At 33.6% G+C, this 144,179-nt stretch overlaps 3 protein-coding genes across 12 annotated transcripts in view; all 3 read left to right on the top strand.

The window, feature by feature from the left end:
- The first annotated feature begins 9,728 nt into the window (after positions 1–9,728).
- Positions 9,729–27,267, top strand: LOC118201855 (uncharacterized). Of its 6 annotated transcripts, XR_015040578.1 has the most exons (5): positions 13,026–13,062; positions 15,616–15,743; positions 20,181–20,378; positions 21,106–21,281; positions 26,833–26,967. XR_015040578.1 is itself a non-coding variant. In XM_085814550.1 (4 exons), the coding sequence occupies exons 2-4, from the start codon at positions 15,621–15,623 to the stop codon at positions 27,085–27,087; spliced, it is 576 nt and encodes a 191-aa protein (XP_085670676.1). In that variant the 5' UTR covers positions 9,729–10,520; positions 15,616–15,620; the 3' UTR covers positions 27,088–27,267. The 6 variants fall into 6 exon arrangements, 5 of the variants coding, with proteins under 5 accessions (XP_085670676.1, XP_085670680.1, XP_085670675.1 ...); XM_085814550.1 differs by lacking the exons at positions 13,026–13,062; positions 21,106–21,281 and adding an exon at positions 9,729–10,520 and having other exon boundaries at positions 26,833–27,267; XM_085814549.1 differs by lacking the exon at positions 21,106–21,281 and having other exon boundaries at positions 26,833–27,267.
- A 10,776-nt stretch (positions 27,268–38,043) lies between these two features.
- Positions 38,044–127,976, top strand: LOC118201852 (SEC14-like protein 2). Of its 5 annotated transcripts, XM_035374014.2 has the most exons (14): positions 38,044–38,308; positions 42,153–42,258; positions 83,270–83,374; positions 89,485–89,554; positions 90,505–90,548; positions 99,924–99,986; positions 102,398–102,491; positions 106,707–106,801; positions 110,370–110,448; positions 118,262–118,342; positions 119,023–119,109; positions 121,996–122,102; positions 122,857–123,157; positions 126,179–127,976. In XM_035374014.2, the coding sequence occupies exons 3-14, from the start codon at positions 83,321–83,323 to the stop codon at positions 126,298–126,300; spliced, it is 1,197 nt and encodes a 398-aa protein (XP_035229905.1). In that variant the 5' UTR covers positions 38,044–38,308; positions 42,153–42,258; positions 83,270–83,320; the 3' UTR covers positions 126,301–127,976. The 5 variants fall into 5 exon arrangements, with proteins under 5 accessions (XP_035229905.1, XP_085670674.1, XP_035229903.1 ...); XM_035374012.2 differs by lacking the exons at positions 38,044–38,308; positions 42,153–42,258 and adding an exon at positions 45,238–45,458; XM_085814547.1 differs by lacking the exons at positions 38,044–38,308; positions 42,153–42,258 and adding an exon at positions 65,020–65,038.
- A 4,261-nt stretch (positions 127,977–132,237) lies between these two features.
- Positions 132,238–144,179, top strand: part of LOC118201853 (methanethiol oxidase) — a 43,202-nt gene continuing 31,260 nt past the window's right edge. The window contains exons 1-4 of the mRNA XM_035374017.2: positions 132,238–132,389; positions 134,645–134,823; positions 141,770–141,952; positions 144,030–144,150. Coding sequence (XP_035229908.1) covers positions 132,386–132,389; positions 134,645–134,823; positions 141,770–141,952; positions 144,030–144,150 — 487 coding nt within the window. The 5' untranslated portion in view covers positions 132,238–132,385. The remainder of the gene's footprint in view (positions 132,390–134,644; positions 134,824–141,769; positions 141,953–144,029; positions 144,151–144,179) is intronic.

The following is a 144,179-nucleotide window of genomic DNA, read 5'->3' as shown; positions in this document are numbered from 1 at the left end:
TGTGCTGATCTTCGTCGGATAAAGTGAGACTGACAACAACAGCAATATGAAATGTAATTTGTTGCGAAAGTTATGCATTCTATTCATATTTCAGAACATAGTTTCTGTACTAAATAAACGCTTTTAATTCATTTAATACGTAAATAAGGCACAAAAAATTAGGCAGAATTTAACCTTTTAGTTAAAATATATTTTACGTATATGAAGCTGGTGAAGTTACATTAAAGAATTTAGAAAATTTAGCATCCAGACGTTTTAACAGGCATAAAATTTCTTGTCATACTCTGAGGACGTTAGCCAATGTAATTTTATCATACACAATGACGAAGAAAGCTAATTAATGTTCATACACTTGATAAAACAAAACAAAAATAATAAAAAATTAAAAAATTAAAAAAAAAAAAAATCTGAAATGTTTCAGATTTTAAATTACGTCCAAAGGGGTTTTTTTTTTAACATTTTGTGTGTTACCTTTCTTTATTAAATATCATGTTCCTCGCACTTAAACCATAAGATCCAGTGCAACAGCAATATCGCGAAATAGTTTTAAAACGAGCATATCTTTAGAATTTCCGATACAGAGACTCACGCGCTGGAGATAAAAATGTTTTTTCTGCACAACGTTGCCATTGCTCGCTTTGAAATCCTTGAGTTTGTTAGTCAAAAATTCGTCAAAGTTTTAAAAAATAGGAAATCGATCATAAAACAAATTTCAAATTTCAAATTTGGTCTTCCACATGCTCATATTCGTTGGAGAATTACGTTATTCAAAATTCGATGACTCTATGTACCGTTGTTTTATCAGAATACGAGAAATATACATACATTTATGCAGATTTTTCTTTATTTAATTTCTTCAAATATAATGCAGGACTCTAACATTTTGTGGCAACAGTTTGAAAAGTGAACCGACATTTATGAGTCCGACGCAAAATGCCAAAACGAAACTAATAGTCCTTTGGGATTCAAATCCCTTTGGACTAAAAATCTGAACAATTTCAGATTTTAAATTACGTCCAAAGGGGCGTTTTTTTTTAACATTTTGTGTGTTACATTTATTTATTAAATATCATGTTCTTTGGACTTAAACCATAAAATTCAGTTCAACAGCAATATCGGAAAATAATTTTAAAATGAGCATATCTTCAGAATTTCCGATACAGAATTTGGCGCGCTGGAGATTAAAATAATTTTTTTTTTCGTACGGTGTTGCCATTGCTGGCTTTAAAATCGTTGAGTTTGTTAATCAAAAATTCGTTGAAGTGTTACAAAATAGGATATCCATAATATAACGAATTTCAAATTCAAATTAAGGCTTCCACATGTTCATATTCTATGGCAGATTACGTTATTCAAAATTGGATGGCTCTAGGTACCGTTGTTTTATCACAGTGCTAGAACATACATACATTTATGCAGATTCTTCATTATTTAATTTCTTCAAATATAATACAGGGCGATCATGTTGGGTGGCAACAATCTGGAAAGTGAAACAACGCTCATCGTGAATCGACGCAAAATGCCAAAACGAAATTAATAGTCCTTCTGAGCAAATTTCCCCTTTGGACTAACACTTTGATTTATTATTTAGCTTCCAAAGTTGGCAACAAATAATAGATAACGATCGAAATTCAGTTGTTAACAATCAAGTAAACCGCTTACGAGGATTTAACAATTCGTGAGAGATAAGTAAGTACGTCTAATAGTCATCAGAGACGGGTAAAGATGTTACGCAAGGCTAAAACACGACACTGACCTTCCTCATTCGACCGTCGGTCACGCCAAAAAAAAGAGGAAATTGTTAAAAAAAACTAAAATTTCTCTCTATTTTGGGCATTGAAAGTGATTTGGAGGCGTTTTCTTGCTCATGCTGCCCGCACTAATGGTTCATTAAGAAAAGGTTTACAGCACAGCGCTCGGTATCATTGTAAAATAACGAAAAAGCTTTCCATTCTCCTAGACCACACCGTGAACACATTACGCATTTCTTCGCAGTATTAAGTATGCCTCCAATAGTTAATCTATTGCTGCAGAGGTGTAAAGGGAAAACATATCATTTATCCAAGAATATGGATGCCATAAATAGTAACATTTTAACTGCTTCCTAAAATCTTTTTCTTTAGGGCGTTGGTTTCGTTTATGTGATTACGGCAAAGCCTCGAGGGCTATCTGCCTAATAGAAGGATGCCTTCGTGGAGGACTTTCTATAGGAAACTGGCTTGTACACACTTTACATGTGGGAAACCACAAAAACCCCTATACAGCCAACCCAGTGTTCAGCGACTTCATCGCTTGGCTCCTGGCGGGCCTGTTTAAGTATTCTTCTTCTCTTACTTCCTATGAAACATGTCTACATTTCTTAACGTTGCTGATGCATCGATGATCATTAGCCAGAACATTTAAGATTAGCGAGAACATTTAGGAAATTCATTTTAAAGAGCGACTGGGGTTTAAGGAACCCAATCGTCAAATTGAGGTGGTGGAGAATCATCCGACATTCACCATCCTTTTGAGTTGGGGCGCCACTGTAGAGTCCAGCCGGTGCAACTGATGAAGCCAGAATTTAAGCAGAATTTAGAGGCGGCAAAACTTTTATAATTTAGGGTAGCTCTGGGAAGCAAAATTAAGGAGCTATAAAAAGATTTCGCCAGACGATAAAAATGCCAGCACCGGTCCAGTACCGGAAGAATCTTGAAATTTTTTTGTTGTCAGATATTTAACGAATAGATTGTCCTGCTGAATCAATTTGTATCTATTCATCCCTTAGTCCATGACACTGGTGGTGAAACCTTAGAAGCAAAATTTTGTAATTTAGCCCTACTGTCACAAAAATTGACATGCCCAGAGAAAACATAAGTTGGAAAGTTTAACACAGCCTCAACAAGTTACCAAGAAATCATAATTTGCAGAAATAAATGATTAAAACAAAAGGATATAAAATCGGATTTTTAGTACAAAAGGGGTATTTACAGGTCTTTCAATTTGATGAAAAGCGCATCCACCTTGCAGGAAAACTCGCAAGGCATAAATACCATCAAACTTTCCTAGCACACATATACGCTTATACACTACGGAAGAGAAAAAAAAGGGGGGCAGTTTTCTATATCTCCTGTTCTACTGGGTCGATTGACGAAATTCAACTTTCATGTCTCGAAAGCGTGACTTAGGATATGTCTTAGATTTATATATAGCATCGCTCTAATATAGGTATTTTGACACAAAATCGGACTTTTTCTCAAATAACATACCAATTGTTTTCCATATTTCGATTCTACGACTCCAATTACGCCAAACTACCAAGTTTTGTAAAAATCGCACGAGTCGTTTTTAAAAAATGATCTCTCATAATGTTAGCTCCTCAATGCTAATTAAATCTGATATATATTTATTAATATCTCTTGTTTATTAAACGTACTAAATTTTTCTTTTCATATTTCGAAATTTAGGTTCATTCCAAATATTTTTGCCTATTTTTATCACTTATTTTAAAAATTTGTATTTTTAAATAGTTTTTATAATTTTTTCGAAAAAACGTTTGAATTCTAACTTCTAAAATCTTTACTATCATCTTAAAGTAGATGTATTTCTAAACCTACCTGCAAAAATTGACACTTTTTACTTCCTTGTACGAAGTAAAAAGGAAGTATTGTAATCGCGAAAAGTTTCAGGCAGCATATTTCAACGAAAATATCCATTTTGACCGCTATCGAATGCAATTTAACGATGTTTTTGCGTAACATCAGTACGTAAGGACAGAATAAAAGACTCTTTTACTCCAATAAAAATTATAAAACTGCTTTAAAATGAATTCTGAAGAGAATTTTTCGTGGCGTCTGTACGAACGTATGTACGTACGTACCTACGTATATCGCGTAACTCAAAAACGAGTAGCCTCAGAACGTTGAAATTTTATATATAGGTGTTTCAGCCACCAGAGCTCTCTGCCTGTCTGTTAGATATTATTTCGCAATGCGCAGATTGTATGCGTAGTTCGCATTTTGTTCTTGCATTCTTAAAAACCGCTAATTGTAACTCTATCGTTTTACTTTGTGCTGTGTTGTGTTCGAAAGTTCAAACCGCCGAATAAAGGTTAAATTTTACAGTCCACTCGCAGTGATGTATTCTTAGGTTTATTAATTTAAAGTTAAGACACCGCTTCGCTACAAGGACTGATATAACATTTGGATGTGTACCTCGTATTTTGGTTGCAATCGGGCGCACCAAACGTATATAAATATATTTATATGTATATCCACTCTGTTATCCGGCTCAGTGGTCTCAGTTTCTTTACTCTTATATGTTTGTAAATTGTACATTTTTTGCTTTAAAAATGATTGAATTATGTTGTTCTTATCTTCCGGTTAAGGTTTTTATGCCTTTAGTAAATCTGTATGCAATATGTTTAGAATTATCAACAATTTTAAAGTTGTTTAACTGTCGCTATTTTTTTATGGCGGTCATTGCTTGTTTACATTTGAAACAGCAGAATAGTGGATTTGTTGCCAATCTACAGAAACAGCTTCGCAACAACAAAGATAACGCCTTCATTTATTATTGTCAATTAAATCATGCTTAATCCTTTCTGGAATTTTTTTGGTGAAATAAGTGTTTAAGATTTACCTCGTAATTTTTAATACAGATATTTTGAGTTTTTATGTATTTTTGCCTTGTCGCGAAGTGAGAACTGAATTAATTGAATGAGAAATATTGAATCGTCTGTGAAAAACTGTTTCTTTTTTGTTTTGTTTTCTTAATTTCTTTTATACATAGTTCTAGCTTTATTATAGTATTTGAATAGAACATATGGCAACGATTCGATAATTGTTTAAATGATATAAATTTTGTGCATTCTGATTTATAATATGAACGAAATATAATACTGTTAAGTGAACCTAGCGACAGAGTTTCGCTATGGTAAACAAATAGAGTGAATTTAAAGAATGCATTTATTCTATTGTGGTTTATGCGCTGACGGCGAAGTAGATTTAATTCAATCCAATAAGTTTAAATGAAATGCAAGAAAAAATGCGTATATTTCAATATTCCGTACAAGGAAGTCACGGGGTGTACACATCAGATTTTTTTTTCAAAATTCCCTAAGATATACGTGAATTTACATAATGGCGCGTTTTGAAATTAGGCATATTTATTAAAAGCGATAATTACGCCAAATGTGGTTTACTCTGTTAAAATTATTTGAAACAATGAACGATGACTTTTTTTCCGCTCGTTTGCACTGAAAAAAAGAAAAGGAAAATAGTTTGCTACAAATTAAGAAGTTCGTCAAGTGAATTATACTTTCCAAACAGAAAAAAAAATTCGCCAAGATAATTTTTTTAATTTCTCTGTAAATTTTTCACCAAATTTTAAAAATTTAATATTTAAGCATAATTGCAGTCGTAGATTCGAAATAATATGGAAAAAAAACTGGCATGTCATTTCAGAAAAAGGTCGATTTTTGTATCAAAATACCGGTATTACAACAATACTATATATAAATCTAGTATATATCGTAAGTCACGCTTTCGAATTATTAAAAACGCTATTTGAATTTCATCAATCTACCCAGTAGAATGAAAGATATAGAACTTTCCTCCTTTTTTTTGCGCAGTGTGCATATTAAAACCATGGTATTTTTCATAACTCCTATCATATAACTAATAATTTTTATTGTAAAACAATTCGTTTACCAATTCCTATGAAAATTTATTGTAAAGAGGTATTCTTCAACATTCTTTTGAATATGTTGCTATTATATTTTCACGATAACTGATCATAGGAATATATAACTGTCTACAATCGTTTGAGCAATATTTTGGATACTATAAAAGCACTGTCATATTAAAAAGTCCATATTTTTCGTACGCGGATGATATAAATAGGATTTCGAAAATTTACTATTCACAGCTCTCTATTTGTAATATCTGTTTCTACATATTTGGTTTTCTAATGATTTGTTAATGATCTAGCAATTTTTTATTTTCGTACTTTCCGTATTTTTCCATTTCTAAGATAGTAATACTAACTTTTAAATTTTATCGCTAAAAATGATAAAAATTTATGGGAGATTGAGTTTTATCCAAGAAGGATCATCCTATGGAAGGAAAAATTTGAATATATATACATATTTCTGTTTACTTAGCAAACCTGTATTAATATGAAGTTTAGATTTAAAGTTGTTAATCGGTAGGTTAAAGTATTTTTGCTTTTTTGTTAATTTAACTTTTGTAGCATTAAGGGCATTTCAAAAACGGTTACTTTATTGTGCTTCTGCTATATTTTTTTACGATGAATTTTAAATTTGAAGGAAATATGCTTTAGCAATACATTTTCTACATACCATTGACGATTATATGTAGTGTTTATTAAACTTTCTATTCCAAATTTTTTAAATATATGACAAAAAAAATGCCTGAAATAAAAATGTTTCATACAAAAATACGTAATTTGGTATATATACTAATATAAAATTGGAATGCTTAATTTAGTACGTACTAAAGTGAAAAAATACATCCGCTCAGAAGGAAAAGAAACTTGATTTCCTTACTTAAACTTACAAAACGTATAAAATATTCCAATTATGATTTTTTACTCGAGTTAATAGTTTTGTTGGTGGCGCCATCTATAAACAACTGATGCAACAAAATAGGATGCTTGTCAGAATATTGCAAACCTTTTGAGATAAAAGCAAACTGAAGGAATGTAGCGCAGTGAAGAGTATTTGCTCCAAAGATACTTGACTAATAAAATAATCAGATTAAAAATAAAATTCAGTTTTCAATTTTAGTTTTTGTTCTTTTTAGTTGGTGCGACGATTCAGAAGTATGCCATATCTGAAGTAAATTACCTTCACAGGTGTTAACTATATGAGATTTTAAACAAGTTCTGAAAATCTCAGAAATTTCATTAGAAAAAAAGTCCTAAATTTTAAGCAAAATTCCTATAATTTCCCTAAATGTTTTCTCTACCAAAAAAAATCTAATAATTTTCCAAATTTTATGTATGTTCCAAAGCATTTTAAAGCTCGCATAAATTTCTTTGGATTGACAACAAAGGCATCAAAAGATTCCTTCGTAGTTACGTTCATATATTTTATGAATACATTGGAAATATATTAATTTATTTTCTTTAAAGCCGCCATATTTTTTGTCTATCTGTATCTACAAATACACTTCCGTTATGCGTCTTATTTGTTTGTTAAAAAAAGAAAAAGAAAAATTTGCCATCTTCTACATATTTTTCCTTACTCAAGTACTGTTACTTATAAATATTTAATAAATCTAGTAAATAAAATGTTTATTACTATATTTTTCCAGTAAGTATGATTCCTATCAAATATTTTCTATATTTTTTAGAACCGTAGAGTTTAAATAAATGCAGATATTGATGGATGTATACCATTTTGGCTGTACTATAGAAGACAGTTTCTCACACAAGTTGATATTACATTTATGAAAGTACTTTACAAAATAAGAAACAGGAGTTATATTTAAGCATACTATGTGAGCTTAATATAAGCATTGTGACAACAGAGGCAAACTAATTTATTTTAGGCAAAACTATGCAAGATAATTTTAAAGTAAAATTTTAAAAAAATTAATTTAAACTGTGCAAACATTTTTTAAATCTTATCCTCAAAACCAGCTCTAGCATTTTCGGCGCCCTAGGCTTTTTCAATAACATAAATGTATTAATAATTCAGAGTAAAATACGTTTTTTTATTTAACTAATACTTGGTAACGTTGCTGAAGCCCTAGGTGGCTGCCTATAATCAATCACTTGTGCCTGGAGCTGTCCCGGCTTACTCTGAGCATAAGATTTTATTTTTTAGGTGAGCATTTTAAAATTAAAAAAACATCGTCTTATGGCATCCTAGCATTAAAGATTTAAATCCAATGTATTTTTCAATTTTACATTATGAAATTTTATTTAAATTTTGTATAGAATGTGTTTACTTATGTTTTTTTCGTATGTGATTAATTTACGGAATTTTACTTTTCTAAAATCATTAATTTAGTTTCAATGATTATTCTCATGAATGGCCTGAAGATGGCGCCACTTGTCTTAGAATTCTTTATGTTAATTATATGTAGTACTTTCGTTTATTTGACAATTTACATCCGTAATTCACCTAACAACTTAATTGTAATACGTGCTTAAAAGTGAAAAATATGTAGATTTACAAACATCATAGAGGTTTAATTTTTGTTTTTTAAATACACTTATCCTACGTCATGTAATGCAGGATTGTGGGTATTAATTATCTGTAAACCTAAAAGAGATTTTTAATGAGTTCTCATCTCTTTATCACTCTATTTTCTTTTCTTTGTTTTTTAATTTTTTCTTTTCTTTCTTTCTTTCTTTATTTTTTGTTTTCCCTCTTTACAGTGTTATTGTACATTTGTTCATTTATTTTGTTTCGTACGCACGGCTCCGTAATGGATTGAATGCACACAGCACCAATGAGAACTTCACGAAATTTATTTTTCCAGAGATAATTTATAGTCTTGGAACTCTTCAACAAAAGTACTTATACAACTCTTCTCAGTAGAACAAACCACAATCAGAAATTACCACTTCAAGCTGCTAAGAATGATAAATACAAGGCAATACAAAAGGCCTCAGATGTGTAAAGCTCGCACAGTTACTCTCAACGCGCTGAGCTAAACTCTGAAATTAAACTGAAAAGTAACGTACTCTTCCGTCTTATATAATTTTCCCCCCTCCACAAAGAAATATCCAGTAGCTTTAATTTCTCGACTTTGCTGAAAGGCTTACACAGTTACAGATACACACAGGACCAGGTAATGTGGATTTACAGTTCTTCTCAGATTCTTCAGTACTACCTGAAGTTTATGGAAGTCTGATTTTGAGGCTGCAGATGTATAGCCTTGTAATACCGTGGCCTTGAAATTCCTAATAATTAGTCATTTATTTTTCAAAAATACAGTGGAACTTCGAGATACAAGTTTAATTCATTCCAGCATCGAGCTCGTATAACAAATTTCTCGCAGCTAGAAACAAACTTCCCCATTGAAAATAATGGAAAAATCCAGTTAATCCGTTCCCCACCCCCAAAATACCAACATGAAAATACTTTTTTTCTAATAAACAACGCCGGTAAATAATATAACCGCAGTTTACCTTTATGATAGCTTCCGACACAGACATTTTAACTGCTTCTCGTTAATCCACACCAACAATAGCTTCTCAACATCTTCTAGGAGTAGGGCGCTGCTTGGAAGTAACGGTAACTCCTTTGGCCTCATCAAGTTTCTTAAGTTCTTCCTGCTTCTTCAGAATAGTGCAAATCGTCGATGTCGTAAGTCTTCGCCAATTCCGTCCCTCTTACACTAAGCTTGTTTACCTATGATTTCTTTCGTAATTTCAACGGCCATGGCTTCCTTATTTTTCTTTGCAGCACCATCTGAGGCAACAGTCTCAGAGACATCGTGAGTCTCGGGAGACATCGTGAAATAATTATTTTCACGTTAAATGTAATAAACAATTGACTCACAAGCGCACAATCACGTAGATCAAAGGACACCGAGTGATCTGCGAGGGTATTTCCCGAGCACAGACGGATCAAGAAATGGCGCCACGCATATCAACAGCCTGGCTTATTGCTCGTTACTCGAGTCAATGCTCGTATTTAGAGACAAAGTTTTCGCTCATACTTTCCTTGTCTCTTGAATTTCTCGTATATAGAGGTGCTCGGATTTAGAGACAAAGTTTTCGCTCATACTTTCCTCGTCTCTTGAATTTCTCGTATATAGAAGTGCTCGTATTTCAAGGTTCCACTGCATGTAGTTATATCCTTCTGCATTTTATTCGTTGCCAGTATTTAACCGTTTTATACTGTCAGCCAGTGGCGGACATGTGAGTATGGAAAACAAATGGATACAGCAGCGAATGTAACATTAGCAACAAAAATATTTAGCAATATATACAATTTCATGTATAGTTTTAAAATCCATCTGTTTTCATATCTTAACAAATAATTTTTGGTCGTGACAATGCTTTATTCTAATGATTTGACCTTAACAAAGCTACCTAATTATCTTTGATTTACAAAAGCAATATTTTAATTTCATAAATTTCGTTGCCAACTTATGAGCTATATTAGGAATTGTAAAAAACAAGAATGTTAAATTTTGGATAAACGTCCTACATTAAAATCAATGCTCAAACCAGAATGCAGAAAGTCGCGTTTTACATGCAAACGATCATTTTTCTCGATTTAACATTTAGATTTTTTAAATGATAATTTTTCTTGCGAAAGAAGGATTTTGAAATGTTGAATTAGTCTGAAACAAAAAAAAAAAAAAAAAAAAAAAAAAAAAAAAAAATCGTAAATGCGTGTTCTAAAAGCTATTTTTCATACTTAGTCTAAACGAAAATTATTCCTCAGCATGAAGTGAAAGTTATCTGAATCATTTATATAAGATCCAGCTACAGTGCTTAAGGCAGTACTTGAAGAAATTCAAATCGAGTTTGCTTAAGAAGCGTCCAGTGCATTGGTAAGTATTTTTAAGTATTTTTTTACATTTCTGTTTCTTCCAGTGTTTATTGGTGTTTTCAAAAATTATCATGAACATGTTTTTTTAAGAAATGAATTATCTGGTTAGCTTTAAAATTTTATATTTTTAAATTGAGGTTGTTTTAGTAAAAATTCTCATCTAATCTTAGACTGTATTTTACTTAATTTTATATTAAATAGTACCTGCAATGTTTAGCTTGTATTAAACAACAAACTTTCATTAAAGACTTACCGATGCAAGAGTGAAAGGGGGGGGGAAGTATTCATGCTTAAAATTGTAGAAATGTGCAGGTACAGCTCATTTATTGTATTAAAGATCTGTCTTTTATGTTCTTGATGCAGTTATTGTTGAATGCACTTGCGTTCTTTCGAAATAAATGTTTTCTTTTAATATCAACAAAGTTGTAAGATTCGCGTGAAGTGATTAAAACAAATGCTGAAAATCGGATTTGTGAAATCCTAACTTTGGAGGAATTCTGACATGTTTTCAAATAAAAGTAAGATTCCTTCATTATTGACACAACTCCTTTAGTGAAGTTTTGCGATTTGGCGTAGGAGAAAAACAATGACTTACAACTGCAAAACATAATCCATAGGATTAATACTAGTTCACGTTTTAATTAATATTTACCCGGAAAGTCATCTCTAAATCTACTTGCAGGAGTCTTTCTTCTGTACGTGTTTCGTGATATATTTCAGAAAACTAAAACCAACTGTTTATATAGTTATTTAAAGTAAAATAGTACATTCTTACCATTTGTTCTATTTCGAGCAAAAGCCCCCAAGCTTATATTTTAAAAATGAGCTTGGGGCTAAAAAATATTGCTATTTGTCTTGAAACTTTGAATGTAACCTAAAATTAACAAATAGCACTGCCATTTCTTTAATTATTAGAATTTTATCCGCATTTTAATTTTTTTTTCAGTTTCTGATGCGGTTGCTCTAATATTTAAGTTCCAAAAACACTAATTGCTTTAACGCTGGCTAAATTGCTTAATTATTAAAAGAATAAAGTTGATAAGTTATTCAGAATATCGAACTCTTGGATATAAAACCAATCGGTACCAATATTTCTAATTCTTTAAAATATTTCCTCGTGACAAGGAAGTGAAGATGTGAGACTAATTCTAATGGTAAGGATTAGAATACAAAATTAATAACTAGATTAGAAATTGCCGAAGGTTTCCATGATTCAGTAAATTTACTTCATTATTTCTGTAATATAAATTTTATAATTTCGTAGATTTTCTGCTGTATTCTTAAGTTTTAAATTCTCTTCAATTTTCGCCAATATTAAGTTATCTTGACTTTAAATATCACGTTGAATAACAAACAAAAACAAATCCCAATTTAATTATTTAAAAATAAATTTAAATTTAATTATTTAAAAATAAATTTAAATTTAATTATTTAAAAAAAAATTTAAATTTAATTATTTAAAAAAAATTTAAATTTAATTATTTAAAAAAAATTTAAATTTAATTATTTAAAAAAAAATTAAATTTAATTATTTAAAAAAAAATTTGCAGTACTAGTTACGATAGTTTTTGGAACTACCTTTTTTAGCAGCTGAAGATTGTTAATTCAGAAGTCAAAACAAAAAAAATCAGCGTTATATTTACAAAATATAACGCTGATTTTTGTTTGACTTCTGAATTAGTATTTATTCGGTGTGTTTTTGTGTCTTAATTAGCTGAAGATTGTTCAAAAACTATCGAAACTGGTACTACAAAAACGTTTTTAATAATAAAACTCCTGGAAGACTTAGGATAGGAGCACTCCCTGTTGAATATCATATTTGAATCGTATGAATACCTTAGATTGAAGAGCAGTACTTTGAACTTTACACTATTATCTGATGCTCATTATACAAAGTGCTCTCCATGCTGCTGCGCACAATTCTGTGCACATCGAACTTTATGCACAATGAACTCTGTGCAAAATCTGTGCACGATTATCATAATGATACCACCAATAAAAAATAACATAGCATTATAACTCGCATCACATCCATCTTCCCAAATGCTAAGACATTCCTCCAAGCACACCAACAAATGTCAAACTGCAACACCTAATTAATTGTAACAATCTCCATATTGATTCCTGTATACCAATATATCTGTACCTCGATTACCTGTACCCCAGTTTATCTGTATAATTGTTCTTCCTATGTAAATAATTTGTTACTTTAATGTAATTTATTATGTCAACTGCGTAATGTAATGACTTGAAATGTAATATTTTGTCTTAATAAATGCCAGAAAAGGTTGGTGCAGTGGGGCAATACCATTTTTTTGTCTATGACGATGTCGTGGTGCCCCTTGCACTTCTTCCTGTCCTGGAAGGACTAGATTAACAATGTAGAACAGTTTTAAATCTTTCAAATTCTCTTATGACTGGTTATCTCATTTCATGTCTTTTCTCATTTAGGTCATATCAAGCAAGCTTAATTTGCAATCAAGTGCATTTCTGTACAGAAGGCAAACTGCCATCTTAGGCTATGAAGGAAATAGTTCAGCAACGTATATAAATACTTTTGATCTTTATTTTTGAACAAGTAATATCCTTTAAGTTTTAAATCTACATTTAGCTTAAAGATTTGAGCTTAAAGAAACTACAGTACATTCAGTATCGTTAAGTTTGTTTCGAGAGAATTACTTCGAACTGCTATCTTGGTCTACCTTTATTATACTGTTCTGCTAAATATTTAAAGTTTTCTTTAGTCGAGAAAAGCCGTAACTGACCCATAAGAACTTTCAGAGGGAATTTTTCTTTTTTGTCCCGAATTAACTAGCTTAACTTCTTTTACGAAATTAGAAACAAACTTTATTGGTCTTTTCTGCCGTGTTAAAATAGGTTGTAAGGTTAATCAGTGTCTAAGACAGGCTAGCATATTAATCTAATTTTTCTGACATGTATTTTACTTTGTCCATATGACATTATCGCTATAATTCTGCTCCACATCTGCCATAATAGTTGCATTTGAATTCGATACCTTCTGAAATCCTCGAATATCCCCTTAATTATCATTATCATAACCAGGGAAAAGTGTGTTCTTCCAGTCTTGGATTACTACCCTTATTTTCAAAACTTTGTTTTTGTTACTTTAATTCAAAACTTTGTTATTACGAGAAGTTGTCTTATCTTCTCTACATTATTCAGGAACAAGTTTCTGTTGGCGTTTAAATGCGTTTCGTAAAACTTGGAATTTGTTACTTGGATTGAAATATTCTTCCTGTAAAGGATTTCGCTCGTATTCTTGAAAATTTTTGGAGCATTTAAGGATTTTAATGATCAAGCCACTATTCAATTTTTAGTTATCCGTTTTCATTTGACATCTTGTCTCTTCCTTCAAATTTTTAATATTAATCTGCTAATTAACAATTTTATTTCCTCGTTACTAGAAATGTTAATTTTCATTTTTGTACCATAACTTGCTCTATACTGAACTAACAATCGACAGTATTTCGCTTATTGGCACAAGCGGTATTTTTCACTCTCTGTATTTCCTGAATTTTAACCTTGCGCTCTACTTTTCTCGTAAAGCGATGATAATTTCTCCCAATTGAAAGTGAAATTATTTGTCTGCAGACTCCTCAGATACACACAACCATGCCAACCAAGTAAAATTTCTCTGTATTTAAAGTGGAAACAGAATTACTGCAAATCTTCAGTGGATGCCTTATGTCTCGCATCACCCACAGTTGGGCACAAGCACAACGGAGAACTACCTGGTGTATTCTACGCAAGTTGTTTGTATCGCTGCCTTTGCTGAATACTGAAAACCGCGGCTTAAATGTTCATTTAAGTTTTATTGAGTTTCAAGTTAAAAATTAAAGGTATAGTAGTTGAGTACCTTAACATTCTTTCACGAAAGATTGTAGAAAAATTCATAGCCTTTCCTCAGGAAATTAAGGGACACTATTGGCCAAGCTGTGAAGTCTCTGATGTTCTGTCCAAGGTTCGAATCCCGTGGACGGGCTGGTTGCATGGACGTGTTCGTGGTTTTACCTATGTGTAACGTGTATACGACTCGGTTTCTCTTGAAATTTCCTCTACGAAGGCATCCTTCTCCTTAGGCAGATACCCGTCGAGAACTTTGCCATCAAGTAAGCGAAATCCTTATCAAACAGCCGATAAAATTTCAAAATACTGCTAGTTTCTCGGTAGCCTAACGTATTTCGTACGAGAATTACTGGATCTCTTAACGTGTGGCAAAAGTACCCCTAGGCATAGTTTCCCTCAAAGCCAGTATCAACCTAGCTAGCTCTCTCGCCGCTAAATTTCTTGAAAACTAAGTATTGATAATCAAAACTACAGTTACGACACGACTCTTAAGATGAATGCTAGTTCAACTTCGAGTTCTACAAAACTCAAATTTCGGACCGTTTCATGTGTAAGTATTAACTACTTGAACGCATGTTCTAAGCATTTTGAAGTTTCATTTTAGTTTTCATATCATTCTAAACCGAGATCGTCCAGTTAACCGAACGAAGCCTTGAGAGATGCATGAGATCTTGTTGCCAGCAGCTGAATGGAAGGCCAGTTTTTGAAGTTTGAGGTTTTTTCATGTAATGTAAATGCGTGTCTCTTTCAAAATCTTGCTATGTGTACTAACGTTTCCCAGTAATAAACCAAACGCTATTCTAAAATGATGGCAACTGACCTTTTGAAGTAAGTTTTTAAGTTCATCACTGCTTTTATGGCAGGTTGGCTAAAATATTATTACAAGCCTACGAAGGTTGGTCTGAACAATAGTTCTGGGTTCAGATACAGGCGCACGGGTTGGCTGCATGGAAATTTATTTGGGTTTTATCATGTGTAGCAAGCGTGAGACTCTGCTTTTGTCCTCCAGGAAGGCATTTCTCTTGGGTAGATAGCTCTCGTGCGCTTTGCGTCATTCGAAATCTTTACCTAGACGGCAATATATTAACTAATTCAACGGAATGTGGTATTTAGCTTTTAAAATCTTTATTCCTGACTGCTTGCCTGACTTTATCCTGAATCCAAGAAAGATTTCTTAATTTCCCTTTAGACATTTCGAGATTCTTATTCAGTCTTATTTTTTCTTTCAGAAAACATGAACACTTTCATTTTTATCCTGAGCGCCATGTGCTTTGCAGTTGCTGCTACTACCGCCACATTTTCCGATTTCGACAAGAGCTTCGATCGAAACTCCACGGTAGATGCGCAGAATTCAACAGTAAGTCACTTTTAAGTCATCGATTAAAACTAATAAGATTTTGTAACCTTTTTTCAATGATAGTTTCTTGAAACTTTTCTTTTCTTGAAAAAACTGCCCACCAGCGGCCGAGCAGTAAAGTCGCTGAACACTGGTAGTTCGGTCCGAGGTTAGAATCCCGCGAACGGGCTGGCTGCATGGGCGTTTTCGTGGTTTTTCCCCATGTGTAACGTGTATACGAGCCAGTTTCCCTTAGAAAGTCCTCCACGAAGGCGTCCCTCCCCTTAGGCAGATAGCCCTCGAGGCTTTGCCATAATCACACACACACACACACTTGAAAAAAAACTTCTTGAAACTATCTGCACTTTAAATTTTTGTTGAGATTTTCTGGTGCTTCTAACCAGCACCCTCAAATTTTAAAATTGTAGGACTAGAACTAAATTTTTAACGAAATTGTTTGAATTTTAAAGCGATTCCTTGTACTGCCAGGACTAAAATAACTTCACTTCTGGTAAATGCCAAAACGTGTATTTGAATGTTGTAGTATTACCGTTCATTTTCCCATTCCTTACTAATATTGTCGTATTAATGTTTAAAGAATACTTGTTTAATTATTTAGGCAAAAGACAAATTCATAATGTACAAAAACGATATGTAAGCTATAGACAAAACTAGAACGATAAAATTATTTTGTTAAATATCTGCTTTAAAATCGTCGCTTGCATTTAAGTGGAATGTGAAAGGAAAAACAATTTTATTCTTGATGCCAGTTTCTAATCAATGTTGCTCAATTAGAAATCCAAAGGTTAAGACTCCTGAATACTGGTAGTTTGAACCCAGATCACTGGAGTAAATTAGTGATTGTTTTTCATGAGTTCGTCACATCTAATTTCGAAAGTATGAGGCGATTTTTTCCTTTTCCTCCTCAAAACCATTCTACCCTTAAGTAGATTACCCTCGTGTGCTAAACCATATTTAAACAGACTAACCGAAATTTTAATTTTAGAAAAATGTCTAGCATTATCGCGATACTTACAACTTTGAATTTAGATTAACCAACAGAACTGGCCCTTTGCTTCAGTTTTACTCTATTCACATTTTAAAATGGTTATTAAGCTTGCGTTGCCATCTTGTGCGATGTTTGAAAAATAATTTATCTGATTATGAGTCACTAAGCTTGTATCAACAGGTGCTTATTTTCAAAGGTCAAGCTGTTAACTTTACTTTGAATTAATGAGGGAAATCTCAACTGTAAACTCGATGGGCTGCATACTTTGAAGTTAACGGTTTTACAGAGGCTGTTCATACATTTTTTAGACAATGTATATTGTATTCAGAAAACTAAATTACATAAAATTCTTGGCCCACCAGCGGCCGAGCGGTAAAGACGCTGAACACTGGTAGTTCGGTCCGAGGTTCGAATCCCGCGAACGGGCTGGCTGCATGGGCGTTTTCGTGGTTTTTCCCCATGTGTAACGTGTATACGAGCCAGTTTCCCTTAGAAAGTCCTCCACGAAAGGCATTCCTTCCTTTAGGCAGATAGCCCTCGTGTGCTTTGCCATAATTAAATACACCAACACCATAAAATTCTTGTGTTTTAAATGTTCTATTTGACATCCCTTATTCCGAACTATCTTTCGACACCGCAATTTCCAGGATAATGCCTTTTAAAGTGGCAGAAGAGGTATTCTATTCCATTCCACCAGAACAGCTTTCCAGAGTCCTGTTAGGATTTTTGACAACGTTTGGATAATGCAGTTTTTAAAAGTCCGAAAGCACAAATTGATACCAGTTTTTGTTCCATTTCTCTTAGTAAATTTACAGTGGGTTTTGATGTGACTGCTAGCTTTGTCATGATCGAGTATCACAGATGGATGGCACTGTGGGTAAAGCGATGGTATTTCATTCATAAAAATTGTCGATAAAATATGTTCCTGATAGTATTTGGATTTAATCTTGACGTTTTTTGCACTCTTTATTTTTAACTTGCCATTCTAAGAAACCAGCAACAATCGTAAATCCCTTAAAAACTTTCTTTCGATTCTTTGAACCATGTACTTAAATTGTTTTCTCCCCTTTCATGATAATAAATGGCTCTTTGTTACAATCATTTAAATACAACGATGCTTCATCTATTGTGACAATTGTTTTCCATTTTTCTTTGGATAAGTGTTTCTCCTATAGAATTCTGCAGCGTGTCCTGCGTTGAGCGATGTGCTTTGGAAGACGATGCACATTGCGTTTTTTTTTTTTTTTTTCTTAAGATTTAAATCGACGTTTATCATTTTGTTTACAGTGGACACCATATTTCTCTTCAAAAAGAGCGTAAATGTAGCCTTCGAACAACTGCTTTGTTAAATTCGCCATTTTGAATAAAAACAACTTTCAAGCCACAGACGATAATTTTGACTTTTAAAAACATAGTACAATTGCAATTACTTTTTACAGCAAACGATATTTTATTACCACTTACCAAAATTGTCTAAAAAATGTGCGAACAGCCTCTGTAGTACTGCTAAACGCATGATGTACAAAATTTTTCCAGAACTTGCAAACAAAAATGTAAGAATCATTTGATTTGTTAACAAACCGAAAGCACAATGAGCCGAAATTGGCAATCTTCCTAGTGGCTTTTTCTTTTAAGGTCTTGGTCAACAAAATTTTAGAGGTGAACGAGGAATAAGATTTTGGGGCATATTTGCACTAGGAAACTAAATCGTCCACAATTTCATAAAAGTGGAATATTTCAGCCTACCGGTCTTTTAAAGTAAGAAAGCTATGTGGAGTGTTTTGAGAAACTAAGAGTTAAATTTTTATACTAACATATCACACATTTAGTTTGCTTGTTACTTCACGTGCATTTAACAATTTTACTTCTTGTAGCTAATCTAATTTTCCTTCAGCCAGTAAAGGACGTCTAGATTTACTAATTCACTTTCCAGCGCTGAAAACCCTTTGAGTACATAAAAGCCGGTATGAATTTGAAAGTTTAAAGTAAAATTTTTAAATTTCTGTCTAATTCTATGGCAACTGATGTAGGGTTTTGCAATAAAATCGCCTTTCAAATTAGTTTCATATACTACTAGCCCCGCCAATAACAGAGCCGTTAACTTTTGGATACTGGTATTTCGACCTGGTTTCAGATTCTAGCGAACGGGCTGAGGTGCATGTTTTCTCAGTGTGTAACATGGAAAATAATCGGTTTCTCTCGAAGCAGCTTCACGAAGGAATCTCTCTCATCGGGCAAATATCCCTCGTATGCTTTGCCGTATTCAAATAACGAAATCGCATAATACTATGGTAGTTCTTGCTTGTGTTCTGTCTTAGTAAGAATTTCTGCAATTCTGAGTTTCATAAACATGTTCAATTAAGACTGTTGCGATGAAACACTCTACAGTTCTTTCACTCTACATAGTTTACAAAGTATTGGTAGTTTCAGTATTGGAGCTGGTGTACTTTTGAATTGCTAAAAGATGTTCAGTTTTCTAAATTGCTGACGGCACTTTTAAAATATACCTTTTAATTTTAAGCAGATCTCGAGACCATTAAAAGATCGCATTCTGGATTTTAAATGGCCCTTTCGTTTAAATTTCATAAGATCGTCTGTGCACCAAACTTTGCGAAGATAAACTGTCCCATGGAATACGTAATAAAGCGATTTTTCGATAAAACTGGCCACCTTAAATAAAAGCATTTTCAAGTGAACAATTTAGTTTTGTTAAAGGAAACTTTAAGCCTCGCATTAATATATTAGTCTTGCACTTTTCATTATACAAATGGATCTTCAGTCGCGCAATAGTCTTACTTTTTGCCAATTTTTCATTGTGAAAGTCTTGGTGCAACTATTAGGCGAGCAAATCTAAGAGTTTTCCGCTTCAAAACGGGGTTGCGACTATCACGTGAGTAAACATGGTATACATCTCTTGGACAGTAATAGGTGCGAGCAGAAAGGGTGTACAATAGGTTTAACGCAACTGAATTCACCAGTCTCTCGGATATTTTTAAAATGCCTTGAATAAATCTCGAACGAATCTTTTACAATATTTCAACCTATTACATTGTATATTTTTGCCGTGAAAATTTTAAATTTTTATTTAGGGGAACAATAAAGTTAGAAATTGATAATTTATTGGTTGTATTCATTTCACCTTTTTGTTCGTATTGGGTCCTGTATCTGACCTTCAAATAGGTTTGCTTAAGACGTTTTGCACCAGTTCTCTGAATTCAATTCAGATCAGCCCCTTTATCCTTTTGTGGTACAATAACCACAGGGAATTTACGATTCAGAAATGCATTTAGATATCACTAGCTTCTTCATTACTTCCCTGTGCTGCACGTTAACGATTTTTCTTCAAACGCTGCAATTCGAAATCGGTAAAGTTGTGAAATGCTGGTTGGAAGATTAGTACGTGATTTATCTAGATTCGATATATTTATTTTTGTCACTTGTCTCGGTAGGAATTCCAATCTTATCCTGAAGTCGTACGTCCTAACTCAACAGTTCGTTCCTCGAAGATGTTACCTTCAGTTCAAAGAAATGCGAGTGAAATCGAGGCTGTAAGGGCAGCTGCTAAAAAGGATTTTGAAACTGGACAGGATGCCAAATACATTCCTCCACCAATTACTGAAGTGGAATGCCATGTTGAGTACCAAATAGTAAGTAAACTTTAAACGATTCTTATGTGTAAGAAGTGAAGGTGAGAGCTTGATGTTTGGATAGTTTCAAATTTTCTTGTATAACTTGCTCGAAAAAATTTCTTTTCTTTGAACTTTAACCCTTTCTATCACGCTACCTTTTAAAGTCTGAGTTTTTATTTAGAAAAAAGGGTAGGCACTCTAATTAGGCCTGGAGGAGTACACAAGTAAAATTTTGTGAAGATGGCACTTATCGCTTTAATTCTGTGGGTGTTCCCAAAGTGGCACGCTGATTGAATAGAGCTTCGAAAAGAGTGCTGAAACGAGCATTGTTGTCCATGAACTGACCGATGAGATGCGGAGGAACAAAGAATACTCTCAGTTGTCCTAGATTATGTAAAAATATTTTTGTTACTTTTGTTTTGTCACGACACGAAATAGCTTATAAATAAACGCTTGTAAAATTTGATTTTCATTTTGCATTATATCATCTGTCCCTCTACGTTTGCGAATTTAAGGACTAAATAGATTTGAAATGGAAATGATAATTTTGAATGTTATTCTTCAATAAAAATTTTCTTTGAAATATCTTTCCCACATTTAGATTCAGTTAAAGCACAACTTGACAAAATTATTGGGAAATGTCTGGATTTTACACGAGTTTGCTTATTACTTTTAATGCAGTTCTATAAATTGAATTGCAGATGTTTTGAATACCTTCCCTGTTTATATTTCTTTTTGTTTTCAGACCCAGCGAGCTCCGGGACGTTGTATTAATTTGTTGGGTATGGGTACTGTCCGTGCATGCCAAGCTGGTGTATACCTTGCGTTTCAAAGCAGCGAGTGCAACTGAATGCTGCACTGCGGACTACAAACTTGACGGCCACGTGCGTTTAAAACCGCACCGATTTAAGATTTTTAAAGGTGTGATTTTAATATTTGAATGTTTACATAATGTACTTTACTCTTGATTCGTATTTTTTGTAAGGTACCTCGTATAAGTTTAATAAACATTTTACTGGAATGGTTTCTTTTGTGAACGTCAATTAAATACTGCATTTAGCTAAACTGATTAAGATTAAATTTCACGATTTTGTTACGTTTAGTACTCGGAAAACTCAACTGATGCATTATTCAATTTCATCCTAGTTTGCAGTTTAAGATAACATTTCGCTTTTAATCGAAGAGTGTGTACACTGATGTGCAAAAAATAACACATACCAGACCCCCAATATGTAAGCAAAACTTCCAAAAAATCGAAGATGAAAATAAACTGCGTTGAAAAAGGAACACATGCAACAGTAGGCCGAAACATCCATGTGACAGGTGTCCAGTAAGAAACATCGAGCCTTTCGTAGGGGATATTTCTCCTGACTGCACTGCAAGTCCTCCATTTGTCCATACTGAATGAGGTTGTTAATGAAATGTTGAGGTATTGCTGCCCGTTCCTCTTGTAGTACCAATCGTAGCTCCAGAATCGTTACTGGCGATAAAATTACTCGTGTTTCTCCAGATTCCTCATTAATTGCATTTTCCCTTTTTTCAGTTTTGGCTCCTTTTCCTTTCCGTGACATTTTAAAATTTCGTGTTTAAATCTGCAAAAATGAGATTCAAGTATAAAAGTTTAAAATAACTTTAAACAAATAATCTTGTAACATGTAAGGATGTTTATGTGTTAAACTTTGTAACCCTTCAAGCGATGTACGAATGGTTATGAAAACAGGTTGTTTACACAGGGAAATGGCATTTATCTCAAATTTTTTCCAAATATGGAAACGATTATTCATTTTACTTTTTTATTCTAATGTAATATAAATCCTAGTTTAGCAATAACTTGACGAGTTGTATTGATTAGTGGTCATTATTCATGTCTTCAGATGCTTATTCATTTTACAGCTATAAACCTAATGCACATCGTAAGTTGCTTTTTCGACTCATGAAAAACTCAAGTTAAATTTCGTCAATCGGCCCAGGAGAATGGGAGAAAGAATATTCTCTCCACTTTATTTGTGCACAGTGTATACTATAGAATAAACGAAATATCGGATCAGGCTCGCCCAATACAATTTCCCTTATTTCTACAAATGGAATGCTTGCCATTTAGATCGAGCTTTCTCAAATTTACAGAAGGGCATAAAATTCTAATAAGAGAAGCCAACTTGTAAAAAAGGTCAATCTTATAAATTTTAGTCCGATAGTATGCAGAAAATATCAATTTGTTTCTTTGCTTAGATGAAATCATTCGTCAATCTTATAAATTTTAGTCCGATAGTATGCAGAAAATATCAATTTGTTTCTTTGCTTAGATGAAATCATTCGTCAATCTTATAAATTTTAGTCCGATAGTATGCAGAAAATATCAATTTGTTTCTTTGCTTAGATGAAATCATTCGTTTTTTAGTTAATTTTCAAAGGTAACTCGGGGATAACTATTTCGTGAATTATTCAACAGATGTTATCTCACAAATTTCGTGATGTCTACCAAGAAAATATGTTATCTCGCACAGATTTCATGATGTCTACAAAAGAACTGTTAGCCTTTTTATTCAATGGGTCACTTAACTTTTAGATAAATGCAATTAAGTATTAACCTTCAAAAATTCACTTTGCCCTTGAAATTTTGCAATTGCGTAGTGTGAAGAATATTAACAATATCGAGTTTTCCCGCATTGACATTCTAGTTTTTCCTTTAAACGCAAATTGAGCTTAATTTATATTTGTCGGTTTTCTTCCGTTTGGAAAAGATTGGTATAATTTGATATAATTAGCTTCTGCAACAGGAATTGCTCTCCAGGAAACAAAGAGATCGCTTTAAAAAATATTCAGAACGTACTTCGACTATTTAAAGTTCGATTTAGCTACGTTCGACACTAAAATTTTGGAAAAGCGTATGAATAAATCTAGTAATGGTGTTATTTAGCATAAAACTACTGAAAATGATGGAAACAAGCGATAAATATATTGTCAAATTATAATTTTACGTTGTTCCTTACATTTTCAGTTAAAAAAAGTGTTAAATTTCAGGATTACTAGATATGTTCCATCAAGAATATTTTACTTTGTCCCTTATATTTGCTAAGTAAAATGTCTATGAAACGTACACTGCGCCCGCCCCAAAAAAAGCAGTTCTCTAGCTCCCCTTCTACTGGACCAATTTTAATTAATTACTCTACTCTATCTGTCAGTTAAACTAAACTAGCTAGTACTAATTTCTTTACTTGGCGATTTAAAAGATGTTATGGAGACTTGTAATGATATAAGCCTGAGGGATAAAGTCTACTATTTATTAGACCATATGACCAACTCCCAAATATGATTCAAAGAAATGTTGCTATCAGATTCAAACCTCCTCAGTATTTCTTAAGATTTTAAAGAATCGTGAAGGTACTATTTATAAAGTTAACCGAAATGCAAATATGAAACGGATGCATAGTTGGAGGGATCACAGTATTGAGAAAACATTGAAAGTTTGGTTTGCAGATCTTCATGGAAAAGACGTGGAAGTCGGTCATATATGGTGTAGAAAGCTGAAGAATTAGTCTTAAAAATGTGGTAAATTATTTTTGGAAATAGTTGGCTAGGAAGTTAAAAAGATTGTAAAGTATTCAAAGTTCGCGTAGTAGTTGGCTAGGAAGTTAAAAATATTGTAAAGTATTCAAAGTTCGCGTAGTAGTTGGCTAGGAAGTTAAAAATATTGTAAAGTATTCAAAGTTCGCCTAGTAGTTCTATCCAGCGTCACTATGTGTGGTTAAAAAAGAAAGCTTTTAGTCGTGAAAAAAAACCCTGAAGCTTAAACGTTCAAATAGTTTAGTAGTGGACTATATGTTTAACTCAAGGCATAGATAATATCGGCAATTTTCAGTGCGTAGTTTTCGAAATGGGATAACGAACTGAAGAATGATAACTTCTTGTTGACAAGATACAGTGGATGGACAAAAATATGGAAACACCTTGTGAAATGCATGTTTGAAAAGAGAGTGATTTTAATGAAATATGTAGGTGGCGCTGGCGTTTTTGACTACTGACGCCACCTATACAACTTCGTAAATGGGCTAAACAGTTCAGTTGTTGTCGGAGTACTGTTATGTGAGGTTGTCATTGCATTATGTCAGAGTTAAGACTTCGAACGTGGGCAAATTGTTGGAGCACGTATGGTAGGTGCTTCCGTAAACAAGGTAGCCGAGGTGTTTAGTGTTTCAAGAGGAACTGTATCGAAGATTTATTCCGCATATTTGAAAAGCGGAAAAACATCTGCTAAATCACAGCGCGGCCGAAAGTGTGTCCTGAGTGATCGTGACAGACGATCATTAAGGGCAATTGTGACGAAAAATAAGACCACAGCTGCAAAAGTTACTGCTGAAATGAATGTTGTGTTACCGAACCCTGTGAGTACCAAAACAATTAGAAGGGAGCTTCATAAACAGGGAATTGCTGGCCGTGCTGCAATTGAGAAGCCACTCATCAGTGATGCTAATGTCCGTAACAGGAAAAGGTGGTGTTTAAGTCATAAAGCCTGGACTATAGAGCAGTGGAAGCGAGTAATATGGTCTGACGAGTCTTCTTTCACATGGTTTCCCACTTCTGGCCGAGTTTACGTCTGAAGAACGCCATCTCAAGCCTATAATACAGACTGCTTGTTGCCAAGAGTGAAACATGGCGGGTGTTCTGTTATGGTTTGGGCAGCCATATCGTGGTTCTCTGCTAGCCCCATGATAACTGTGTCAGGGCACATGACTGCCAAGACTTATGTGAACATTTTGGCCGATCAAGTTCATCCCATGGTACAAATGTTGTTCCCCGATGGTGATGGTGTCTTCCAAGACGACAAAGCCCCTGTTCACACAGCTCGCATTGTCCAGGACTGGTTTTCTGAGCACGAGGATGAGTTGTCCCATCTTCCCTGGCCACCAGTCACCAGACCTGAATATTATCGAACCTTTGTGGTCTACATTGGAACGGAAAGTGCGTTCTCGTTATCCACCGCCAACATCGTTATCTGAACTTGCCACCGTTTTGCAGGAAGAATGGTATAATATTCCCTTGGCAAACATACAGGAACTGTATTTATCCATTCCGAGAAGACTGCAAGCTGTTTTGGATGCCAACGGATTTCCTACACCATATTAAGTAAAGAAACATGTTTTTTTTAAAGGTGTTTCCATATTTTTGTCCAACCCCCTGTATATCTCGTAACGTTCGGCATACTGTAGTTATCTTGAGATCGAAGGATTATTAGGGCATTGAAAGAATATTATCGCTGTTTGAGGAATAAAGCATTCAAATTGCATTTTCCATGTTAAAAGACTTTTTTAACAGAGAAATGCTGAGAATTAACAAGAAAAACTAGCATAGTTTAATGGACATCTTAGAACCTCGTCTCGGAAAAAAAAAAAAAAAAATATCTGAAAATTTTCAGATTTTAAATTACGTCCAAAGGAGCGTTTTTTTTTTTTTTTTTTTTTCAACAGTTCTTGTGTTTTATTTATTAAATATCATGTTCTTCGCAATTAAATTCGCAACATAAAATTCATTTTAAGAGCAATATCGCAAAATAATTTTAAAATGAGCATATCTTTAGAATTCCCGATGCACAATCTCGCGCGCTGGAGCTAAAAATTATTTTTCTGTACAATTTTGTCATTGCTCGCTTTGAAATCCTTAAGTTAATCAAAAATTTGTTAAGTTTTACAAAATACGAAATAGATAATAAAAACAAATTAAAAATTTTAACTTCCAGATGCCCATATCCGCAGCAGGATTAAGTTTTCCAAAATTTGAGGGCTGTAGGTACCGTTGTTTTATCATAATGCGAAAAACGTACATTTATGAAGATTCTTTATTATTTAATTTCTGTAAATATAATACAGGGCGATAATATTGGGTGGCAACAATTTGAAAAATGAATAAACGCAAAATGCCAAAACGAAATTAATAGTAATTTTGGGCAAATTGCCCCTTTGGACTAAAGATTTTTAAGCATGGCCACGTTTTTAATAAACGATGAAACTGAAGAAGTTGAAAGAGGAAAAACTTCTCTAACGTGATCTGCGACAATGATGAAAAGATTCAAATAGGCCAGCATGTCTGTAGCACCGTATGTGAATGAGGCTATTTCTGTCCTAGGTAACTGTTGTCTTTCCGCCTCAATTTTCAATTCCGGCAGAGAGCACCACATGGGCGAGGAGCATTCCGAGGGTCTCCCAATCATCTTCTCTTACGATAGCGTCAAGGGAAGATCTCAGCTTGCCGTGCATTTTGAATGCCCCCCTCCTTTTTGCATATACCCTATACGCTTACACGCATCCACGTCTTCTCCGAGACTCGAACCTGGATAATTCAGTACAGTAGTCGCCTATTAGCTGTCATGATTTAATGTAGTTATCATATATAACTTGTACAAGACAATGTTTGTAATCAACATATCTATGCTTATACAGAGGCCTTGTATGCCCATGTAATAATTATATTTTTACAGGTGACGGAGAACGAGGACGCCTGGTGTTTGACAGGGGTAAGCAGGCATATGTCCCGCGCCTTCCACTATCCAGATGCAACAACTCCCTGGAGCCGCACAAGGCCGCACCTGGAGCTTATTGATATTCCATTCACATTAAACATGGCCATACAAGGGCGACATTGGGCTACATTGAAATTTGATGTACATTTGTGGGTGGGGCAGTCTTCTTTGTACATTAAACAGAGCATAAACACACATGAAATGTGCACATAAATAAATAAATAAATAAATAAAAAGAATACATGAATACTAAAAACACCTATAACATTCAAACACCTAAGACGCTTCAGACACGTAGACACCTAAACACTTAAAGAGACACTTGAAGGTACACAAAAACACTTAAACACTTAATACAATACACAATACAATATGCAATTGAGGTAATACAATGTACAGTGACACAATATGCAATAATAAACGCATATAATGCAATACTCACATGCTCAGAAGATACGTAACGCAGTGCACATGTACACAGTACGCATTACGCAGGACACATGAGTGATAATCTGAGATATTAGCATGTTAACGCGCGCAGTGCAGTAGCGATAGTGGTGTACAATCAATGTGGCTGTAGAGGTAATACAATATACAATAATAAAGTGCAATAATAAACACATGTTATGCTGTACTCATATGCACAATTGATACCAGACGCAGTACACAGATACATGGGATGCAGTACGTAGGACACAGCATGCAATGCAATATGCAGCGGAGGTAATATAATATACAGTAATAATCACATATAGTGCAGAATTCATATGCATATAATTTACATAACGCAATACACAAATACACAACACTTTACGCAGGACACATATGTAATAATCGGAGATATTAGCATATTACGCGCACAGTGCAGTAGCAATAATAGTGTACAATCAGTGCAGCCATAGAGGTAATACTATGTGCAATAGAAGTAACGCAATATAAAATGATATAAAGTGCAATAATAAGCAAATGTAATGCAATACTCATAAGCACAAAAGATACAAAAGGTGCAAAATGTAGGAAATGATATGCATGACGCATAAGTAATAAATTAATGCATTAGCATTTACGCGCGCAGTACAGCAGCAATAGTAGTGTACGAGCAATGCCGCCATAGAGGCAAGTACTTGTACAGGGTATACATATGATGCGATACGCATTAGACATACATAAAATACCATATGCTGTGATAAGCATATGTAAAGCAAGACTCGTGCACAATTGATATAAATCGCAATACACAGATGCGCAAAACGCGTGTGCTTAATATACAAAACACTATACACAGACCATAAAATACTATACCCATTGCACATAAGTAACAGAGATATAAACATGTTACATACATTGCGCATTAAAACACATTGCGCAAATTTCATTATACTCATAATTAAACATTACATCAACGTAATTAAAACACCCAAGTAAACATAATTACACATAATTAAACATTACAATGTACACATTACGTATTAAAATTAAATATAAGCATTTTCCGCGCACAGTGTTGTTGCAATAGCATAATTACAAATCAAATGGCAATTTCCAAAGTTTGGTTATTTCGTACACAGGCGCACATTTCAATCTGGCGATAAATTGCAGTCTGGCAATTATTGCAATCTTGCAATTTACAATAATAATTACATATACACATATACTGTAGTGCAGTACTCATATGCGCAAAATATACAAAAGGTACAAGAAGCAAAATGTAGATATGCAGGAGACGATATACGTGACACATAAGTTATAATTCGGAGACATGAGTATATTACGAGCGCAGTACAGAAGCAATAGTAATGTACATTCAGTGCTGCCATTGAGGCAAATACTTATTCAGTGACAGATGCATATAGTGCGATACACATTGAGCATACACATAAAATAAATATGCTGTGATAAACACATATAACGCAATGCTGAGAACAAAATACACAGATGAACAAAACCCATGCGCTTAAGATACAAAACACTATACCCCAACACTAAATTACTATACATAGTGCACATATGAAATAAACAGGGATATAAACATGCATGACATATATCATGCTTAAGAAATTTTAACATATGATGCGCTAGGTCCGTTATGCACGTTTGTTGCACAGATTATAGCACAATTAGCGTAGCACAGTTAGCGTAGCTCAGTTAGCACAGGCACTCAGTATACTGCGGTTGAGGACTTCCGTGAAGAACGGCGATGGACGTTTTAAGTCGGGTGACATACGTCTTGACCCTGTGTGGCTAGGTAGTTAACCATTTGGCAAATTTTATTCACCACTGCACGGTTTTTAACCGTGAAACGGAGAAAGGCATCGAGATCGGTGGTAGGCTCTGGAAGGTGCATGGCCGAGGTAAGAGGGCATGCGAACAGGTAGTGGTTAGGGTTGCCTTCTTGTCCGCATATGCAGATGTCTGTGGTGGACATGCCATGTCTGTGGTAGTACGTGGGAAGGTATGGAGCAGAGTCGGCTAGTTGAGACTTTTGGTAGAAAAATGTGAGTGCGACGCCCCGTGTCGCAGCTGTCCCAGTCGCGTTGCCAGGCTGTAATGGTTGCTCGTGTGAGCTGTGACTTGAGATAGGAGGATGGAGCTGGTAGGTTCACTTCTATGGCCTCATGGTTGGTGGCTGCCTCGTTGGCTAGGGCATCTGCACCTTCATTGCCAGCAAGGCCCACATGGGCCTTCACCCATATGAGTCTTGCTGGGTTGGAACGATGCTGCTGGACTTTGAATGTCTTTGATGATTGGTGATGTATGTCTGTGATTTTTTATGGCATGTAGTGTTGACTGGCTGTCAGTGCAGATTATGGGTGAGCGGTAGTTGAAGCGTGCAGCGTGTGCTATGGCCTTCAGGATGGCGAGTGCCTCAGCTTGGAAGATGCTATTATGTGGTTGGAGATGGCCCTTCCAGCTTATGATGTCTTCATTATGGTGGGTAAGAAGGAAGGCGCTGCCGACTCCTGCGTCACAGGATGAGCGCTTGTGATATTTGAAGAAGGAGCTTTTGGGATGCTGATGATGACTCCTTTTCCTTTGTCACCTGGATGTTGTCTGCTGTGATGCCTTAGGTGTTCGTAGGAGGTGGGGCTGAAGGTGTGTCCATTAAAGGTGGCATCTTGTCTGAGTTGTAGTATCCTGGTGGTCGCTGCTTCCTGCGTGGCTCTGTGATAAAGGGGAGGGATGCCGGCTAGTGTTAGTGCTGCGGATGTCGCAGTGGTTTGAAAACCTTTGCATATCATAAGCGCGAAAGGACGCTGGATAGTGAGTAGCTGTTTTTGCTTTCTGCCCTGCATTGGATTTGCCCAGATTGTTGCGGCATACAAGCAGATGCGTTCTATGACGGTTGTGTACAGGATTTTGTTGCTATGAGGATTCTGACCCCGGTTGATTCCTTGGAAAAGTTTGGCTTTTCTGGCTATTGCGTTTGTTTTGCTGCGTATGTAGTGAAGATGGGGGATCCACGTCAGGCCTAGATCCCAGATAATCCCGAGGTATTTGAGCTCAGAAACGATCTTGATATTGGTTTACTGTAGCTTGATACAGGGTTTCCGTGTTGGGTTGGTGCCTGGCTTTGGAATAATTAGTGCTGCGGATTTATCGATGGAGAGTGTGAGTTTGAGTTTGGTACATAAGGTGTTGAAAATTTCACATGCGGCTTTACCTCTTTCTTCTAACTCATTTCGCGTACGTCCTTGGATGATGATAGCCGCGTCATCCGCGTAGGCAATGATCTTTGCATAGGGCGGACATGCATAGGTGAGGACTGTGTTGAACGTAAGGTTCCAGAGGAGAGGGCCGGCACATGAACACGGAGAAAATATTCCCTTCTGCCAGGATGGCTATTAACACTGTAAGACTTTTACAACAAAGTCAGGTCAGTGGTTATCTCAGGCGGCCCTCAGTAGTCGCCTATCAGCGGATGGCGAATAGGCTGGTTACATAGGTTTTCTCGTGGTTTTTCCATGTGTAACGTGTATACGAACCAGTTTTCCTTAGAAAGTCCTCCACGAAGGTACCCATCTCCTTAGGTAGCCCTCGAATGCTTTCCCAGAACTAAATAAATAGTACGGCAGACAGCGTCGGTAATCATTATCTCATCTATGCGGGTGTTGGTAGTGACCGAAACGCCGTCGCATGGACCTCCGACCTAAGGTTCTACACCAATCAGAGTTATGTCCATGCGACGGAAAAGAATACCATCCACCACCGGCGGCATTCACTGAATACTAATATTACGATGCTAACTTGACAATGTCATCTGTACAATAATTGTTAAATAATAATCCGTATGAAAAATAAATATACAATCAACTAATTATTGCATTGTCATGGATAGGATCTATAGTGTGGAGAGTGGAACTTGTATATTAAAAAGTTTTTAAACCTATGTCTTCTTCAATCCGTCATAACTTCATATTCTTATCAGTTACACACCTAATGATGTGTGTCCGTATTATTGTTGCAGTTATCCACAGAGTAGGTCAGTCACATCAGTTCAGGCAGTTGATAGTTCCATAGTCCAAAATATATGATGTTGTGTAGACGATTCTTTGTTCATATAAACTGGATTCTAAGTTAACGTTTGATAAATTCGAAGTACCCTTTTGTTAAGTTCATTGTTCACGTAAATACTACTACTTGTCCACTTCGATGCATCGTAACTTCGTGTCTTAACAGTTTGCACACCTCATATGTGTCCATAGCACATGTGTCGCTAGCACATGTGTCCATAGCACATGTGTAGCATATGTGTCGCAGTTATCCCCAAAGCAATCGCGAAATTGCAGTTGGGAAGTTCATTGTAATATGTATACTATTTGACTATTATCCGCAGAAGCAAATGTTTTGTAAATAATAACGTGGCTCCCAGATGATAAAAACCCACCAGCGGCCGAGCGGTAAAGTCGCTGAACACTGGTAGTTCGGTCCGAGGTTCGAATCCCGTGAACGGGCTGGCTGCATGGGTGTTTTCGTGGTTTTCCCCATGTGTAACGTGTATACGAGCCAGTTTAAGCCCTTAGAAAGTCCTCCACGAAAGGCATCCCTCCTCTTAGAATTAAATACATCACACCCAGATGATAAAAAATAAAGGAAAGAAAACTAATTCTTAAATTTCTAAATTGTGCAAAACTACAGATTTGTTATACAATTCCAGTCTATACAAATTGACTGGTATTCCAACAATATAAAGCACATATTCTAAAAAATGCTTTTATTTATTCCATTATATGTATCTAATCGTTTATAAAAAGGTTACAATAATACACGATTTCTTCAAAGATGTTAAAACGTCTAATGGAAAACAGGAACTAATTCCCAATTAAAATAGACATAAAATACATAATTATTCAGTACATATTATTTACCAATAATCAAACCATAAAAATACACATGTTTCAAATGCTGCGACTAATTTAAACTATACTATGAAACTATACTATGGTGTTGGTAGTGACCGTAGAAAATGTAATGTAATGTAATATGCGAGTGTGGTGCAACCCTCCAGGCCGATAATAATGGTTAACGCCGCACGCATCAACACAGACAAACCAAAATTTGGTTAAAAGATTAAAAAGCAGAATAAAAGAGAAATACAGTCCAAAAACATCAAACCAAAATGTCCAGTATTGTTTTATTGTCATTTATAAAGCTCATCAAATCCTTCGCAAATCTAAACCCTTTATTGCGGCTGTAGAATTCCTTTATGCTACCATGTTGTTCCGTAACATGTCGCAATAATACGCAGTCTTCGACGAAATGGGGTGCATTGCCTTCAGCACAACAAATATCTACATAGACTTATTATTTTGTAAGTTATAAGAAAAAATATTTATTAACAATAGACAGAAAATACAAAAGGGAAAGAGGCATACATATCTATCATATTTCCGATATCTTCCAGTCGTTTACTGTATTGAATTAAGATACATCATGTGATAAACTTTCTGGAGAAGACGATGACGAAATCTCTACATTTTCCATGAATGCCGAAATTCGGAATGTTCTCCGAGTGTTAGTGTTAGGCATACAGCATGGTCAAATAGTTTATAAAGACTACACACAATGCACTATTAATAACTTTTCTGTTAATTAAAACGCCATGAAAGTGTTTATATGTTTCTAGTTATATTTTAAGGGGTGTTGGAACCCCAGAATCTTCAAAAAATGGTGATTTCGGATTTTTGCATTTTAAAATTCTCTACACTTTTATCTTCCTAAAAATACCATTCTTTAATCTCTATGAAACTTAGAACTGTAAAAAATATAGTTTTAATTTGTCATCGACTGCTTTGATCAATGAGGATTTTTACATTAAAACGCGTTTTTCTCCAAACGTGATTTTTTTATATTCGATGCACCTTTTCTCAGGAACTACTGCTCACAGGTATCTAAAATTTTTATGTCTTATTTATTTGGTTTTCTAATATTTATTGAAATGAGCTTTTGTGATAAACTTAGAAAAAAAAAATTTGTTTTTATTTTTAGAGTGAGAAAAAGTGCTAAATTTTACTAAGCCTAACAAAATATTCTGTAAATTACTGTAAAATTCAAAATGTTTTAAAAGTTCATTTCAGTATAATCAGATAGGTATACTTTAATTACACAAAAAATTTCAAGCGTGTATGTAAAGCAGATTTTGAGAAAAGATACATCGAAAATGGGCAATTTAACATTGTCGTATAGGGGTTTCTGTAACCACTTAAATCAAATGATTAAATCCATTGTTATTTTGAAGGGCATTACTTCCTTGTCGATTAGTGTAATGTTTCGGTTAATGTTATCAAATTAGTCGTGTATAATCGTGATCAAATTAAACGGCGTAAACTGTACACTGCGGGGGGGGGGAATGGTGCAGTTCTATATCTCCCGTTCTACTGGGCCAATTAACGAAATTCAAATTGCATTTTCCATGTCCCGAAAGCGCAACTTGGGATATATACATTATATATATATAGCTTTTGTTCTAACATAGGCATTTTGACACAAAATCGAACTTTTTCTGAAATAATATGCCGCTTTTTTTGCCATAGTTCGATTCTACGACTCAAGTTATGCGTAGCTATTGAATTTTGTCATTTTTGGTGAGACATTTATGGATAAATTTTAAAATTTATCTTGGCGAATTCTTTTCAGTTTGCGCCAAGAATAACTCACTTGGCGAACTTCTGAATTTATAGTAACCTATTTTCCTTTCCTTTTTCTTCATTGTCCACGAGCGGGAAAAAAGACATCGTTCATACTTTACAATTATATTAACTTTCAAATAGTTTTAACAAAGTGCATAAACCGCAGTTTCGTTATCATCGCTTATAATAAATACGCCAAATTTCAAAATCCGCCAAAATGTAAATTGACGTACAGGGGTTGGACAAAAATATGGAAACACCTTTAGAAAAACATGTTTCCTTGCTTAATATGGTGTAGGAAACCCGTTGGCATCCAAAACAGCTTGCAGTCTTCTCGGAATGGATAAATACAGTTCCTGTATGTTTGCCAAGGGAATATTATACCATTCTTCCTGCAAAACGGTGGCAAGTTCAGATAACGATATTGGCGGTGGATAACGAGAACGCACTTTCCGTTCCAATGTAGACCACAAAGGTTCGATAATATTCAGGTCTGGTGACTGTGGTGGCCAGGGAAGATGGAACAACTCATCCTCGTGCTCAGAAAACCAGTCCTGGACAATGCGAGCTGTGTGAACAGGGGCTTTGTCGTCTTGGAAGACACCATCACCATCGGGGAACAACATTTGTACCATGGGATGAACTTGATCGGCCAAAATGTTCACATAAGTCTTGGCAGTCATGTGCCCTGACACAGTTATCATGGGGCTAGCAGAGAACCACGATATGGCTGCCCAAACCATAACGGAACCCCCGCCATGTTTCACTCTTGGCAACAAGCAGTCTGTATTATAGGCTTGAGATGGCGTTCTCCAGACGTAAACTCGGCCAGAAGTGGGAAACAATGTGAAAGAAGACTCGTCAGACCATATTACTCGCTTCCACTGCTCTATAGTCCAGGCTTTATGACTTAAACACCACCTTTTCCTGTTACGGACATTAGCATCACTGATGAGTGGCTTCTCAATTGCAGCACGGCCAGCAATTCCCTGTTTATGAAGCTCCCTTCTAATTGTTTTGGTACTCACAGGGTTCGGTAACACAACATTCATTTCAGCAGTAACTTTTGCAGCTGTGGTCTTATTTTTCGTCACAATTGCCCTTAATGATCGTCTGTCACGATCACTCAGGACACACTTTCGTCCGCGCTGTGATTTAGCAGACGATGTTTTTCCGCTTTTCAAATATGCGGAATAAACCTTCGATACAGTACCTCTTGAAACACTAAACACCTCGGCTACCTTGCTTACGGAAGCACCTACCATACGTGCTCCAACAATTTGCCCACGTTCGAAGTCTGTTAACTCTGACATAATGCAATGACAACCTCACATAACAGTACTCCGACAACAACTGAAGTGTTTAGCACATTTACGAAGTTGTATAGGTGGCGTCAGTAGTCAAAAACGCCAGCGCCACCTACATATTTCATTAAAATCAATCTTTCTTTTCAAACATGCATTTCACAAGGTGTTTCCATATTTTTGTCCATCCAGTGTATATCTTAGGAAATTTTGAATAAAACTAATTTTTTGCAGCTGTGCTTAGAAATACATCCACTTTAAGATGATGGCAAAACTTTTATAGGTTATAATTCAAAATTTTTTTTGAAAAATTTATAAAAATTATTTAAAAATGCAAATTTTAAAATTAAATCATAAAAAATAGACTAATTTTATTTGAAATGAAACTAAATTTCGAAATATGAAAGGAAGAATCAAATAAGTTTAGTAAAAAAGAGGTATTAGAGAGATAATAATAAAAAGAGATGTTAATAAATATATACCAAATTCAATTAACATTGAGAAGCTAATATTTTAGAGCTAATTTTTTAAAAAGTAATCGTGCGAGTTTTACAAAACTTGGCAGTTTGGCATAATTTGAATCGTAGAATCGAAAGAAATTGCCATGTCATTTCAGAAAAAGTCCGATTTTTGCGTCAGAATACCTATATTAGAACAATGCTATGTATAAATCTAATACATATTCTAAGTCGCGCTTTTGAGACATGAAAAACTCAAGTTGGATTTCGTTAGTCGGCCCTTTAGAATGGAAGCTATAGAATTGTCCTACTTTTGTTTCTGCGCAGTGTACGTTCTCTTTAAAATACCTTACAATCGCGGTATGCATGGGAAGCCAGAATTCTAAAGTAAAGAAACACATATTTTATGAATATATCTCCAATTATGTGAAAAATGAAACGAAATTTAAGTACTTTAATTAGATACTATTTATTTAGAACCTTTGCATAAGCAATTTTATTTCAGTATTAAATATTGTTGAACTCTTGCTTTCTTATTTTTCCCTTCCACCCGTCTACAAGATTTAGTCTCCAAGCTAAGCTGCAAAATGATATAGGGAAGGGAAATGAAATTTGCTTACAGTATTTATGTCCGAGCTTTCTTATAATGAGGTAGTTTCTTTCGAATATCTTGCATCAAACTAGCTTTTAGCGTGCCTTTAAAAACTTTCATTCCATTAATTTGGTTTTAGTCACTTGCTTTAACCCTTTGTAGCACAGTGTGTTCGGTCTAGACACACCTAAAAATTTCCATCTGTACGCACAGAAAAATTGAATGAAAAAGGATTTATAGGTTAATATAGGTTACTCTGAACCTTCTTTATTTATAGTAGATGGCAGCTTAACACAAACCAGTCCATATATTTTAGCCATGTTTAGTTTTTTAAGACCCTCATTTTTCAAAGAAATCTTCTAGATTTTTTAGGGTAAAAAACGAATTGTTTGAAAAGAAATTTCTACGTTATTTTTTTGGCTGTATGCTAATCTCCTTATTCTATATTAGTTTTAAATTTTTGCCTTGAAATCTTGCCTAAAATCAAACGGCAAACCCTAGGTGTGCCCAGAATGGGCTCACCGATCATCTAGGACAACTCAGACTCTGTATTCTTTATTTCTCCGCATCTCATCGGTCAGTTCATTGACAACAATGCTCGGTTCAGCACTCTTTTCGAAGCTCTATTCAATCAGTCTGCCCGCTTTAGACACATCCACAGAATTAAAACGATAAGTGCTATCTTCACAAAATTTTGCTTGTTTACTGCTCTAGGCCTAATTAGACTGCCTCCCTTTTTTATTATTTTTTAAATTTTTTTATCAAAACTCCGACTTTAAATGGTAGCGTGCCGAAAAGGGTTAACGTAAGAGTTGTTCGTCTTTCAGATGTATTTCTTCACCCTGCTTATTGCTTTTGTCTTGCTGGTTTTATCCGGTAACTAACACTTAATTCTCCAGTGGCATTTTCTTTATTCAACTCTTACAGAGAACTGTAGAATATCTTATTTATCTGCTACCGTTGTTAAACTTCCAGGCGATACCTTTGAATTTATCTTCAGTAGCAATCTAGATAAGGTGCTTTCAAAATATTTGTGGACGACGCTGATAGCATTTATTTATTTATTTACTTTCGTAAAATGGAAGACGATCGCGGGAACTACGGAAACATTAACAGAAACGTTTCATAAGGAAATTAAGATGTGTACGCTGATTTAAAGGGTCCACCAGCAGCCGAGCAGTAAGTCGCTGAGCATTGGTAGTTCGGTCCGAGATTCGAATCCCGCGAACGGGCTGGCTGCATGAGGGTTTATGTGGTTTTCCCATGTGTAACGTGTTAATAGGAGCCAGTTTTCCTTGGAAAGTCCTCCCCGAAGGTATCCCTTCGCTCTGCATTTTCAGAGAAATGCACTTCTCTTTCATTTCCCTTATTTTTATGCAAGGAACCCAAATAAATAAAATATACCTAAGCAGTCAAAGATGAGAAAGCAGTGTGGTTTGTAGCAGGATCGAAGGAGAGGGAAGTCCCTTAGGATTATCAACAATAATAACGTTGCAATATATCTTTGCCGCCACGCAGCAAATTTCTTAATTTTCGGACACGAATCGGTTAAAAGCTAGTTCTAATCTTACTTGGCTATCTGCCAAAGATTACATAATAACGCAAAATTCACTCGCAGTCAGACATCAGGTTTCGAAATAACGTATTTTATTTTTTTAGCTTTCTCTGGAGGAAACGAATCCATATGCTTTTCTGTGCCGGCCATCAACACCGGCAGATACGTAGGGAAAATGATTTTCAGATCACATCCTTAAGTAGTTTAGATCTTAGATGTGTTGTTTCTGATACTTCATATCGCAGTGAAGCTTCTTTAAGAGTTGCAAAATGCATATAAAGAAACTTACAGCAGAAACGTTTTGTGCTTCTCCAGAGCAACGAAATTCTACAAGAAACACAGTTTGGTCAACTGAAGAATTAAGTAAATTTTCGTTTGAAGCTCGTCATATGACTTCAGTAAGTTAGCGTTTTTCAAATTTTGTTTCGAATTTGTTTTCGAATAGGTTTCCGAATTAGGCTCAGATTTGATTTTATTATTTAATGTAATCTCTAAAACGTTTTTCGTTTGCTTGGAATTAAAAGTTTTAGTTAAGCATAATCGGGGACCGCCCATTTTTAGAGTATTATTTAAATGTCTATTTGGTTTAAAGTATATTTGTATTGCGCTCAATATTTATATTTGGTATTGCATTTCGTATGTGCATATAATATTTTGACCGATTGTTTTTCGAATGGTCATTTTACATAATATAAAGTTTTATTTTTTATTAGTCCAAAGAGGCGTTGTCCCTGAAGGACTATTATTTTCGTTTTGCGATTTTGAGTTGAATCACTATAAATGTCCGTTTCACTTTTCAAACTGTTGCCAAACAATGTTAGAGTCCTGCACTATATTTGAAGAAATTAAATCATGAAAAATCTGCATCAACGTATGTATATTTCTCGCATTGTGATAAAACAACGGTACTTAGAGCCATCGAATTTTGAACAACGTCATCCTCCTACGAATATGGTTATGTGGAAGACCAAATTTGAAATTTTGAATTTGTTTAAGATCGATTTCATATTTTGTAAAATTTTAACGAATTTTTGATTAACAAACTTAAGGATTTCAAAGCGAGTAATGGCAAAACTCTACGGGAAAAAAAAAAAAAAATCTGAAATGTTTCAGATTTTAAATTACGTCCAAAGGGGCGTTTTTTAACATTTTGTGTGTTACCTTTCTTTATTAAATATCATGTTCCTCGCACTTAAACCATAAGATCCAGTGCAACAGCAATATCGCAAAATAGTTTTAAAACGAGCATATCTTTAGAATTTCCGATACAGAGACTCACGCGCTGGAGATAAAAATGTTTTTTCTGCACAACGTTGCCATTGCTCGCTTTGAAATCCTTGAGTTTGTTTTTCAAAAATTCGTCAAAAGTTTTAAAAAATAGGAAATCGATCATAAAACAAATTTCAAATTTGGTCTTCCACATGCTCATATTCGTTGGAGGACGTTATTCAAAATTCGATGACTCTATGTACCGTTGTTTTATCACAATACGAGAAATATACATACATTTATGCAGATTTTTCATTATTTAATTTCTTCAAATATAATGCAGGACTCTAACATTTTGTGGCAACAGTTTGAAAAGTGAACCGACATTTATGAGTCCGACGCAAAATGCCAAAACGAAACTAATAGTCCTTCGGGATTCAAATCCCTTTGGACTAAAAAAAAAAAAAAAAAAAAAAAAAAAAAAAAAAATACTATAAATAACCGATTGTGTGTAAGGGAGGATGGATGATAAATTTAAATGTCTTAATGCTTCCGCAGTAGCGACTTTTGCCAAGTGGCTGCTGCTAAAATCTTTCCCTTCTTTTTGTCTATCATTTTGACTCATGATCATATTTTTAAGGTATGGTTTAAGTAGAAAGAACATGATATTTAATAAATAAAGGTAACCCACAAAACATTAAAAAACGCCGCTTTGGACGTAATTTAAAATCTGAACCCTTTCAGATTTTATTTTTATTTATTTATTTATTTATTTATTTTTGCGTAGTCAATTTGAAACAATGTTTTATTCTTTTTTCCAAGTCTTTCGAAGGCGTGTAGGGAAAATCCTGGTACATTTGAGATTCACTTTTTTTCGCTTTTATATGAACTTTCAGTGTAATGAAAATTTGTTTCTTTTTTCTGTTTTTGATCTTAAATGAATCAGGAGAACGAAACACGTTTTGAAGCTTTAATTCATTTTCCCCTGATGAGTTCTGGAGTTTCCGTAAAAGGAGATAATTATTTACATTCTTATTTCTTCTATATATTTTCCCTTTTGCATTTTTAGTTTTCGAGTTTGTACTACTATTATCGTTTTTTAAATTTTGAATTGTTTAGGTATTGTGCTTAACCTCTTATACAAGGATGCAATTATTAATATGGTTGAGGAATTGCCTTGCTTTGACTCCAATTTACGTTTAACTTGCTGTAAGTTTATTTTACTCCAATTCTGCAGCTATAGCGTAGAACGGGTATAAAAATTTGTTTTAATAAAATTTTGCCTCTTATTAAGTTTCTTTATATATATATGTAATGATATTTTTTAAATCAATTGATTAAATTAAATTCTAATAATATTGCTTAATAATGTGGTGGCGATTCTCTACCTAAATTGCATCCCTGTTCCTAAATTTTGGCGAAATCCTTTCTTTAGTATAAAATATATTAACCTGTTGGCGCCCGTCAAATCGCCAAACTCATAAATCTGTCATATTACATAAAGTCCTTAAGAACACTCCTGATGAGAAGATAGCGTCACCTCGTGATTTCAATTAATATCGCTGATTGGATGAGCCTCGTGATGCACACATATGTATAAATAGGGCTTCTGCTCAAGGTACGAAAAGAATCTGCCTAAGAATATTTTCATCGCGTTCCCATTTATTATTTGCACTTTCCTACACAAGCCACATGCCAATGAGCCTATTAATCGTAAACTCTTTCCTATCCCCTTTTTGCTTTCGTGTTTGTATTGTGTATTAAAAAATTATAAAAACCAAAAAAGTATAAAATATAAAATACAAAAAAATTATAAAAACCTAAAAACTTATAAAAAAATTATACTTAAGTTTTTATTTTCTTATCCCTATCCCTAAACTTTCTTGAGCATGTGGCTCCCTCTATTGAGCATGAAGTAAATCACTTATGCCAAATTTTTCCTATTTCTGCTCACTTTTAGTAATTCTGATGTGGAGGTACATGGTTTTGAACCATAGGCACTCCGAAAATTGCAAATCATTGGCATTGTACGAAAAGAACGCTTGTGAGATGGATGCTAAAAAAATACCCGCTCCGATTTCCCGGTTGGGAACTAGCTGATAGTTGACATTCTGATTGTCCTTAGGGGATTAGATCAATATAGCTTATTAAAGCCCAACTGGGCTAATATAAGCATAAGCAATTAGCCTTTAAGCATTTAAGGATGCTAAAATAAACCTACCACTTTATATTCCAAAATTTGTCTCATTCCTGTTGCCCCGGCTGCACAAAAATAATGTATGAGAAACTACATTTCATATATATATATATATATATAATTAAAATGCTAGGTAGTAATTACTATATAAAAAAGACCTTTTTTTTTTTTTTTTTTTTGTGTGTGTGTGTGTGTGTGTGTGTGTGTGTGAGTGTTACTGGCAATGTATGGAACGCCGGCATTGAATATCTAGGCACTTTATACAATGCCTGGCGTTTTTAAGCAAAGCATGAAATATGAGAATTATTTTATACTTATATGAGAAATGTTTAGACAAAGAATGAAGTAAAGGGCATGATAAGGTTCTTATTTAAAAATGTTCATTCCTCAAAATTGAAAATGCTATTTTGAAAAAATAATGAAAGACTGCCATTAAAAAAAAGTTAGATAATCTTGGTACGCCATAATAAATTTGCATTCTGTATCTGGCTGAGATTGGAAATCAGTAAGATCTATCTGACAATGGGCAATAAATTAAAAAAAAAAAAAAAAACATAGGTCTTGCCCTTATAGTACTTTTTTTTATTTTTTCTTGCAAAGCTCACCAAGACAGATGTACACTGTGGGAAAAAAAAAAAAAAAAAAAAGGGAAGAGCAGTTCTATAATCTCCCGTTCTACTGGACTGATTGACGAAATTCAAATTTAGTTTTCCACGTCTCGACAGCGCGACTTAGGATATGTATTAGATTTACACATAACGTTGTTCTAATATATGTATTTTGACACAAAATCAAACTTTTTCTGAAATGACATGCCTTTTTTTTTCCATATTTAGATTCAAGGACTCAAATTATGCCAATCTGCCAAGTTTTGTAAACATCGAGCGAGTAGTTTCTGAAAGTAGCTTCAAAATTTTAGCTCCTCAGTGTTAATTCCATTCGGTATGTATTTATTAATATCTCTTTTTTTCTGAAACGTATTTGATGTATTCCTACACAGTTCGAATTTTAGATTCATTTTATATAAAACTAGGTGTACCCGCCCGGCGTTGCCCGTGCATTTAGAAAATGCAGATAAGTGAATAGCGCAGGAATAGTAGTGTAGGACATGTAGACTGTCTCTCTCTCTTCCCCCCCCCACAAGCTACAAAAAAGAAATGAATTGTAATTAATCGATTTAATGTATCGTCAAAACAGCAAACTAACGCTAGAATAAAGAAATCAATTGTTACAATCGAACGTTATTTGAAAACAAACAATAATATCAGTGAGTCAAAAAAACCGTGATTAATTAATTATAAATAATTTTTTTTTAATTTTTCTAATTCAAAAATCGAAAATCGGGCTTCGAGGTCTGGTGGCCAGCCCCTTTGTGCTTCCGTATAAAAAATTCCAGGTCCCTGCGTGCGATAGATTTGGCTGGAGAGCTCGGTCAGACAGACAGACAGACACATTACACTTGCTTTTATTATTATAGATTATAGATTCGCCTATTTTTTATGATTTATTTAAAAATAATTTTTATTAATTTTTCGAAAAAAATTTTGATGTGTAATCTATAAAATTTTTACCATCATCTTAAAGTGGATGTATTTCTAAGCATACCTGCAAAAAATTAGTTTTTTATTCAAAATTTCCGAAGATATGCCAATATAATTAATATACTGGCACGTTTCGAAATTTAGCATATTTGTTGAAAGCGATAATAACATCAAATGTGGTTTAAGCTCTTTATTAAAATTATTTGAAAACAGAAACGATGTGACTTTTTTCCGCTCATGCACAGTGTTAAAAGCTAGGAACGCTGTAACTTTTTTTTCAGCTCCTGCACAAGGAAAATAGGTTGCTATAATATTAAAAAGTTCGTCAACTGAATTATTCTTGGCGCAAGCTGAAAAAAATGCGACAAGTAAATTTTTAAATTTCTCCGTAAATTCCGCGCCCACCAGCGGCCGAGCGGTAATGTCGCTAAACACTGGTAGTTCGGTCCGAGGTTCGAGCCCGCGAACGGGCTTGACTGCATGGGTGTTTTCGTGGTTTTCCCATGTGTAACATGTATACGAGCCAGTTTCCCTTAGAAAGTCCTCCACGAAGGCATCCCTCCCCTTGGGCAGATAGCCCTAGTGTGCTTTGTCATAATTAAGTACACTACACTACCGTAAATTTCGCACCATATTTTACAAAATTTAATATTTTGTAAAATATGGTGCGTCGAGTGATTTGAGTCGTAGAATCGAAATTGAGTCGTAGAATCGAAATATGGGAAAAAATTGTATGTTATTTCAGAAAAAGTCCGATTTTTTGTCAAAATACCTATGTTAGAGCAATGCTGTATATAAATCTAATACATATCCTAAGTCGCGCTTTCGAGACATGGAAAACGCTATTTGAATTTCGTCCCAATCGGCGCAGTAGAACGGGAGATATAGAACTGCCCCGCCTTTTTTTTTTTTTTTAAACACGTAACGTTTTTGTATTTGGTTGAAAATTCTCTCGATATTCTGTTACGTCTTCCGTGTTGAAGAATTTCATGAATTACATGAAATAACTCATTATACAGTGACGTAATACTGTAAAGTGACGTAATAATGTAAAGTACTAACACCTTCAGAAGTCAAACAACAAAAATCTGCGTTGTATTTTCAAAATTTTTCACAGGATAGGATGAACAAGATAGGAAAAAAAAAATCCCTATTTTTTCCTATCTTGTTCATTTGCGGTTTTGCAGCTGAGGATGGTGGTTCGGTAAAACCATCGAAACTAGTCCTGTGAAAAATTTTGAAAATATAACACTGATTTTTGCTGTTTGACTATTGAATTTGTATTTATTCGACGTGTTATTGTGTTTTAATTACTAACACCTTCTTTAACAGCATAAAATGTGTTTCATTTTGTTTTCCACAAACATCACATCATAGCGATTCAGCATCCAATTATCCCGTTGTTCCTTTTCAGTAGTTTTTTTTTCGGGGGGGGAGGCATTATTTATTATCCTCTGGTAAGTAGTTTCGGTTACTCGGTATGTATTTCATATTTTGCCGGTTTGTCATTTGGCACTCTACAGAATGCCTAGGCGATGTGTGTAATGTTTAATCTTTTATGCATTGTCGCACAGTTTTTCGCCATTCTATAGAACGCCGGATTTCATTCTTTGCTGGTGACATACATGTGGTAAAATTGGGTATTACGGGCTAGTTTGGCGCGTTTTCGAAAAATCGCCAATTCGCTTATACATACATATCAGTTTCCAAATGAATTCAAAGTTCTAAAAGTGGGATTAACTTAATATCTACTTGGTATGATTCAAGAGGGCTAGAAAGTAAATTATACGTAAATGAATAATTTTTATATTTTTAAACTACATTATTTAAACTATATTTATATTTTTAATAATTTATTTCACGTTATTTTAATGCATATATATATAGCGTCAAAATATAAAATGTTTGTTATTAAATACTAAAATAATATTATATAATTAATATAATATTCATATTTAACCGTTAAAATTAATTAGAGATTATTCAGCATGAATTTTGAAACTTATTAAAAATAGTAAAAGATAATTATAAAATGTTCTGGCATTTATATCTCTTCCAAAATACATGAAAGAACTAAGATTTTAGTTAAGCTGTCTCTAAATATTTACTTTCTGCAGGATTTTTACTTCGTTGATTCATTAAAACAACTTAATGAAATGGTGCCCCTTAAATAAAGTCTCCGTATAGACCTTTCATAATTTTATTAAAACTGTTATCTAACCTTTAGTTTATTCGGGATGGCAATTTCCCTTTTCTAAATTACGGGTTAACTTTGCTTGGATTCCTTGACCCTATCACCGCCGTTGTATTTTGAGCTCGATAGATGGCGCTTTTAACTGCCGCTGCAGTAGGATTTTGTTTTCATTTCTTTCTGGCATTTCTAAGGTGATTCTCGGGTGTGAAATCAAGGTTCTTCACGCTAGCATACACACCTGACCTCGTGGTAGAAGTGATTGCTACTACTGTTGTTTCACAGCTATTTCGAAGGCTGACAGTGTCGTATTGAAAGTTTGCTAGCTAATTTTTATTGATTATGCAATATTTAAAAATGATGATATGAACTGATATTTTCGACACAGTGTTCAGCTGGAAATCTTTACGGTAAGTACCCCGTCCATTTTTTAATGTCAAGTGCTTCTTTGTCAGAAAATCTTGCGCTGATAAATTGGTTTACTTCCAAAACACTTTTAAAGTGTAGATCGTTTGCTTTTGCATTTGTAATGCATCTCTCTCTCTCTTTGCACTTAATTTACATATGCTCTCTCTGAATTTAAATGATATTGCAAATTAGTGCGCGTAAGACCTTTACGGCTGCGCATATGCGTGTGCTCAAGCGCATAATACGTTTACGCATGCGCGTTTAATGTATAACGGACGGTATAAGCTAAAATTATCTAATTATCTATTTCAGTTAATGTTGCAGATTGCGTTGTTCCTTAATCTTCGAATTGGATCCGGCTTATTATTTTTTGCAGACTGTTAGAGCAATTTTATAAAAGTAAGCTTGAACTTTCGATTATGTCAAATAGAATTTCCGATGCTGGAGCTCCCAAAAGATCTACAAAGCGAAAGTATGTTTCGGTGTCCATCAAACAAAAAGTGGAATTGCTGCAAAAAATGGATAAAGGCATGAAGAAAGTGACAGAGAGGTTAGTGAAAACGAAAAAATTTCGATTGACAAGTTAGTCGGTATTCTCGGCACAGCAATTACGGGACTTGAACAGCGGAACTTTGTAACTGAACAAGACATTATGTCTGTTTATATATAATTAAAGAGAAAGTATTAGCACATAAAACAAAGCAACTTACATTGAAAAAAATGTTGAATAAAACAAATAAATATTAAGCTTTTTTTGTTGTAAATTTTGATACCCTTTAGATCATAATTATTCTTTATTTCATAAATTACGGTTTCATATTTTTAATTGTATAATTTCTGCATGCCATCTCACCAGATTTAAACTCATGATCTATAATCCGGAAAAATCGATAATCCGGAATCGCCGAAGTCCCGACGAGTTCAGATTAACGACTTTTGACTGTATATGTTTACTTATTAAAAAAAAATCTTATGTATCGTATGCAGTTTTTGTAAAAAAATAAATCATATAAAATCTTCCAGAAATATGTGTAAGGTATGACCGTATTTAAGAAAATAACTGGTAGTTAACTGTTAGATATTTTTAAAAAAAAGATCAGGTAAACAAGTAATATACTACACTAGTTAGCTCTAATGGTTTTTCTAGTTCGTAACTTGCATTTCAAGACCTGGAAGCACGGCTATTCTGTCACGATTTTCAGATTGCATCAGTGGCGAACAGTGCAGATGTATTTAATTGATTTGTTGAGATGCAGTTAAATGGTTTTTCGTTTTGTTCGCGTCATTGTTTAAAAGTTCCACCATTGGCCGAATTTCTTAATCTACAAGTATAAAGATATTTGCGTGCTAAACTACGTTAATGGCTGTAGAAGAGAATGCACGTAGACGAGTTTGTGTTTTTCCCTGATGTACGTGAATATGAGCTTAATTTTCATAGTTTTAGAGATTTGCCTTCCACCACACTTTAAATCATGTCATCCGACTAAACAAAAGTTAGCTTCATTTTATTCCTATGTTTTCAGTGCTCTTCAAGTTTGCTCCTCCAAACTATCCCTTGATGAACTAAATTATTTAAAAGCTATAGTTGTTGACAGGGTCTTTCCACCCAATATTATTAATCAAGCAGTTAAAAAATTCTCATCTCAACATACTAAAAGGCACACTCTTGTTTTAGGAGATTATCAAAATTCTGTTGTCATTCCCTTCTCTCCATCAATTAGCTATAAAGTTGCACGTATTTTGCAGAAATTTAACTTTCGGGTCGTTTATTCTCCCATCAATAAAATTCCGAGTTCCATACTCAAGGACCCCATTCCGGATATGAATTCCTGGGGTATTTTATAGGATTCCTTGCCAGTGTGGTTTAATTTACATTGGCCAAACTAAAAGAGCCTTAAAATTTCGCGTCAAGGAATATGAGGCATATGTTGGGAAAAAGGAAACACAGAAGTCTTCTGTTTCCGAACATTGTAGGTCCGAAAATCACACTTTCAATTTTTCTGCAGCCAAAATTATTCAAAAATCATCTTCCATTGGAGCACTGGATTTTTCTAGAGGCATTTCACATTCAAAAAAATTGTTTGGTTCTAGTTAACGATCCTAATTCCGATCCATCTTTGCCTTCGGCCTTTAAAGAAATTATGTTTTTGTTCTGGTTTCATCAACAGATAGCGCCACTAGCTTATTTTCTGGCCAGGCTTTCTTATCTTATCTGATCGAAAGTAGATAATTAAATCTTTAACAATTTGGTAACCTTGAAATTGTTCTTTAATCTGACAAAGAAGATTATATAGTGTGACATTTTTAAAAACATGTAGCAAGTTATATATATAGGAGTCTAAGTTTTTCCCATACTTAACCAATTCATCGTGCGGAAGATTGCTGGAAAGGAAGTAAGTGTAGATTGAACATTTCCGAAACAACAGATGGCAATTGGCTGAAACCGTCGAAGCTCTTCAGAAACTTCGAATATAATTTTCTGCAAGCCAGCAGTAAATCGGGCACTAAACCAGGCACCATTTATTACAGTAAACCGGGAATACTTCTGTGAAGAAAATATTATTTGAATAATGAACTGCATAGATAACAGTGGAGGACTTTGTAATAAAAAAATGGCGTTGCACATGGACAAAATAACGTAAACGAGCTCTTTTCGCCTGGGATCCTGAGGCGAACTGGCAGTATTCTGCTGTCTTTAACCACTCGGCTCCTAGCAGGGAGTGAGAATGAGCAATATCGAAATATTATATGTATCCAGATACCAAAGACGATATGCGTTTTAATAAAAATCTAGAAGTATGTAAAAAAAAAAAAAAAAAAAAAAATCTGATGTGTACACCACATGACTTCCTTGTAAAGAATATTAAATTATACGCATTTGTTTTTGCATTTCATTTAAACTTATTGGATTGAATTAAATCTACTTCGCCGACAGCGCATAAACCACAATAGAATAAATGCATTCTTTAAAATTCACTCTAGTATTCGTTTACCAAAGCGACACTCTGGCGCTAGATTCACTTAACAGTATTAAATTTCGTTCATATTATAACCCATAATGCACAAAATTTATTTAATTTAAAGAATAGAATTATCTAATCGTTGCCACATGTTTTATTCAAATACTATAATAAAGCTAAAATGATGTATAAAAGAAATTAAGCAAACAAAACAAAAATGAAACTGTTTTTCACAGACGATTGAGTATTTCTCATTCAATTAATTCAGTTCTCACTTCGCGAGAAGGCAAAAATACATAAAAACTCAAAATATCTATATTAAAAATTACGAAGTAAATCCTAAACACTTATTTCCTGGAAAAAATTCCAGAAAGAGTTAAGCATGGTTTAATTGGCAATAATAAATGAAGGCGTTACCTTTGTTGTTGCGAAGCTAAGTTTCTCTAGATTGGCAACAAATTCACTAGTCTGCTGTTTCAAATGTAAACAATCAATGGCCGCCATAAAAAAAAGGCTTAGCGGCACTTAAACAACTTTAAAACTGTTCATAATTCTAAAAATATTGCATACAGATTTACTAAAGGCATAAAAACCTTAACCGGAAGACAAAAACAACATGATTCAATCAATTTTAAAGCAAAAAATGTACAATTTACAAACATATAAGAGTAAAAAAAACTGAGATCGCTGAGCCGGGTAACAGAGTGGATATATATATACAAATGTATTTATAAACGTTTGGTGCGGCCGATTGCAACCGAAATACGAGGTGCACATCTACATGTTATAGCAGTCTTATATACAAAATTTCAACGTTCTGAGGGTACTCGTTTTTGAGTTATGCGAGATACGTACGTACATACGTTCGTACAGACGCCACGAAAAAGTCTCTTCAGAATTCATTTTAAAGCAGTTTTATAATTTTTTGAAAGAAACGAGTCTTTTATTCTGTCCTTACGTACAGATATCACGCAAAAACATCGTTAAATTGCATTCGATAGCGGTCAAATTGGATATTTTCGTTGAAATGTGCTGCCTGAAACTTTTCGCGATTACAATACTTCCTTTTACTTCGTACAAGGAAGTAAAAAAGAAAGTAAAAATGGTGGAAATAAGACATTGTTTACGTTTCAGCTGAGATGATCGTATTCATAATTATCGAGACTGTAAAGGAATTCGTAAAATCAAATAGTTTTTCATAGAAATAATAGGTTGTGATTTCTCACATTTTGTTCCAGAGTTACACCGGGGGCTATTTTATTATCTATTTCGGCATGTAAATTCTATTATCATTTGAATTTTTATGTCATTCCAACAGAATCATAAAACAAGAAAACATGCATTTTTCAACAGGTTGTGCTGGCTAGGTATATCATGTGTCTTCTCTGAAAAACTTCTTCTGAGATGCAACATAGAGTGGTTAGCAGGACTTAACGATGTCTGTTCACATAAAATAACCCAGTGCAAACACGTTAAATATCTCCGGTTTTTTAAGCCACCTAATATGGTTTTCCCGTTAACAAAAATGAAATAAGAACTGATCTTTGAAATGTTTCCTAGCGTCTTCAGTTAATTTATTTAAGTACCACGATGGCAACAGCGTTGCCAGTTCTCTGAAAAATTACCGGAATCATTTTCCTCTTTGGATTGGCTAAAACGAGTTTCATAAAATATTTCTGCTATCTAATCTTATAACATTATGACAAATATTCGTTTATATACTTTGCAGAAAAAGCAATATAGCTGAAAAGCCACATTATTTTAGCTGACATTTATTTCCCTGTATAAAAAATCAATTATCGTGTTGTAATGTTTCTTTGACTTATACAAACCTGCTAGGCCAGTTTTAAAAAAGATTGTGGTCGTTAAAAAATCTCTAGTATACTTAAAGAAAGAATGTCAGTAATAACAGTCGATTTTCCTTGAAGAAATGCCAGTAAAAGAATTGTTCTGTTGAAAAAACAAACATGCTATCATCAGGTAGAGGGAAAAATGTTCAGAAAATGAAACGATTGAACTATATATTTACTCGTTTTACTTTTTATTGATTTCCTCTTATTTCCTTCTGCAAAGTATTTATTTCTTTGGTATTAAAAATTCGAACTTCCTTATCAAAGCGGAATTGAAAGAAATTATTAGTCTCCTAACGGCATTTTGCGTCGAATCACTTCAAATGTATGAATCACTTTTCAAATTGGTGCCACCAAATATTATCGCACTGTATTATATTAAAATAAACTAAATAATGAAGAATCTACATGAATGTATACATGTTTCTCTCACTGCGAAAAAAGAACGGTATCTAAAGTCATTAAATTTTGAATAACGTAATCCTCCACGTAACATGGTCACCTGCAAGCCCGAATATGCGGAATTTGTTTTATTGTATATTTCATTTTTTGTAAAACTTTAACGAATTTTTGATTAAAAAACTCAATAATTTCGAAGCTAGCAGTGGCAACACTGTAAGGATTGGAACACTTTTTATCTTCAGCACTCTAGACTGTCTATCAGGAATTCCAAAGATATGTTGTTTTTAATATTTTTAGGCCAATGTGGCGTTAATCTAAATGCTCTAGAAACGTATATTTGTCTGTAAATAATAAAAGCGTCCGTTTGAGCGTAATATCAAGTCTGGAAGCTTTCAAAATTTTTGTTTTTTTAATAGGATTGTGCTGTTTATAAAGCAGATTCTGTTCCCTCCCAAGCTTTGTGATCAAGTTTTAATTTATGGTTTAAATGTTACATTTATTTGTAACACTAATCCACGTTGTAATGAAAGTGAAGATTTCCATAATGAATATAAAGTAATCTACAACAAAGTAGGAAAATTTAAAATGCAGTAGTCAGTACAAAAAGCAGAATTTAAGAAACCGCTGTATATCAGGCCAGGTTATTAGTCCAAAGGGGCAATTTGCCCTGAAGAACTATTAATTTCATTTTGGCATTTTGCGTAAAAACCACTTTTCAAATCGTTGCCACCATATATTATCACCCTGTCTTATATTTAAAGAAATTCAATAATGAAGAATCTGTATAAATGCATGTATGTTTCTCATATTGCGATAAAACAACGGCCATCGAAATTTAAATAACATAATCTTCCATAGAATATGGGCATGGGGAAGCCCTAATGTGAACTTGAAATTTGTTTTATTATCGATTTCAGATTTTGTAGCACTTCAACAAAATTTTGATTAAAAAACTAAGCGATTTCAAACAGAGCAATGGCAGCAGTGTACAGAAGGGGAAAAAAAAAAATAATAATAAAAATTCTTCAGGGCGCGAGACTGCGTATCCAAAATCTAAAGATCACTGTACGGGGTAGGGAAAACCATTTTATCTCCATCGCGCGGAATTGTGAATCGGAAAATCTAAAGATATGCTCATTTTAAAATTAATTTGCGATATTGCCGTTGAGCTGAATGTTATAGTTTGAGTACGTAGAACATGATATTTAATACATAAAGGTAACACACAAAACGTTAAAAAAACTCCCCTTTGTACGTAATTTAAAATCTGAAACCTTTCAGATTTTTTTTTTTTTTTTTTTTTTTTTTTCCTGTAAGCTGTTTTCTTCATTTTTCCAGCATGCCTACGTGGTGTGAGAATGGCATACACACCTCGCCCCCGAAAATAGGGGCAACATAAAAAGAAAAAAAAATTAGTGACATATATCTGGTGTGGTTACGAGATTTGGAGAGCATCCTTCGCTTTAAGCAGATAGCCCTTTGTGTAACTGTATAAACAGTAACCAGTCTTCTAAGATCTCATGTCAAATACATTTTTTAAAAATGTTATTTCATGTAAACAAACGCAGGCTGAACATCAGTTTGAACCTGTATCCTTGCAGTATACAAGTATCACAAAATGCTCTGAAAAGTTCTTTGTTGTCACGTGTCTGCCAGTTGTAGGTCAGACGTGACCAGAAAGCAGATAGGTACATTCACCGGGTCAAGAGAAACCTGTTTCCTTGTTCCGCCAACATCTTTTATGTTTCCTTGGTGTAACCGAGAAGAACGTTTAACTCAGATGCAGACTTCACCTCGGTGATCGCTTAATAGAATTTGACTTTTATTGATAACATAAACTAGCTTCAAACTCCTAACACACTTGGAGCGAATTATGGCTTGGTCTGAAGAAACAAGAGTCTAGAAGGGGTTTAAAACAACCTTTTTATTAAACCAAAATTTGAACATAAACGCGCGTCTGGTGCTTAACTAAGCAACAACCACTTGTGACAATGAAGCTTTAAAGCAGGGTTTTCTTAAACTTTATTCAGTCGCGACCCCTTTTTATCACTGTGATTTTTTTCGCGGCCCCCAGGACCCCATAATATTTACAAAAATTTTGTGGTAGCCCATAAGTATTCCGCAAATCCGACACACGCGTGAGTGAAACTGTCAATTTTTTCCACTTGTACTGTAATGTACTATTGCAGCTTTAGGTCATTAACTTTAATTTCTAATATTAAGACATTGAACAATGGGAAAATTTTAAATAAGTAGCACACAAAATGACAGCGTCACGTGCAAAGCAAGGAAAATGAACGTTTACATTATAAGGTATTTCTCCCGCTTTCCTGGCGTGCTTTCGTGGTGTAGTGGTTCTGCATGCTGGGCCGGTATTCCAGAGGTCCGTGGTTCGATTCCCGGCGAAGGCGATTGCTAATTTTTCAACTCGTCTGCCTCCAAATAATCCTACTGCCTCTATAGTGGAACCCGAAGTAAAAGGGTGTTGGATGAGGATCCTCCACACTCAGGATTTGGCAATTGAGTCCCCCTAAAAACCCCAGTCGCTTTTTAAAAGGGGGAGTATATAAGGTATTTATCCCGCCTTCCTAGCGTGGCTTCGTGGTGTAGTGGTCAGCACACTGAGTCGGTATTTCAGAGGTCCGTGGTTCGATTCCCGGCGAAGGCAGTTGCTAATTTTTCATATCTTTTACTTCCAAAAAAAAATCTTAATGTTTCTTCAGTTGCGCCCGAACTAAAAGGGTTGTGGATGATGATTCTCCGCACCCAGGATGTGGCAGTTGGGTCACCTAAAAACCCCATTCGCCCTTTAAAAAGGTGAGTATATAAGGTATTTCTCCAGCTTTCCTGGCGTGCCTTCATGGTGAAGTGGTTCTGCACGCTGGGCCGGTATTCCAGAGGTCCGTGGTTCGATTCCCGACGAAGGCGATTGCTAATTTTTCATCTCGTCTTCCTCCAAATAGTCCAAATGACTCTACAATATTATAAAAAGAATGCGTCGAAACTTTTTCGTTTTTTTTTTCTTTGTCTATATTGTCTTATTCATTTTCAGACACATTGTGTAAAAGTATTTGGTAATTGTAAAATTATTTTTAAAAAAATCTGAACGTTTTCAGATTTTAATTACGCCCAAAGGGACTTTATTTAATGTTTTGTGTGTTACATTTATTTATTAAATATCACGTTCTTTGCTCTTAAACCATAAAATTCAGTTCAATAGCAATGTCGCAAAATAATTTTAAAATGAGCACATCTCTAGGATTTCTGATACACAGTTCCGCGCGCCGGAGATAAAAAGGCTTCCCCCTCCCCGTAGAGTGTTGCTATTGTTCGCTTTTAAATCGTTGAGTTTGTTACTCAAAAATTCGTTAATGTTTTACAAAATATGAAATCGATCATAAAAGAAATTTCAAATTTGATCTTCCATATGCCCATATTCGTAGGAGGAATACTTCATTCAAAATTCGATGGCTCTATGTGCCGCTGTTTTATCACAATGCGAGAAATAGACATACATTTATGCAGATTTTTCATTATTTAATTTCTTCAAATATAATGCAGGACTCTAACATTCGGTGGCAACAGTTTGAAAAGTGAAACGGACATTTATAGTGATTCAACGTAGAATCGCAAAACGAAAACAATAGTAATTCAAGGACAAAGCCCCTTTGGACTAATAAACCATGCAAAAGCCAAACAAAAAGATGACTATCCGCTGTGTATCTTTTGTGTCTTTTTATCGGGGTATTCTTGCATCTTGACGAACAGTTACTAGTTTGAAAAAAAACCAAGAAAAAAAAAAAAAAAAAAAACAAAGTTCCAGCACCCCTTTTGTAATTTGACGGCTGTTAGACCATCCGTCCGCTCTTGTTTACAATTAATTTCTTGCAAAGAGTTTCGGTAAGATAAAATTTAAGTTTCTTCTTGTCACAAATTTACTACAGACACAAACATCCGCTATTTTCTTTCTTCTTCTTTTCTTTCCCTGTGTTTAACCGCGATTCGAAACCGTTCTGAAGTAACACCAGGCGTGGACCCAAGGCGGTAGCTTGGAATTGTTAACCTTTATACCGTCTGGGGTGTGTATCCGCTGGCGTGTCATAATAAAGCATACATCATAGTAAGGAGGCAAGTATGGATCTGTACTAGTGAGAGCTAATGGTTGAAAGCTTTGGTAGACGTAATAAATAGGAAAATAAAATGGCGTAGCATTAAAGCTACACTCCGCTACACTACAGTAAAGCTACCGCTACACGAATGCAGAAAAATGTGCTCATTTCACGGAAGAATGAGTTTGCATCGTTAAAGCTAAATTTCCAAGAAATGTTTTTAAATATTTCGACACTGTTAAATATCTGCTTGTTTGTTCTTATCTTGGAAATGTAAACCTTACGAAAGTTGCATTAAGGCTGAATAAGCGAAGTGATTATTTAATGCCAAGATAGATGGAAGGTAAGAAAGAATTTTTAAGAATATATATTTATGTGATATTTTAAGGCGTAGGTGAAGGCATGAAGAAGACGTTAACAAAACTGACATGAAGAATTACCATCTTTAGTTTTACACATGTCAAATCATCTCTTTGGCAGACAAATTATTTTTCAATCGTCGTTGAATATAATAAGTTTTTATGTAGACTGAATTTAAAAGTACGGTGTAAGCAGGAAAGCATAAGCAGCGTCGAGATGTTTGCACGGCAGAAGTCAAGAAAAAGGGAAGATGTAATTGCTCGCGATTCAGCAATGTATTTATACTGCGTAATATTTGTACTGCAGTATTTATACTGTGGTATAAATTACTGCGGTATATACTTGCAGTTTATACTGTCATTACTGCCGTTTATACTGCGGTATATACTTGCAGTATTTATACTGCGTAGGTGCATATGTGAAGCTAAGCCATAATTGGTTAATTTTACTTTTACATTTATCAAGCAGTGTTATGTAGTTTGGAATGATCTCGAGTTTGGGAAAAGAGATGAATTTAGGGAGGGAGAACACCAAATCTAGAATAGTTAATTTTGAGGTCGCCAATTATTTCTTAAGGGGGCTCATACACCTTAAACCCCTTATGATCTTCGAATATGTGACTGTTGCAAGAATTGCGGTATTTTATTTATTTTAAAAGCAATTACTTCGAACGTTTTACAGCTGACTACATAATATAGCTGCTTTGGAAACTAGTAACCAGAATATTTGTGTTGCCACAAATATTTTTGTAATTTAATTTGTTTTGTGACAGAATTTTTTGTCATGTTTCCACCTTGCGCGCAGGATATTTTAAAAATGGTTAATGGTATATACCTGAAATTGGATGGAATTCTTTATATGGGCACTATTTTCTAACTGAATCAAAAACCTGATGAATATTTTAATATTAAAAAATTTTATGCACGAAAACATTGCCGACTTTTTAATAAAATGCATTCTATAAACTAAACTCCAAATAAAATAAAAATTTGACATGAAATTCTTAGAATTTTTCATTTACAATAGTTTCCAAATGTTATAAAATCTATATATTAAATATGGAATTAAATTATGCAACAGAATGTTTTAAACTCTGCCCGCAAGGTGGAAACATGACGAAACATTTTGTCACAAAGCGGATTAAATTATAAAAATAGTGGCAACACAAACGTTCTGATTACTATTTCAGAGAGCAGTTATATTATGTAGTCAGCTGTGAAAAGTTGGAAGTAATTGCTTTTAAAATAAATCGGTTATCCCAATTCTTGCAACAGTCACATATTTGAAGATGTTATGGGTTTTAAGGTGTATGAGTCCCCTTAACATAGCCATAGTAGTTTACTATATGTTACATATATATTTAAAACAGAAGAATCTATTGATTAAAAGGGTAGGTCATATATATAGAAAATTAAAAAATACAGAAAATCTTATGCGAAAATGTTTTATGCAGTTTCGTAGAAATTTTTCCTTAAGGCTTTCATTATTTATTCAGCATCATTTGTTGCAGGCCTACCAGTAGCTAAATGGTTTTTGGTAAGTTAACTTTTTCATTACATTTGGAGATTAAAGAAAATGATACAAGCAACTGATTTCACAAATCACATATATTTCGAATGTAAAAAGTTCCATTTTTGAATAGTCGTGTTTCATCTCCTTTGGTCTTCGAATGTTACAAAGGAACACCAAATACTTTTTACTGAAAATGTATCCTACCACTTTCCTTCCTGTAACATATTTGATAACTGTGCCAGCGAACAGGCGAGAAGAAGGAAGTTGTTTCACCCTCTTTGTAATTCATTATAGCCCTTATCTAACAGGATAGTTGTTTAAATTGTTCTGTGCCTATTCTTATACTTAGTCAATCTTGATCTACTCAGAAACTGATCATTGAAAGAAAGGAAATGTATAATCCTAATTTTCATTTAATTTCTAAATGAACAACAGATTTTTAAGAAAAAAGGTTGTAATTCATTATAGCCCTTATCTAACTGGATAGTTGTTTTATTGTTCTGTGCCTATTCTTATACAGTCAATCTTGATGTACTCAGAAACTTATTGAAAGAAAGGAAATGTATAATCGTAATTTTCATTTAATTTCTAAATGAACAACAAATTCTTAAGAAAAAAGGTCGTCAATCTAATAAGCAATTTATTTGTTGTAGAAATTACATTAAAAGCAGTCAGTGCAAAATAATTAATTAATAGTCTAATTTTAATAACGAATGTGATATAAATAATTTAATTTTAACGTAGGTAATCTTCATAGTAATTTTATTTGAATGTTTTTTAAGTTTTATTAAGTAACAGTTTGTTAAATGAACCATGAAAGAATATTAATTTAGAAGTCAAACAACAAAAATCAGCATTATATTTTCAAATATTTCACAGGACTAATTTGGATGGTTTTACCAAACCATCATCCGCAGCTGCAAAAGCGCAAGTGAACCAGATAAAATATAGCGAGTAGATAAGATAAGAAAGACTGAAAGGAGTCAAGCTACTAGTGCAATCTGTTGATGAATCCAGAACTAAAACATAATTAGGGTCGTTAACTAGAACAGAAAGCTTTTTTTGAATGTGAAATGCCTCTAGCAAATCCAGTTCACCAATGGAAGCTGTTTTTTGAATAAATTTCGTTCTAGAAAAATTGAAAGTGTGATTTTCGGACCAACAATGCTAGGCAACAGAAGACTTCTGTGTTTCCTTATTTCTAACATATGCCTCATGTTCCTTAACACGAAATTTTAAAGCTCTCTTAATTTGACCAATGTAAATTAAACCACACTGGCAAGGAATGATGTAAATACGCCAGGAATTCATATCCGAAATGGGGTCCTTGAGTATGTAATTCGGAATTTTATTGATGGGAGAATTTTCTTGAGGTATTTCACATTAAAAAAAATCTGTCTCTTCTAGTTAACTGCCCTAATTCCAATTCATCTTTACTTTCAGCTTTAAGGAAATTATGTTTTAGTTCTCGTTTCATCAACAAATGGCGGCAGCAGCTTAACTCCTGTCCAGTCATTTTTATCTTATCTAATCACTATATCTTATCTCGTTTATTTGCGCTCTGGCAGCTGAGAATGACGGTTCGGTAAAAACATCGAAACTACTCCTGTTAAAACTTGAAAATATAACGCTGATTTTTGTTGACTTCTAAATTAATACTTGTTCTGCGTGTTATTGTATCTTGATCACTGTAAATGTTGTGAAGTTACATTTACAATGACCCTTTGTAGTGCTAAGACAGTTATCCAGAATTACAGATGATTTGGGTGTCTTGTGGAGGTGATCGTCTAAAACAGAGATAGTCAACCTGGTCCCAGTGGGCGATTTAAGCTTTAATGATGGGCGTTGGTCCATCCAATGATGAAAATCCGTTCTTCCACGCTCAGCTGTCTCCTGTTTCCATATTTTTTTAAGGCTGTGCCACTTCTCTTAAGTGCGATTTTGTGACCATAAACAGTTCCGAGCGCATAAGCAGATTATCACATCTTAACAAAGCGTGAAGCTAGGAGAAAGTTTTCCAAGATACCAACTTTATCTTTTCGTATCATTGAAGCTTTCCTAGCCGAAACAGTTTCACTGGAACTGATGTACAGCTAGCTACGCGGGGCATAAATTTTCTGTCTCTTACAAATATAAGCGAAGGATAAATTTAACTATATATATATATATATATATATATATAATTTATTTACTAAAATATTGATTAATTGATTATATTATATCCTAAGTTTAATTATAGTAGGATAATCTTAAAAGAGTGAATCCATACTAGTAAGTTATATTTTGAAAGATGTTTTGAAGTAACTTGAAAGTAAAATGTTAAAAATTGTTAAATTGCTTAAGTTCACGCCGGGAAATAATGTTATGAATCTTACTTCACGGCACCAATGATATATAGAGAAGTTTCGCCACCAAGGTTAAATAGCTTTACTTCAAGGTACCATGTTATATCTGAAACTCCTATATGTTAAATGTTAAATATGAAACTACTTGCCGTGAAAAGGTTTCTACTTCCTCTTAGGGAGGAAAACTAAACTCTTAAGAATTTGCCAACTAACAAAATTTTAGTGATCGTATAGTGAAACGTGTACAGCATTTTTGCGTTGTGAAAAAAATGCATCCCGGGACCGCGCCGTGAGAGGATCGAAAACATAAGAAAAACATATACAAGAAATATAGGAAAAACATATTAAATATATAAAGAAAACATACTGTAAGAGGTTCCAGATTAAATATCAGTTTATTCAATTACATCACAATAAGAAAAATCTTAACCTCATCTGAGAGTCTTTTCATTTAAATTCATAAAAAAACTTAAGGTTGGTCTGGTAATTTAAAAGAAGGGAAAGGGAAACAATTTAAGGCATGAGAGTTAAATTTTAGATTCGACGTTGTTTTTACTGCTAAGGACGGTTTTGAACAGCTTGCCTAAAGTTCAAACACACCAAAAAAATAAAACTTATCTTGAGGGGACATCTTGAAGGGGAGGACTCGTATCTTATCAAGCGTTGATGTCGGCCGGGCTCATCTTTACACTGGTATGTTATTTTTCCACTGTAGAACAGGAACAGGAGCACTGCTGCCCAGGACGGCTATCCGCTTGGTCCTGAAAGTCCTATGTCAACACGCAGGTAACTCGTTCAAATTTCGCCTCTTTACCAGCACGCCGTAAGGAAGAGGGTTTTCAGCTTCAGGTCAGAAACGTTTTTTCTAGGCAATTACGGCTCGCCTGTTCTTACTTATCCCAAGAGCAAGCTTCACGAGTAACGTCCCAAGTAAGTTCCACCCGCCAGTCAGCAAGAGAGAGTCGCCTCTTAACCCCAAAACGCGGCCGGGGAGCATATTTGCCGCTCCCCGCCGGGAAAACATTTTTCTTCGTAATTACATCTTCTCTCTCGCTTTTTTAACCTGTTTTCAAGAGTAACTTCCACAAGTCCAGCCAACCAGTAAGTGTGCGAGTCCAAAAGTGAGTGCGTCAAAAAGTGAATCCAACTCGAATTTCCTTCGTCTCCTTCACAAACGCGGGCTCCCACTATGGCTTCACTTATCGCCCCCTTAATTATCGCAAAATCTTCGTTTTCAACTCCTGAATGCGGAAATAAGGGTGATCGCGCATGCGCGCCCTTCTTCACTTAGCCAACAACCGGACCCTCAATCGCCAAAAACCTGAATGACTTACATTGAAAGACAAGTAGCAACCTTTTGACCTTTCTGTCACGTACTTTCCTCTCTTAAGGTCAACTAACAATGAAAATTCTTTCTCGAACATTCTAAAGCACAAAGCGCGCGAAATCATGACTTGGCAAAAAAAAATGCTTCCCTTTCCCTGCTTCTTTCACAATGAATAAAAGTTTGTACAAGATTTGCAAATAAAAGAAAATAAATAATATTCATTTAAACTAAATAATATTTCCAGAAGCATCTGTTTTTCCCCAAAATTAAAGCCTTAAAATAAATAATTCATAATCAAATAAAAATTAAGATTTCCATAAATCATAAAATCATTCACGTAATTTTCATAACGCTATCAGATAATTTCTCTACATAACAAAATGTTTTAAGGCGGACTGGAATTAAATCATGAATAACAAAATTTCAATTGTAAAAAGGAATAAATTAAAGGCAAGAATTAAAGTAAATGCATGTAATCATTGTCATCGATCGGAGATTAGTTGACTTTTCAAGGGGAACAAACCAACTCCCGTTCAATGAACAATAATTAATAAATAAATATGAAGGTGTTTCGTCTTTACTCGAGCAATAAGATTAAGCCAAACCGGCAATTCAAGTCAGGTCAAATATTTCCGTGAATAGAAGGGATTAGGAGCTAATGCTTATATTCGAAGAACTTATTCCTATTAAGCATTTTAGTGCTTAATAGGAATTCATTCATTCATAATAGCATTCCAAATTCAATTTTGAGTGAAAAGCAATTTCTGCAGCAAATTTCTATAAAGCTCGAGTAACCGTCCCCCGACACCCTCGTGTTTATGCATTTGAGATCAATATTATTTGTAAAAATTAAACATTGTTTTGTTGATTATTGTAACTTAATAATAAATAAACAGTGTAACTTGATAACATTGTAATTAAATATAACTAAACATTGTAACTTGTTTTCGCACTAAATGAATTTAAGATCATATATATATATTTAAATGCTAAACTAAATTACTGCAAAATCGGTGGGAGGTAAGGAAATTTTACTGTCTACGAAGTGGGCGGTAAGTATAAAACGGTTGACTGCCTTTGGTCTAAAGAAAGATGGTATTCAGAAATTTTAGTTACTTTCATACGTCGTCATCTGTGAGAACAGTTCTTGAAGTTTCATATTCTTAATTCTTCTTATTATTATTATAAGGGCACAGCCCCGATCCTCCTAGCCGGCCGTATGATCAAAAAATGTGACTGGCCAGAAGGAAATATATATATATATATATATAAGGGGGAAAAAAGCATAGAAAGTCCCAAATCTGAGTCTCAGTGCCGAATTCCAACTCTATCTTTGTTCGTATTTATAATCTTCATTATTGTCTTGCTAATGTGTTTTTAATTTTTGCCTCTTATTAAGTTTCTTTATGTATTGACTTGTATATATTGATTGCACAATTTTGATGCTTCTAAAGTACTACTGATATTGCACAATTTTATTAGCCTACTTTCAGTTTGTTTAAAATATTGACATGTTCAAACAAATGTTAACTTTTATCTTTTCATGTGAGCGCCTTTTACTTTCGTGACATTTTGTATCAGTTAATTCTGCTTCCAGTTTACCTAATGCAGCTTCCTGTTTAGAAGAACAAATGGTGTCTTTTTTTTTTTTTTTTTTTTTTCCTTTCAATTCATGAACTGGTTTTTCAACTCCTGTGCCAGACTGTGAAATCTCAAGCCTTTGTTTCTTTTTACTATCACCATTTCTGAGAAAAATACTTGAAAGGTGAGACTGAAAAATGCGAAACCAATGCAGTAAATCGAATAAAAACTACGCATAACTGAAGTTATGCCATGTGTAAAAGAAACGTTTACTATTAAACTAAATAGGACTGAATCGGAACCACGATGAAACAACGTATAAATGTGAAATACGTATAAATGGTGTTGCACTGTAATTACTGTACTTATTTATTTTCGATATGTATTCTAACTAAAAAAAAAGTTTCTTCAAAATTGATCTTTTTTTTTTCATAGCTGCTGAAAAATTCCCTGTACTTACGTTTTATCGCAACAACCTTAGTAGAAACAGCCAAAGCTTCACAATACACCAAAGTCTGGTAACCCTGCGCATAACAGTTATTCAGGCAACCATGTACGTGACGAATATTCAATTTTCAACACCGCTATTTTCGCATGTGTTCTGTTTGTTGTATTCCAAGTTCGAACAGCTTTTATAGAAAAATTATGATTTTTTCCCTTAAAGTCTACTTTAAAATTTGTACTTTTAGGATTTTCCAGTAATGAAAGAGAGGTGAAAATTCTGGGAGAATACACATTTTTATCGCAAATTCGTTGAAGGAACAATGCTTCGAATTGTTTTTCAAGGCGATCGGTAAAATGTTTGCATCGTAACAAAAACAAAAGCCCGTTTGTAACTAGATTTACTGATTGTCTCTTGGAATTAATGTATAATTGAAACGTAGAATATGTATGTATGTGTGTAATGTATATAATTATATAAGGCAGAATAGGCATGTAATATTACGTATAAATGTATGTAATATATAATTTTTTACAATAAAAGTAATTGCTCTTTTTCTTCCGTGAAATTCGCCAAACTGCGCCAAGCTGGTTGAGATAGTATGTAAGTACCAGATTACCATGTGCTGTTAAATATGAAGGTGTACCATTTTATAATATTACATCGGGCTGCGGTGGTAATCTTTGAACGCTAATAGTTTGATCCGAGTTTAACGACATTCCTTTGGTCATCCCGGTAAGTTGGATGAGTTAACGGAATTCTTAGGTTTTCTCCAGGCGTAGTTTAAAAGGAATCAATTTCGCATAGAAAATCTTTTCTGTAGGTAACCTTTCCTTAAACAGATAGTTCTCGTGATCTTTGCTTTAATTAACCAATGGTATTACGTTCGACTCTGTAAAAATCGAGGCGTAAATGTAGTGATGCAATATATTGTAGAGAAGAGTATTTAAATTATTCAAACGTCTTTCTTTCAGTAGCGGGGGAAAACAAAACCTGTAGTAATTATTTCTGAAAATAGCCTTTTTTATATGCATAGCTGGTTCGAAAGCTTTATGACTATCTCGAGAGAATGCGATACTTGTTGTACTAATAAATAATGCAATAAATACACCTTGAAGCAGATCATTATTTTTACGGGGTAAAAAAATACGCCATCGCAGTTTATAGAATGTTAAAAGTCATTTTCACGCTGTTGAAGGAAGTATCTTTCAAATAAATTTTAACTCATAGCGCTCTTAAGAACGTGCTACAGATTCCAAGGACAAGCCTTCGTCGTGTATAGATTTCTTGATGTATATAACTGGAACCGTTCCGCTATTCTTTCTTGCTTGAATGATAAATTGATATTCTCAAGGCCAAGAAACTGAGAAAAAATGTTTCCCTTTTCTTTCTTCAACTAACCCTTTGCTTTAGAATTAGGTAGAACTCTATACTCTCATTTATAAATCGGAACAACACTTTGATATGTGAAAGTTTTGGTTTTTCCATTTAGAATTCTGCTTTATAAACTTAAATAATATACTAAACTAATAGAGTTTTTATTAGCTGTTAATAGGCGCATTAGCAGCCGGGGAGTTAAAATCCCTTAACACTGACAGTTCGATTCCAGGCGAACAGGCTGGCTACGTGGGCGTTTTGGCAGTTTTCCCCACGTGTAACGTGGATACGAGCCAGTTTTCCTTAGAAAGCACTTCACGAAGGCATCCTTTCCTTAGCCAGCCCTCGAGTGCTTTGCCATATCAAATGAAACAAACCTTTAGCTGTTAATCTCAATAATATTTTCCATTAAATGAATGTTTCATTTGTTTAAGATAAAAGGCAAAACAGTGTTACTCAATTAATTTGGACAAAACGATAAGCACAAGTAGATATCAATAACAGTGATTTTTAGTACGACTTTTTATTTGTGAGCTGAAAGGTATAATTTGAAGGAAATCGGCACAATATTTTAGTAAATTCCCATCCAAGAGATCTATACATCTAATAACATCTTCATCTGTTTTCTAATGAATTTATTTGTACTGCACATTTATAAATGTAATCTCTAGAATATCGTTGAATTCATTGATTATTTTTCTTCAATTTATGAGTTTTTTTATACACAGAAGTAAATTTCATGTCAAATTTTTGGATCATACTATTTGTTGCATTTCATTTAGCATCTACCTTTTTTTCTTACGCATTTCGAAAGCAATTTTTCATTCTCTTTGAAAGAAAAGATATGTTAGACTCATTCCACTTATGTATATATTCATGAAATGTACATATTAAGGTACAAAATCACTATTAAGCCTTTATACTTCTAAATCCGCTACTTTAAGATGTACAGTTATGAACATTAAATTCATGTAAATATCAAAAATTAAATTCTGCTTGCGCTTAAAACGGAGCAGTTTACATCTAAAATATTTACAATTACGTAATCCAGCAATACTGGGCATATTAACGAGCTGTATTTGCATAAAGGGGTTAATAACCTATAAAACGTGTTTTCAACTGAATCACATTTCAGACGATTAGAGCAAAGATAATTTTCTTCCACTTTTAAAACAGGTTTGCTCCATTTTGGGACAGAGGTACTTAACAGTTTCGAATACTATTTTGAAGTTTGTGCGGAACATTTAAATTAGTATAATAGGATTGTAATTAATTTAGCTGCCACTTTAAGCTGAAGCTTAAGTGGTAAACAAGTGGGTAAGTAAAAAGCTTAAAGTGGGTTTGTTTACATTACTTTCATATACGTGGAAATTACACAGATATAATCTGTAATAATATGTTATTTAGTTTAATATTTCTGTAAAAATAAATGCGTTTTATTATAGAAGATTTCGATATTTTTTCTCAACTGAATCCATTTTCGAATTATTACTAAAATTGATTTAAAAATATAATTTGCTACCCTTTAATAAGATTCTAAGCTTTACTTAAAATGTATGCTATTATGTAACTAGAAAATAATTTCAGTAGGGTAAATATGGCAAGTTATTCAAAGAGAAAAATGATGTCGCTAAAAGCACAACATATTAAGAACAAGGAACACAAATACAAGATTATAAGAATGTAAATGGGTGTTTTTAATTCCTCGTACGAAGTAAGGAAGTATTGAAATCGCGAAAAATTCCGAGTATCATATTTCAACGAAAATATCCAATTTTGACTGCTCTTGAATACAGTTGAACAATATTTTTGCGTAATAATATCTGTACTTACGGACAGCAAAAAGGACTCTTTTTCCCAAAACGGATTGTAAAATGGATTCAGAAGATATTTTTAAAGAATTCGGAAGATCTTAACCGCAGAGCGTTGAAATTTTGTATATGGGACTGCTATAACATGTAATTATCTTCCTTTTTTATTGCAATCTGCAGCACCAAACGTATATATGTATATACACTTATATATATATATTAAAAATAAAAGTAATTAAAAGTAAATTAAATTATATATATATATATATACCCGGCTCGTTGATTTGTTTTTTATTCTTATATGTTGCACTGTGCTTTTTTTTTTTTTTTTTTTTTTTTTTTTTTTTTTTTGTTTTGCTTTAAAAGTGATTGAATGATGCTGTTCTTATGTTCCGGATAAGGTTTTTATTCTTTTAATTAATCTGCATGCAATAGTTGTTCAATTGTCAATAATTTAAAAGTTTAACTGGCGATACGCCTAACGAGGCCGCCATTAGTTTACATTTGAAATTCTTAGTGGTATAGTGAATCAAGTCAATCGGTGCACCAACCTCAGTGTCTTTTTGCCAATTTGCCCAATGTGACATAATGTTAACTATCAATACTGTGCACCGAAAACTTTGTCTTCGCGAGTTGCTTGTTTTTGCGTCGAAACTATATATATATATATAATCTGTATTTGGTTATTTAGGTTTTTCTGTATTTTACAGTTTTAATGAAGACTGAGATTTTAAGTATTTTTGCCTTGCAGCGAAGTAAGAACTGAATTAATTGGATTAGAAATATATCTCTAATGAAATTCGAGCAAATAAATATAAATGTAGTGCCGTAAAAATAAGTGTGTAATTTAATAGGCCGTGCAAGGGAGTCGTGTTGCCCACATCAAAAGGGAGTGCTCCTATCAGCATAGAAATGTACCGCATATATGCAACTAGGATTAAGCAGCATCATGTTTCGTTTCTAAGCCGCAGTAGAAGCCACTGCTGTCCAGAAATGCTGAAAATGTAACAAACATTTCAAATAAATCACTGCATGTCGGCTTGTGTGATATCTTATCTAGAATAAATAATACGCATCTTATTAATAAAAGATTGAGCAGGTAATCCATAAACTGACTTTCACTATCTGAAATGGGTCATTAATCTATCAGTTCGTCCTCTAGAAAAAAAGCATACAAATGTTTGAAGAGTGGTTGTACTTAGAGTGGCAGCTAACTTGTTTGCGTCGCAATACACGATTTGTTCCACTCGATACTGACAACTCAATAGCAGAACTCTGCAGTAGATCAGCGGCGTAACTTACGATTATAAATGGTTTCGTACTTTGGAGTAATCTAAGACTACCTCATAATAATAACCAGCATTCTTTTAAGAAGTCGGACAAAATGTCGTTTGCCAATCGTAACATCTATATATGTAAAGGAGAAATTCTTTTTTTTCTAATAACTCAGTCATTACTATAGCTATCGTGACCAAACTTTCTTTTCTAGGTCCTGGAAAAGGTCAACGTCCACTTTTTTCAAAAAAAAAAAAAAAAAAACCAGAGATATTAATAAAAACGATAATTTTTGCCCTCATTTTTCCTAATGGCAACAGTTTCGTAAGCTGGAGATGAAAATCTGTTTTATTTCGATAGTTGTTGCCACTGATCGCTTTCAAATCCTAGGGTTTGTTAATAAAAAATTTCGTAGTTTTGCGATGAAATAAAAATAGCATCGCCAAAGATTAAATACATTATTCCCGATTCCAAGAATTCATGGGAAGCCATTTCGGCTATTCCCATCTTCGTACGACTTTAATCAGCCGAGATATTAATTGAAAACTCCGAAAACATAAATTTTCGCAATTTATTTTTTCGAGTGGCAACAGTCTCACGCGTTGGAGATAAAAACGCTTTATTTCGAAAAGTGTTGCTACTGCTCGCATTCAAATTGTAGAGTTTGTGAATCAAAAATTGGTAAGTTTTACAAGATCTATATATGTAAGGAAGATTGTTTATGTGTTTGTTTGTTCACGTTATTGATTTCTGATTAACTATGATTAATATTTTGCCACATTTAATCGACTAAAATTATATATAGGTGAAATATTGAATGGAACTTTAGTTTTTACGACCATTTGATTAGAAAGACGCAAATCATTAAAAACTGCGAGCCATTGTTGCTGATATCGTAAGAGAAAATAAGCTTATTTTTCTATCGAAATTTTTATGTGGGTTCCATATTGCATCAGACTGAAAAATGTATGACTGTGAATCTTAATTTTTTGCATAGTTATTAGAGAAGGATTATAGAGGTATCGTTCGCTCTGATTTTAAATAAATACATTACTCTCGATCTAACTTAACTGCGATCGGGTACTTCTGCTAGTTTCTTATATTTATAAAAAAATTTCGTATAGACGCAGAAAATAGCAACGAAGCAGAGATCCAATCAGCCAAATTTTGTAAAAAATATATACATTGCATACAGCATGACGAACTACACAGTGTAAATGAAAAGAAAATACCTAATGTGGACAGCACGTGACTTCCTTGTACGGCCTATTAAATTATATACATTTTTTGCTGCACTTCATTTAAATTTATTTCATCGAATTTCATTAGAGGTATATTTCTCATTCAGTGAACTAAGTTCTCACTTCGTAGTAAGGCAAAAATATATAAAAACTCAAAACTTCTTCATTAAATGCAGAAAAGCATAAAACACGAAATACAGTTAAAACAGTTTTATAAAAATGTACAATTACAATTAAAGTTTCTGGGCAAAAACAAGCAATAGGGACATCGGGCAGTAAAACAGATTTTTCGGGGCACCAAATTCAAAGATTATTTTTAGTGCCCTCGGCAGAAAGACACTGAAGATAGTGCATAAACTAACTTCTCTGTTCTACTAAGAGTTTAAAATGTAAACAAACGGCGACTTCGTTAGGCCTAGTGCCACTTAAACTATTCAGAATTCTGCAGTTGTTGCATGTAGATTAACTAAACGCATAAAAACCTTAACCGAAACATAAGAACAACATGATTCATCTACTTTTAAAGTAAAAGATGCACAGTTTGCCAACATATAAGAATAAAAAAACTGAGCTCACCGAGCCGGGTAACAGAGTGGGTATACGTATTATAAACGTTTGGTTCGGCCCAATGCAACCAAAAAGGGAGGTGCACAACTACATATTAGAGCAGTCCTATATAAGAAATTTGTTTGTGAAGAGTTTTTCCAAGTTTTACAATATATGAAATATATAATAAAAGAAATTCAAAATGCTGCCTTTCATGCGCCCATGTTCGGGTGGAGGAATACGTTATTCAATATTTGATGGCTCTAGGTACCGTTGTTTTTCCGCAATGCGAGAAACATATATATATTTATGCAGATTCTTCATTATTTAATTTCTTTAAATGTAGTAATGGGCAATAATATTTGGTAGCAACAATCTGAAAAGTGATAGAACGCATTTAAGTGTTTCTACTCAAAATGTCATTTTTAGACTAATATTAAATTCGGAATAACGTCGCTTTTGGACTAAAAAGTATATATAATCAACAGCACAATTATAAGAATTTTAAAAGCAGCATAGCAACATAAGTTTAGAATTCCCAGTGAAATGTTAACTGTCGGCGTACATTTTTCTATTTTTTTTCAGTCTGTTCCCAGTTTATAATATTATATCGATCATTTATATCTATCATAAGTAATTTTACTATGACTTGCAAAACTTTTTTTTTTGGGGGGGGGCTCTTTTTATTATTAACGTTTCGTGTGTTGACTTTAATCATTAAATATCACGTTTTTGGCATTTAAGCCACATAAAACTCCATTCAGCGAAAAACTCACGAAATATTTAAAAACAGCATATCTTTAGAATTTCCGATAGAGTCTCGCGCGCTGGAGATAAAAAATGCTTTATTCCGTACACTGTTGCCACTGCTCCCTTTCAAATCGTTGAGTCTGTTAATCAAAAACTCATTAAAGTTTTTTAATACAGAAATAGATATGAAATGATTTCAATATAGAAATATATTTTCAATATAGAAATATAATATATCAATATATGAAATAGATTATTAAATAACTACGAAATTCAAAATTTGGTCTTGCACGTGCCCATATTCGGGTGGAGGACAACGTTATTCAAAATGTGATGGCTGTAGATACCGTTGTTTTTTCCCTGTGCGACAAACATGCAGATATTCATTCAGATTCTTAATCATTTTGTAAGGTATATTTTAATTTTATTACAGTTATTTTAAATTAATTGTGCTTTCCCATCGTTCCTCATTTCAACTTATAACTCCCTACCAGAATGACTTTTTAGAATCGCATTGAATGCAAATGAGTAAGAAGTAGTATTTAAGGGAGCTTCAACTTACTTCGTGAGAGGGAGCTAGTAATCCTGAGTCGTGCGTGTTTGCCTTCGGTCTAAGTCTCTAGAAGGTGTTACGTTCGGCCGTAAATTACGTGACTTTTAATATTCGTCGGATAGCTTAGATTAAGGACCAACTACGTTAGATTTGTGTTAATTTCGACTAAATCTCTTAGTTAGATATACTTATTTCTTATTTCTTATTTTTAAGCCCGAAGGAAGGGGCCGACTGTTGGTTTTATTTTGAGTGAAATAAAGGGTAGTTAACCTGTAGAGACATTAAGATGTTTGTAAGTAAGAGAGATGAAAAATGAGCAACGTCTTCGCCGGGAATCGAACCACAGACCTCTGAAATCCGCGCCCAGCGTACAGACCACCACACCACGAAGGCATGCTAAGAAGGCGGGAGAAATACCTTATATACTCTCCTTTTAAAGGGCGACTGGGGTTTTAGGGAACCCAATTGCCAAATCCTGGTTGCGGAGAATCATCATCCATCACCCTTTTAGTTCGGGCACCACTGTAGAGATATTAGGTATTTTTGTAAGCCAGAGAGACGAAAAATGAGCAACGCCTTTGCCGGGAATCGAACCACGGACATCTGGAATACGTGCCCAACGTGCGGACCACCACACTACGAAGGCACGCTAATAAGACGAGAGAAATATCTTATAAACTCTTCTTGAGTTTGCGATTCCTGTTATTTGAGCTAAGCGATAAATCGCTTAACATTTCAAACGGTTCCTCGACATTTACTTTAGTAGAATAAGAGTGAGGAACTCTACAATTTATTTCTTTAAAAATAGTACAGGTTGATAATATTTGGTGGCAACAATTTGAAAAGTGGTACGCTGTTTATAGTGATTCGATGCAAAATCTAATAGCCTATTTGGACCTTATTTAGTTGCTTAATAAACAACAAATCTTGCTATTTTCCCATTTCTGGGCAAGTTTTGTCAGAACATATGTGTTCTGTATGTAATTAAGTCGGTAAATGGGCGAAGAACGGATATTAAGGATTCGTATTTTATAATCTCCGTCACCAAATAATCTCTGAGGAAAAGAGAATGATGAAATAAAAATAATAATGTTTCCTACAGTCTAAAATTAGTAATTCCATACGAAGTTTCTAAAATAAAAGCTTTTTTTAGCTTTTAACATTATATGACAAGGAAGCAAAAAAAGCAAAAACTTTCGAGGCAAGAACAAAACCCTAAAGCTTAAAGAGATTAACTGGGGAAAATATCTTTCAACCCGTTTAATAATACATCAAAGGACGATAATAGATTTTCCTTGTAATAAAAACTGTCGCTAGAAAAGCATGACTGTACTACTAATCGTTCTGTTTCTTTGCTGCTAAATTATCAAAGGTTATAAATCTGTTCATTGAATTTACGAGTGACAGGACATTGCTAAAGTGAAGAAAGAACCCGTGCGTCACGGGAAGAAAACTGCTATTGCCCAGAATGGCTTGCGACATATACTTGAAATACTGCCGTAGGGACTTTTGTACTCATCTCAGTAAACGAAAACGGGTTTTCCTTATCCTTCACCTTACCTGATAGCAAACAATTAAAACTTTACCAGTGTCCTCGTCACCTTAATGTATTGCAGGCAAGGTCAACAGGAATTTTTCTCGCTTGCCCAAATGTTCGGGATTTTGAGAAGATACTCCAGGCTCAAAGTATTTCAGAGTTTAAAAAGTTGTTTCCATTGTTCGAATCAGTCGCAGAGTATGGAATGAGTATCGCAATTTGAAGGAATACAAATTTCATAACTAGTCAATTTCAAGCATTTACAGGTATAGTAAAAAATTGCTACTATTTAATTAATTTTGAACTACATCTGCGGCTTTGTTATTAATTAAAATATAAATAATTATTTAATTTTATTGAAGCATTGTATGGAGATGGGCAGAAGCAGAGTAAAAAGTAAACTTCATTACACTAAAAAGATCTTTTATTTATAGTCCAAAGAGGCTTTGTCCCTGAAAGACTATTGTTTTCGTTTTGCGATTTTACGTTGGTTCACTATAAATGTCGGTTTCACTTTTTAAACTGTTGCCACCAAATGTTAGAGTCCTGCATTATATTTGAAGAAATTAAATCATGAAAAATCTGCATAAATGTATGTCTATTTCTCGCATTGTGATAAAAATACTGTACCTAGAGCCATTAAATAGCGAATGTAATCTTCCACCGAATATGGGCATGTGGAAGCCGAAATTTCGAATTTGTTTCATTATCGATTTTATAGTTTGGAAAACTTTAACGAACAAACTCAACGATACAATGGCAACACTCTACGGGGAAAAAAAAATATTTTTATCACCAGCGCGCGGAACTGTGTATCTGAAATTTTAAAGCTATGCCCATTTTAAAATTATTTTGCGACATTGCTGTTGCTACTGAATTTTATGGTTTAAGTGCAAAGAACGTGATATTTAATAAATAAAGGTAACACACAAAACGTTAAAAAAAACGGCCCTTTGGACGTAATTTAAAATCTGAAACCTTTCAGATTTTTATTTAATTTTTTTAAATCTTAATTTTGATGTTGGTATTTATTACTAGGCATGCAAGTATAAGCTCTTACTATTAACATATTCTGCTAAAGACATGTTGATTATGTTCAGACTGGTAAAGTTCATTTGAATAAGGGCATTAAATAGGGACTGTTTTGGATGAAATGCAGCTTTTCGGAGACATTTTCAAACAATTCCCCAAACATAAAGCTATAGTAAACATCAAGAGAAACACATCAAAGTAAATCATAAAATTAAGTAAAGCAATAAACTTGTGTTTCGTACAGATATAGGTATGTTTGCCATAATTTTGCAGAATTTCTTTGTTCCTAATGAAAAGGGATCTGTAACTGTTTGCCCTTGAAATGTATAGTGTCTTAGTTAAAAATCTATGCCAAACACAAGGTTGTTGTCAACAGGTTGTTGCCAAACAAAACACAACAGGTTGTAGTCAGACACAATGTTGTAGTCAACAGGTTTTATAGCATATTACTTTTGTTCAAATTAATTGTTTTAGGTATTTAAAATTTTTGAACTACTGTTAGGTCATCAATAATCATTTTTACTATGAATAAGTAATATTTTCATCATCTACAATCTATCAAAAATAAAGTTAATCTTTACTTTCTTGTATTGTAGGGACATTAGGTATTTTGAAGCAAGAGAGATGAAAAATGAGCAAAGCCTTCGCCGGGACTCGAACCACTGGCCTCTCAATTACGCTCCGAACGTGCTGACTACTACATTACGAAGACATGAAAAGAAGGCGGGAGAAATAATTTATATACTTCCCCTTTTAAAGGGCGACTGGGAATTAGGGAACCCATTCGCCAAATCCCGGGGGTGGAGAATCCTCATCCAGCTCCCTTTTAGTTCGGGCGTCAGTGTAGAGACAATAGGTATTTTGAAGGAAGAGAGAAGAAAAATGAGCAACGCCTTCGTCGGAACTCGAACCACGGGCCTCACGAATACGCGCCAAGTGTGCTGACCACTACACTGCGAAAGCATGCTAAGAAGGCGGGAGAAATACTTTATAGTATGAAATAAAGGAAGTATTGTAATCACAAAAAATTTCCGGTATCATGTTTCAATAAAAATATCCATTTTGACCGCTCTCGAATCCATTTGAACGATGTCTTTGGAGGACGTCTGTACATACGGATAGAATAACGGAATCTTTTTTCCAAAACGGATTGTAAAATGGGTTCATAATGGATTGAGAAGAGATTTTTTTCGTGACGTCTGTACGTACGTACGTATGTATCTCGCATAACTAAAAAATGAGCAGTCGTAGTTTGTACATCGGACTGGTTATAGCATATAGTTGTCTACTTGCTCTTTTCTCTGCAATCGGTCGCACCAAACGCATATAAATAATTGCTTTAAAAATGATTGAATTACGTTGTTCTTATGTTCTGATTAAGGTTTTTATGACTTTATTTAATCTGCATGGAATAGTTGTAGAATTATGAACAATTTAAAAATTTAAGTGCCGCTAAGCCATCAAGCCGGCCATTTGTTTACATTTGAATCTCCTAGTTATGAATTACGTCAGTTAGTGCATCAACTTCAGTGTCTTTTTGCACAGTGTGTTGCACAACTTTCAGATTTGTGCTTCGGAATTTTGTCTTTCTGTCCGCTGGCCCAGTTGCTTGCTGTTACGTAGAAACTCTAATTTTAACTGCAAAAATTGTTTTTTTTTTTAACTGTTTTTAACTATATTTGGTGTTTTAGGGTTTCCTGTATTTCACAGTTTTCAATGAAGTTTGAGTTTTTATGTACTTTTGCTTTGCCCGTGAAGTGAGTACTGAATCTATTGAACTATATTGAACAGAATTATATCTCTAATGAAATTACTGGGAAATGAGTTTAAATGAAATACAGCAAAATGTGTGTATAATTTAACAGGCCGTGCGAGGACGTCACGTGGTGTTCACATCAGATATTTTATATTGTGATATTAAGCGTAAATGAAGAGCTGATAAAGTAATTGAGCAATGTATCTGAATTCAGGTCGAAAATAAAATAAAATCGAGATTATTTTCTAAATTAAATCAAAATTGGTAATGTGAAACTCGAAACGAAATGACAAAAATAAAAAGCTTCAATCACAATTCCACATGAAAAATATTATTTCAAACGATTTCAGATTTAAAAAAAAGCCCTTTTTGAATCAATGAAGGAAAAAAATATGAAGAATTAGGTTAAAAATCAAATTCTACAATGATATGGCAGTTGTTTACCAACATTAACCCATCTCTTTCAGGAAATGTTTACTTCTAATGCAGAATTCAGCTTTCCTTTGTATGCCTCGTGCCTTCCGGCACTAATGTTTTTGACACATTTCCTAAGGGAACGGGAAGAAAAAAAGTGTTTTTTGCGAAGCTCCAGCAACAAATCAATTTACATCAAATATCGTTAAAGAAACTGTCCGAACTCCCATCTGATCAGCAAGATTTCCGCGGAATTCGTGACAAAATGAGACCACTTCCATTCTGTAATCCTTTGTTCAGTGTTTTATTCTGAGAATGCACGCGTTTTATAGAAAATATCCTAAAAAGGTGGCTAGAGGGTTAATAACCTTAAATACTGGTCGCAGTTGCGAACTTCAAAATGCAAAATTTCTTAATTTGGGAAATTAATTTATAAAGGATACATTGCAACAGTAGGAGTGAGAATTAAGTTCTTTAAATATAAATTCTACCGCTTTATAAGATTCTGAGGAAGTACAGTCAATAATATATTCATTATACTAATCATAAAGTTAAATAAAATTTTCCATATATTTACTTAAAAAACTGTCGGAGATATTGAAGAAATAACGAACATACATAACTCCCGAAAGCAAAACGCTGATATAAATTCTATATTAATTTACATAAGGACCAATAACAAAACGGACTATATAAAATTATTGAATCTTCCCAATCTTATGATAGTATAGTCTTCATAAAATTCTATACACTATTTTGAGGAATTATATGGAAGATAAACCACACATAACACGATTAACAAAACCTAAGTGGAATAACGTTAAAAACGCTGTGGTTTTTTTTAAGCGTAATTTTGAACATATATAAGGTATTTTTCCCGCCTTCTTAGCATGCCTTCGTGGTGTGGTGGTCTGCACGTTGGGCGCGTATTTCAGAGATCCGTGGTTCGATTCCCGTTGCTCATTTTTCGTCTTGCCTGCTTTAAAAAGATACCTAATGTCTCCACAGATAATAGGTAGGGTGTGATTCTAAATTGTTTTTACAAATTAAGAGGGGTGATAGTACTCATCCAGATGAGCAATAATTACCATAGAACATAGGGTCGCATTCCACTGTGAGAGGCAGAAAAGAGGAATATTAGAATCCCAACCTGAATGTACAACAGTGTTGGGAGAGCGAATGAACGAGACCAAAATCAGCAATCAGTTTAGTGAAAAACTCACAGAACGGGTAAAACCGAAAACTTGGCTTTCGAGTGTTAATTCGAGATCACACTTTGATGGCAAACACTCAAATGCACATCTTCGGTTGGCAAGGTCTCAACCTCGCAAACGATTGCAACAATTATCTAATCAAGGGCTGAAAATGATCAACTAATTCCAACTCAGGGTACGTTTGATACTGTCAAGGTAGCAGTTTCTTTCCCATTTGCCATCGCCATCTTCTATCCTGTGCTCCTGAACTTATTGTGCTGAGCTCATTCTACTTTAAGCGCCCTTCTATGGGACACGAAGTTCTGACAGCCAGAACACAGCATGAACTTTTCATTCTAATCTCGGCATGCAGCGGAAGTTGGAGTTAGTTGATAATATGCAGCCCTTTATTAGATAATTAACTTGTCGCAATCGTTTGCGAAGTTGAGATCTTGCGAACCGAAGATGTGCGTTTGAATTTTTGCCATGAATGTCTGAGCTCGAATTAACACTGGAACGCCAAGTTTTCGGTTTTATCCGTTTTGTGCACTTCCTGTGAGTTCTTCTCTAAACAGATTGCGCAACTTTTGGTGTCGTTCATTCGCTGTCTTTAAAACTGTTGTACGTTCAGGTTGGAATTCTAATATTCCTCTTTTCTGCCTCTCAGAGTGGAATGCTACTCTATGTTCTATGGTAATTATTTTCATCTGGATGAGTACTATCACCCCCTCTTAATTTGTAAAAGCAATTTAGAATCACTCTGTATTATACGAGTATATATATAGTTGCCATAAAACTTTTTTTATTTTAAATTTTTTTCTACTTTTGTATATTACTTTTCTAGCCCTGGGGTCGCGAATACATGTAGGGAAAAGGTCTAAACATTTAAGAGCCACTTAAATATTGTTTAAAACTGAAGATTTGATTTTAATATAGCGGTTTTATGTCTCAAATGATTTAGAGGAGCGAAACAAATATTTGGATTTCATTAATCAGCTTGGTTTAGGGCTTCAAAACGCTTTTTCCTTGACAAGTTCTATTTGAAACGTTAGAAGAGGAGATTAATACATATTTTTTGTTTATGGTTCTATTTTATATTAATTTCAGTTTAGTATACGTATTTGAAGTTTCTTTTAATTTTACATGTAGTCTTTTTGTGTTACGTCGTTCATGAAGAAAGAATTGGTTAGGGTCTTCATAAATAAGAATTATAATTTATCATTTTATAAGGTATTTCTCCCGCCTTCTCGGCATGCCTTCCTGGTGTGGCGGTCTGCACGCCGGGTGCGTATTCAAATGGTCCGTCGTTCGTTTCCCGGCGAAGCCGTTGCATATTTTTCATCTTGCCTGCTTCCAAAAAATACCTAATGTCTCTACAGTGGCGCCCGAACTTAAATGGTGTTGGATGGTGATTCTCCACACCCAGGATTTGGCTTTAAAAGGGAAAGTATATAAAGTATTTCTCCCGCCTTCTTGGCATGCCTTCGTGGTGTGGTGGTCTGCGCGCTCGGCGCGTATTCAAGACCTCCGCCGTTCGATTCCCGGTGAAGGCGTTGCATATTTTTCATCTTGCCTGCTTCCAGAAAATACCTAATGTCTCTACAATTTTAGTTCCGACTTTTCCTTTTAATTTTATTAATTACATATATATAAGGTGTAACCAAGTTGATGATCATAACTTTAACGAGTGATAGGACACAGCAGAAGTAACAGTTTTCATAGCAAAGTGTTTGGTGAAATATAAACGCGGACATACAATAAATACGAAGAACGCGGAGAATGAAAAGTCGTTTTAATCACGGATATTTTCAAGAACTGTCTGAATAAATGACTATCAACCATAATACATGCATCTGAACGACAACAGATACCTAGCATGTGACGTACAGCTGGAGAAAAGATGCTAATTCTGTAGAAAGGTCTTCAGAAGAGTGAATCTGCATCTCGTAAACGAGATCCATCATTGCTGTAATGCACGTATTACAGTTGCTGGTCATTAATTTGAGCATTTTTTGTAAGTATTATATTTTGTCTGTGATTAAGAATGACATTTCGTTCTTCACATTCTTTGTATTTACTGTGCTTCTGTTTTTCATATTTTCAAATTCCACCAGATACAATATTTGACATGTTCTATCACCTTTTAAAATTGTGAATATCAATTCTGTTTTACCTTAGCTATAACAGATGGTCAAATCATCAAACTTCATGCAAATGTATTGCTTAAAATTTTTGCTAACTTTTAATTAAGCTCCATTTTTATAAACAAATAAATAGCTAGCTAAAAATATTTGAACAGCTCTCCATTTTTTATCTTGTCATGAAATGTGCGATAAGTGGCGGTCGCTTTATCAAAGCACCAATGCAGCGTAAAAACAGACTTTCTTAAGGCAAGCTTTACTTATATACTACTTTTCTTATCATTCGCAATGTGTTGACTGAGAATATTTTTCAGAGCACCGAAAAAAATCTGTGTGAGATTTCTCATGTGTATTGCCTAACATCAAAACAGCGCCTTTTTTTTTTTTTTTTTTTTTTTTTTAAATTGAACTGTGACGATATTCTTTTGAGCATTTTGGACATCATTTTTATTTTCCTTGATTGGTGATATGTGCTAATCATTCATTATTGCGTGAAACATTTTAAAATGTCTGAAAAAAATACACTATGGAACCGATACCACCTTTTGTTGTACACTAAAAAACTCACTCAGCTTTCCTTACACCACGTAAGGAAATATTGCAATCGTGAAAAATTTCGGGTATCATATTTCGATGCAAATACGCATTTCGGCCGCTCTCGAATCTGTTTGAACGATGTTTTTGCTTGACATCTATACGTACGGACAGAACATAGGACAGTTTTTTCCAAAATGGATTTAAAACGGATTCGGAAGCCATTTTTTCGTAATGTCTGTACTACGTATATATCTCGCATAACTCAAAAATGAGTAGCCGTCGAACATTGAAATTTAGTATATGGGACTGCTATAGCATATTGTTACGCACCTCCCATTTTCATTGCAATCGGCCGCGCCAAATATATATATATATATATATCGATTGTGTTACTCGACAGGGTCAGCTCAGTTTTTTTATTCTTGTATGTTGATAAATTGTATATAATTTGCTTTATAAGTGATTGAATTATGTTTTTCTTCTGTTTCGGTTAAGGTTTTTATGCCTGTAGTTAATCTGCATGCAAGCATGATCAACAGTTTGAAAATTTAAGGGCGCTAAGCCTAACTAGGCTGCTTTTTGTTTACATTTGAAACTTTTACTAGAATAGTGAATTAAGTCAGCTGCTGGAATAACTTCAATGCTTTTTACCCAGTGGGGCCAAAAGCTAATTTTAAATTTTGTGCACCAACATATTTATCTTCCTGTCCGTTGTCCGAACTGCTTGGTTTTGCGTAGAAACGTTTTTAATTGTAAAAATTGTTTCTTTTTACAATTTTTAATTGTGTTTGGTGTTTTATAGTTTTCTGTATTTTACAATTTTTAATAAAGATATTTTGAGTTTCTTTTTTATGTTGTTGCCTAGCCGCGAAGTGAGAACTGAATTAATTGAATGAGAAATATATTTATAATGAAATGCTAGGAAATAAAGTTTAAACGAAATGCAACAAAAACTGTGTATACAGCATATTTTAAGAATGCTTAATGGGCGCGGTTTAGCTGACATACTGGACATACGCTTTAAGCGATTTCATCCCGCAGCATTACAAATAAATGACGTGCACCAAAGCCCAGCATCGGTCATACAGTTGGCGAAGTTTCTATAGATGAATTGCAAGCGGGAGAAAAAAGACTGTATTCTTGGCCAAAAATTCGGGAGAAAAATTCACGTGAGATTTAAATCTGAAGATTTTGATTGTCATCGTATTAACATCTCATTTTGTTGGTCTTTTTCACATTAGTATCAAATTTTTAGTGAAACTCGCGGGCAAGCATTTTATAAAGTAAAGCAAAATTTTTAAATTCTATGTAGACCTAAAAAGAAAATTTATTAAAGCATTTCAGTATGAATGAAATTAGGTTTACATATTTTAATAATAATAAACGGGCTGCTAGATTCCGTAAAAAAAATTAGTCGACCTGCTTTTAGAAAAGCCGGATGGCAATTTTAAAATTTCACCGTGCTTCGTTGAACAGCAACGAAGTTCAGAAAAAAAAAAAAAAAAAAAAAAACTTGCAAGGTGCGAAAATTAACGTTCTCAGAGCTTTTAATTATCTCGTACATAGAAAGAGGAGAGCTCTCACAAGCACCCTAGCGGTAATGTCCCTGAACTCTGGTAGTTCGGTACGAGGTTCAAATCCCGCGAACGGGCTGGCTGCATGCGCATTTTCGTGGTTTTCCCCATGAGTAACGTCTATACGAGCCAATTTTTCTCAGGAGGGCCTCCACCAAGGCATCCCTCTCTTTAGGCAGTTAGCCCTCGAGGCTTTGCCGTAATCACATAAACCAAACGAACGAAGGTGAGAATTGTATAAATAGCTTTTCACGAATTTTTGGAATCCGCGGGCACCTCTTTAGAAATTCCACTCTCCGCCGTTCCGGAGGAGATGATGTTAAAAACAGACAAACAAATAGACAGCCACGCAAAGACTTTAATAGCACAGGGAAGCTACAATTATCCGAATCAATTGGGACCGGACCCCATTCGGATAATCAAAAATTCGAATAACTAGATTTTTTTCCCGAAGAAAATGTCTACGTACACTTTAATTAACTACTCTATGTACAGTATGTTGCAAATAGAAGAAAAAAATATTTTTAAAGAAAATTGGCTTTATTTAATTAAAATAAAAAGGCAACACTTTTACGTACATGTTATATAGCGTACTGCACAGTACTTACAAGTGTTGAAAGTCATTGCTTGCTGAACATCTCGGTCAAAGTAAACTGTTTGAAGGACGCAGTGCCTGCACTTAAAATTTCTTAGACAGCCGTTACTTGCTTTAAATGATGAACAACCGATCTTCTAAGCTAAGATCTTAGCTTTTTCATAAAGAATCGAACCCAAAATTGATTTTCTTGTAGAACTTTGCTGCAAAAACTACATGAAAACGACATCTTCTATTTTTTTGTTTGTTGCCACCTTCTTTGATTTTCTTGAATTAATTACTCTCTTTTTAATTACATCCTTCCTACTTCCTAACAAAGAAGTTTCCATTACCCTTTTAAGACAAGCTATTTGTAATAAACTGTTACAGTGCATTTGGGGAAATTGCTACTGCATACCTTAGCGGCAAGGAAAAAAAGAAGAAGAAAAGAAAGAAAAATGAGAAAAGAACATCGCAATCTCGGTCATTTCGGCCGGTTCTGGTTGTTTGAATGAAAGGATGTCTCGGGCGTTTTAGTCTTCAAAGAGTTAAAGTATCTTTAGACCATTTACTCAAAATGCGACATCGCGAGGGCACTTGAGCAAAGAAAGCTGAGCTTCTGTGATCAGGAACAGATCATGCTATAACCACATTATTTTCCAAATTTCTCATCTTGTACTTTATTGTTCTCTCTTGTCAACAATTCTACCGTCTCAACTTTTTCAGACTCTTCAGGCTATCGAAAACGTTGAGACGGTTATTATGCCAAAGAGATATAGGTAACAAAAAGAGAGATTTTTCCGCTGCTTCCGGAAATGATAAAAGAGCTGGATATATATAAGAAAAATAAAGAATATATATAAGTATATATATTCTTTCGAATGTTATTTCCTACGTGATTGCATAATAATTTCAAACAAAATTGCCCCTGCGAGTATTTTCCGCAAACATTTTTAGCAACGGACTACAATAGAACACACAAAAAAATATTTCCTTTAAATTCGTAAATTAAAATTTTTCGTGACTAGTAATAGGTTTTTCTCTGTTAGAAATGAAAGGAAGTTTTGACTGTGATTATCAGGAAAAGTCACCTGTTTGATTTTATAATTTTGGTTTGGCTACTTGATTGTTCCGTCTTTCAAATGCTATGTTATTGCGATAAGGAAGATAGATTAATTTTGCTCTGTTATTTACATAAATGATTGCTTTGATTTCATTATTCTTAATTTACCATTGGCAAAAGTACAGTATCCGAGTTAATTTGTTAATGTATTTTTTGACAATGATTCGCATAATTGTCTTGAAAACAGATAAATCTTTGAAATAAGCGAAATAGCTCAAAAAGATCATCATATCATTAATTTTTACATATGAAGGAAGTATAAAAGTTTAGATAGCCTTAAGTACTCTAAATGTCTTCCTTTTACTTTGATTAAATCTTGGGGATGAATGTGTAATCAACTTGAAAAGAATGGATAATAATCTAATGTGCATTACTCTCATCATAAATATGATGTCTTATCGTGATTACTTTCTGATCATAAAAGCTATTGATCAGAAAGTAATGTTCGATTACGTTATTCTGCATTTAAAAGCTCTCTCCCTTTTAATATAAACGTTTTGAGTTTACTTTTGGTCCAACTCGGCAAAAAGACACTGAAGTTGGTGCACAAATTGACTTGATTTAGGGCATGGATGCCAGAGTTTCGCACATTATGAAAATTTGACAACTTCTACTGAGGTTGTTGCGATAATAAGTAAGTACTCTTTCATATAGGAATTCCTCTGTACTCAGCCTCCATGTACGCTCTCCTGCGAATTCATAATGCCCATCAAGATCACCTTTTTTATTTTAATTTCCTATTAATGACAGAAGACAATTTAGAAGAAGAACTAAAACAAAACCATATTTTGAGCAATTAAAGATACTTACATATTAACGCAACCACCTTCGTACAATAAGGCGGTCAACAGAGGAAAGCGTAAAAATTATTTATCGGATGCAAATCAGCGATTTTCGCTACTTCTTTTTAATTCCCAAACTATCGATATTTATCTTACACGTAGAAAAACATTATCAATATATCAAATGAAAAGCCATTTTGAAATGCAAATTTTAATTATTAAATATGGATTATGTGACACTTATTTCTTGAAGTTATATCGATATGTAAGCGTATTTTATTGCATAATATACATAACTACTTGTATATTTAAGTTGTTAAAATAGTTCACATTTGCCCACTCCGAGAGAAAGAAGAAAGTTATTGGAAATGCTCTCTTTCCATTTGATTCGCAGAAATGGGGTTTTAGTGTAGTAAATCATCGGGGCTTTCTCGTCAGAAATTCTATTAAAACACATTTTGAAATGAATACCATACGAAAAGAAATTAATACTTTGCTGGTGAACTAAAATACTGTAAAAAGCAGGGTTGAGTTTAAAATTTACAGTTTCAAATTTATTACATTTTATTACTTTTACCGCGACATTATTGCACTGCTATCTCGATTTGTTATATTTTATTCAATTGTACTTGTTAATAACTTTAAATGATTAATTGCTTAATGTGTACCTTGTAGTTTTGATATATGCATTACCTTTTTCTTTTTTCAGGTATTTTAAAATCGCATGGACAAGGACAGATAGCAGGAATTTAACGGAAAGATGAGTGGACACATGGAGGATCTGAGTCCAAACCAAAAACAAGCCCTAGCAGAGGTAATAATTGAATGCAATATTAAATATATGTATATTATTCTCCTAGTTTTATTGTCATTGAGACGCAATTTATTTTTTAAAACTATTAGGAATTATAGCATTTCCTCCTGCGTCCTTTCTCGGTGTAAGTGCTAGCACGTTAAACTAGCATTTTAATAACAGTGATTTTTGTCTCCGAGTGCATATGTGATTTTATTTTTTCCTATTTCGCGCTGAGAGAAAAACCTTATATCAGTGCAAAATATTAACGTATGGGCAAAAGAAACCTGAATTTTCTGTAACTTTGAATTTTTTTGGGTCTATATTTGAGGTAACAGACCTTAAAAATCTTATTGCTCTTGCAGTTGCGATTCTTAGAACCACCTACATATATATACAGCGTGTACCGTAAATATTGCGAAAAACTTCCCGGGGAGGTAGGGCACATCAAAAGGATTAAGAATTGCATAGGAACCTATAACCGGAAATTTTCAGCGGTAAGTGGTAGCAGAGGTAGAAGATGGGAAAAGAAGCAAGAGTGAGGACCATTTGAATGCTACGAATTATTTGATCTTTCTGGAGCAGTTTTTTCCCGAATTTCTTGACGATTATTTAATTTCTTTAAATATAATACAGGGCGATAGTATTTGGTGGCAACAATCTGAAAAGTGAAACAACGCTTGTAGTGAATCGACGCAAAATGCCAAAACGAAATTAATAGTCCTTCTGGGCAAATTGCCCCTTTGGACCGAAAAAAAAAAAAAAAATCATTTATTTTGTTGATATACTTTTTGATTCAAATACTCAACTTTAATCGTTTTTATGTTTCTAACAGTCGCACATTTTAATAACTACAGACGAAATTGTGCAGATATTTTTAACGTGATTAAGCTTTTAAAAAACATGGCGGTAATTTTTCTTTTTTAATTCTTTACTGCTGTTTTAAATGAGTACGATTTGGTTAACAAGTACAAGTAAAGCATTCAGTCGAGCAAAATATTATAAGAAACAACATTAATATTATGGCTGGGTTAAGACAGCTTGTAGTCTTAAACGCAGCATTCTTCGGAACCCTCCCACACACATACCTTAAAATTCTTTCTCGAAGGTATCCCTTCCATTAAGGGCATATTGCTCTTGCGTGCTTTGCCGTAATCCTAATAACCAAGTCCCATTTTCCCTCATTCTTATGACGAAACAACTAACGCTAACAGCTAGCAAATTTAGAGTCATTTAAAATTAGTTTTGGGCCCTAACATTTTGGATTTAGGCAGTCGAGTTCACCAGGAGGATATGGCACCTAAACCCGGCTAGTTCGAGGTCACATGTTACGCTTAGAAAGTTGGCAATTTCAAAATGAGAGGGTTTGAATTTATATAGTTGCACAAGGAAGCACAGCGCCATCTATTAGACAATAGAGGAACAAATCTAAGAAGAAACTAAGTACGGATTGATAACGAGAACTGAATTCTGTATTAAAAATGGTTTTCAAAGTCATAAAAATGTTGATATATCTTGAAAATTTCGAGGAATTTAACTCTTCAAATGAAGAATATATATAATTTTCTCTAGAGGATAAAATTTAAAATCATTTTGGTCAAAAAACAATTAGAGGCTTCAACCTTTTTTTAGCCCAAAGGAACGTTAGCTCAGAAGGTCTATTAATTTCGTTTTTGGTATTTTGCGTCCATTCACTTTTCAAACTGTTGCCATCAAATATTATCAGCCTGTGTTATATTTAAAGAAATTAAATAATGAATAATCTGCATAAATGTATGTATGTTTCTCGCATTGTGATGAGACAATGGTACGTAGAGCCATCCAGTTTTGAATAACGTAATCATCCTACGAATATGGGCATCTGGAAGCCCAAATTTGTAATTTGTTTTATTACTTATTTCAGATTTGTTTTATTACTTATTTCAGATTTTGTAAAGCATTTATGAGTTTTTGATTAGGAAACTAAACGGTTTCAAAGCGAGAAACAGCAACACAGTACGGCGGAGGTGGGGGGAAAAAAAATTAGCTCCAGCGCACGAGACTGTATCGGAAATTCTAAAGATATGCTCATTTTAAAATTACTTTGCGATATTAATGTTGAATTGAATTTTATGGTTTAAGTTCGAAGTACATGATTTTTAATAAATAAACGTAACACAGAAAACGTTAAAAAAGGCAAGCCCCTTTGGGCGTAATATAAAATCTGAAAGCTTTCAGAATTTATTTAATTAATTTTTTTTAGAGGAAGGGAATAGTTTAAGATCGTTAAGAATAAGACTTCGGGGACTTAAATCGCAAAATTAAATAATCTTTATTTTTTCTGACCAGTTTTGTAACACTTAAATAATTTGCTTATAGTGCTACCTGGCAAAAATCTCTCCATAAACTTTTTATGACTTCATACTGTTACTAAATGTTTTTGCCTTCCAAACAGTTTTTCAGTTACATTATTAATTCTAAAACCCCAATTCATCACTGTAACCGTAGAAGACTGTGGAAAGACATATCATTCCGTGCGGTATTTTAGCTAGAGCTAACACAACCAGAGTTAAAATTTTTTTTAGCTCGACCTGATGACTATACGAACTGCAGATTAAAAGAAACAGAACACCTTTAGCTTGCGAGTTGGTAGAAATAACAGCTTTGGACACAAGATCAAGTTACATCATATGTAGAACGCACTATTAAAACCTAATCTAAATCTTAGCTAAACGTTTATGAAGAAACGGCAGCAAAGAAAATTTTGCTGGCAGGTTAAATACAATAGCAAAAATCTAGAGTAAAGGCTAGACTCAGTTACCAAAAGCTGTCTGATACACTGAAATCATATTTATAATTTTAACCTAATTTACATTCTGATGAAAGTTGACAAAATTAGCAGTGATGATATATAGTATAGAAAGCCCAAAATAACACAATAACTGGTTAATTAAAATGAAACCTTACGCGGTGATTAAGTAATTGAAATATCTCTATACAATGTACAGTAGAACTCTATTTATCCGAATCAACTGAGACCGGACCCCATTCGGATAATCAAAAAATCGGTTAATTTGATTTTTTCCGAAGAAAGGGTCTACATGCACTTAAATTAATTCCTGTATACAATAAAAATGTTGAAAATGGAAGGAAAAAACTATTTTTTTAAAAAACAGGTTTTAATTAATTAAATTAAAAAGGCCAGCACTTTTATGTACGTATCATACAGTGCTGAAAGTGCTGAAAGTCATTGCTTGCTGAGTATCTCTTTTTGGGCTTTTGAGCTTAGCTTAGATTTTTCACAAAGAATCGGACACGAAATTGAGTTACCCATAAAACGTTGCTGCAAAAACCATTTGAAAACGACATCTTCTAAATTTTTGTTTGTTGCTGCCTTTATTGATTTTCTTAAAGAGCATTCCATCTTCGTTTTCAAGCAGTGACAAGAAGTTCAAAATTGTAGCTTAACTCCTTTTAATGTCTGAAATCGTTGACTGTCCAATACTACGTTTCCATCTTAATTTTTTTTTCTTAAATCCTGAAAGCTATTCGGATAACCAGCGATTCGGATAGACGAAGTTCGGATAACTTTAGTTTTACTGTAATCAACAACCTTCTTCTAATAAAAGCAATTATAACAAATTGCTTATTCCCTTCCATTTATTAAAAAAGAAAACAAAATCTAAACAAAAACTGAAGGGATTGTCAATGATGAGATTAGAAACATATTTTTCTTCCATGGAATCCATTATGATTTGAATACTGGAGTGCTTATAATGCATTTCCAGATTTAAGTTCTTTGAAATTTAAAGCATTTTTTGACAGTGCGCTCTACGCATTGGCTAGAACATGTTGTCATTACAAATTAGCAGGATCTTAAAATATTAAACATAATTTACTATCGAATTGTACTTGCTTAATCCTTGTTTCGAAGGAATAGTGTCTTCATAATTAAAGAGAAATCTAGCTAAACTGCTATAAGAACAAACGACTTCATCAATGTTTGAATGAATGACTGCTACTGAGATACTATTTCTATTTTCACCTGTTTATCTCGTCTTGAGACAGAAGTTAATAACGATAGCTGCAACATTCAGAATTTATTATGATGTATTTTGTTTTTTCATGGATGACGGGCAGTCGTGAGAACTTAAACACATTAAATAAAACGTGCATTACAAATCTCCTTTAAAAAACCGCACTTCTGTGCACTTATTTACTAATAATCTCACTGTACGTTAAAAGCACACTTTTCACTTCCTTGTACAAAGTAAAAAGGAAGTATTGTAATCGCGAAAAATTTCGGATAGCATATTTCAAGGAAAATATCCATTTTGACCACTATCGAATGCAATTTAACGATGTTTTTGCTTGACATCTGTGCGTAAGGCAAAGGACGCTTCCCCCCAAAAGGAAATTATAAAACTGATTTAAAATGAATTCTAAAGAGATTTTTTCGTGGCGTTTGTACGTACTAATGTATGTATTTATCTCGCATAACTCAAAAACGAGTAGCCGGATGCAATAATTGTGGAATTACGAACAATTTAAAATCTTTTTAAGTGCAGCTAAGCCTAATTTTTGTTTAGCATGGCAGCCATATTTGTTTACATTTGAAACTCAGCAGAATAGTGGATTCGTTGCCAATCTAGAGAAACAAGCTTTGCAACAACCAAGTAACGTCTTCGTTTATTATTGCGAATTAAATTATGTTTAATTCATCCTGGAATTATCATTCAAGTTATTAGCTTGTTTTTGCGTAGAAATTGTAATTTTAACTGTAAAAATTGTTTTTTAATTGTTTTAACTGTACTTGGTGTTTAATATTTTCCTATATCATTCCATTTTTAATGAAAATATTTTGAGTTTTTACGTATTTTTGCCTTGCCGCGAAGTGAGAACTGAATTTATTAGTAGCGCATGCGCATTAGGCAAGAGGCGCTAAATAGTGTGCTAAAAACTGTTTCTTTTTTATTTGTTTAATTTCTTTTATACATCGTTTTAGATTTATTATAGTATTTGAATAGAACATGTGGTAATTCTTCAGATGATATAATTTTTGTGCTAACGGAGTTATAAAATGAATGGGATGTAACACTGTTAAGTGAACCTAGCGCCGAATTGTCGATATGGTAAATAAATATAGTGAACTTTAAAGAGAGCATTTATTCTAATGTGGTTTATGCGTTGTCGACTAAGTAGATTTAATTCAAAATTCGTTTAACTGTTAATTTAATATGTTTAAATGAAATGCAGGAAAAATTGCGTTTAATTTAATATTCCGTACAAGGAAGTCATGTGGTGTACACATCAGATTTTTTTACTTATATTATCTAAACTAACTATTTGAAGTTTACTTTATTTCCCGTAATCTGTTGGATTAGAACTAAAAATGTTACAGTAAACAATTCAATTCCTTTTTAACTGCTATTGTCAGTCTGTTGGCTGGTTTAAAATCCCAGCCATTCTACGCGAAGCTACAATACTGTGTGGGTCAGACGAACTGCCAAACTAACTTTCAAAACTTTGGCCCAGCAGCGGCCGTACGATAAAGTAGCTGAACGCTGGTAGTTCGGTCCGGGGCTCGAATCCCGCCGAACTGGTAGGCTGCATGGGCTTTTTCATAGTTTTCCCCATGCGTAACGTGTATATGAGCTATTTTCCGTTAGAAAGTCCTCCACGAAAGCATCCCTTCTCTTAGACAGATAGAACAGCTGAACGGCTGTTTTGGCAAGCAGCAAGACCAGTGGCTACAGAAATCTATTCAGAAGTACAGATTTCCTCCTTCTGTACTTTAAACTACGCTGTTTGCCTTAAAATTTGCTTAAGCCTGTGGACTGAGCGAATACGTGACGAAACAGGGCATAGAGGAAGGAAATCAACTTACAGCTAGTAAACTTAGATCAAACGTCACATGTAGACCTTTTGGATGACACTCTTATACAGCCTCTTACATTTTTAGATTATATGTGCGCCTAAAGTATGAAAGTCTCTTAAATACATTGGTAGTAAAATGACTACAGGCATAGGAAACGATAATTTTTATTGGTAATTTGATTTTTGTTTCGTAAGATCTATAAAGTAATATCTGTTAACTTTTAAAAAATATTTTGTCAATTCATTGCATTTAAAGAGTTGATATTTTTATATAGTTTCGCCAAAATTTATCAGATGTCTTACTGCCAAAGCATGATGACAGACTTCTGCTGCAGTTCCTTCGGGGTGAGTAGAAAGTGCATAAATTTTGCTCTTTTCGAATTTTTTATAATTTTTAATTATGTGCTATTATTGCTAGAAGTAATGCAAAGAGATGTGATATAAAAGCGCAACGTTTAAAATTATACCCATAACTTTTGCAACTCTTCGAAGTATCGAAGGTCATACAGTTATCATTAGTATAATTTTGTCTTATCAGTTGTTAAATTAATAAGCCTTCTGAATTTGGCAAATAACCGTTACCTACTTAGGTAATACAGTAGAACACCAATTATCTGAATCAGTTGGGACCGGACCCCATTCGGATAATTTAATTTTTTCCGAAGAAAAGGTCTATGTACACTTTAATTACTTTACGTCAAAAATGAGAGGAAAAAAAACTATTTTTAAAGGAAAAGAGGTTTTAATTAATTAAAATGAAAAGTCATCACTTTTACGTACATGTTATATAGCGCACTGTACAGTACTTAAGGTAGGACCGAGTTGCCTTTTTTTTAATTATATTTATTTTAATGACTTGAAGACATATTCCAAAATTATATCCAACGAATTTCATCAAGCATTTAAGTTTTATGTTTAAAGCAATTTCAAAATTTGGCTTTCACAAGTATGATCCACATTACATGAGCACTAATTATTAGTTACGCATGGTGATTAACTATGAATATAAACTTTTATTAAATCGTAGATAAGTGGATTGTGGGAGGATAATTAAAGCAAAACAATTTTGAACATCATAAAAACTGAAATTTCTACTTATTTTAATTTTTAGGAACACATAATCAGTAAAAACTGAAAAAAGTTTTTATCTTTCGTTCAAAAAGAGAAGAAAGAAAACGATAGATAGTAGCGTTCAGTAAAAAAAGCATTTAGAGGAAGGGTGGCTAATAAATTTTAGTTTACATCTATTATATATACTATGCTTATAAATTAAGAAAATCTGCTTTTTTTTTCAGCGAGGAGGTTTGACCTGAAGAAATCAGAAGATATGTTTAGGAAGGTAAGATAATCTATTCGTATAATAACCATCCGACCTTCTGGTGTAATAAAAATTAAAAAATTTTTGTTTGGCGTTCATTGCGTGTTGCAAACAAACAGCGATTTTTTAATCTCATATAAAAAAAGTTGGCATGTTTGATACAAATTTACAGTTTAATTCCGATCTTTATCATACTTGCTACACTTGACCTTTAAAACAAGAGGAAAGTCATTGAAAAGATTTCTGAAAAACCCGCTCATAAGGTCTTCACTCTTAATATATTTTAGGCTAATTTAACAATCTTTTGTTTAAAAACTTAGCGATTTAAAAGCTTTGCGTTATCTCTCTGCAAAGCGTGAGATATATACGTTTCAAATTTAATCAGAAAATTCCACGATATTAAAAAAAGTGTTGCCATTTGGGAAAACGCAATTATATTAATTTGTTTCGAATTTAGTGAACAAACGCGGCTATTTAAGAGAAATGGGTTGCCACAGCCCAAATTAAAATATTTTAAAGTGTATTATCGTTCAGCAAAGCGTAAAATATTTAATTTTCCACGCATTAACGTGCGTGTTATTGCATCACTCGCATTTTACTTTGCTTTTTGAAACTAAATTTGTAATAGTCTTCACAAAGCATTACTTTCGCTGTGAAATCAATTATGCCACCAAAACGAAAATCGACCACTCGGTCTACACCTCAAGCACGAAAGAAAAAGGCATCGCGAGCTTCAGAAACAAACGAGGCTAAAATTCCATAAGCAGGGTAAGTTAGCGCCAAACTATTTTGACCTTCAAAATTTGGCGAATTTTTTAGGCGACAATGAAAGCACTAAAATGTGATTTTTAAACTTAAACAGAATAGTAACTTTTAAGTTTTGCAGTAGTGAAACGACTTTATTTTACGTAAACAGAATAGTAAAATGAGATGATAAAATACTAGATGAGTAAAACAAAGTCCAACAGCTTTGCAAGTAAAAGCATACTCCTATATATATGTAATTCATCATGAAATAGTAGAATGAACAATTCTTGTAAATAATTATTGAATAAATGTATACACTTATCAGATCAGAGCACTGAGAAGTCAGTTTTAAACGTAAACAGAATATCAAATTACGCGTATTCAGCATCATAAAGTAACTAAAACATTCAAGTTACTATCGACGTGAAATTCAACACACTAAACAACTTTCGTTCAAAGCTTTAAATATTCTACATCTTTCGATTGCCACATGCAAGAAACCAAACTAAAAAAAAAGGTGCTACTTTGGTAGACGGTTGCACGGATTTTGGCGAGTTTTTGGCAATTTTTCTTTTGGCGAGTAATACGACTTATGGTAAACCCATTGCTGGATAAGTTATTTATGGTAACCGATACTTTCTTGACATTTTATTTAAAAAATAATGCGTGTTATTATGCATAAATTCCGTGTTTTAAATATTATTTATGGCTTCTAAATATTAAAAATCAATTTAATTTTGCATTTTTATTTGAAATAAAAATTTTATTCTTTATCATATTTTATGAAATTTTATGCTGTGGATGATGTAATCAGTGACGTCATCTTACTTTAAAGGTAATTGGTTTTAATATCTATAAATTTAATATAATGTTTTAAACATTTATGGCTGTTAAATATTAAAATACAATTTAATTTTGCATTTCTTTTTTTAAATGATTTTATTATGTATGATTATTTAAATAATTTTAATTCTAGGCGTGATGTAATCAGCTCTCTGATTGGTTATAGAATATTTGTGCATTAATGAGCTGTAATCAGCTCCCTGATAGGTTGCTGAAAATTTGTGCATTACCGCGCCATTTTAAAATTTAATTCGTATCTTCGAATTCCTTCAAAAATGTCTCCTTCAAAGATGAATGTTGTTTTTGATAAGTACCAAGAATTTTTGGTTTCGGAATCAAAAAATTGTCCTTTGAGACCTTATTTTCGCCAGCCTGGCTTTCCTAATCAAAGATTTATTTATAAATTGTTACAAGGGTCAGAGGAAATTTATTTTAAATTTTTGGAGGAAACGTCGCTAATTGTTTCTTCAATGAAGTGCGAAAATGTAGATCACAGATGAAGACCGTTAGAAGAGCCGATTCTGAGACGGCCGTATATGATATTGTGGTCATGTTGGAAGAAATAACCGCTGTAACAGTAAGAAAATTATTAGACATTCCTCCTTTTTTACCGACAATAAACTAATTGCTGTCATTTTAGCTCTCATTTTAGCTCTTTAGTGTACGAAGCGTTCTTATTTACTTATTTTAAAGTATTTAATTTAAGTAATATTTTAATTCTTTTAAACGTTGGTATGATGGTTTTTAATTCTATATTCAATTTACGTAATATTTTAATCCAATTAAACGTTGGCGCAATGTTTTTATAGTGGTATTTTTATTCTATTTCTATGCTATATGAAAGTAAGAATTTAACCTTTCTTTAGTATTTTATACTCATAGTAAATGTATTTATTCTATATTATATATATATATATATTATATTCTATATAACGTATTTTAAAGTATTTAAATTTAATAATATTCTAATTGTTTTAAATGTTGGATGATGTTTTTTATTTCGATATTCAATTTCAGTAATATTTTAATCTAATTAAACGTTGGCACAATGTTTTTATAGCGGTGTTTTTATTCTCTTCTTTGCTATATGAAAGTAATAATAACCTTACTTGAGTACTCATAGTAAATGTATTTATTTACACTTGCCTGCCATCTTAAAAAACGACATTTTCAACAAATAAATTAATCCATTATTTCTAACGATATTTATTTTTTTTTTTTTTTTTTAAGTTTCGAATACTTTACTATGCGTAAAAACAGCGTTTTTCAAGATGGCTGACGTTTGCAGAAATCGCGCCAACAATTGCGCCAACGTAAATTGCCAAAAATCCGTGCAACCGTCTACCAAAGTAGCACAAAAAAAAAAAAAAAAAAAAAAAAAAACTAAATAAAATTAAATGAAAACATTCATAAATTATAAACTTCATGTCATATGAAATCCAACATTCTCCCACCAACAACAGCTTAACCTTCTGCAAATATTTATATAAATATAATATTAAACATATATATAACAATAATATTAAACAGTAAAACTTTTAAAAACAAACACAGTATTTCAAAATTAAATTAAAAAAAAAAAATCTGGCTACACTAAATTCGCGCTCTTTACGGTTACCGAAATAAAGCTCTAGGTTTGCCACAATAAAACAGACAGCAGGAAACCACAACCAAATTAAAATCGCGCCAAATAAAAAACTTTCGCCAAGCTTGGCGCTCACCCCGATTATGGAATTTTAACCACAAACGAGCACGGGTAGGCAAGATTAGAAAAAATTCGTACTGCTCAAGTCCGTACGTCTGAAACAGACGAGCAACGGGAAGCAAGACTGGAAAACATTCGAATACGCACTGCTCGAGACAATGCTGCACGTTTATTTAAATCTTGGTGCATTTCATTGCCATACTAATTATGATTACAGTCTTCATGCGAGTGTGGTCGTGGGAAATATGGAGAAATTATGCGTGTATTTGCAGAGCCATCAAATTTAAGAAAAAAGCACGAGGAATGTGTCGTGCGGGTACTGACAAAATTCAGTCCACTGAACTACTATTATCACCTGTGGAATCAGGTAGCACAAGCCAATCGAAACATGCAGATTAAGCATAAAGAAAAATTTAACAGAATTAAAACCCCAAACACGTTCTTTTCTTTAAGTGGATATAAATGTAAGTTAATGAAAGTATGCTTTTTTTCTCCATTGAAAAGCTGCAAAAGTTTTTTTTTTTTTTTTTTTTTTTCATTCAGAGGTATTTAGATCTTCTTTTATTATGTTCTTGATTAATATTATTATGAGCTATTTCTTCCATGAGTTTCTTTAAAATGTCATTACTATTCTCACTTCTTATTTTTAAGCATTTTATATCGAGCATATTTCAATTAATATGCATAATTATGTTGCATTTTTACGCGTATTTCCCCTCCGCCTTTCCCACTAACCACTCGATTGCCGTGAGGAGAAATACGCGGTGTATACTATTTCTGAAGCGGCGGCTTAAGCGACACATAGCACAATAGAAAGCACACAAAAAGGTACACTAATAGGAGTTAATTATTAGCGGTTTGAAGTCAAAGCAAAATTTATAAGTTCTATGTACATATATATGAATAGAAAATATATAAAAACATTTCAATGTGAATGTAACCTGTTTAGTACATGATTAATAATAGTAAACGGGTCACGTGATTCTATAAAAATGTTACACTACCTCTGTTAGAAAAGACGATGGCAATTTCTACGCGCATCGACGTAGCACGGCGAACAGCAATGAAGTCGGCGAAAAAAGCAATTTGCCGGGTGCGAAAATGAGCGTTTTCAGAGTTTTGCATTAATATCTCGGCTGATAAAAGTCATAGGAAGATGAGAATGGTCGAAATAGCTTCCCACAAATTTTTTGGAACCCGGAGGTACACTGCGCAAAAAAAAAGGGGTGCTTGAGACAGTTTTTATATCTCCCGTTCTACTGGGCCGATTGACGAAATTCAACTTGCGTTTTTCATGTCTCGAAAGCGCGACTTAGGATATGTATTAGACTTATATATAGCACTATTCTAATACCGGAATTTTGACATAAAATCAGAATTTTTCTGAAATGACATGCCAATTTTGTTCCATATTTTGATTCTACGACTCAAATGATGCCAAACTGCCGAGTTTCGTAAAAATTTCACGAGTAGGTTTTAAAAAATTAGCTCTCAAAATTTTAGCTCCTCCATGTTAATTGAATTTGATATATATTTATTAATATCTTTTTTTACTTGATTTTTTCCTTTCACATTTCGAAATTTAGGCATAATCCAAATATAATTAGCACATCTTTTATAGTTTATTTTTAAAATTTCTATTTTAAAATATTTTTATAAATTTTTCTAAAAAAATTGTATTATACCTTAAAATATTTTTTACATCCTGTTAAAGTAGATGTATTTCTAAGTATACCTGCAAAAAATTAGTTTTTTATTTAAAATTTTCTAAGATATACGTGAATTTATATATTGGCGCATTTTAAAATTTGGCATATTTTATATATATGCGACTTAAGTGTATCTTATATATATGCGGCTTAAGTTGTCGCCGATAGTTTATTGGTTGCTTGTGTAACTGCACTAGCCAATGGGGTGAAGTTGCCACGGCATTCAAATAGTCCATGTACACTGATACTATACATGCAGTTATCATTGTTTTCATTAAATTATCATGGTATTTAAGAACATTTAAATATTTTTAATTCATACAATTGTCGCTTATTATGCATTTAACTATATGGAACTACTCTTATATGCGCTCACAGGTCGCCAAATTTCTCGCCAAAACCCCACGGTGCCATATTACTATCTAAATTTTTTTGTCTACATTTCGAACTTTAAGCCTAAAATGTCTCCAAAAACCACGTTTAGATCACATAATTTAAGCTAAAAATCCGAAACAAAAACAAAAAATTTAGATAGCAAAAACGTAAAGTTTCTAACCAAAAATATTTTACAAGAATCCATATACACAGCGATATGTTCTAACTTAAAAAAAAAATCTACCAATTGCACAATCTAGGCAGCGAAAGAATATACGAACTACGCACACCTCGCTTTAATAAATTAACATAACAATAAATTTCAAAGAATACCATGTACACAGCATTCTGCTTAAACTTAAAAAAACATCTACGAATTGCACAATCTAGGCATTGCGCACAAATCAACAAAATAAACTAAAATAAATTACAAAAAATTCAAATAACAACAGAAATTCATAGTAAAAAAACATTGAACATAACCTTCTACAAAATAAAAGCAATAAAATAAAATTCACTTACCATAATACATACGTGAATAAAATTTCGCCAGTCACACAACGTCTGTCAACAAAAGTGCCACGAGTTTGCTATATCACATGTCTTTCTGTGATTCAAAATTTCGAAAGTAACGATAAAAATTTCTTCCAAAGTTAACTTACTACACGAAAACCACAATCCAAATCTTAAACTCCGCTGATAGCCACATACTTTAGCAGCAACCATTTGACTGCAAACCCACATAAGTCTATCAGAAACACCATTCTTCGTTCGACTTCTCATATCAGCTCCGCATTTCGTACACGCCAAACTCCGTTTTAAAAGACCTGACTCCCACAGAATATCCAAAAATGCACTTCTATCCGCACTTCTATCCGATACACAAAGTTTTCCGATTCGTGCATATATTTTTCAATGTTATCATAAATTAAAAGTTTCCAAATTACATGCTGAAAATTTTGTTGGGTAAGTATGCAAGTACATACTTCATATGTTCGCCTTTATGTTCAACTATATACTACTATATATAAATTTACCTTTAAAAAAATAATTCGTCGAAGTAGAAGGATGAGGTATTTTTATTTTTATATTTTATGCAGGCCTTTTATGGTTGATTATTGACTGGAAAGTCGTTGTATGTTTGTAGCTGGAAAGTCATTATTGCATGTCATGACAGGTTTTTCGTGATATGTTGCATATCAATGCAAGGAAATCGTTATTGAAAACAAAAACCATAATGTAAGAACAGGGAACCATATAAATTAAATACCATTAGTAAAACAAAGGATTGTAAAAAGGAGATTTTTAGGACAGCATATAAAACTGAAAATAATAATATATTAATGCAATTCGTGACTGCCTCTGCAATTGGAAATAATTATATTATTAAACTACACTTTGTCTTAAACACTTACAATAAATAAAATATTACTGAAAAATATCTGAGTATACTTCTTAATTTACCTAGGTATATAATAGCTCAAGAAAAAGCAACTTACTCTCTCCTATTAATCCTTTTCGGCACGCTACCTTTTAAAGTCGGAGTTTTAGTAAAAAAAAAAAAAAAAAAAAAAAGGTAGGCAGTCTAATTAGGCCTAGAGGAGTACACAAGTAAAATTTTGTGAAGATAGCACTTATCGTTTTAATTCTGTGGGTGTGCCTAAAGTGGGCAGACTGATTGAATAGAGCTTCGAAAAGAGAGCTGAAACGAGCATTGTTGTCAATGAACTGACCGACGAGCTGCGGAGAAACAAAGAATGCAGACTCTTAGTTGTCCTAGATGATCGGTGAGCCCGGTCTGGGCACACCTAGGGTTCGCCGTTTGATTTTAGGCAAGATTTCAAGGTAAAAATTTAAAACTAATATAGAATAAGGAGATTAGCGTATAGCCAAAAAAATAACATAGAAATTTCTTTTCAAAACAATTCCTTTTATACCCTAAAAAAAAAAATCTGGAAAATGATTGTCTTAATAACTAAACATGACTGGTTTGTGTTGAGCTGCCGTCTACTATAAATAAAGAAGGTTCACAGCAACCTATAGTTACGTATAAGTCCTCTTCGTTCAATTTTTCTGTGCGTACAGAAGGAAATTTTTAGGTGTGTTTAGACCGGACAGTCTGTGCCGCAAAGGGTTAAATCTCAGCTTTTACATTTCAACGCTCAGGCCCACCAGCGGCTGAGCGGTAATGTCGCTGAACACTGGTAGTTCGGTCCGAGGTTCGAATCCCGCGAACGGGCTGGCTGCATGGGTGTTTTCGTGGTTTTCCCCATGTGTAGCGTGTATACGAGCCAGTTTCCCTTAGAAAGTCCTCCACGAAGGCATCCCTCCCCTTCGGCAGATAGCCCTAGTGTACTTTGCCGTAATTAAATACACCACCACCATTTCAACGCCCAGTCCATGCTAGCCACCCAGTCGGTATAGTGGTCAGGGAAGCTGACTGCGATGCCGAAGGGCCTGAGTTCGAATCCCGGAGAAGGCATGGTTGTAACTGTCCGTCCCTGCATAGGAAAGACGATGGTGGCCCACCTATTAGGTGCCTCTAATAAAGAGACCACCACATCCGGCCTTTTATACATTAATGGACTGGGTTACATCTGTAATTGTTCACAATTTGGTATTGAAAAAAAAAAAAAAAAAAATTCAACGCAGTTACCGGTGTGTAGTTACTTCCTTGTACGAAGTAAAGGGAGTATTGTAATTGCGAAAAATTTCTTGTATCATATTTCAACGAAAATATCTATTTTGACCGCTCTCGGTTCCATTTGAACGAAATTTGTTTTTGCGTGACATCTGTACGTCAGGACAAAATAAAGTACTCTTCACTCTTCCAGAATGGATTGTAAAAGAGGTTTAAAATGGATTCAGAAGAGATTGTTTTTTTTTTTTTTTTTTTTTTTTTGTGACGCCTGTACCTACATACATATGTATCTCATATGACTCGAAAACGAGTAGCCTCAGAGCATTGAAATTTTGTATATGGGACTGCTATAACATGTAGTTGTACATCTCCCTTTTTCATCGCAATCGTATATGTAAATACTCATTCTGTTACCCGGCTCAGTAAACTCAGATTTTTATATGTTGGTTAATTGTGCAATTTTTGCTTTAAAGGTTATTGAATTATGTTGTTCTTACGTTCTCATTAAGGTTTTTATTCCTTTAGTTAATCTGCATTCAATAGTTGTAGAATTATCAACAATTTGAAAATTGTTTAAGAGGTACTAAGCCTACGGTTTGAAACTCTTAGTAGAATAATGAAATAAGTCAATTGGTGCATCAACTTCAGTTTTTTTTTTTTTTTTTTTTTTTCTCTCTCTCTCTCCCAAGTGGAACCAAAAATTAAATTAAAATTTTGTGTACCGAAAATTTTGTTTTCCTGCCCATTGAATGACTTGTTTATTTTGGCGTAGAAACTCTAGTGTTAACTGTTTTTAGCTGTATTTGGTGTTTTATGTTTTTCTGCATTTTACAATTTTTAATGAAGATGTTTCGAATTTTTATGTATTTTTGCCTTTCTGCGAAATAAGAGTTGAATTAATTTAATGAAATATATATCTATAATGAAATTCGAGGAAATAAGTGTAAATGAATTGCAGCAAAATTGTGTATAATTTAATAGGCTGTACAAGGAAGTGATGTAGTGTCCATTTCAGATTTTTGTTTTACATTAATATTACAGAATATACATTCTCGTTTAAATTTAACATTAAGGGAAAATGTTGGTGAAGTATTCTTCATATGCCTACTCCAAGTTTCCAATATTTAACGTCACATAAAAATGTTAAATCACAAAATTTGTGCTCCTGATATATTTTAAGCATCATATAGAAGCAAACTAAAATGTGAATCTGACAAAAGTGATGGGCGTTTCATTTTCATTAAATATTTCAATTTTAACACTGTAAGACGACATTACAGGATTTATCTATATTACATTTTATTTAATAAATATTCGTATTTGAGGTTAAAAGTTTATATGCATTAAGACTGAATTAATTTCATGTTTTATTTCAGCATCTAGAATTTCGAAAAGAATTCGACGAAGATTATCTGCTGAATGAATATAAGCCATCAGAGGTAATATTTTAAGTTTCAAAAATCGTAATTTAGAGTAGCAAACCTGTAATTCAAACACAGAACTGAAGAATTGAGATTTATATTGATAGTGTATTATAGTGTTATAGTTATGTCCTATGTAAGTATATGCGTAAAGTCTTTAACGACGTACGTTAAGACAATGTCCATCAAACTTTCTTGAGACTTTAAGGAGGCTCATACTTTTTAAATTCCTTATGATCTTCGAATATGTGACTGTTGCGAGAATTGGGATATTTTTATTTATTTTAAAAGCAATTACTTCCAACTTTTTACAGCTGAGTACATAATATAGCTGCTTTGGGAACTAGTAACCAGAAAGTTTGTGTTACCACAAATATTTTTGTAATTTTATCCACTTTTAAACAAACTTTTTCGTCATGTTTCACCTTGCGCGCATGATATTTTAAAAATGGCTAATGGTACATACTTGAAATTGGATGGAATTCTTTATACGGATACTATTTTCTAACTGAACCAAAAATCTGATGAATAGTTTAATATTAAAAAATTTATGCACGAAAAAATTGCAGATTTTTTAATAAAATGCATTTTATAAACTCAACTCCAAATAAAATAAAAATTTAACATGAAATTCATTTTTGGTTCACAGTAGTTTCCAAATGTTATAAAAGCTATGTATTACATATAGAATTAAATTATGCAACAGAATGTTTTAAACTGTGCGCGGAAGGTGGAAACATGACGAAACATTTTGTCACAAAGCGGATTAAATTATAAAAATATTTGTGGCAACACAAACTTTCTGACTATTATTTCAGAAAGCAGCTATATTATGTAGTCAGCTGTAGTAAAAAGTTGGAAGTAATTGCTTTTAAAATGAATAAGTTATCCCAATTCTTGCAACAGTCACATATTCGAAGATCTTATAAGTGTTTTAAGATGTATGAGTCCCCTTAACAGCACATAAACAGGTCATTGTTTACTCTTATGCAATCTTATGCAACTGATTTTTGTAATTTACTTTGATAAGTTACTTTCTCTCCTTTTTTCGCATGACTTTGTGGTGTAAGAGGCAAACTCGTCGCCTATTCCAGAGGTTCAGGGTTCGAGTCCTGTCCAGGGCGCGTTTGTCACGTCTTCTGCTTAAAAAAAAAAAAAAAAAAAAAAAAAAAAAAAAAGACTTTAGTAACTTTAAAGTAGCACCCGAACTGTAAAGTGGTGGGCGATATTTTGTCACCACCAGAATTTGGCGATTGGGAATCTAATCCCCAGTCGCCCTTCAAAAGGGGGAGTATATAAAGTAGTTTTTTCCTCCTTCCAAGCATGCCTTCGTAGTGTAATTGTAAGCACAATCGAGAAGTCCATGATTCGAATCACGGCGAGTCACTGCACATTCACCTCTCCTGCCTCAAAAAAACCTAATGACTCTACAAAAATTGTAGGACTTTTTTTGATTTTTAAAGTACCTCCAAAGTATTTTTAAACTCGTTAAAGCGTGTGCCATAAAGAATTGACTTCGTTATTATCATTATTATTATTTGGGAGTTTTTTTTAATACTGTTAATTTTCAACCCCATTGATTCGTATATGATGTACTACGTCAATGTAGAATGTGCTATGTCAGCAATACAGCAATACCCAAAAACTAGATAAATCTGTACCGTAGTACTGTGTTAGAAGCACTTTTGCCAATTTTAGCAGTACTACAAATGTTTATAATTGACAGTCGGTTATATGTACATATAATAAAATCAGAAAAGGAGATTGATTTAATTTTTGGTTTAATTCTTTTTTCTTGATTATTTAATTAATTTCGCAGCATATTACATGACTTTAATAATTTATTATCTTAATTAATTTCGCAGCATATTGCATGATTTTAATAATTTATAATCTTAATTTGAAAATTCTCAGTTTAATTTATATATAAATTAAATGCATTTTAAAAATTAGTGAAACAGATTATTAAGAACGAAATTAAGCTTTATATTATTAAATGTATGTACTGCTTTTAAATCTTTTAACTTTGCCAAACATTTATAATTTGAGTGATAAATTAAATATCTTACAGACCGTTGAATGACAGGTATACGCAGAGGTGGGCGGGAAACCATAATTTCACCATTTGTCGACAGGTATAGCTACCGCACAAATTGTGCAACTCCGCGTTAATGTTAAAGAAAAGTTAGTCAAGAGGTTGAGAAAGGCTGATCTACAGTTACTACTTATTCCATGCAGTTTCTACTCCTTTTTCACAAGTATTCGTTGTAGAAATTTTATTTATCCTGTTGGTTTGTCATAATTTTCCCATCATTCAACAATAAACGAACTTATGTTTTTTAGATAAAGCTTCTCAATTGGGAGTGCAATGTCCTTCTTTTCTGTCGTACGTTACCTCAAATTAATCTTCAATATTTTTTCTGTTTCAGTTTTTAGTGAAATATCTTCTTCCACCTTTGCTAGGATATGATAAATTTGGTTGTCCTGTTCGATTAATATATGTTGGTCCAACAGATATCAAAGGTAACTAACTGTTAAGTATTTATACAGGAGTGTCATTTATAAATGCTTTAATTTATTTCTGTTGCTTAAAACGTAAATTTACAGAATTCAAGAAAATTTGAGTTTCTCATAAAATTTTACAGCTAATGGTAAATTCAACTCATTTATAAAATTAGTTGATTCAACAGTTTCTTATAAAATTTTACGGAATTCAAGAAAATTTGAGATTTAAGCTTATTTGCAATCATTAATAGTTTAGAATCTGAATGTTAAGAATGTATAAATACTTATTTTGTGTTGGTTTATTATTGTTTATTTATTTGTTATTTTACTTATATTTATGTTTATATTTATTTATTTGTTATTTCTTTTTCTTTTGAATTCGCTGTACGAAGTAAAGGAAGTATTCTAATGGTGAAAATTTTCGAGTCTCATATTTCAGTGAAAATATCCATTTTGACCGCTCTCGAATTAATTTAGACGATTTTTTTGCGTGACATCTGTACGTACCGATGAAATAGAGGACTATTTCAAAATTGATTGTAAAATAGATTCAGGTAAGGTATTTTCCTGACGTCTGTACATACTTACGTACGGATGTATGTATTTCGCACAACCCATGTCCCATGTACAAAATCTTAATTACTTAAGTCCCATGTAATTAAGTCATGATGTTAATTACAACAGTCCCATGTAATTCAGACATGCTGTTAATTACAACAGTCCCATGTAATTAAGACATGCTGTTAATTACAGCAGTCCCATGTAATTAAGTCATGCTGTTAATTACAAGTCCCATGTAATTAAGAAATGCTATTAATTACAGCAGTCCCATGTACAAAATTTCAACGTTCTACATGGGATTGCTGTAACGTGTAGTAGGGCATTTTTTGTTGCAATCTGTAGCATCAAACTTATATATATTAAAAAAAAAAAAAAAAAAAAAAAAGAGGGATGGTTTTGCTCTTCGCGAATACGCAACCTTTAACCTCTTCGTCGTGAGTAACGCGTCTAGCGCGTTCAAGTGAAACTTCCGCAGGGCGGCCGTAACGCGCCTCAAGCGTTCTTCTACATTTTAAAACTTTTAAACGTTTAAAACGCTTTCTAAATGTTTACTTGTTTGAGTTTTTATTTTTCTTTGTTCTAATACCTCCTAGAGGGTAGCACTGATCAGGCATTCTATTTCTAATTGAATTTGCCCCGGGTTTTATGAATATTCGCGCCATTTTACATAAGATACAAGACAGTGAGAGATGGCTTCAACGCCTACTCAGCAGGAAAAGAGAAAAAGTGAGGTTGTGAATTGGAAAGACAAGAAGGATATACGTTTGATGAGTACAGTCCATAATAACTCGATGATTGATGTTGGAACATGGGAAAAAACTGTAAAAAAAACAATAATTATAAAAGATTACAACAACAAAATGGGAGGAGTGGACCGCGTGGATCAGATGTTATCAAATTACCCTGCTGTTAGAAATAAGCAGAGATATTATTTTTTTCATTATGCTTTATTTCCTTATAATTTTACTTAATATTTATTGACATTCATCCACTACGAAAGTCATGTATGGAAAGTTATGATGTACAGAGAAAACGACATTACACGCTACGAAAAACAGACGGCCGCTGGAGGGGAAATTTTCGCGGACAGGAGAGAACGGCGAAAGGGTTAATTTATTTTCTGCAATTCAGGATCTTTCCCCTAGACGAGTACCTTCCAGAACATTCGCGCCTATTACATAACTGCTACTATAAATACTGAGTGCGCGCCATTTTGCGTCAGAAGCTTCTCTTTCCCTGTGCTATGCTAGGACCTATGCTGCTACGCTTCTCATCTTTCTTTCTTTGTTAGAATGTTATGACGCAGAAAGTCAAAATTTAATCGTACTCAGTAACTCATTATTGAATATGTAATTTGGACAACTTTGTCGGAAAAGGAAATTGATCTGCTATTTGAATTAAATAAATATGTGCAATTAAAAGTGAAACTCCTCTTTGTATCGTCATTGGATATCCTCCTTACCACTCTCCAAAAACCATGCCTGAACTTTGATGCCAAGCTTCATCACGACTGCCGAAATATCACACACACACACACATATATATATGTACATGTTTGAATATAATTAAAAAGCAATAAAAAATGGTTAATTATTTATTTGCTGTTATAGCTTGAAGAAGGTGTCTTATTTTCGCTTAACATGCAAAGTCTTATCCTAGTAAAATAAAACCAAAAATATGATCATGAGTCAAAATGATAGACAAAAAGAAGGGAAAGATTTTAGCAGCAGCCACTTGGCAAAAGTCGCTACTGCGGAAGCATTAAGACATTTAAATTTATCATCCATCCTCCCTTACACACAATCGGTTATTTATAGTATTTTTTTTTTTTTTTTTTAGTCCAAAGGGATTTGAATCCCGAAGGACTATTAGTTTCGTTTTGGCATTTTGCGTCGGACTCATAAATGTCGGTTCACTTTTCAAACTGTTGCCACAAAATGTTAGAGTCCTGCATTATATTTGAAGAAATTAAATAATGAAAAATCTGCATAAATGTATGTATATTTCTCGTATTGTGATAAAACAACGGTACATAGAGTCATCGAATTTTGAATAACGTAATCCTCCAACGAATATGAGCATGTGGAAGACCAAATTTGAAATTTGAAATTTGTTTTATGATCGATTTCCTATTTTTTAAAACTTTGACGAATTTTTGATTAACAAACTCAAGGATTTCAAAGCGAGCAATGGCAACGTTGTGCAGAAAAAACATTTTTATCTCCAGCGCGTGAGTCTCTGTATCGGAAATTCTAAAGATATGCTCGTTTTAAAACTATTTTGCGATATTGCTGTTGCACTGGATCTTATGGTTTAAGTGCGAGGAACATGATATTTAATAAAGAAAGGTAACACACAAAATGTTAAAAAACGCCCCTTTGGACGTATAAAATCTGAAACATTTCAGATTTTTTTTTTTTTTTTTTTAATCTTTGAAATTAACTTCCTTCTGAATTCGAAGTTTTGATATCAGTAAGAAATTAAAGGGTAAAAAATGTGTCCGCTTTTGTGCTCAGGGCCGCCGCTAGACATTTACTGCCCTATGCAATATCTGCAATTTCTAAATTCTGCCTAGTGCCTGCCTAAGTCCTAAAAATTTTTGCTCCCCTTACATTCTGCCGCCCCGTGGAGCAGCACAAAATGTGTCGGTAGCAGTGCCAGCCTACCATTATTTTCTACTCGTTTTTTAATTTATAAAACGCATTAGTGAATAAATAAATGTACATATATCTTTTTAAAATTTGGAAAAGGAGGAGCGATGGGCATCTAACAATGGTGAAAGGGTTGTTTTTGGGGAAAAAAGTTGAGAAACACAGCTTTAAGGGTTATATGTCATTAGTGAACTAACAATTATTAAAACTTGGTTTCTCCCACTGGAAAAAAAAATGGCATTGTCTTCTAAAATAGAGCAAAAAAAGATAACTTCTGTAATAATATTTTGAAAGGTGTTATATTTGGAAATTCCAAAGATCTTTCAATAGCTACTCTTCATGTAATTAATCACTGAACTTTTAATAACCTTTTGATTACATCAGTTTGATTCAACAGAAAGGCATATCTTTTTAAAGCAAATTTTAAAACAGGTTTGAAATTCCATCGGTTTCATTGCATGAATTGCCGTTGTAATATTAACATGTGCATGTTAGCAGGCCATGTTCGCTACATATAGAAAATGTTTACAAAGAAAATTTCTTGCTAGAAACATATGAAATGTTCAATGTAATGAAAGGCGGTTGCGAACGAACATTAGTTTTAAAAAAAAGTGGCTGAACGTTAAAATAATTGCATTGCAAGTCATTTCCTGGTAAAGTAGACTAATTCGGAAAATTTTTTCGCGCTTGTTTTATTAGTGGGAGCCATTTCTTTTAGGCATTTTTGTACATTAATTTTTCTATAAAGGCAAATACGGAATGTATGCTGTTCCGTAATTAACTACTTTTATGTTAGTAACATTTATCACTAGTTTATTTTCTACCAGTGTCTTTGTTACAAGAGAAGTTTCGGAGTTTATTTTCTACCAATGTCTTTGTTACAAGAGAAATTTTGTAGTTTATTTTCTGTGTTCTGTAATCAATTTATATGTGACGAGGGAATAAATTCCTCCTCATTCAATATATATTCATTCTTATTCATTCATATATATCTTATTCTGAATAAGTTTTTTGTTTTCAGGATTAATGAGTTGTGTTCGGAGGCCAGAAATCCGAAGATGCGTGACGTGGTTTCTCGATAAAGATAAAGCAGAAATGAAAAAGCGCAGCGCAGAGGTAATTCATTGTTTCATTGACTTTATTTACTCCACGCATGTATTTTATTTTTTAAGCTAAACTCAGAACAGAAAATAATGACTTAACAGATATACACGCTCATACTCTCAAATATTCAATAACAGTTTACGGCTTTATATTTCTTGCCAAAGAATTAAGGTACATTACGTACATTTTTGAGTCAATTTCTGCATTCAAATCTTCATCTAAAACTACGGTTTATAACAAAAAGATAAATATACTCATCATTTCGTAGGAATATTATTGCAGAATAAATCTATAAAAAATTGAAGAGTTTCATAAGATTTTATTTAATAGCTTAGATTTAATTTTATTCAGGACTTGTTAACCTTTGATAAAATAATAAGTATATTAATTCAACACACTTGGATTTATGGAAATCATGATTGCTTACATTGTTTGATAAATGCAAAATAATATGTTTCAATTTAGTAATTTACTTCCATCTCACTGATTAACTAAATGAAATGAATTCTATTTAGGGTACTGTTAACTAATTTTTTCGTGCAACATTTAATGTTTATTGCATCCGAGCAATAACTCATCCTGTAGTTTATCTGCTTGCAATTAAAATTGTTACAACTTGAAGGCGGAATGTTACAAACGTCAGATTTGCATGAAAATATGCGTCGCGTAAGAAAATTTCCCACCAATACGTGCCGGTATTCAGCCGCGTCAGGATAATGGCACTGCAGTTTACCATTCTACAACATTACTGCTCGTGTTGGTCGGGTTTCTATGCCTGGAACCATACTGAACACCATGCAGAATGTCATCGGTCTCAGGCTGCTAACACTCAAGAAGTCAGACATGCTGTACCCTCTGACTTGCGAGATTGTACAGCCATATCACATATCCTGAGTCAGGAACTTGGCTTGTGTGCAGGATGACAAGTGTTCACACGGATATTGCAACAACGACTGCACCACCGCGGACTGTCTCTGCACTATGGACCATTGTTGCAAGTTCCGTTGATGTTTCTGCAGACACAGACGCGCCTACGACAAACGATGTTTTCGTTCATTTTCTCGGGCAGATCAGATGAATATTGTTTCCCCATACAGAATCATGATGAACGTATCTGTGCCTGGAGGCACCGAGGACGAACATTGCCAGCTTGCATTTCAGATCCTATGAACGCAGCCTGTGGCTTGTTTGTATGGGTGCAACTGAGATTTAGATTCTGAAATGGGGATAGAAGCTGTTACATTCTGAAGTGACGATGGTTGTGCTCTATTTTTGAGGCTTGCGCAATGCAATCTTTCAACAGTACCCCCCTCCGTTGTATACATGCATTTTGCCTGTACTATCCTGACTTTTCTCAATACAGAGGGTGTTTGACTGTTGCCATGGCTAGCAAGTTCTTCAGATCCCTCACCCACTGTCAACGTTTGGTCATGGGTAGCCAAGAGACTGTTACGCCACCACCTCCAGCCATTACGATTGATGAACTTTGACATAGAGCTGAAACCGTATGCAGTGCATCTGTCATCCAAGTTCAATTCGACTCAATGCCCAGCCAGATTACAGGAATTGTTGCTCCCAAAAGTGGCGGCTCTGTGTATTAAATTCTGCACTCTGTGCACGCCAAACCACCTGAAAATGTAATCATACAATTAATAAGATTCTGCTATTTGCTTTCCTACCTGATGCAACAAGTTTAATGGCTAGCAAGTATTTATGGAGAAATGTTGCTTATTGTTTATGTGAAAGATTTTACAAATTCTCTTAGAGATTTTCAGTTCATGTAGCTTTTATTATAGCTAATCCCTTGTTAGTTTCTCTTTGAAACTTTCTTGTCTGATTAAATATTATAGTTTTTATTTTTTTAAACCTAAAAACATTTTTGCTTGAAAAAGCAAGCAAATATTTTTCATTGGCATCATTTTCATATTATTTGAAGTATATTTATAATTTATATAAACTATGTAATTTTAAGAAAGTAAGATTAAATTTATTCTTTATTTATCATCAGATGTCTTTATTTAGTAGAAAATGAATTTTAATAATTACTTCTTATTAATTTCAGTTAGTTGGAAAATGATTGAAATACGAGTAGTTTATTTATAATCACTTTATGAACTACAGTATTCTACTAATTTAAATTTGAATAAAAAATTTTATATTGGTAAACGTTTGTTTATTAAGCATATGTGAACCTTTGTGCAGTAAGAAGATATGAATAAACTAACTAATAAAGAAAGAATTGCGATTTTAAGATATTTGGAAGCTTCTGAATTTAAAATTAAATAATTATTTTCTCCCTTTTTGTACCATAATTTGTTTTTAATTATCTTCTTATTTAGTGTGTTATGAGAATTTGAAACACAAATCAATGTGTAACTTTTAGAAATTAATTAAGAAATCTTCTGAATTTATCGATTTTAAACATGAAAATATATACCTTGAATCAAAAACGCATTTTAATTATGTTGAGAACGAGCACTGTCTTTGGAATATCGATTAATCGCATTTTATGCTTTTCTGAAAGAGCTTAAGTTCAAGATAAATCAGCTAAGGATATTTATAGGAACAATTAACATAAGTGAAAAAATTTTTTTTTTTTTTTTTTTTTTTGCAAAATTTAATTTTAAGTATCCTGTCTATGCTATTTTGGGATAATTGTTATTGCGTGTTATCTTATATTATCAATTGTACTTTGTTACTCTATCTATTAATAAGATGGGAATTTTTTAAAAATGTCTCATTTATAATAGAATTCGGTACTTACGTATTATCGCAACCAGGTTGGCGCGATTTGTAAGTTTGAGTAAAAAAGTATGAATAGAAAGAAAATGTACATTTATTAATTACAGATAATTTTTAATACAGTTTTTTATATTATTTTCTTTTAAAATATAAAATAGCAATTAAACCCTTCCGGTTTCGAATTTGAATAAGTTACAGAACTATTTTTTCGGCGGAAATCTTTTGGCTATTGCTTTTAGCACTGATTGAAAACCGTATTCGCCATAACCATGTACACAACTTATTTTTACTTAAAAAAAGATCCCAGAATTGCACAAAAATGGCATTGCGCACACTCTTGACTTTATCCGTGTACACTGCTATTTTCTCATAAATTACAAAAATTTGCACGAAAATGCAGGAAAATTTTGTGAATCTCCACATTTTGTGAATCTTTTTACAAAACTACGTATAACACGTAGGGTTGCCGTAAGTAGGGTCGCCAAATTTGGCAATTTATGCGAATTTTGGCCTGGTGGCGTTAATACGTAAGTAGTTAGAATTCTTATATATTTTTTCTGTTAATTAAATGACTGTTATTGCCATCTAATTTAATTTTCAGTTTATGGAGAGAATATAAAAATAGTGCAAGTCATCATGCTATGAATTTTACTGTATTTATCTGTTGAAATGGTATCAACAATTAGTTCTATTGCTTATAAAATGAATATTTATACTGTCTTTGCAAATTCATTTATTACAATGTTATTGTTTTTTATGTAATGAAGATTCTATGTGTAGAACTTTGGAATCAATTTACATCTTAAGCAATTAAAAAGCATTCTTTTCCTTTCAATAGACAGGCAAATATGTGGAACAAAGAACTTTCATTTTTGATCTCAATGGACTGAGTATCAGACAGATTTACCACAGAGATGGTAAGATGCATTAAATACTTTTCTTAAAGTATGTTTCTTCAATATGTAAGACAACGTAGTAATCTTCTGATAATATCCATGCTTGGAATATACTTAGATGCCTTTTGCAGTTCTTATGCTTCCTTTCCCTAGGCTTTATAAATTGATTGTTTTAGCTGTGAACGAGTACACAGGGTGTTTCAGCAAATCTGTTACAAACTTAAGGTAAGATAGTGTACACTTGGACGATGAAAAAACACATAGCAATGCATGTTCAGAAACACTTTCTTCATGCAATAGTGACGACACAGAACACAAGAAAGGAAGGACATGAGTAAATTGAGAATATATGTTTATTAGGATTAATGCAGCTGAAACCAAGAAATAAGAAGAAAAACAGACGATCGCCATCAAAAGGTGTTCGAAATTATGTTCGAAACGTATCCTCAGCATGAGATCGGCAGGGGTGCTCCGTTGCCTTGGCCAGCAAGATCGCCAGTCCTCACTTGCACTGACTACTTCCTCTGGGAAGTAGATAAAACACTGGTGTACGAAACTCCCGTTAGAAGTTCTGAGAAAATCCGGGACATGACCGTTATTTTCCAGAACATCAGATCTTCCATGTGCCGGAGATGTGAGGGCTGCATCAGGGTCCGGGTAATTTCGAACACCTTTGATGATGATCGTTGTTTATTTTGTACTTATTTCTTGATTTCTGCTGTACGAAGCATGATAAACATTTTTTCTCAACCTGTTCTTGTTCTTCCTTTCTTGTGTTTTGTGTTGCTGTTACCGCGTCAGGAAAGTCTTTTCCACAATGCACTGCTGTGTGATTTTCATCATCTGTGTGTACTTTGTCTCTCCTGAAAGTTAGTAACCGATTTGTTGAATAGTTTTCTGGTCAGAGTATTAATGGGTTTTCGGCCACTTAACCTCCCAACAAGTTGCAGTGAGGAAACCCACCAATAAACTTGTGGATTAAATAAATTCAAAACAGTTTCAATTCCCGATAAATAAGCTGGTACGGGTTTTATTGGCTTTTCTCTTGTTTTTAATAGGAATGTAAGTCAAATTCCTTTAGTAAGTCCCTCACATAAGCACTTTACCAGAAACGAAAACCCAGCAAACTTACTATTTATAACCAATAGTTCTGTTATCCACAGGCATCTAGCAAAACATTACTTTTACCAATAGCAGACTTTCTACAGAAGGCAGGAATAGGCTGTAACAAGAAAATAATCCTTATTAACCAGTTAACTGTGACGCTGTCGTTTAAGAGTGCGCACCGTTTTGTGTCGCCAGAATCGAGCCATGACGAGTACGTTGCGCTGGTAAGATATTGGATGAAAAAGATGGGTTTATTTTATAAAATTTGAAAATTTTATTGCTAATATTTACTTATTTGGTTAACAGAAGCATATATTACATACATATTAAACTAAAAACGCAATGAATTAAATTAAGTATTATGCATATAAAAGTAAGAATTTAAATTCCGGCTGTGGAGTGATATTCAGCGAAGCAGGGTACATACACAATGGGACTTTGCAAATCGAACACTAGTGACGCGATTCTTTCCTGATCTTACCTTTTGTAGCAATGGGAAAACCTTCTCGTAGGGTTGTTTCTTTTCGGGTATATAATCCGGAACATGATTCCAGCCTAATTGGCTTATATTAGGTTTAAATGGCCGAGTTTGTGTCGATTTATTTATTTCAGTTGGATACGTCGCAAAAATGTCTTCAATAAATTTGAACAAAAAAAGTTTATACGCGATAATGTTCCATTATTTTTTTATATAATATGATTGCAATCAGACACATAATGTCTAAGAAATGGAGAAATATATTTTTGCAGTACTTTTTGAGTCGTTTTCTTGCCGTGGAGTACGCTATGATAATTCCATCGCTCATATCCACTCCACCCATCTTTTTATTATAATCGATCACTAGCTCCGGTGTCTTTGTTATTATATTTCTTTTCTCTGTTTCTATTACGTTGTCATTATGTACAGTACTTACTAAATAAACCTTCAATACACAAAGCCGTGTCGCTTCTCCATAACGAGTATACTCGTCAATCACAGTTAACTGGTTAATACTTTGCAACTGGTAGGATGTGACTACAGTCCAGAAAATTTCTAACTTCGGAAGCAAGAGACTGTAATTTAAGTTACACGATAGACATCAGTGAAACACTGCGTTCTGTGACTTTAATAGAAGCTGTGCTATTTTACAGTTTTCTCCATTTTGAAAATGACGTCGCGCAATTCCAGTACTGATGGAAGTGAAACAATTGCTGATGAGTTATCCGATTATTCTTGCAGTTTTTATGGAATTTCAGATTGTATTCTAACTTCAGCAGTTGCAATTTACAGTATATATTTGGCAAAGACTCTGCCATAATGCCTAAGCATGTGCATCTTAGGCATTGTGTTACAGATAACTAACAGTAGTGGGTGCTTTTGAACTGATTAGTAGTGACCTTAGTGGATCGGCCGCCGGCGGGGGGGGGAGAAGTAAGTATTCAAAGAAAAGTGATATCTTTCCAGTGAAAAACGCTGAAGTTTGTGTTAGTTTCTTAGCAGTGATTTAGAAACTTGTGAAAATGTTTCGAACATCGAACAAAAACTAGACTGAACTAAAATTGACGAAGATTGAGATCTGGAAACACTGTTAGGTAAAGAAAGCAGTGTAAAACAATTACCATCTGATCCCACAAATATTCATGACTTACGTTTCTTCACAATAAAATTTGTAAATTATTAAGTTGATTAACTAGAGCAATAACTGTATTTGCCCGATATATGTTATAAAGTATTTCTCCCGCCTTTTTGGCATGCCTTCTTGCTGCGGTGGTCTGTACGCTGGGCGCATATTCCAGAGGTCTGCGATTCGATTTCCGGCAAAATGCGTTGCTAATTTTTTATCTTGCCTGCTTTCAAAAATACCTAATATATCTACAATGTTAAATGTTGAAAATCACGCTTCCTTTGAAGTATTTAAAAGAAATGGGTATTTCTGGATAGATGTTAAAAGTTTTGAAAATCACGCTTTCTGTGTGATATTTAAAAGAAGTGGACATTTCTGAAAATTATTCAGGATGTATCTGCAGGTACACTTTGCTACATCAGGGTGCATAAGAAGTTAGTCTTCTGTGAAAACGTTTAAATAAAAAAGTTATTTTCTCTGATTTTCAAATAAATGAATAATTTCGAGACTTTATTGTAACATAAGTAATTTATTTGCTGTAAAGAATATACAAATAATATAAAAATTAAACATAAATAAACGGGCATAGTATTCAATAATTAAAGTGTGAATAGCATTTATAAATATTAAACTTCTTAAAATAAGTGCACAAGTAACTATAATATTATTTACAAAACGTGTATTAGAAAATGGAGAAAAGAGGGAGTGTTGGTGCGCTTCTACTAACACCACACACCTTAAGAATAATATTCTTCAATATTAAGATTTAAATTTTTTATTTTATTGTATTGTCAGTCTAGTATTTCCAAAAATGTCGTTTAAAATGTTCACTTCGATACATTGGAGAAACTGATGAATTAAAATAAAAGTCTAATGTAAATCAACACTTTGTGACTAGCAAAAAGTGAATAATATAGCTACCACATTTATTTTTTTAAAGAAATCCAGCCTGAACTTATCAGAAAATTTAAGGAAAATTTTGTTAGTGACGGTGTAAGGATTACGTTAATTTTGTTCACAGTTAAATTTTGAGTTAAACTTCTTTCCTGTCAAATTCTTAACCTCAGCTTACTACTTCCGGCCCGAACGTAGTTTTAGAATCACTTCTGAATACATAATGTGGAGGAGCGGTATTTAAACCGCGAAGTTCTTCGGTCTTAGCGAGAGAGTTACCAGGTATTATGTCTTCACGCGTCCGCCTTTTCAGGCTACTCTCTCGTAAGCTATTATTACGCTCGGCCGTACTTAGGCCCTTGATAGCTTCGCAGTCAATTAGCGTTAAGGGGCCAACTCGGTTAGAATCTTGATAGCTTCGGTTATGTCTCTTTAGTTTAGATAAGTTTTAGTTTACTTCTTAGCCTCTTGAGTTCGAGCCCAAGTGTCGGCTTTTATTGTACACCCCAAGACGGAGTTCTGTTAAATCTTATCTGAATAATAAAGGGTTATTTACCCTTCCATCTTGTTGTTTCTTGTCGCACGAACTCAAGCGATTATTCGCTTATCAGTTCTTAAGATTCTTCACGTTCAACTGTAACAGCATTTACAAAGTGGGGAACTTTACAACAGAAAAAAATCTTGTTAAAATATTAGGGGGAAATGTCATGGTAGCAATTAAGAATTTCATATAATTTGAAATACTTAAGATTCGCGAATGTTTACATCATTAATTTTCATAAGCTGAAGGTGAATCAATTATTAGTATTTGTAAAACAAATAAAAAGACCTTAGTGATCACTATAACTTATGGCTATCTAATGTATAAGATACTCTTTTCTTCCAACACATGCAAAAGTTTATGATGAAAAGCATGGATAAGTTGATATATGGATTCTCATGGTAAGCATGGATTCACAAATTGTGCAAGAATTAATAGGTCTGAACTGTGAAACCCCTCGATTGCGATACCTTCCAAATGGGCAGATATCGATAAATTATCAATATTCAGAATGCATTTATTTCTCCTTTCTGCAGGGCAGCCGCCAGTGCCGGTGCAACCGGTGGTACTGCACAGAACCCGAAAATTTTTTTTTTACAATTTAGAGAAACACTGAGGAGCAAAATTTAAATATTGCAAAATTTCTTAGAATTTAGAATTGGCACTAGGAAGAATTAAGAAGTGTCAATGTTTTTAGAATTTAGAGAGATCATGGGCAATTAGCCCTGTAATGGATAGCAGAAATCTCCCTAGTGCCAATTCGTGCCAATTCTAGGGAGAATTAAGAAGTGTCAATATTTTTAGAATTTAGAGAGATCATGGACAATTAGCCCTGTAATGGATAGGAGAAAAAATTGTTTCGGGTGGCAAAATGCTTAGCACTGGCATTGCCCTTCGGCAGTACTTTGAAGTCTGACTACATTTAGATTATTTTCAGAGACATTCAACAAACTGTGAGAAAACATTTCCACCTTCCATTTTACAGCACTTTCCATCTGTCTTCGACTGATGGCTCTCGGAGCAAAGGTCTCTCCAACATATACTTCAAAGTCATGAAAAACAGTTATAAATGAAATCAAACCATCAAGGTTAATGGAATGTCACAATTTCTTATGTTGCAGGACATGCAACATAATTAAAAAAGTCTAATACTATAATTTGTATGTTTAGGAAGGTTTGATTTAAAATTGATTTGATAGTTTATTAAAGATTATTATCATATTATTTCTCTAAAATGTATAATAATTCAAATTTCTTTGGTTTTAAATATTATAATTTAAATTTCTGAAGTATTTTTAATAAATCAAGTTTAAAAACTAATCTCGACACATTTTTATGCTTCATTCTCAAAAGTAATCACCGCTTTTGCCACTGAAAATACAAATATTCGAAAGTGTTTGATGAAACACTTTATTATGTAACTCAGTAGCACATAGCACAAATATAATTTTTTTTACCATTGATCACAGATACTGTCAGAGCTTCATTGTTTTCTCATCACATGTTACAATGGATGTTTTAAGACCTGCAGAAAAGCTCATTCTGTACTCGGTTTTTCTAGTTATCTTGTCAATTAATGCTACGTACGACGTTGCCACAAAGAAACTTTTGTAAAGAAGACTTCTTAAAATTTTAGTATTTGTCTCACATCCACATTTAATAGAAGCTAATATATATTAATATGCTGTTATTTAATTTTTTTCCCTCTCGGTTCTGTTGGAGGAAAATCTTTCAGGCGGTTGTTCTGTTTACCGTGTTAAGCCTGCACGAAGGTAAACTTTATTTCAGAATTTCAATGTTAAAAAGTAAAAACCTTAATGTAAAATGCAGTGCAAAAATACGAAAGCAGCTTAAGAATCTTCTAAAACTGAATTTTAGTCATGGATTATCAAATTCACAATATTCACTATTCATCTCATTTTATAATAAGGATTATAATATCAAAGAGGAAAAAAAAAGAGCATTTTGCGTTGTATCCAAATAGTATACATCTCATATATATTGTAGAATATGCATTTTCAGGTTTACATAGCCCAAAAAGTAAGGTATTATTTAAGATACAATAACACGCCGAACAAATATTAATTTAGAAGTCAAACAACAAAAATCAGCGTTATATTTTCAAATTTTCACAGGACTAGTTCCGATGCTTTTACAGAATCATCATGCAGCAAAAGCGCAAATGAACGAGATAGGATATAATGAAGAGATAGGATAAGATAAGAAAGCCTGGACAGGAGATAAGCTACTAGCGCCATCTGTTGATGAAACCAGAACTAAAACATAATTTCTTTAAATGCTGAAGGCAAAGATGGATTGGAATTAGGGTCGTTAACTAGGACAGAAAAATTTTTTTGAATGTGAAATGCCTCTAGAAAATCCAGTTCAGCAATGGAAGATGTGTTTTGAATAATTTTGGCAGCAGAAAAATTGAAACTGTGATTTTCGGACCAACAATGTTGGGCAACAGAAGATTCTGCGTTTCCTTTTTTTTTAACATATGCCTCATGTTCCTTGACGCGAAATTTTAAGGCTGTCTTAATTTGGCCAATGTAAATTAAATCACACTGGGAAGACATCCTGTAAATACCCCAGGAATTCATATCCGTAAAGAGGTCCTTGAGTATGGAACTCGGAATTTTATTGATGGGAGAATTGCGATTTGCGCTTTTGAGCTGAGGATGATGGTTCGGTAAAACCATTGAAACTAGTCCTGTGAAAATTTGAAAATATAACGCTGATTTTTGTTGTTCGACTTCTAATTAATATGGTATTATTTGTTCACTGTATGAAGAAGTATCACAACATGCCGTTCATAAGAATTTGAATTCTCATGTGGTATTTCAGATTTATATACAACAATGGAATTTGAATAACGTGCTTTAATTTTAATGGGAAGATTTCAAATTCATACTGATATGAAATGACACATAAAGATTTATCCCACGTGATTCAAAAAGGCGCCTTTGAACACTACATAGAAAATAAGGTACAAAGAACTTATATCCTTTCTGAAGAAGAATAGGAGCTCCTAATTTTAAACTCTTTTATTAGCGATTGATGACTGAAATTTTGGCTTAGGCTATTTGAATATCTCAGAGCACACTAGTGCTATATGCCTATCAGGGAAATGACTTTGTGAAGGATATCTAAGGTAATTGGCTCATTTTCACATTAAACGTGGGGGAAAACCAACCACGCAACCAGCCCGTTTGCCTGAGCTCGAACCCAAATCAAAATTACCAGCATTCAGCAGTCTTGACCACTCCACTGGTGGGGTTGTGAAGTTTTAGCTTTATGTTTTAAAATATCTTTGCTGTGGAAGAAAATATCTTTCCTAAACAAATTTTATTTATACTTATTTAATAACTCATTTTCTCCCTCCTTTTCGCATACCTTTGTGGTGTAATTGGAAGCATAATCGATGTGTATTCGAGAGGTCCAGGACTTGAGAACAGTGGGGGGGGGAAATGACCGTACAAGTTCTTTTGACATTCTTCAAATAAAAACCTTTGATAGGTCTGTAGAAATACTATTACAATGACTTCAAGAAACATTAAGCATGTCCTTTTTATTTTAAATATTATAATTGATATGTAAGTTTTTGTGCACTGATAAATGTATTTTAAATTGGATTTTCAACTTATAAACGAATCATCAAGTGGCTTATTTTGTACTTTTTTCCCAGTGTATGACCTTGTGATATCTTTCCTCAAATTGTATGAAGGCAATTATCCAGAAAATTTAAGGGTAGCTTATGTCATTAATAGTAAGTTCTCTTTACCAATTTTTCTTATAACTTCACACTCTTAGTTGCATTTTAGTGTTTCATGTCATTAAAAAATACCATAAATGAAAATTTGGCCACTTTTTTACATTTTATGCGGTTAAATTTTATTAATTATATTATTATTTCATTGTCAGTTCTTTTAATTAATATTATTTTATTGTTAATATTTATTGAAAACAAAATATGATATTTACTGAAAAATAAAATCTTGTATATTGTATTTTTGCTCTAAATTTTGACAGGGTCTTATAATCAAATATTTGAATAAATAAAATGGCACAATGAGAGAAAGGAGTTTAATTATCGTGTTATCTAAGATAATTGCTTGTTTAAATACTAAATAAAACACACAAATAATTACTCTGTACATAAACTGTTAATTATGATACCCACATCTCTTTTAATGGTTTTAGTCTAGGCCTGTATCTATTATTGATAACTGGTATGCCTGGAAACAGGCATTCAATAATGTTTTATTAATTTTTCTTAATTGTTCTTTCTATATCGTGGTAAAATATTTTACCAGCGAATAGGCTGGTTACAAATTATTCAAATTAAATTAAAGATTTAAAAAAATATTACAAATTAAAGTTAATATTTTCATTTATATATTTTTATGTTATATATGTATATACTTATGTATATATACTTTTTAACAGCTCCGTCTTTCTTTGCATGGATGTTTAGTATGATTAAATCTTTGTTATCTGAGGATACTGTCCAGAAGCTTAAAATATATGGTTACAGTAAGTACTAAAGTTTTCAGATGTTTTAGTTTTTAACTTAACTTAAAAAAAAAAAAAGTCTTCAACTGAATTGCACTTACTTTTAAATGAAGTAAAATGAAATTTTGGAATTTTGTGGGAAGAATTATAGAATAGCATTCTTTGTCAGTAGTAAAATGGCATTGTATTTTCTCCATAATCTTGAACACTGCATCATTGGTTAATATGCACAACTTGGCAGCTTCTAAGAGAGAAATAATTTATGCAAATTAGCATTTGTGACTGTTGTACAATTGCAAAAAGGTAAATGTAGAGAGCACTCTAGAGTAAGTTCCTTATCGGTAAAAAATCAATGCGTTTAAACGGTTTATTGATTCCATATTTCAAGCAAAGAAATTTGAGAGAGCAATCATGTTGTAGGTTTCTGAAGGTAGTGTTGTAAATTTTCATTTTTTATGGAAAATATTAAGTGCAGAATGTTTGTAAGGCATTGTTTGAATGCACGTAAGACATTACAAAATATGTAAGGTATTATATTGAATTATTATATTGTGTGTGTGTAACAGATTGACGAAGTTTATTGCATATGTAGGAGAATGGGACTTGCTGACAAATGTAGCTGTAGATTCAACATAATTTATTTATGAGCAAATCGTCGAGATGCAAACTCTAGTTCACACATCAACATCCCGCATTTTATAAAGTTTAATGCATCATAATACATGTAATGGATGATAAAGAAGAGAGATAAATGACAACATCCTAACACGAAACAAAAGCAATCGAAGCAGGAACCTGATGGCGCATTCAGATGAAGGATGCGAGTAGGTCAAAACAGTTTGGGTGTCAATTAAAATTTTTAACGTTATTGGCTAAAATGAATCTGCATTGCAGCGTTATGTAAGATCGTATGATGGAGATTAATTTTGAAAGGACACTATTTAGATTGATATATTAAAATACAAGTATTTAGCATTTTTAGGTCAGAAAGATTAAGTATCCAAATTTAAATCAAGAATAAAAGGGGCTATTGCCAATTAAAATCGGAGGTTTGTTTTAAATATTTTTTTCTGACATACAGATATAATATAAAATATGAAAGAAAATTATTAATTAATTACTACGAAAATTCTTAAGAAATTACTTACTTTATTGGCAATAGCCTTTTTATTCCCGATTTTATTCTGATTAGCATCTCCTTTGCAATGCTGCACAAATCACCATTCGAAACTAAAACAAAGAAGCCGAGTTTAAAAATATTCCAGCTGCTGAATACGCTTAACTTTCCTCCCCTTATGTCGCTTTGCAAACATGTAATTAATTGCTTTGTTGCTTTCAGCTAATGTTTAAAGATGTGATATGCATATATAAAATAGTAGGACATTTATAGTACCCATAGTGTTGTGTAAACGAAGAAAAGATGTCTTAGGATATGTCTAAGGATTAATTCGTTATACAAATAAAATAATGTTTTAACTGTGAAGGTAGGTGTGCTTGTCGAAGTTCCAGTCATTTAATACGCAACCAGTATTTCAGCTACATATACCCCCCCACTCTCAGCAATAACTGAAAAATAATTGGTGCCTTCTCTATTAAGTAGTCTCGTCCATCAATAAAATTTTCACATGTAAACTGCTGACCATTCAAAATGCAACGCCGTGAAGGAAGCATCAAAAAGCATGAAACTTGCACGATGTGTATACTGCGATCGACTATGTAAATGGTTACAATTTCAGGGCACGCGCATATCATATAAAGGGAGGAATGTTTGCCGTTCTGAATAATATGAAATGTTTACTTGTGAGAGTTTTTGTGTGTGCAGCTTCAATATGCTTCACAGAAAAACACAAGCATCGTTTGAGCCCGTTCCTGAGTTTCACTGAGGCAGAATCGTTGTCTACAGAAATGGCGCATAATCCATTTTAGAAATCGGTCATCGTGTCGGATGTAGTCAAGCATGCGAATATGGTCATCCGGATGGCAGGACATTATGTTTTTGGACGAACCATGCTTCTGCCTGCAATAACACAGTAGTCAGATTAGAGTTTGGAAGAACTGCAGAGAAAAGCTGCTGCACTGTTGTGTTATGCATTGTCATACTAATCCTTCACCCGGTGTTATGATGGCGAGTGGTATTGGATTCCATTCCCACAACCCACAAGTATATATTATCGGTACACTTACCACCCAATGCTATATCCCTGAGGTTTTGCAGACTGTTCTTCTTACTTAACTTCAGGGCTTGTCTGAAGCCGCATTTCAACAAGACAGTGTGAGTTCTTCAGATCTGTCGCCCCTTGAACATGTCTGGTCAATGATTGGAGAACGCTTATCCTGGCATGCCGCACCCGCTGGTACGCCAGAGGATTTTTGCCTGCGTGTGGGCTGCCAATCCCCAACAACACATCCAAAGTCTCTTGCACTCAATGCCGTGGCGTGTAGCAGCGGTTATTGAAAAATGTGGAGACAAGACACATTACTGATTTTCTTGTCTTCCTCACCTGACATTTCAAATCAGTTATCATTGATGCTATGTGTAATCTCTGAAATAAAGCCGCTTTTGATATCTCTTGTTCTTCATCGTGTTGCATTTTGGATGCCCAGGAGTGTATAAATGATCGTGGACGAGTAGTTAGACGGCTCAAAGCAGGGTTAAATGCCACTCAAGTTCCCACAGCAACAGATGTATCAAAAAATGTTTCCTTGACATTAAAAAAAGCCCCTGAATTTGGACCATCTCTACGAAATGCTGTTGACCTTCAAAGAAGCACCACATCCCAAAAGAGAGGTATATTATCTTTTATGGTGAATAGGAATAAAAAGCTTATCCCTGATCTTTGCAAACAATAGTGTAATGAAAAATGCAAGAAAGATGAACTAATTGCATATTTATTTACATCATTCTAGGTGGTTGGAAGGAAGCTCTTCTTGAGGAAATTGATCCTGAAATTTTACCCGTTGTTTATGGAGGTACAAGAACTGACCCTGATGGTGATCCAAGGTGTCGTATATTGGTGAGAATAATATTTATTCATTAAACATTTTGCTAAACCTTGTGATATGGAATTGCAGTTTAGTTTTTACAGTGTTTCCAGCTATATCAAAAAGTTAAATAATTTATGAAACTTTTATTTAAAAACAGAGAAACGCATATTCAAGTCAAAAGAATATTGTTAATATTGTTATGATGAGATTTAAAATAAACGATTCTCTAAACATTTTATGTACAAGATTATTTGATTCATTTTGTTTTAGATATATGTTTTCATTATTTTGATTGTAACTGGGGTTGTACACTAGATCTCAGCAGTACGTAATTGCAGCAATATGCGTATTTCTGTAGTGCTAGACAAGATGTGAGGGAAAATAAAATTCTGATTGGATAAAAAAGTACAGTTTAAACTTTTAAATAAAATGTAATCATATTCATGAAATACATCTAGACTAATCTGAATAATATACATCTGATTTGAAATACATATTTTTGGAAGCAAATGTGTGAAAATAAAAATTAACTATGGGTATAAAAATTTATCCATAATTTTTTTTCCTACTTAAATATTTATTACATTTATATGTCTTTACATGCCAAAGATTTCTACCAAGTGTTTTGCCATTCTTCGCCTTAAAAGTGTCTTTGGAAATTTAGTTATAAATTAGAGTGTGTATTAAACAATGTCCCCGTAATTTTTCGTGTATCAAACTTTTAAATTTTATGGAAATAAATGTTTTAAAATAGTTTTTTTTCCCTGTCTTGTTGTTTAACAGATTCCACAAGGTGGACCAATTCCTAAGGAGTATTACTTGAAAAATCAGCAACGATTAAATCCAGAAGATGAGAATGTTCATTCAGTGGTTGTTGGACGACGATCCAAGCACAGCGTGCCAGTGAAAATCGATGTGCCAGGATCGTCAGTTTGTTGGGAAATTGACTGTAAAAACTGTGATATCAATATTTCTCTTTTGTATTCAGAAGGCTCGACACCTGAAACAGTAGTTTCTTCCACCCGCGTAAGCAGCGATCATGGAGTTGAGAAAGGAGTGTATATCGGAGAAAGAACAGGAAACTGTAAGTGAATTACTTCACATGAATAAATTTACACTTTGAAATTTTCAAACGCAAATGCATAAATTTAAACATATTTGGTCATATTCGTCTTTATAATACATATACTATAAGTTGCATATTGTTACGAAATGTCCAGGCGTGGTATGATGGCTTCCCCACAAAGCAGGTTTAGGGTTGCCATAAAATGGCAAAAAAAAGCAAAGTTGCCACATTTGGCGAGAAATCGCCAACTTGGCGTCAAAATTGGCGATAAGCCATGGACGGATGAAGAACCTTCTAGAACGAATTCTTACCGGTTTAGCCAAGAATGTTCTCGAACACAAGCCAAAAACTATATAAACCCTGCTGGTACGCGGAGAGTCCGTGCGAGATAGTTAGTTAATCCGTGCGGAGTCGATCGAGTTGACAACCGGGCAGCGAGTGCCGAGTGGGTCGTCGAGTGCATCGAAAGAGTCCCTTAGTGTATCGCGGTTAGTGCATTGTCGAGAGAGTGTGTTGAGCTCCAGGAACGACTGAACCGAAGAGTCGGGAGCTGTGCTCTGTGTGTCGTCAAGTTGTAGCGTGGAGAGTCTCGAGAATACGTGGAGTTGCGAGAACGACTGAGCAGAGTCGGGAGCTGTACTCTGGTGCTTTGAAGTGAACTCTCCACCGTTATAGCCTGATAACCTGAAAGCTGTGTCGCTGATTTTTGCAGCGAGTGTATAGTAAATCTTCGACGACTGTGTTAATGTGTTATTAGAACTGCCCTGATTAATATTGGCTAAATAAAGTGTGTTTCGATACTTCATCAAGTGTCGTCGTTATTCACTCCAAATTTACGAACCCCGTGCGAACGTGAAGGAAGAAAATTACGTAACAACTGGTGTCAGAAAATAACGCAACAATATTGTTGATGGCTCTATATTTTAAAGGCGTTTCCGCACTCAATATGAAGATTTAACGTCGTGAACATCTTTAAACGCGAATTTGGCTTAAAATTACATATAAAGGCTTCTCTAAATACTATGTCAGTAGCTCTCATTTCAGATAATCACTGGCCTCTGGTCTATAGAGCTTGAATGAATGGCCACTATTATATGCTTGAAATCTCACATCAATTATTGGCTGTTCTTCAAACGTAAATTTATGAGTTTTCACCTGCACTTGAAACAGGATATTACAGCTCAATTAAACACCGATTAACGAAAAATTGATAGACTCCACAGTTCAAACTAAAAATTTTAATATACAGGATAAAAGATGCAGTATACTGCAAATCAAATTCATGATAAGCTAACTGTATAGAAGTCAATCTTTAATCAACACGAGCAGAGCTTGAATTGCACTGAGCCTGACTCCGCTAGTTCTGGGGATGAATCATAATTCTAGACGGATCGCACCGGAGCTCTAACTAAGAAAGCTTCGGTCTTTCTTCTGTGTAACTGAACAACAATTTCAGTAGAAATCTGATCTCGAAAATTTTATATTTAGCAAAATTATATTAAAAATCCTTATTGAATTTTAATTTCTCTCTGTGCATTTTAAAAATTTTAATCATTTAATTTAATTTTTAATTATTTTAATGCATAATAATAAATAATCATTAGTTAATTGAACGATAATTATTAATTAAATAACAAGAGAAATATTGATTATTAATATTAATTTAATAATTAATCTGGTAATAACTAACTATTTAATTTTTTAATTATTAATGCTTTTAATGGCCATTTTATTTATTTATTTACTCTTGTTCCTATCTCCTGATGGTCTTGCGTAGGGTTCCGGCACTTCTAATTTTAGAAATAAGGCCCTGAACGCGAGTACAGATCAGGAATTAATATTAGTAATTCCACTTGCAGCTAGATTTTGCTATCTTATATATATGCGGCTTGAGCGTTTCTCGCAGATAGTTTATTGGTTGCTTGCGTAACTGTAAATTGTTTTATTTCCCGTGCAGTGCAGCGCGTGACGAGAAAGAAGAGAAAGCTAAGCCGGAAAAATTTAAAATACAAGAGCACGTGCGTTTAACATTTAATGAATAAATTTAACATTTATATATAATAGAATTTGGAAATATGCAACCGGCAAAAACCGGCAACGACGGAAAAACAAATAAAGTGAAATAAATGAATATCTTTATTATATGTGGCTTAAATGTCTATTTTTCGCCGATAGTTTATGGGTTGCTTGCGTAACTGTGCTAGCCAAAGGGAATTTGCCACGGCACAGGGTTGCCGTTTCAATTGAGACGTAGACAATTTCCTGTAAAATTTGCCTTTGCTATGACCATCCATAAGTCTCAGGGCCAAACGCTTAAGCGTGTTGGCATATTTTTGAGCCTGCATTTGGACACGGTCAACTTTATGCTGCCTGTTCAAGAGTTCGTGAAAGAACGGACGTAAAATGAAAAATAATGGAGGGTCCTCTGCAAGGCGAGCTTAAAAATGATGGAAAGATATGGTGTGTACAAAGAGATCTTTGACATATGAATTAAGATTTTATTATTTAAATCACCTTTATTTAATCAGCTAGCGGTGGCTCTTAAGAAATGTACCGCCAGTGGTTTCCTTCATTGCACTCTACTTTAAAAAAATAAGCAAGTAGAAGGGGGAAGCAAAAGCACTAGCGAAGGGGCATCCTCGCCGCCTGCCCTGGGTAATTCAGTTTGAATTCGCAGACACCTTTTCACAAATCATTTTAATTACAATTTCTAATATCTAGAACAGCGGTCATTTCGTATGACCGCCGGGCTTTCTAGTATTTTATAAGTTGCTGATTATAACAGCACAGGAACAACTTCAACAATGAGTGGTAATCAACGGGTTTGTAATTCAGAAGAAAATTGTATCTCAACTGTATCTAATTTGCCTAAAACTCTTATATGGGTACATTAATGCATTAGAAATCAAGATGAAATAAGACAATATGCAGCTTAATGATTAATTGATCAAATAATTGTCGTTCGCTTTAATGTAGTACAGCAAGCCGTAGTTATATAATTATAAAAAAAAAATTAATGTTCTTATTATCTTTTTTCAGATACATTGGTTTTGGATAATAGCTACAGCTTCCTGCGTAGTAAATCTATATTGTATAAAATATTCGTTTCAACTTGCACAGCAAATGCTTCCGAACCACTCCCACTTTTGAGCAATGACTGAAAGCAAGGTAATGTTAAGATGAGAATCACTTTCAGAAACATTCCAGTCACTACCAGCAACATCGCTGTATATCAAGCTGCTGTAGCTTAGAAAATAAAAGAGACTTAACACATTCAAAAGACTTGAAATAAAAAGACTTAACACTTTCACGCACACTAGGACCATTATGCAATTCAATATAAGAAGAAGAAAAAACACGAGAAAGAAATCCCGTTAAAAATGCTTATTACTTCTCATTCGATGTTTTTCATTTTAAGATGGAAAAGTGCTGGATGCAACAACACTTTTAAAAGCATGAAGAAGTAGTACAGTGAATTCGTCAGTGCTATGAAAAGAGCATTATTATGTGCTAGTATAAATAGCACAACGGGAATTTAAGATGTTATTTTTTTAAATACTCATTGTAAGGTTTCAAACCATTAGAAAAGGGATATGATGTGAATTCCAGTCTGAAGTCATTATGTCTGGAATGTAAAACATAAGCTTCTTTTGTTTGAGATGATTTATGTAATGTAAAGCAAATTTTCAGCACTGTCGATAAAGAATCAAACAGAAAGAAATTAAACTGTGAATCGGTTTTAAAAGAATTTAAAGCTGAAAAATTATTAAAAAAAATTAAAATATATATAAAAAAAAAAACCCACCCACATTCTTGCAGTTGCATTTATCGTGGTTTCAGATGAGAAATTAAATGTAAAATTTTTTATTTAATAGCCATGGAAATATTTTTGTACAGCCTTCCTCAAAATATGAAAAAATATGTTTAAAATATATTTTAAATTTGACTGCAATTTTTGAATAATATAGATGAATTCAGAACTCTTTCAACATTGAGTTATTCTAATATGATATTTCCTACATTGTAAATAAGGAACTAATTTAATTTTCAAAATGCTGCATTGATAGCATTCAAAAATTTTATTTGTAAAAATTAAATTTTGTTTAATCAAAGAATTTGTTGTAGAATACTATTAGTGTTTGCAAAAATTATATCGTAAAAATTAAATTTTGTTTAATCAAAGAATTTGTTGTAGAATACTATTAGTGTTTGCAAAAATTATATCGTAAAAATTAAATTTTGTTTAATCAAAGAATTTGTTGTAGAATACTATTAGTGTTTGCAAAAATTATATCGTAAACATTTTCAGCATGCCTTATTTAACACTCCTTAACATGTGTTCCAACTATGCATAATATTATCAAAATCAAATCGCCAAAGTGGTATCTAAAATAATAAATCAAAATGTTATACGGGTTTTTAATACATTTTGTCGGTATGGCGTTTATTATTAAAAAAAAAAAAAAAAGACTGATGAAGATTCGGCTTCTTTAAGGAAGTTTCAGTTTTAAAAATGTTATTTAGAATTAATTTCGATTGTCTGTGTATGAAATGTAGAATTAAGCAAAGGGAGAACATATAAATGAAATCATAAAGGAGGAATTCATATGCTTGAAACTATTTCTATGTTTGTAGCTTTGAATGTCCATGTTTTGTTGCTTTGAAGGAATTTGATACTTAAAATGGGAAAACTCTTAATAATATGGTCTAATTATTCATGCTATGCTATTTTAATCTTCTAAAAAGTGTTAATATTTGTCTTTGTATATTTGTTCTTGTTAACATTTTAAAGATGAAAACTTCATATTTGTTACTTAAATAAAAGTAATTTCAGGAAGTTGATTGCATTTGTTTTCATTTTAATTTTAGCTGTCATAGCGACAATTTTATTGTTGTTCTGTAGCATGTGATATATTAGTTATATTAAAGAATGTCATTTTTGTATCAAAATTTCTTTTTTTCAGTTATACTCCGAAAGATTCCTTCCATAACACAATTTCATTCTAATAATGTGGTATTCAATTTATATATATAATATATAGTAATAGTATTAAAGAAGAGGCGGCAAAATCACACACCTCACGAAAAATCACACATTGATAACGTGTTCTCTAAAACAAAGAATGAACCCACATATTCTTTTGCCTAGGAAGACAAAGATGGAACGATCGGTATTTTCAGAAGACAAAAATAGAATGATTGAATAATCGTCAATCAAATGTTGTATTTCAGAAATAAATGGAAATAACTCTCTTAACTCGGGGATTAAAAACAACCGAAAAATAAGTCTTATGATGCTTATATTTAGTAGGGTACCGTGACACAAATATAAAATAGTTCATAAAACCGAAAAACATGTTTTTTTATAATGTTAAGAAAAATACACGTAGTTGTTAATTAATATAATTTTTTTTAATAATTTATTTCCCATGGCTCGGCAAAAAGTTACAAAGAAATAAAATCTTTTAAACAGAGGTAACAAATAATAGAACTAAGAACAAAAAGACCGAAGTCATTGCCTAAAGAGTGTTCTTGCCTCCAGGTATCTCGACTCTTCAGTAAGACAAAGGAGAGCCCCCATCGGAGCAGGTGGTCCCTGCCCATTTCTTCTCCAAAATCACAAAAAATCTCAAAAAATCTCAATCAAAAAAAATCTCCAAAATCTCAAAAAAAGTGGGCAAACAGAATCGCTTGAAAAATCAAAAGAAAATCATGCAAGAAATTTTAAGACACGAAAGGGCTTCAGGCTTTACTAATTGAATGATTTAAAAATAATATATCTCCAAAATGTTTGTCCTTACCTCCTACACATAATTACTATCCATAAAATAGTGTAACAATTAATACTGGAATAGTTCCGCCGCAGTAATTGTGCAATTCTGCCCCAATTGCGAGGAAGAACATCTGAAACTCTGCGAGGGATGACTCCCGACCGTATTACAAAAGGCCTTACAGCATTATTAACATCCCCGCAGCAATCTTTTACTATCCGCTATTCTTCGCCATAGGCTGATCATAGCAAATCAGATGATATTGATTGATTATCCCCCAAAAAATGTTTTTACTAAGATACCATCTGTGTTTGACATGAACTCTTACATGTTCGCATACATTTTGTACGGTAATTACAAGAGGTAATGAACATTATTTTTTGTTGATTATAATTTTTTTTTACACTAACATTGTTCATATGTATTAATGCTTAAGTAGAGACAATTATGCAACAGCTGGATCTGTATACAGTTACAAAATGCTAATTTAGTTACAAAATTCCAAGTTCTCAATATCGGCAAAAGAAAATAAATAAGAAATAAAAACAGCAGAATTAAATAAAGATATACAAATACAACACAATATCGTTTACAATTTTGTAGCATTTGGAAATACGATGCTAAAATATTCTCTAGCGAAACCTATAGACGTATAGGAAGAGAAAAGTAGTATATGAAAGTGTTACCCTAGGCAACACACTTGCCGTTTAAATACTGAATGCATAGAATACCGAACACTGAATATTGGTACAAAATTAAAATAGTGGTACAAAAATACAATGCATTACCGGTTTACAGTTATATACATAATTACTGATATACATTACCTATACACTTCTTTAATTATTTTAAAATTCCACTTACAAATGTAATGCCAAAATATTCTATTTCAAAGCCATTATATGATGATGTTAGATAAGAACCTTTCTAATAATGCTACATTGGTACAAAGAAATACATGGTAAGTCATTATCTAAATAGAACACTGGCTATTAATTTTCTGCATATTTATACAACACTGAATGTAAATGGAATATACTGAATGCTGTGTATGAATATAAAAAAATGCGTTACTTATTATTGGTACAAAGATACATTGCAATACTGGCATACAGTTCTGATTATAGACATAAAAATACACTCTTATTCACTTGTAGAACTCCATAAAGTTTCAGTGCTGCAGTATTCTGTTGCAAAGCCATTGGAAATCTACTAACGGATATATGGTAATGTTGCATATGTACCTCGTTGATATTGCTACGTAATTGCAAACAAATGCATGATAGGAAATTCTCTATATAGAGCACGTGCATTACAATACTGAAAATATGTACAAAATACAGTGCCACGCTTTAAGTAGGCAATGGTCGGAACACAGTATCGATGTACACTTCTAATTAGTATTATCTAAATGTATGTTATATTTCATCAACATTATATTTAATACAGTTTTGTTCTGCGCTAACAGTACAGAGCAGTCACTATAATTCAAGAATATGTTACAAGTTACTCGTGATACTGCATTGTCTTGATGTTACACTGCAAATCAACTTTTCGATTCAAAGTTTACAATACTTAGTCCTGCACAAACGCTATGCGCTACAGAATCCAGAACTGTTACAAAGTTGGCAAGAAAAACTAGAATAAAGCTAAAGCTGTGTCTTAGTTATTGCTTTGCAAATTCTTTTGCACGGAATTTCATAATATGACAAATTTTGTTTCTTGTATGTCTAATTTTAATTATGACCGTTACCCATTCATTCCAGTTGTGAATGTCAGGCTTCTTTAGGTGATGTGTTGATGTGAGAGCACAGTGGAATAAGTCCTCCTGCATTTGCAACTGTCCGAGTTCGAATCTGCCTTTACTTGGCTGGGGAATGTTCAAAATTTGGATACTGGAAACAACTCCATTTTTTATCAGGATAACGATTCTAAGCACACGGTCCTCAACGTTCGCCTTTTGGGTGTCCATAATTATCCACAAGTTCTGAAAACGCCACCTCAGTCACCAGATTTAAACCCAACAGGACAAACACATTTGGAGATAACTAGAGGTCAGAGTATGAAGAAACAGCATTAAAACAAAACCGAACTAAAAACAATTATGATGGAAGACTGGGGAAACATTGATGCAGATATTACAAGAGAACTGGTGAACTTTATGCCCAGCCCGTAAGTTGACATAAATACGCCAGTATATACTACAAAATACTAACTGACAGAAGTAGTACAATATTTACTAATATGCGCAGATTTCTTTAAAACGTGCGAAGACTTCTGTGAGGTAACTTTTCTGTTACTTTTTTTTATTATTGGTTCTCCAAACAAAGCTTTAATACGTTCATAAAACAATTAATGTAGTTTTTCTATGAAAAATTTATAGATATTTTTTTTTAAATTTTCATTTTAAAACATTAATTTTAATTAATATATAAAGCAATATTTCACAGAAACTCGTAAGTGTCCGAAAACTTGTGTGAGCCACTGTGTATTTATATACTTTTGGTGCGGCCGATTTCGACCAAAAAAGGGAGGTGCACAACTACATGTTATAGCGTCCTATATACAAAATTTCAACGTTCTGAGGCTATTCGTTTTTGAGTTAGGCGAGATACATACATACGTACGTACAGACGTCACGAAAAAAAAATCTCTTCTGAATCCATTTTGTTTAAGAGTCCTGTTTTCTGTCCTTACACACAAATGTCACGCAAAAACATCGCTAAATTGCATTCGATAACGTGGCAAAATGGATATTTTCGTCGAAATATGATACCCGAAATTTTTCATCATTGCAACGCTACCTCTTCTTCGTGCAAGGAAGTAACAAAGAACATAAATCGATCATTATAAAATTAAATTAATCTTAATTAGTAGAACTATTAAATATAAAGTATAAACGAAGTAACATATTCTGAAAACATAACTTTCGACGGAGGCAAGAATACGGTGGTCCGCAGAACATTCGAATTTATAAAAGTGATTGCCACTTGAAAAAATGTCTAAGAAACACACATAAGACTATTTATAATAAAATACTCGACACACCTTTTCCTTAAATTTCATTGGTATTTATCTTGCAATTTCCGAACATGTGGCCGTTCACTTAGCGATTCTGCTTTAGTTAACATAGATATAGCAATTCTGCTTTACTTATCAGAAATTCTGCTGAACAAAGTGAATAAATATTTTGATAAGTCATAAACACTCCTCTCAACGCCTGGGAGAGAAATAATACATACATATTTATTTGTAATAGTACTTTATTACTGAATCTTTTCAAGAAAGAGCAAAAAAATATTTTGAAGTTAACAACACAAATTCCAAACGATAACACTTCGAAATTCCACTTTGCAACTTCCCGGTTTCTCTTCTACGGCGTAACCTTGAAATCTTCACGTGACCTTTGTTGCACGCTGATAAAACTTGTCTTTTACACTTGCGCCTGTAGACCAGAGATTGCAGACTGACGCAAATGGGTGAGTTAGTTCCCTTTCCTCTCATTACGTGTCATATTTTAGTGGCAACTCCCTTTGATTTATGTTTCATTATTTATAACTTATCGAACAGTGGTTCTCAGTTATCGCCAATGTATGAAACGCTGGCATTCCATAGTAGAGCTAGGTATTTTATTCAATAAAACAGGCAAATCGGCTACCTTGTATTCAGCACTTTTAGGCAAAATATTAAATATGAGAATTAGTGTATATAATTTGTCAATGTAATTTGTATATAAGTTTGAGTTTGTTATTTTCATGGGCATAACCTTTAAGGTTATAATGGGCCAAACGAAAGGTGAAATTTTGAACCTATACAATTTGTATATAAAACTTAGGCATTCTATAGATTGACAAATCCAATTAGGCTAAATTAAGTATGAAAAATGTCTTGATAGTAGTATTATTTAAAAGATGGCATCCTTCAAAAAGAAAATGTTATTTTGAAAACATAATGAAAGAGTGCCATTCAAAAACTTTTATTGAAAATCCGTAAAGAAAAATTAAATTTGCACAAAACAAAATTTGTGTTCTTTTTTAAAGAAAACAGTGTACAATTAAAGGAGCGTTTTTTTTAACATTTTGTTTGTTATTTTTATTTATTAAATGTCATGTTCTTCGTACTTAAACGATAAAATTCAGTTTAAGAGCAATATCGGAAAATAATTTCAATTTGAGCATATCTTTAGAATTTCCGATACGCAGTCTTGTGGATTTGATGAATAAGCGAAATAGAAACTGATCCTCGAGAGCATTTCATAAGTGAAATAAATGCTTATTTTGGTCTTAAAAGAACCAGTATATTTATTTTTACAATTTTCATTCTTGTTTGAAATATGTTTCTTATTCTTTACATAAAAATATAAGAAACTTTTAAGAAATAAAGCTTATCAAGCAACGCCTATCAAGGAGCACTCCAAGTAACAACGTTTTTAGCTCCACTTGTTGTTTCCACACGGCGAATCTTAATAACTATGCAAAACATTACATCATGCTGCCACTTAGGAAATCTTAATAATTATATAAAAACATTAAATTATATTCCACTACAGTCTCACGCACTGGAGATAAAAATGTTCTTTCTGTACAGCGTTGCCATGGCTCGCTTTGAAATCCTTGAGTTTGTTAATCAAAAATTCGTTAACGTTTTGCAAAATATGAAATAGATAATAAAACAAATTCCAAATTTCAAATTTGGGCTTCCAGATGCTCATGTTCGCAGTAAGATTACGTCATTCAAAATTGGATGCTTGTAGGTACCATTGTTTTATCACAATTCGAGAAATATTCATACTTTAATGCAGATTCTTCATTATTTAATATCTTTAAATATAACACAGGGCGATAAGATTTGGTGGCAACAGTTTGAAAAGTGAAACGGACATTCAGAGTGATTCGACGCAAAATCGCAAAACGAAAACAATAGTACCTTAGGGAAAGCCCCTTTGGACTACAAATTATGGAATCGATGTATTAAAATGGAATTATGGAATGGATGTATTAAAATGTTTGGGTTATATATGATTGTATTAAATGTATGAATATTCGAAACGAATCGGAGGTATATTTTACACTTTGCCGGCTTGTCATTTGACGTTCAGTGCATTGTCTTGGATATGCATGAAATAATAATAGTTTCATAGACTGGGCGGGCCAGTTTTCAGCATTCTATATAATGCCTAGGTATTATTCTATAGAACACCAGCTTTCGTACATTGGCGGCAACATATATTTATTTAGATTTAGATTATTTCAAGCAATTACAAGCAGGAATTACATAAATCTAATGAACCATTTTTTTTCAAAACGTTTTTCATATTCTCAATCTATTTGTCATCTCTTAAGTTATTTATATGCAATTATTTGTATTATGATTTTGTTGTAAGATGTATATGCTATGAAGAAAAATGTAAGGCGGGACGATAAGGGAAATCATTCTTTTTTAAAAGGTCGACGCAATAAAAGTTTGGCTAAGGCGTTATGTAAGTATTAACGTCATTAGCGTTATATAAGAATCATATCAGAACGAGGAATATGAAGTCTGAAATGTTGGCCATTTAGGTTTGTTAGCAGTTACTATTTTGAAGGCGAAAAGAGGAAGTAACTGCAGTACAATGTAGAATAAAGCGACTAACGCAAATAAAAGATAGAATTATGATTACATATGTTTATCTTATTTTTTTATTATATAATTTTTTGTCTGAATATTCATTATGTCTTTATAATTCTTAATGTAGCTGCTTCGGAAACTTGCAACCAGCACATTGGCTATAAAAGTCCACTGGCAGCTTATAATGAAGGACCCAGAGAGAAGCTGATATATGTTACTTGTATTTCTGCAAAATGGCAAATTACGCAAAAGCCAGATCTCTTAGCGACAGTTGATGTTGATCCAGAATCAAAGACATATTCACAGGTAGAATTGTAATGCATAAATATACATTGTATCCACAAGAGTCCTCACCCAGCCTTTAGTTTCGCAACCGACGGTCACAGACATATACTTCCAACTACAAAAATTTTTAATGACGCAAAGAATTATGCTTTTATATTTTTAAAATTTTATTTCCAATGGTGGACACCAGCTGTTGGCCCCTGCTAAGGCTGGAAGCGGTGATCATATTATTATGGAGGCACCTGTCAGGTGGACCACGCTGCCTCCTATGAAGGAACAGACAATTTATATCCATTCCTTCTCGGGGATTAACCCTTTGCGGCAAAGTGTGTCCGGTCTGGACACAACTAAAAATTTGCTTCTGTGCGCACAGAAAAATTGAATGAAAAAAGGATTTATAGGTTACTACAAGTTACTCTGAACCTTCTTTATTTATAGTAGATGGAAGCTCAACACAAACCAGTCCATATATTTTAGCCATATTTAGTTTTTTAAGATCCTCATTTTTCAAAGAAATCTTCCAAATTTTTTTAGGGTATAAAAGGAATTGTTTGAAAAGTAATTTCTATGTTATTTTTTTGGCTGTATGCTAATCTCCTTATTCTATATTAGTTTTAAATTTTTACCTTGAAATCTTGCCTAAAATCAAACGGCGAACCCTAGGTATGCCCAGACCGGGCTTACCGACAATCTTGGACAACTGGAGAGTCTGTATTCTTTGTTTCTTCGCATCTCATCGGCCAGTTCATTGACAACAATGCTCGTTTTAGCATTCTTTTCGAAGCTCTATTCAATCAGTGTGCCACTTTGGGCACACCCACAGAATTAAAACGATAAGTGCTATCTTCACAAAATTTTACTTGTGTACACCTCTAAGCCTAATTAGACTGCCCACTTTTTTTTTTTTTTTTTTAAATCAAAACTCCGACTTTAAAAGGTAGCGCGCCGGAAAGGTTTAAAACCCGTGCCTTTCGGTACGGCAGTCAGAATCACTAACCACTTTTCCGTCTGGACGGCGTATTTTTAAATTTAAGGGCATTAATTTTGTAAAAAATTACGAAATCCCTTTTTATACGTTCCTTCGATCCCTAAACTTATACCCAGGAAAGTTTTGTACTCGTTACAAAAAATAAAACAAAGTTTGACTCCCGTACAACAAAATCTGACCGAGCTATTTAACTTCAAAATTTGCGATTTTTGTATGTATTTTTTGTCATATTTGTCGTATTCAGTTTGTATTGATGCGTCGGTTAAGAAATAAATTACAATAATTCGAGATTGGTTTTTTTCCCTTAAATGCCATTCAATGATGTTCTTTCGTAAATTACTAATGTCGTTAATTTATAACTTCGTTACAACTGGCATGCCGAAATAATTTTCACACAAATAGTTTTTAAGTTTTCAAAGCTAAAAATACGTTACCTAATATTATAATGCAGTTTTGTTACATTAAAATTATAATCGAACCAAAAAAAAAATACAAATAATTTTCGCTTTTAATTAAGGCAAATAATACTGCGAGTTGGTCACGTCCCACTACTGAAGCCTGCCAGTGTTTTCTAGAACACCAATTCTGTAAGGCCCGCGGCCGAGCGGTGAAGTCGCCAAACACTGGTAGTTCGGTTCGGTGCTTGAATTCAAACGAACTTGCTGGCAACATGGGCGTTTTCGTGGTTTCCGACATCTGTAATGTGTATAGGAGTCAGTTTCCCTTAGAATGTCCTCCATGAAGGCATCTCTTCCCTTAGGCAGATAGCCCTCATGTGCTTTGCCTTAATTAAACAAACAAATTCTTTAAAATTCTGTGAATAAGATCTCTTCCCGTCAGAAAAAAAATTACAGTGATCAGTATTCTTCAAAATAAACTGCATAGAAATGCTAAGCACTTGATCTTGTAACATCAAAAACTTGTTTTCTAAACCTATATTTTATTTAAATACAAATGCAAACATTTTGCTTTTCAGTTTGTGTACGACCCCTAAATATGATTTCGACTACTTGAATATGATTTCACCTAATATCTCGACCAATTTTTGTTGCACGAATATTAGAATTTTCGTATTTTTTTTTTTTTTTTTTTTTTTTTTTAAATCATGAGCAAAATTTTTTTCTAAATAAAAGAGATACTCTCGATTATCCGGGTACTGATTACGCGGCTTATGGATTATCCGTGCCTGGCGGTAACCATTCACGGTCTGGTCTCTAATAACTCTCACTGAGGAAAATGATAATTTAATAAAGTTCTGGAAAAAGCTGACTTTATTTGATGTCATATATGACATATCAAAAGCTTGATCGAAAATAAAACCAATAACACTGGTTCAGGGAGAAAGCTAACATAGAAATTTTTAAAATTTTGAGGCAATAACTTAAATTCCAAAAAAATGAAAATATAAAAATGTCGATCGCGGAAACATGGAGGAATGTTCGATTAAGCCGGGCTTTCAGTGCTGGAGTGATGCGGATATTGTTTATTGTTTCAAGTGTCACAAGAAGACAAAATGCAGAGAGTGATACTGAAAAACACTTACGTGCAAAACTTAGCAGATTTTCTGATTTCAACCGTAGCTCCGCAAAAAAATGAACTGGGGTTCATATTACAGAGGCACTACGTAGTATTTAAAGGATGAGGAAAAAAATGAATAAGTAGAATGAAAAAATGAAAATGAATAGTAGAAAAAAAAATGAATAAGAAGTATATAAATTACGAAATCTCTAGAAATAAGCTTTATCAACAGAAAGGATTTTGGTACAAAAGACTATCTGGCCTCAACAGATGGCGGCACAGAACAAGCTCAGTTAAGCCTAACTCTGACTTTCAGGACTACTTACCATGGCTCCCGAGAGATGGCGCCACCCTAACGACTGCTACTACGAGGTTCTGAACTCAAGAAATGATAGAAGTAGCTTTTTCTTCTTTTCTTGGCGGCATTGGAGCCTGCCACTTCACCCCTTTTTAAGGGATACGAGCCCAATTTGGAACCCTCATTAGGAAATGATAACTGTGTAGTGGTTTTAAGACCATGTATATCACTCAAATAGGCGTAGGATCTGGATCTGGGAGAACAACAAACCAAAGATCCTTATTAAGGGATATAACTTCTCCTAATTGCTATGGTTGCTTTGCACCATCTGCCGACACTCATCACCAAATTATATAACAGTTCTTGGGGTAAGACTTCCCATTCTTCAAGGAGCATCTGTTTCAGTTGTCTGTTGTTCTCCGAAGACAGGCACCTTTCTGAAGTATCTTGTTCAATGGGATCAGAGAATCAGGTTGGCCAGCACATTCTGTGGACATCTTTCACTTTTTAAGGGCTGTCAACAACATGAGTTCTGTGTGGCTGTACATTGTCACAAAGTCGGTACCAATGCACCTTGGAAAAGACGCACGCGTGAGAGAATAACTTCATTACAGTAATGATCTGTAATATGTAAACCTCTGTCGAAAATGTGGAACTCCATCTGTCCATTCATTCTATAATGTCCATCTGTTCAAGCACATTAGAACCACCCCAGCGGACTCTTTCAGTGATGATAGTGGGATGAAAGCTTATCCTTACCTCTCTCCGTATCAAATGCCGCCGAGAATGATTTGTCAGACTGAAACGACTATCATCGCTTCAGAGGACGTGACTCCGTTGATAAGGTGTTATCCAAATTCTGTAAAATAATGTTGATAAAAAGATCTCTTCTTGCTAGAAAATATTTATAGTGATCAGTATTGTTTCAACACAAACTGCACAGAAATGCTAAGCACTTAATCTCCTAACATCAAAAGCAATTTTTCCTGAACTTATATTTTATCTGAATACAAATGAAAATATTTCGCTCTTCAGTTTACGTGCGGCACCTAAAGATGATTTCCACTACTTGAATATGATCTTACCAAATCTCTCTCTCAATTTTTGTTGTACGGTTATAAAAGCTTTCGTATTTTATTTTTTTAATCATGAGTAAAATGTTTTTCTAAATAGAAAGGAGTACTCTCGATTATCCAGGTACTGATTTTCCGGCTTATGGATTATCCGTGCTTGCCGGTGCCCACTGACGGTTTGGTCTTCTCATAACTCTTACTGAGGAAAATGATAATTTAATGAAGAATGGGAAAAAGTTGACTTTATTTGATGCTATATTCGGAATAGCAAAAGCTTGATTGGAATTAAAACCAGTAACACTGGTCTTTGTTTTCTGTACACCATTGTAAACTGTGTCGCCGATGGACTGCTGTCTAGTAGCGATGTAAAAAGCTATACAACGAAATACGGAAACAGGCCCTAGCAGGGCAAGAGGAAGACAGGCCAAGTAAAGTGCGTATTAAACAGCTAGAGTATTTATAGAATTAAATTCTTAAATTCATAAATTAACTGCGAATGGAGACGATGACAGATGACATAATGCGGATTAGTTTTCAAGTGACGCTGTTTAGATTCCAGGAGGACGTAACCAGATTTTCTAAAAGCCACAAGTTAATATTTATGTTGTTTTAGAAGTAATGAAACAAGTTTCAAATGGAGAAAAACTTCTGACTGTAAACGATCATTCAATGACAGTTTGTTTTTAACATATGACGATGTGTCGAAGACAGCACGAGTTTTGTGGGGTCTTTATTTTCTTTAATCTCAGCTTGATCAGGTATAAAATACCTTTTTTCAGTTAAGTATTCCCATTCTTTTCCGGTGCCATATTGTAAAAGTTGGATATATCACAGCTGTGTAATACTCTTGAAACTTCGGATTCTTCTTAAATCTGCGCCACACAGACACAAATCTTTTACTTCAGAACTATTCCGTAATTCCCCAGCATGCTTTTTCCACGGCAAGCAAGTCGCCTTATCTGTTGTTCTGAAATTTTATGGATTCTCGAAATTTTCGAAAAGTAACGTAGTTTAACACATCTAAAAATAACCAATTGCCATAAATTTCTCATCCATTCGGACTTCGAATCGGTTTTTAATTTTTTTAATTGTATCATAGAAAGGTTAGTTGGATTATAGTAGGTATTAAGTGTTTCTGATGTATTAAATGCTTTTTCCGTTCCGCTCACAGACCACTGCAGTTTAGTTCTTACCGCTACTAATGATTCAGAAATTCGGCAGATCCTTCGTACAAAACATCCACAAGAAAATATAACTTTTAAAAGATTTTTTCTAGAAAATTGTTTGATGGAATCTGTACAATATTTTTAGGCGTAGCCCAGAAGGGATATTAGTCACGAAATGGTATTTTGCTTCGGTTCACTATAAATGTCCGTTTCAATTTTCAAATTGTTACCACCAAATACTATCGCCCTGTATTATATTTAAAGAAATTAAATAATGAAAATCTGTATGAATATATGTATGTTTATCGCAATGTAGAAAAATAAAGGTACCTGTAGCCATCCAATTTTGAATAACATAGTCCTCCACCTGAATATGAACACCTGGAAACCCAATTTGGAATTTGTTTTATTGCCTTTTTCATATTTTGTAAAACGTTAACGAATTTTTGATTAACAAACTCAACGATTTTTAAAGCGAGTAATGGTAACACTGTACGAAAAAAAAAAAAAAAAAAAGCATTTTTATCTCCAACGCGCGAGACTGTTTATCGGAATTTCTAAGGATATGCTGTTTTTAAATGTTTTTATTCAAAAGGGACATTAGCCCAAATGCTGTCGGAACTTGTATGTGTGTGCAAATGAAAAAAGCTCCCCTTCGAGGACAATGTTGTCTGCGATTGTGAGAAAACAAGATCCTATTTAAATCCGCTAACATCGCGATGGGGGGGGGGAACAGCTTACCAAACAAAGATCAGAGACTTTATGGATAGCAGAAAAACATTTATGAACAATATCATGTGTGCATGCTTCATCAATATAAAATATGTATTCACCAGAGTATTTGTATTTCAGTGTGAAACAGTGTTATAATAATAACATGAGGACTTTTTTATAAGAACGGATTATTTTCCCCTTCCTTGTACGAAGTCATAAGGAAGTATTGTAATCGCGAAAAGTTTTAGTCAGCATATTTCAACGAAAATATCCATTTTGACCACTCTCGAATGCAATTTAACGATATTTTTGCGTGACATCTGTACGTAAGGACAAAATAAAATACTATTTTCCTTCAAAAAATTATAAAACTGCTTTAAAATTAATTCTTAAGAGAATTTTTCGTGGCGTTTGTACGTATCTCGCTTAACTCAAAAAGGAGTAGCCTCAGAGCGTTGAAATTTTGTATATAGGACTGCTATAACATGTAGATGTGCACTTCGTATTTTGGTTGCAATCGGCCTCACCAAACGTATATAAATATATTTATATATATATCCACTCCGTTACCGGGCTCAGTGAGCTCAGTTTCTTTATTCATTATGTTTGTAAATTGTGCATTTTTCGCTTTAAAAATGATTGAATTATGTTGTTCTTATCTTCCGGTTAAGGCTTTTATGCAATTAGTAAATCTGCAAGCAATATTTGTACAGTTATCAACAATTTAAAAGCTGTTTAAGTGAGGTTAAGCCTAATTTTTAAATAACATGGCGGACATATTTGTTTACATTTGAAACAGCAGAATAGTAGGTTTGTTGCCAATTTAGAGAGACTAAGCTTCGCAACAACAAAGATTTAATTCAATTCAATAAGTTTAAATGCAATACAAGAAAAAATGGTAAAATTTAATAGTCCGTACAAGGAAGTCATATGGTGTACACATCAGATTTTTTTACTAGAAATTTTCATTTGGTACACTTCCAAGGATCTGGAATGGATAATGACGTATACCGATGTGTACCAACGAGCAACGGCAGCGAAAATGATGGCCGGGCAAGGACTTTTGTAGACACGGTGTATATATGACTCTTTTCCTGTATTATATACTTGTAGTTATCATAATAATATGCTTTTTATATATTGTATTTTTCAACGTAATGATTCGTTAATACAGCTAATGTATGTAACGTGTGCATGTTTTCCGTTACAGATAATCCACAGACTAGAAGTACCAAACCTCGGGGAGGAGCTTCATCATATGGGATGGAATGCTTGCAGCAGCTGTCGAGACTGCAGCGTGCGTCGAAACAGATTGATTGTGCCCGGACTTAACTCAGACCGGATTCATATTATCGATACAGGAACGGATCCCAGAGCTCCTCGCATAGATAAAGTAATGTGCTTGTACCTTTTTATGCAATCATGCGTCACAACATTTCATTTGATCCTTTGTTGCTGATTTGCAGATAAAATGAGATTACGAAAGAGGCCGTTTCAAGATGGCATAAGAAACCTGCCGGTCACAGCGAAGAAAGCCAGCTGAAGACCTGTAGACGCAGAAAAGCGTGCGCAGGTTTTTTGGTCCAAGGGTTTTTTTGTCCCTGAAGGACTATTGTTTTCGTTTTGCGATGTTGCGTTGGTTTACTATAAAGGTCCGTTTCAATTTTCAAACTGTTGCCACCAAATGTTACGAATGATGCTTCAGAATCATGTTACAGAGAATCCTGCATTATACTTGAAGAAATTAAATAATAAAAAATCTGCATAAATCTATGTATATTTCTCGCATTGTGATAAAACAGCAGTACGTAGAGCCATCGAATTTTCAATGATGTAATCCTCTTACGAATATGGGCAGGTGGAAGACCAAATTCGAGATTTGGAATTTCTTTTATTATCGATTTCATATTTTGTAAACCTTTAACGAATTCTTGGTTAACAAACTGAAGGATTTTAAAGCCAGCCATGGTAACGTTGTACAGAGAAACATTTTTGTCTCCAGCGCGCGAGACTCTGCATCGGAAATTCTAAAGATATGCTCAATTTAAAACTATTTTGCGATATTGCTCTCAAACTGAATTTTATGGTTTAAGTGCGATGAACGTGATATTTAATAAATAAAGGTTACCGACAAAATGTTAAAAAAACGCCCCTTTGGACGTAATTTAAAATTTGAAACCTTTCAGATTATTTTTGAAAATTGTTTACTCCTTATTGGTCTGTGGGAACGAACACTTTGTTTTAAACTTTTCGTTAGCAGACTTTAAAACGCAACGCTAAAGTACTCGTATGTAACACAATGTAAACACAGGATTTAGTGTAGTCTTTGACTACGTTACTTGAATTTGAATTTCAACTCGTGTTATTTTAAATACCCTCAAGTGGCGGTATTTTGTTTGTAAGCAGAAGTGGTAAATTCTGCTAAAATGTTAATAAGAAGGTTATTTTAACCTAAACTTTGTTATCTTAATTCAGACATGAGAAATTATTCGCTTATCGCTGGTGGGGTCCGAAGGACATTGATTTAAACTTCTACACAATTAGAACCTTATACCTTTGGCAAAATGGCTGGATGTTTTCGACCGTTTGATGTAACGGAGTTAGCGAAAGTAAAGGAATGATTATTAATTATTAAAAATGGATTTTTAAATTGAATAATTTGATTAATGATGTGTCATTGAGACTAAAAAGATGAAAATAAAAAATAATAATAAAAAAAGGATTTTCTAAAATGAGCTTTTATTTTAAAGGAGTGGTGTATTTAATTATGGCAAAGCACACTAGGGCTATTTGCCTAAGGGGAGGGATGCCTTCGTGGAGGACTTTCTTAGGGAAACTGGCTCGTATACACGTTACACATGGGGAAAACCACGAAAACACCCATGCAGCCAGCATTTATTACCATTTATTTTAAAGGAATAAAACCTTTAATAGACTAAAAAGAGGAAAATTATTTATAAATAGTTTAACAGGAGCACGATATTAAATAATACTCTTTAAAAAATTTATATGCCCTTTTATATGATAAATCGGTAAAGCAATGGAGATTAGGCGCTCATTCGTTTATTTTTCATGGTATTGCTGCGTGTGTACGGTTTCGTAACCGATTGAATGCATAAGTCGGATAAAAGGTTAATAAAATTTATTCTTTTCGCAAGAAATATAACAAAACGCTGGAATTTTCCTTAAACGTATTCGTACAGTATCACAATATCGCGCAATAGTTATTGTTTGAACTACTAAAAACGTTAGAATGCAAAGAAAAAGCTAATCTTTTAACCATTAAACTATGTAATAAATTATTTCTCTCCTTCAGTTCATAAATGATTGATAAAATAAAAGCTTATTTTATAGAAACTTTATTATTTAATTTTTTTAGTATTATATTGATTTTGTTGCGCCAATCATATTCAACATATTATTATGTCTGTCTTCTTAAAAGTATACATTTACATTTCTTATTAATGCAGGTGATTGAACCAAATGAATTGCACGAGAAAGCGAAAGCTGGCGCGCCGCATACCGTACACTGTGTGCCGTGGGGTGACATAATGATTAGTTGCATGGGTGATGAACATGGAAATGGAAAAGGTAAAAATGTGATACGAATTTTAAAACTT

Source organism: Stegodyphus dumicola, chromosome 4, assembly GCF_044657685.1.
Source record: "Stegodyphus dumicola isolate Sdum_Otavi_A_Nest chromosome 4, ASM4465768v1".
In the NCBI taxonomy this organism is placed as follows: domain Eukaryota; kingdom Metazoa; phylum Arthropoda; class Arachnida; order Araneae; family Eresidae; genus Stegodyphus; species Stegodyphus dumicola.
This window is presented reverse-complemented; position numbering and strand designations above follow the sequence as displayed.

Bases quoted from the DNA above. Each gene is read 5' to 3' on its own strand.
- LOC118201855 (XM_085814549.1), top strand. From the start codon at position 13,041: ATGAAGGAAATAGTTCAGCAAC. The intron at 15,744-20,180 runs GTAAGTCACTTT...TTGTCTCGGTAG, and splicing joins TAGATGCGCAGAATTCAACA to GAATTCCAATCTTATCCTGA. The intron at 20,379-26,832 runs GTAAGTAAACTT...ATATTTTTACAG, and splicing joins GCCATGTTGAGTACCAAATA to GTGACGGAGAACGAGGACGC.
- LOC118201852 (XM_035374014.2), top strand. From the start codon at position 83,321: ATGAGTGGACACATGGAGGATCTGAGTCCAAACCAAAAACAAGCCCTA. The intron at 110,449-118,261 runs GTAAGATGCATT...CTTTTTTCCCAG, and splicing joins ACAGATTTACCACAGAGATG to TGTATGACCTTGTGATATCT. The intron at 123,158-126,178 runs GTAAGTGAATTA...ATCTTTTTTCAG, and splicing joins CGGAGAAAGAACAGGAAACT to ATACATTGGTTTTGGATAAT.